Raw genomic sequence first — 144179 nt, 5'->3', positions numbered from 1 at the left:
AAAATATTTGTTAGTTTTCTTTTCAAATAATTTTAAAAATAAAGTAGGGGTATAATAGGAACATTAGTAAACTATTAACTTTTTATTTTTAGAAATAAGACAATATTTTGAGACATCCCAAAATGAAATAAAGTACAAACAAACTGGGACAGAGGGAGTAGAATATTAGCATTAATGAGAGTATTTTTTTAATCATTGGATCTACTTAAATCCAATGGTTTAAAAAATGTGTAACTCTTTAGAAGTTACACCATTTTTAAACCGTAGATCTCTAAGAGATCTAACAGTTTAAAAAATTAGAGATCTATTGTTTAAAAAACATAGTTGACTTTTTTTTTGCTTTCCGACTTATTTACCTAATTAATACTCCATCCGTCCCATTTTGTTTGTTTTGTTTGAAAATTCAAACTTTTTAAGGGAACATTATTTATTATCTTGTTTACCCTATAAAAATGTATAAGTTTACAAAATTACCTTTAAATAAATTTATCAGCTTTAAAAAAAAAAATATTCTTATTGAGGCAACTAAAAATGTGCCCTAATTAGATTGATTTTTTTTTAAATATTAGTTAGTTTTCTTTTCAAATAGTTTTGAAAATAAAGTAGGGGTATAATAGGAACATTAGTAAACTAATAACTTTTATTTTTAGAAACGGGATAATATTTTGGGACATCCCAAAATGGAATAGAAGACAAACAAAGTGGGACGAAGGGACTAGCAATTTTTTTTCTCTCTCCTTAATTATTCCTACCCTTCCAACTTCCATTTCTTCTTCTTTTGGTAGAACTACTACATTAAATTTGAAGCAAGATCTCACCTTTAAATTACACATTTTATATGTTTTTAAAATTCATGTCAATTAAATGTTATTTACTATACGATTCATAAACTTATCTCTCATGCATTATTTTAAATTACAAAAACTTGAATTTAGACAATAAATTGATGACATAACTATATATATATATATATATATATATATATATATATATATATATATATATATATATATATACACACATATATATTAACCCATGCAATGCACGAAAATAGTTACTGAATAAGTTTCAAGGAAAAAAAGTCATTATTTTTGAGTTGGAGTAGGAAGCAAAAATGCATGAAATTAAAAAAAAAAATGATATTGAAAGAAATAGCACAAAGTTTTATTTGTTAGGAAGAAGAAAGTAATGTTTTTTATTTATTAGTTTTTTGTGGGAAGAAAAAGAGGCAGAATGTTACGTCTTTAGTTTAGTTTGTGTTATATATATAGTTATATATAAGATATGTTGTAATATATATATACACCAAAATGTGTTTATTGAAATGTCATAACCTTTCAAATTGGATATACCAAAAGATGCTTATTGAAAGATCATAATCCTTCATATTGGATATACTAAAAGATGTCTATTGAAATGTCATAACTCTTCATATTGAATATATATTAAAAGTCCCTATTGACTGAAAATATATTTATTGAATGAAAATGTGTCTATTAACCAAAAAAGTGCTTATTGAATGAAAATGTGTCTATTGACTAAAAATATGCATATTAAATGAAAATGTGGCAATTGAAGGGCCATAATCATTTGGGTATAAATGGTGGTTTATATTCATTTGGTAACTTTTTTCTCAACTTCTTCTTTTTCATCTTTCCAATTTCTTATTCTCTTCCCGCCTTAGTCCCATTAGCAACCAAATGTTTTTGAAAATAAAGAATTTTTGCAGTGAAATCCTGAAATTCAATGTCCCATACTATGCCAAAAATTCATCCTCATTGAAATATACAAGGTCAATATCATCATTGTAACATCAGGTCTTCTAACCTAAGTGGTATCCGGTTCTCCTAATGACCGTCAACTCAGGGGTTCTATCCCCTACGTAAACAATTACCCAGCAAAATATATATATATATATATATCACCCTTGTAACAAACGATGGTATCATCTGGGTACATTACAAACAGTTTAGTTCCAAGGCGGGCACGTCAGGAATCACAAAGGCCCGCATCAGTGATTTGGACATGCCTTGATCTTTCCTCCAATCCTGCTAACCTCACATCAACGTCTACATCATAGGACATATTTTAGGTACAAATCAAATTAAATACTTTATAATAGGTCTAATTTTGTTTTTTTAGTAAGTTTATACACCTTGAATCCTTTGTAAGATTGGAATACGTGTTAGATCTCTCCTTGGTAAGATCACCAAAATCCTCAATCTTCACTGCCTTCTTTCTTCTTTATTGCTGTTGTCCTAATTCATTTGCTAATGAATAACTCGTGGTTTTTATTTCCATAGTTTCTGAACATTCTTGTTCTCAATGACATTTAATATATATATACATCTTATATGAAACGGTCAGTAGATACTAAAACTTAAAGGGCAAAATGAAAAGGCATAATAATTGGTGATTTTAAGTGTATACGTACCATAAATTTATATAGCCATATGACATAATAAAAAATAGTCAACAAAAAGTTAAACATTTTTTATAAAAATATACAACTTCATATTAATTGTAAATCAATCTCACTACACAAATTTAATTTTCGTTCTAATGTATTTTTGGAGATCATGCACCTAAACATACAATGTGTCAAGAATTTCAATAAACATTATTGCCACATCTATCTTAGTTCTAGATATTTAATTTACACATAAGCCAATAGCAACCGCAATTAGCTATCACAATTACTCAATGGTATGACAATCTTGACCCAAGCATTCATGTCAAAAGTGATTTCAAGTAAATATTACATTTACACAAAATCTAAGCAATCTAACGCACCTTACATCTTATAATTAAGCTAATAAAATCTTATAATTTCATCTTATAGCTTTAGTGTCTTGTTTATTACACATGGTACTCAATGCACAAAACCCTTGCTCATTAAAATGCATGTGTCGGTTTTGCCTTTCGTAGTTATGTGCTTTTATTATGTAGAAAAAAGAAAAGAAAAAAAAGGACTTAAGTTGGATTTTGACATCTTATAACATTGCACATCATCAAACAAAATCAGCATGAGGTAATGTTATTTCTATGAAGTGAACATATTTGAAACAAAATTAATGTGTAAAATTCTAAATAGAATTACAATTCAACCGAACATCAATAATTAAAAGATTCAAAAGCAGAACTATAAGATTTTTGTCATATAAGCAAAATCACAAATTCTCTTTTTAGATAGCCTGCATTTCCTACATTTTTTACAATAATTGAAACAATAAAAAGAAAAAAATAACTCTCATTTATTTAGATTCATCTGCATGTTAGGAGGATATTATTCTTAGTAGTATCATGCTTTACAATTTTGTTAGCATGATCCACACACACACACAACTTACCAATCAACAAGAAAAGGAAGTGGTATATTGGGAGATTTGGGTTGGTTTGAAATAGAGAAAAATGTTCCCAAAGTCAAAGCTAATCTACAAAAATCTGTAAAACCCAATGAAAAAAATTTGATTACTAAAAACTTTTGGAAGACATTTCGCATTGAAAACAATTCTAGTATGATTTCGCATTGAAAACAATTTTGGAATGCAGGACTTTAACATGCCTAATCCGGTGTGCTTTAGTTTAAAGTTCTCGTTGGCAAACTTGACACCAATTATTGAAACTCCACCTTTGCTTTCACCAAAAGTACAATCACCTACTTGAATCATAAAGTTGGTAATAATTCTATGGAATATGCTCCCTTTGTAGTGAAGAGGCTTCCCATTCTTCCAAATCTCCACTTTTATGAGAGGGATCATCAAATTTGTAACAAAAAAACACAAAAGGCTATTGGCTATGGAATAAACTCAAATCATAAAATGGGATAGCGAAGAAAGAATTGATCGAGAAATAATCCAAAATATAGAAGTATATTTCATCTAAATAAAGATATAAGGGAGCAAAAGTTACTTGGCTACCCATGCAAAGAGCTTAAGAGTTTCCTTCACACAAAAAAAGATGTAAAAGTTAGTAACTTCCTTTAACAGGGAAAGATATAAATTGAGGTGTATAATACAGTGGCTTCCAGTTAGGTTTATTTGGGAATCATACCTATAATTTTAGAAATTGTAGTACAAAATTTAAGTTTTTTTTTTTTTTTTTTTAAATTCTTTTATAAATAGTATTTAATTTGAGTTCTTAATCCCACTAAATTACAAAGGATCTTTAATTTGCAGGGTGTTCGATACCATACCGGTACTAGCCATACCGGCCGGTACTAGCCATACCGGCCGGTACATACCGTACCGACCAGTACACCGGTACCGGTACACTTCTATTTTGTACCGGAAAAAATACCGGCCGTACCGGCAGTGTATCGGCCGTACCGAACCGAAACACAAAATGCTGTGTGTTTTTTTTTTTTTTTTTTTTTTTTTTTTTTTTTTTTTTTTGGTAATTGTGGCAGTTTTTGTCTCTAAAATAATCAATAATTAAAGTATTTTGTAGATAATTTCATTATTTCACCTAACCTTTGATCTCTCCAATTCTCTCCAATTCTTTTCTAAAATAGAGATTTTATGTGTGTGTGTGTATTAAATATATAAAATAGCGGTAAACCCGAAACGGTACACCGGTATTGACTGGTATCCGAAATATATAGTACCGGTGGCCAAACCGGTACAGCCTCCAGTACGGTATTGACTTCCTTGTTAATTTGAGTTCTTTTTATTTTTATTTTTGTAAATAGTCTTTAATTTGAGTTCTTAATCCCACTAAAGTCTCTCTCTCTCTCTCTCTCTCTCTCTCTCTCTCTCTCTCTCTCTCTCTCTCTCTCTCTCTCTCTCTCTCTCTCTCTGTGTTGTATCTACACCTAGAGTGCTTATGTTAGTGATTTTTTAGGAAGGGCAAATTGTAAACATCTGAGCCATCATCTACTCCTAGTGTCCAAACCATATTTGATCACAAACGCATAAACTTTTTTTCTCACATTCTTTAAAATCCCCAAAGCCACTCTCCCTTTTTCTCACAACTTAAATAATTTTCTAATTTGTTATGCAACTACGAAATACCTTTTTTTTTTAGCGTAAATTTTATTTCTACTGAGATGACCACTATTTGGTCACTTTAGGCACGGAGCAATGAGCACTTAAACTTGTGGAGACTATATTCCACTTCAAAAGTTCTTATGTGATCAATTAATATAAAAAAGTCTACTGACATACCTTTTGAAATTTCTTTACAACCTAAAATTACTTGGATTTGATAAAATGAATTCTAACCCAAACCCCTTAATCAAAACTGTTAGGACATATGTGGAATTTGTTATGACTTGAATGAAACTTACAAAATATGGATTGTATTTGAACAAAGTAAATTAGCCAAACCACAGGTTATTAGCTTCCAAAATTAAAACTTAACTCCTAATCCTTTACAGCTAACATAAATATTGGAGCAATATCATGCACTCCACATTCTCTTAGATGTTAAGCTCCAACAAATTACATCATATGTAATCCTGAAAACAAATTTCTTTATTTATGTATTTATATATTTTTTGGCTTGTGGTAGACCCAAGCTTCCTTTTTAACTGAAATACTCCACGCTAATCTCAAAAAAATCTAAATACAAAAGCTGCTGCTCTTGGCCTAATATGCGGAGCTTCTAAATTTGTTTAGCACTTATCTTAAAATAAGTAAGATTGCTGAATTAATTTATTTCTACTTTACTTACCAGAAAATTTTCAAGATCAAAGAAGGGATATTATTGTTCATCTCTTTGAAGGCTTATAAGATGCAAAGATAAAATGCATAAAGTGAGGCTAAACTGTCTACGATACAAAAATAAATATACACATAGTGAGTCTACACCATCTAAGCTGCTCCACATCAAACACGTGGCGAGGAAAGCCATCTAAACAAAAGCTAATTGGAAAAATTACATTTCAAACAAAACATACATACACATGCATTTATGTTACCAATTTTAGCATGTAATACAAAGTTTGAAGAGTATCAAACCAAACCCATAATAAAAAAAAAAAAAAAAAAAAGTGAATGATTGCTGTGTATTTTTTTTTTTTTTTTGCAACAATTAGGAAAGCAACCATTTTCACTATATTCTATCCTCAAATAATAGGTTGAGTCAAAATAATAAACAAATAGATAACATATCTTTTTTTTTTTTTTCAATGCCTTAAAACAAAGATTTACCAAGCAAGTAACTAAATTCGAATGCTTGAAACAACTAAAACTAAAACTCTTTTCAACTCTCAACGCATCCGTATGGCTTCATTGTACTAAAATAGAATAACAATGACTCAAATTCAATGAATTCATACCTCACATTATAATGCAATAATTGTTCAACATCTATAGTATTACATGTAACAAAAAAATTCTAATATTTTTTTTTATTCTATTTCATTGATTATTTATCCAGATTTCTGTCAACTATGTTTCTTTTGTAAAATAACCCTAAAACTAATCATAAACTAATCTCAAAAACCAAATCTTGCTGGACTTTGAACATATAGCACAAATTATCCTCCTCCTCAACAAATGCCCTCAAATTTCATTAGCCAATCAATTGTAAAATTCAAATTATGTAAATACAAAATCAACCATTTATCAACAAAAGAATAGATTAAGAACCGGAAAAAAGGGAAAAATTTGTAAAAACTTACCTTTCAAAATCTTACAGACTCTCTAGCTCGCTCATTTTTTTTTCTAGATAATTCTCACTGCTATGTTAATTGATTTAGTAGTTTTAGAGAAGAAGTCTCGTTTCTGAGTATTTTTGCAAACATGGCAAAACTTGTGAGGAGAAAATGTTTCAAAGCTGTTGCAGGAAATAGAGTATAGAGAGAGAGAGGGAGAAGAATGTAAAGAAAGAGTGGGAGAAGAAATAATTTATTTATTTATATTTTTCTTTTTTGGGGAAGAGATATGAAACACACAGAATTTTTTTGTAACTACCTAGGCAGAACGTTGCTTCTATAGATTAATTTAGGCATTCCTTTGATAGGGGTATTTTTGGCGAAGAAATTAAAGACTTATAAACGAATGTCTAGAAGCTGATGACATCCATAGGGCTGTCAGCCTCATAGAAACCGACGAGCGTACCCCCCCAATGTGGATGGCACACCTCCCCAATGTAGACGATACACCTCTAGGAAACTGACATGTGCATCTCCCCAAACTGACAGAGGGTCGTTGAGCGACAAGAGACCTTAAACTGATGAAGGGGAAGCTGACGGATCCCACATGGCCTCGCTTGATCCACATGCACACTCATAAATGGGAATATCATGCACATCAAGAACAAAGACCCTACTATGCTCCCATATCTTTCTCATATAGAAAGATACCCTAGAATCTTGGAAACCCTAATACCAAATCTTCCTTATAAGGAAAAATCCCTACTTCTGAGGGATATTGGCTCACTCATCGCCACTATATAAGCACTAGACCTCCTCTTTCCTTAGGTACGTAGGAAATCCTTGCCTCTCTCACTATAGAGTTCTTAGAGATTTCCCATCCATTAACTTGATTTTTGGAGGGTCTTTGGCCGGTACCATGCTGGTGCCTTCTATTTGATCCTTGTGTTCTTGTCATGCAGTTGTCCATTAGCGCAATATGGAGCCAACAACTCACTGAGGATTTTTGTGCATCATCACTTTTGTTTTCTCTAAAGATGTGTGATTGTGTGAGGTTCTTGGGAAAGTTTTCCGAATAACGCACCTTCGCCCAATTTGGAAGTGTCATTGGGAGATCTAAAAAAAGTGACTCCAGTAAAAGAGAATTAAAGTTTCCTAGATTGAAATATAACTCTGACAATAACTTGAATAAAAAAAACTAAAATGGAACATAGTGTTACAACCCCCAATTTTTTTTTTTTTTTTTTTTTTGTAAAAACCGAAGGTTCACCACTATTTAAAAAGAGAGGGTGAAGAATCAGAAGGAACTTGAATTTTTTTTTTTTTTTTTGTCTAAAGAAATATAAAGTGAAATTTATTTGTAACTGTGTAAAATCTATAATTGTAATGGTGTTTCCCTGGGAAAAACAAAAAAAGTACAAAGAGGAAAACATATTAGGAATTGAAATCTATAATTGTAGCAAACCCAAATCCCAAACATTTGAGCCTCAAAGTTATTTTGTCTTTTGTCCTAATTCAAGAATGGAAAGAAAAAAACCACAAATTATTCATTAGCAAATAGATTAGGATAACAACAAAAAAAAGGAAGAATGTAGTGAAGATTGACGATTCAAGGTGATCCTACCAAGGAAATCTAATCTGATGCGTTTGGGGTATCATTTGGAGAAATTGAACCGGGAAATTATGAGGCAACACTCACTTGGATGTGTGGAAATTGGAGAGAGACCTCCCATTGATCCATAATGGTATGACTTTACTTTTGGGTAGCAAATGCCTTTGCACATATTGGGTTTGTTCTTGAAGAGGTTTAGGGTTTTATCGTGAGGCAGCCTAGAGAGAAGAAGGCTTTCACTAATATAAGCCGGGCAGAAACAGAGTATTTTTTTATATTATTATTTTCACATTGCTGGCTGATGTTATAAAAAAGAGAAGCCATTTTTCTGAGTTTTTCAACCAAATAGAGAGAAATTATTTCAAAATTATGTAGAGGAAATACATTTTGGAAGAGAGTGAGAGAGAGAGGAGTGTATGAAGTAAAGTGTTTGATTTTATTATATATATATATATAGGTAGGAATATGAAACGGGTTTGTAACTGCTACCCAAAAGTCAAAACGTTGTATCTTTTTTTCCTTTTTTTTAGAAGAACTTAATTTTTTTTTAGAAACTTTTAAGATGAAGAACGTCGTATCTAATGAATCAGAACATTGTTTTGCATCAACCACCAAATGAAAAGTCACTTCATTTCAGGTTTTTAAATGTAAACGTGGTAGTAATTTATGTAGCCACGTGGCGCAATGAGGAGTGATAAAAAAGAAAGTCAAATGTTTCGACTATTAGTTATTACTAGTGTTTAACCCGCGCAATGCACAGGATCATTTTATGAATTAGAAAACAATCAACTTAAAATAGGGAAGGGGGAGGATGGTTAGTTGTTCAGATAATGATGTTAATGTGTAGGTGTTCTTCTAAAAGACAGACATAACTTAGCATCAACACATGATCTAGAGAAAATGTTAATTGAAATCTCACAAGTTCTAACTAATTGGTTCAAGGTTTTTTTATACCCTCCTTATCAAGGATTAATAAATTAATAAGTCTTAAACTATCAAAATCTTGCAAATGTCCACAAAGCAATTGGTTTTACGGAAGATATGCTCAATCTGTTTGTTGGGAAAGGTCCTTAAAAGATATTCCTTCAATAATTTAAAAATACAAATATAAAAAAAAAAAAAAAAAAAAAGGAAAAGGTTGCAATGTGTGGTTGCTAAGAGAATTAATCATAAATTCCAGAATTTTGTTGCCAAATATGCCAAATTCTTGACACATTAGTGTCTAGATTGGCATAACAATCAAATTGGTTCATTTTGCAAACTTTAAAGATTACTATTACTTATGAAGCACTACTAATTAATACCATGTTTATGTCCCTTCTTCAACCTGGATTTTTGCCCAAAATATGGACTTTCGACCATTCATTCAACACAATTTTCTGCAAGCCATAGACACACACACACACTCACTCACAAAATATCATATTCTCTCTAACAATACCCACATTTACTATTCCACACCATCCAACTGATTGCTTTCACATGTTATAAGCATGGGGAAAATAGCACTAAGTTGAAAATTCCATATGATCATTGACAGACAAATTTTAAAATGGTCTTTAACCATGATTAGATGTCCATATTTTATTGGTGTAGCAGAATTTTTAGCAAATTTTTAAGGATTATTTCATTTTCATAATGACTAATAAAGTATCTATATATAAATCACTTTCTCAATAAAAAGAAGTATCTGCAATCTGCCACATTGGCTGCTATTCACACAATCTGCAATTATCTACCATTAAAATAAAAGTTCAAAGTAGCTAACCCTAGTAATTATGCAGATAGAGTGGAATATTAACTAAAATCTTAGATATAATCAACTATGTATAAAAAACATTACACTTTCAGATTTCAAAGTTCTACAATTTCAATCACTCTTCAAAAACAGCAAAACAGGTAGGATGGAAAACAGAAACTGAAAATTAAATTGAATTCTGTAGTTGATATTTTTCCTTCTTATTCTCTCTAACAGTTGTATTACACATTCTCTTTCTATTTCTTTGCTTCAAATTCAGGTCCCCAAAAAGAAAGTTATTGGAACCCAATCCACCACTCTTATTGATCTGTATAACAAAAAAAGTAAATCGCAAGCACATTATGCTGTTAAATATGACAGCAAATCAACTTCTCAATTTCATAATGTCTTCCTTTATTTTAACTCAATAAGAAACTTTGGAAGTGTACTATCTTACATAGGTCTAAAGCAAATTTGATAGAAGCCAAGATGGATGGATATTCTGTAAATCTCCAAAGCTACTATCTTCCAAGTTGAAAACATGAGTTCCATTTTGATCATTGAAGAAAATGCAATTCCTTTTATACCCAGTAAACTCTTCAGCCGAAATGAGTAAACAAAAATCATTACCCAAAACAAAAGCTCAATCACCCAAGTTTTTTTCAAACTCCCATCGACCCCACTCTTCATCCAGCTTATACACTTTCAAATCAACTACTTTGGGACCAAAGATAACAAAAATGGCAGAGTCATTTCCATTGGTTCAAGGCGAATTGGGAAACATAACTACATTATTAGCAGACCTACATTCAATCTGAGTTTATGGTTTGGAACATTAAAAAATCTTATCAGATTAATATGGAATTAAAAAGAGTAGAAGTCAAATGAATAAGAATGATAGTTAGGCTGTCCTAACCTGTCAGCTTTATTCGGCAATGTTTCTTGAGAACACCTGGTGTATGTTATAAATCTATCTAAATAGAGGTAATTCAAACAATAAATACATAATGGATAGAAAGGAAATGCAGTGGTGAGAAGTTTCAGGAAATTAAACTATTTGAAGTAAAAAAAAGAGTATGCTGACCTTTAATTAATAATGTTGCAAAGAAGAGATGAGGCAGAGTAGCAAATAATATGGCAGTCGCAGTAACTTAACCGTACATTTAGGTTACTCTTCTTAAAAAAAAAATTTAACAATACAAAGAAATACATAAATATTCATAGAGTAAGGTAGTATATCCATTTGTTTGTCTTGCTTGTAAGAGTATGTTATTTATAAAATAGATTGAAATACATTAGACTTCAGATTTTTTTCTTCTTTGATGCAATTTGCTTAGTACCCTTTTGACGTTTTTGAAGCATTTGGAGCGGCATTCTTTTATGATCAGGTCTTCCATCTTCAGTGGTTATAGGAGCAATTAATTCAGGTCTTTCAACAGATGTTTCTCCTATTTCTATATTTTGACTGGCTATGTAATTGTCCTTCCTTGATTTTCTTACAATTTCCTCCATTGTGTCCTGCAATAATTTTCATTCTTATGTATCAGTTAGATATGTATAGTAAGTTATGTGTAGACTAATGCTTAAATCATATGGTAAGCAAAGTGAAGTAAGTATGCTTCAATTACCTGATGTTCTTCAACTTTACGCGAGTCATTTTGCTTATGTGAAATTTCCGTCTCCAAAATCTTCAAAACTGTGTAATTTTCTTTTCCATACTTCAAATTATATTCATCAAAATGCAGTTGGAACAAATATTCATTGCCTATTATTTTCTAAATCTCTGTTGGTAAAATATTCTTATCTAATTTCAAAATTTGTATGAACAAAGTATCATACAATTAGCAAAATATGTATGCATATATGCGTCATGTCTTGTGCAAAATATGTATACTTCAATTTTCAGATAATAAAGATATAGGGCTGATATATATATATATATATATATATATATATATATATATATATATATATATATATATATATATATATATATATATATGAAATTACCTCTTCTTGCATCTCTGCAAGTTCTTTTGCAATTTTAGATATAATTTTCTCAGCTCCTTTGTCAAACAATATGAATGTGGTTGAACAGGTCTCATCTTGTACCTGGACTTGTATTCTATAGCTATTTTAGATACAAATTTGTTAGTAGAATATTATATATATATATATATATATGGCTCATTTTTACAACGTTCACACCATAGAACTCTGACTTGTTTCACTTTCGTCTTGCATATAAGACATGCAACATAATACCATCCATATTTGTTGTTGATATTAATTATTTTGGCATTGCATGTTACCAGTAAGTCCTATAATACAAAGTTTAGTTATTTTATAAAATTATACCTTATTATAAAACACATAAACAATTACCAATTATGATAAATTCATAATATAAGAGTATAGTTGATACCTTTGTCTCTAAGTTCCATTCCAAGTCCTTTATTTCAGCAACTATTTTTTTATTATGTAAGGCAAGTTCTCCATCTTGTACTTTTGGTAGTCCCTTTGGCAGTATTTCTTTTACATTTATGTCCATTGTGGTGTTCAATCTATGCATCAACATTAACATTATTATTTTTTTTCTTCTGAATATTCAATTTTTAGCATAGTCGTACAAATCGTAAAAAGGAATAGATATAAGCAATGTTATATATCTAAACAAACCGAAATAAACATGTCTTCTTAAAAATACTTGCTAGTCTCTTTTTTTTTTTTTATAAAAAAAACTTCTATAGCATCTGTTTTATACAATTTTATGCTATCTATCATTTAAGAAGTATCACAAAGTAGGTACACACTCGAAAAGAAAAAGTGTAATAGTAGTTACTTGTTTCTAATTTCTGCAACTTCTGGAATGTCTAAATTGACATACAGCTTTGTTGCAACAGTGGATGATAGTTGATAGTCACCTACAAAAAAGTTGTTAAAATTTATAAGCATTATTGATACATAAATGTTATGTATTTGATAAATGATTCAATCAATTGTTACCTCTTAAAGTTTTCACAATAGTTGAAGTGACTATTACAATGAATGACCCTTTATTTGTTTTGTAGAAACTAGTAGCGAACCCGCGCGTTGCGCGTGATAATTATTTTTATAATGGTTTTATTAAAAAAAATTTACAATTTAAACTAATCTAATAATGATTAACGTATTTCGTAATTTCATTTTTATTTATTATAGGAACAATCATAAATGTAATATATGAACAATCCAAAACACCAAAAAAACGTAAACTAAAAAGAATTAATAAAACTTAACAATGATCAATTGAACCAATATTAGGATAAAATTTTGTTTTTGATAATCTATTAAGGTTATTTTCTTTGTAGAAATTATAATTTTGGCCACCCAAAACATATTACAAATAAACAATTATCAGCAAAATCTAAGAATTAAATTTCTATACATGCATTGTTATAAAATAATAATAATAAAAATAAAATTGCAAAAGTTAAAATTTGTCACCTATCCGATTATTTTCATTTGGCTAACCTTTGCTTTTCTTTAAATGAATGACATTATAGAGTACTTCTAATACAACTATTAAGAGTACTTTATCCACCACAAAGGATTAGAAAATAAACAAAAATTAGTAAAGTCTAATAGTTTAACATCTAAATTGAGCACTATAAAAAATAATGATAGGTAACAAAATAAATACCAAATTATCCAAATCATGCTATGTAATAGAATAATATTATATTTTTATATGCTATATTTAATTCTATAGAACAAAATAGGATAACATTTAACAATCAAAGAGAATAAAAAATAAAATAAAAACAACAACAACAACAACAATTTAAAAAACAAAACTAAATTGCATTAACCCAAAATAGAGTTTTAAAGAATATAAAAAATTATCAACCTAAAGTAGAGATGCAAGAAAAATAAAAAAATCCACCAAAAAATTTAGAGAGAGAGAGAGAGAGGGAAAGAGAGAGAACCATTTTTTTGTGTGGGAAAACTATGCATAGAATAGAAGAGATAGTGAGAAATTTTTAATAAGAGGGTGTGAATAAGAAGAGACAAAAATAAAGGAAGATGAAGGGAAAGAGGAAAAATGATATTAATGTAGAGGGTAGTGGGGAGATGAAAAGGTAAGGGAGAGAGAAAGATTGAAGAAGTAGTGGAGAGATGAAATGGTAAGGGAGAGAGAAAGGTTTGGCAAAGTGTAAATATTAAAAAAATAAATGTTAAAAACAATTATAGAAAAATTGGAAAGAAAAAAAAAACCCTAAAGCTTGAAAGGCATCAACGTTGTTGTTGTTGTTGTTTTTTTTTTCCTTTAAGCTAAAAAGGCTCACACCAAACCCTAAAGGTGAATTGAAAAGGCTTTGGGTTGGGCTTGATAGTGGAACTAAGTAAATAAGAGGTCAGCTGGATTAATTATACAGATTTATTATAGGTAATAGTGGAAGTAAATAAATAAATAGTGGGCTGGATTTATTATAGGGTGATAGTGGGAGTAAATAAAACAGTAGCGGGCTGCATTTATAGGGCTGAAAATTGTAAAAACCATTTTAAAATTGTAGGACAAATTATATTTTTAAAAAAATGACGTGGCAGCTGATGTGGCTCAATGTGAGAGCAACAGCATTAAACGCTACGCTTCAGCTTTGAGTAATACATAGATTATCATCTATTTGTTGTGCAATATTACCCCACAAAGTTGTTTGAATTGATTTGTTCCTAAAGTTTTTTATATGTAAGTTTGAGTTATTTAAAAATTATAACATATAAGTTTTAAAAAATGTATATATATTTTAATCTTCTAACAATAGTTGAATGTTTCTCATCTTTGTTGGACAGCCTCTTGTTTTGATCTCCTCAATGGCTCCAATGTAGTCCAATATGCCAATCACATTTGGTAAGAACATATTTTTTTTATAGATAAGAGTCAATATTAAGTTATGAATTGCATTAGTTTTAAAGTAGATGCTTGACTTGTAAAACAATTAAAATTACTAGTCAAGTAAGTAGTGTCATAGCAACGAGAAGCTATTGTTCCATAATCAGCAAATTCAAATTGGGATTGAGGTTTTGAATGATCAAATCCGCTGAATTTTGAGACTGAAGTTGTTGAATTGAAAAGTATTTTGAGTTTGTTATGTACTGGACGATAGTTCCCTTTATTTTCTTCAACTAAGAAATTTGTAATTGTATATATGCTCCCTTCATTTAGTCGTGGACGATAACTTTGAGCAAGATTCTTTCTGATGCATGTATCAATGTTCCCTATGAACATTTCAATTGAATTATCCCTTAATCAATAGAAGCAATACATAACAACCAATTTACATTGACTGGCTGCAAGTTTTAATAAAATAATATTAGTAAAATTTATTCTAAAAGGAAATCAATTATGAATTTACCTCTTAGTCAACCAATATCATATCGAGGCAAATCAGATCATGGTTGTTTGCTGTATTAATAGCATCCCACATTCGTAAAACTCTAACTTTCACTTTTGAGTTATCTTTGTCCCTCAATATCTGCTTCAAAGTTGTGTACTCCATATTCATTTGAATTTGTATTATCTGCACAATTTAAACATCAGCAAAATTTATATATAATTATGGAGTAAAATCTATCATTTGCAACATAAGTGACAATCTAACTTATATTATTGACAGCTTCAAAATAATGAACAGTATGTATTACGTCTACATAGACCATTCAATATTTCTTTATGTACAATATTAATATGGTAGGTTCAACAATAAAAACAATGTTAACATTCTGTGACCATCTATTTGGCCACTAGAAAAAAGGGGCATAAATTATTTGGGACATAATAATTATACATGTCAATTTAATCCAAAATAAAGTTTTAATTGAATCAAAATAAAGATGGCATAAATAGAAAAAAAAATTAGGCTATTTCAATTAATGTTTCAGTTTGATTTACATAATAGAAATCTATAAAACAAAAAAAATATTTAATCAATACAACAATCGAACAAAAAGATCTCAAGAAATTGAAAAATAAATGGAAAATTAGAGAAAAAGGTAAGACTGTTTACAAAACACTAATTACAAATGCAGGCATCAATTATACATAAAGGTTTTAAGAAATAAAATTTATAACAAATTTTTTTTTTCTCATTCACATGCTCATCTTTGGGTTTTTCTAATAAAAAAAGGTAAATGTAGTATTTTTATTATTATTCTGTTCTTTAAAGAAAGTGCAGTTAAATAGTTCAAAAAATTATGAAAGGTTATTTAAAAGATGATGTTTTCAGTTGTTATTCTGTTTGAAAATTCGTTCGAGGAAATTATTTCTCAAAAATAGAATTACAATGAGAATTTAAACATCTTAGAAAATAATTTCGAATTTACTCCACATATATTCACTCTACAATTTGAAATCATTTTAGAAACAGCATACAAAATGTCATAATTCTAATCTAAAATAGATAAAAATTGAATAGAACAGTGTTAACAATTAGTCATATAAAATAGAAAATTTTAAGAACACAGGTAACACAATTATTTATTCCTATAATTTTAATCCAATTTGAGATCAAAACATATATAAAAGGAAATAAAAATAAGACATAAAGAAACAATAATTGTAGCAGTGACAAATTGACAATCAAAATCAAATTAAGAATATCAAACTTCTTCAATCTCCCTCTCGGTCTCTAATGGAAGGAGAACTCTATTTTTCTTTCCTCTAAATGGTATTTTTAAAAGTAGTTTATGAGAAAAACTGTAAAAAAAGAAGACTGAAATAAAGCATAACACTAATCTACCATATGCTTCTACCAGTTTTATAGTAATATTCCCCCATGTATAATTATTTCTATTATGCTTCAAAGTATTGATGATGTCTCACCTATAATTTCCCATGCAAATGCCCATCCATTACAGTGATGATTCCAATTTTCTTAAAGTTCATACTAATCAAATAACCTGTAGCTAAGCAAACTGCCCATTTGGCTAATCTCACCTCATGTATTGATAGCCACAATTATCCTACACTAATTCAAGCAAGTCTAAAATAAAAACCATACAAATTTTAAAGGGAAGAAATCTAATATTATGTAAATCAATTTCAAGTAATATCAATTAGTCATTAAATTTCTTCGTATGAAATTCAGGAAGCATGAAGTTATTCTACTTAAAAAAAAAAAAAGAAAAAAAGAGTAGCCATTAAGGCATATTGTAGGAGCAGAGTTTAAATTGATAAGCATTATGCAATAATGCAACTCATATCCTAACAGCCCACTTAACCAAACTTAAATCAAATAAAAATTAAATCAAGCCCCAAAGAAAGCAATGGAGAAATAGAGACATAAAAAAAAATTATAGATTCAAAAAAGTAAACAGACACTTGAAGTTGCCTTCTTTTTAGTACAAAAGGTCATTTAGACTCAAAATGGGATAAAAGAAAATATTTGATTATAGAAATTTGGAACAGAAAGTTGGGGAAAATAAATGTAAAGAAGTAGGACATAGGCTACACTGTATATTTAAATTTTTAAAAAGAAAATAAAAATGAGACCAAATAACTTAGGAACCAAAAAATAGGATCAAGTTAATTACACACATACTAAAGTTTATAACAAGAACAGAACTGTCAAAAGTATACTACAATTAGAATCCCTAAATATAATAATAATTTTAAAAAAACAGTTGAAGAAGCAGATTAAAGAACCAAACAGATATGAAGAATGCAATTGCAGGAAAATACTCCCTTCACATAAACCATGCATGTCACTTAGAGAATCTGTCTTATAAATATGGTTATTAACAAACTCTTCATGGAAAACAAAAAATGACCTTGAGCAAATATTCAAAATTCCACAATTTCACTCCCCCTTACAAATAACAGAACAAGTAAGAGAGAAAACAAACAACCCAAAAATTATAATGTAATTATTAAGTTTAAAAGATAACCAACCATTAAAATTTAGGTAGGATTCGAAATTCTAGAAATTATATTACAAAAAATTACTATTGTGAAACCTACAGTTGGTACACTCCACCATGGATCTCAATAAAAAAATATATTTGAGTAGTTCATTGAGTTGCAAAGCTAACTTTTCAACAAAAACTTGAAAACTAACACCAAAGGGTGGGTGCACACACATATGATAAATTTTGTGAATTGTAAAAATCAACAGCTACTGTACATGAAACACTTTATGCTAGGGAGCACAAACTAAATATACAAAACTAGCTTGAAATTGTAATTAACAATTATACAACCCTCACTATTACAAAGTAAAATGTCTCAAAAATCAACCAACACAAACACAAATAAGTGAAATTGATTAGAAAGCATAGTGAAAAAAAAATTGAGGAGATTTCCAACCTTCTATAAGGCTACTAGAAATAGGGTTAAAAAAATTAAAGTAGTTCCTACTTTCTATTATATAAAAAGACGAAAATAAATATCAATAGAGACATATATCAATAGAGAAATAATTAAAAAAATTAAATATCAAAAAGTGTAAGATTGAATTTATTCAATCATTTTGTTGGTTTTATTCCGTGTCAATTTGCTTGTAATTCAGCATTTAGAAACCCTTGTATTTAGGTGGAAATCATGTAAGGGTAGTGTGTGAGAGAGAGTGAAGAAAAGCTCAAGAGTGTGCACTTAAGTAAGGGCTCGCGACTGGCTCGCGACTAGCGAGTCGCCAAAACACCAGCCGTCGCACTACAGGACAAAACCTCTAGCTGGCCAGACAGTTAACTCGTGACTCATTCCAGTCGTGAGCTCGAGTCGCCAGAATGCCTTGTTTGGCTAAAAATGACCTTTCGCATTCCAAACACACACCAGTATAAATACCCCTTATACCCACGTATTGTAGAGAGCTTCCAGAGAGAATTTTGAGAGAGAAACCTTAGAGAAAAACAAGATTGACTCACCCACAATCTTCATCCTTTGATTATCCAAATTCCTTTACTCTCACCCTCTCCATTGTTACATCCTTGAGAGGTACTTTTAGCCAAATCTTTTTCTCACCATACCGACATCTGTAAGAAGGTTATTTGGTGCTTGGGAAGCAGTTAGGAAGGGACCAATTGATATTGGTTGATGCTATGGGCTATAGCGGAATCCGGCGAGCTAGAGAAGACAAAAGTTCGGCGTAACCTCATTGGAGCAAGAAGCTTGGAAGGCTTAGGTACACTGGGTAGATTAGGCTTGGAGGGTCTTCTGCTGTTCATGTATCCCAACTTCATTCTCTAGTGGATTATTGACCGCTTGGAGGGCGGCGGAGAGGTTTTATGTCGAAGACTTCGGTTTCCTCTTCGATAACACATCGCTGTGTTGTCTTTGTGTTTGCATCTCTCTTCCCTTAATCTTTACCTTTTAATTGCTGCTGTGATTGTGATTAATTTTGGTTTAGATTATTTTACCAATTCTGATTTAGCTTATTTTCATATTCCGCACATACATTGTTTGATAATAAGCTTGTGTTGGTAATTTGTAATTTGGGAGTCTAAACGTTCTAAGGTGTTTTACACACTTATTGAGCATTCAAAAAGGAAAACAAAAAAGGCGATTGTATTCTCCAGGCATTCAGGTTTAAACCATCCATGTTAGAAATATCACTATTAAAATCAAGAGTAAACATAGATCTGCACAAAACATAAATTAATTCAAATTTTAGGGGTGAACCAAAAAAAGTACAAACATTACAAAAAATTGCCAAACAAAAACAAATTTAATCAATACAACAATCAAACAAACAGAACTCAAGAAATTGTAAAAATAAATTGGAAAAAGGTAGTCAAACCTTAAACCTAAATTGAGTAGTGCGGCAAGACTGTATTTAACTAAATCCAATAAAGGCGATTGTATTCTCCAAACATTCAGATTTTAAACCATCCACATTAGAAATATCACTATTAAGATCAAAGGTTGTTTCCATTTGAAAGGTAATTAACAGTTCAATGTTTTTTTTTCTCTCTTGAGAACGATTTAACAAAACATAGATTTGCACAAAGCATAAATTAATTCAAATTTTAGGGGTGAACCAAAAAAAGCACAAACATAACAAAAAACTGCCGAACAAAATACAACAACTGAACAAACAGAACTTAGGAATTGTAAAAATAGATTGGAAATTAAGGAAAAAGGTAGCCTTTTCAAAACCCTATAAACGGTAATTGAATAGAAAACAAAAAAAAGAGGGAAAAAATCCCTACCTACTGAATTATTTTCTAAATCACTTCTGAATCGCCTGTTGTTGCAGAGGACGAACAAAGTCTGTCAGTTTTCACTGTTGCAGAAGATGAACAAAGTTCTTTTTTTTTTTTTTTGCTTCCTTTTGGATTTCCTTTTTCGTATGCTTGTTGGTCTAGAACACGGTATTTTGATCTGTGTGTCTATGGAGTTGCAGCGAAGAAGTGGAAGTCAGAGTGAGTCTAAAATTTCGATCGGGAAATATGGCGTTTGCGTTTTAGGGTTTGTGTTTTTTTTTTTTTTTGTGGATAAGCGGCTTGGTGTTTTTTATAGAAATACCTTTGATGAAGGTGAGTCTTCCAAACGCATCATACGGTATTTTAAAGAATTAATTGTAGGTAGGGTCTGTTACGACGTTTTAAAAACATTGGTATATGGCTTATTTCTATATCCTTAAATGCCCTATATCGGTAGTTTTGAAAGCGCAGGCATAGGCAACACTTATTACAGTAGTTTAGAACCACTGGTATAAGATGTATTTCTATTTCCCTAAATACCCTGTAGTGGCGTTTCAGAAATTGCTAGTATAAGAATGGCCTATTACGGCATTTTAAAAACATTGGTTTGGGGCTTATTTCTATATTCTTAAATGACTTATACCGGTGGTTTTAAAAACGCAGGCATAGACAATACATATTACAGTAGTTTAAAACCGCTAGTATAGGATGTATTTCTGTTTTCCTAAATACCTTGTAGGGGCAGTTTTAAAACGGCTGTTATAGGTACACCTATAATAGATGCATCAAATTTGTCCAAAATTATTATTGTTATTATTTTTTTACAAAAAATACAAGAAGGAGGGAGGATTTTTTGAAACCGTCCATGTATAGAAACATGTCATACAATGTGTAACTCAACTTTTATTATATCATTCATTATTATTATTATTAGATTACATATTATATGATATCAACTGAAAGTCTTATAGCTCAAATGGTTGGTACTTCTCATCCTTTTCAACGTAATTATCCAGAGTTCAAATTCCTCATACCTCAACTATCCATTTCACACACATTTACACTTAGATTAAGCTAAAGTAGAATTCTATCTTGTATCCAAAAACTATCCATTTGTGACATGACACAATAAAAAACCAAATATAAAGTAAACCTTCAATTCGTTACCACATTTGGTGATTGGTCCCTTAAAAAAGTTCAAAAACTCAATGAAATGCACATTTCTATAGATCCATCCTTGTCTATATGTTACTCTGATTGTCACCTTCATTATCATATTTGGTGACTGATCCCTAAAACAACAAAAAAGTTGGTGGCAAAAACTCTATGAAGTAATCATCCAAAGTTCAAATCCCTCATATCTCAACTATCCATTTGTGACATGATACAATAAAAAACCAAATATAAAATAAACCTTCAATTCGTTACTACATTTGGTGATTGATCCCTTAAAAAAGTTCAAAAACTCAATGAAATGCACATTTCTATAGATCCATCCTTATCTCTATGTTACTCTGATTGTCACCTTCATTATCATATTTGGTGACTGATCCCTAAAACAACAAAAAAGTCGGTGGCAAAAACTCTATAAAACGCACATTTCTATAGGGTCAAGGTATCCTCCATTCTTGACTCTATCTTATCTGAGTATTTCTCTTCGTCGGAAATTTTTTTTATTAAGATGGCACCCCAGGGAAGAGGTAGCGCAATTTTTGTCTCAGTTCTGCTATTGGGTATGCTCCTTCACTGTGGTAACATTTTGGCAGCAACCTATACTGTTGGAGATGCTGGTGGATGGACCTTCAATGTTGTGGGTTGGCCTAATGGAAAGACCTTTAGAACTGGTGATGTACTCGGTAAATATGAATCATTATTTTCTCTCTCTCTCTCTCTCTATATATATATATATAAGTTCATACTTTTTCAATCACCATTTTTTTTTTGTAAATCTCTGACCAGTTTTTTTTTTTTTATCATTTTCTTTAATATTATAATTATGGGTATAGATTGTTTTCACATCCAACAGTATCTACTCTCTATCATAATGTTTGACGATTTTCTATTAATGTTTATTATTTTTCTTGTTTTCATGTTATAGTGTTCAACTACAACCCAGCATTCCACAATGTGGTTGGTGTAGGTAAAAATGGTTATGATACATGCACGGCATCATCAGGGCAAACATTTCAATCTGGAAGTGATCAGATCAAGCTTGTGCAAGGAGGAAACTATTTCATTTGCAGTTTTCCAGGGCATTGTGCAAAAAACATGAAAATAGCTATCAACGCATTGTAATCTGAAACAAAACGTTTTGAGATGTTGTCAAGAAGCAATGGAATAATTAATAAAATTCATTTCTAATATGCTTGAATATGAGATATTGCTTTATTTTTTCACTTTCTTTTGAAGCTTTGCTTAGCTTTTACTGTGATATATGGTGCGGCAAAAGAAATTATTCAACTGATTTTTGGTTTCCACAGTTACCATGCGTCTTAGGGCATTAAAGGTGCAAATATTTGTTTTGTAACCAGCAATTAATTCTCATCTCCTCAAAAACCTTCAAAGCAGACTTATCCTTCCCATCTTTGTCAAATCCAAACAAAAGGGTGATGTATGTAATTAAATATATCAGGCTTAATCTCTCTCTTTATCACAATTTTAGACATCCATTGCTTCATGGAAAGTTCCATTTTCAAGTTTGTTTATTACAAAATTATGATGGATATACTCATTCTTTATTTTGAGAATAGTTGAGTTTGAAATTTAATACAAGTGTATTTTTTATATAAAAACTAATAATAGAATGACTGAAATATAGAAATTTTATATAAATATATATTAGTTTTTTTTCCATCAAAAAATTAATAATATAGTTTAACAGTTAACACTTTGATGCCTTTCAAACCCCCTTTGGCATTTGTGTAGGTTCTAAAGAAGGAGCCACCCCAAGAAAGGGTCTCAAGTCTCAACCCAATGAGAGGATCACACAAATGTTGACCACTATTACAAAAGCCTGTAGATGAGTTTTGAGGAATGGATTTAACTATTATGAGAACCAGGAGGACTAATGTTTGTGAACTCAAGTGACAATGACTTGAGCAATAGAGTTCTTGATGGCAGTGGAGTTACGGAGTTGGATTTTTTCAAAAAGGATGTCTATGATATTGGCATTCCACTTCTTGAGCTAATTACAAGAAAGGCACCCATTCAAATAAAAATAAGGCGGAAATACTATTTTGGTCTTTACATTTTGGAGTTATAATCAATTTGGTCCCTACATTTTGATAGCAGTCAATTTGGTTCCTGCTATTATTAACTTGTAGTCAATTTGGTCCCTATAGTTAACTCACTAATAGAAAATACTTACATGGCTAACGATATGCACATTTGATACTAACGTGACAAATAAATTAATAAAAATAATGTTTAATACATATTTTAAAATGTATTAAATGTGCCAAATGTGCACACCATTAGTCACGTAAGTATTTTCCCAATTTTAATAAAGTAAAAATAATTTCAAATTTAAAAATCTCATATCTCAGATTTTCTTTACATCTTTGTGCACTTTCTTGGCAACCAAACACAAAAATACAAATATCAGATTAGTAAATCAACCCAAAGACTTAGTTCATTCGAGACACCACAGCAGTCATAAACATTTCAACGTAGTTTATCCCTCACAATTGTAAACAACCAAAACTACAACCAATAGACCCACTTTGTTGTCATCAAACCAATTTTGAAACCCAAAAAACCCCACACTTTGATATCACCGAACAAACTTTGAGACCAAAAAGGCCCACATGCCAGCTAGAGCCATTTTCTGTAATGACTATGATAGGAATAGTTTTCTAGGTTACTAGATAATCAATGAGAAAGCATGGACAGTGATATTTTTCATTGTAAGCGGTTTTCCTAAAGAAAATGTATCTTTCGGTTAGAAAAACCAAGTGTGCAATGGTACCTTTTGTGGAATTATCGAACTGAAAAAACATGGTGGCTAAGATAAATCCCTTAATTATCACCATGCTTAATCGATGAGAAAGGCTCCACCATTGGATACGAATTCGTTATCTGGGTTTGCATGGCACCGCCGCCAACCACGTCGTGACACCAACCGAAGCTCCACGCATGCTCTTACCCAGGTTGATTCGATCGTTCCTGCCTTGCGCTGCTGTCACCGCTCCTGCCTTGAGTCGTCAACAAGCATCAAATTCCAGCATCGAACGGAGATCTCATTGCTTTCCTTTGTAATGGTTTTCTTCTATGTGTTAATGTTTGGAAAATGGGTTTTGAGGTTGATTTTAGATTCGTGAGTTTGGTGTTTTGATTTGGTTTTTTGAGGTTTCAAAGGAGAAATTTGGCCACCAGATTATCTAGGTTTTTTGTAAACAAATCTAGCTGGATTTGTCCCTATCAAAGCCACTGGATCTAACTCAACACAAATATTCCAACCCAAAATGAAAGGGTCTCCATCTAGGTTTGTTCTTTTTCTTTTTTGGTTTTTGTTTGGTTACCAAGAAAGTTTGCTGGGGAAAATTTGTTGAGTTTTTTTGTATTCTGAAATTTCAATTTCTTATTGGTTATTTCTGATGAGGATGTTTCTCAATTGTATAGATGTGAGATGCTGTGAAATATATTTATGAATTCAAGGATTTAAGATAGAAAAATCAAGAAGGTGATTTTGTGTTTGGTAGCCATGAAAATGGAAGAAAATCAAAGAAAATTTGGGATTCCTGATTTTGTTTTCCATTTTTTAAATTGCAAAGTTAAAATTAAAATTATTTGTATTTGTATTAAAATTGGAGAAATGCCAACGTGGCATTTTAAAATATTTATTAAATGACCGAGCGCCCTCGGACGTAGCTGAAAGGTGAACCGGGTAAACGTCACGATCAGAATGAAAGGTAGTTCACTGGGTGCGGAATTCACTCTCTCCTTTAAGAGATCCTGCGGGCTCACGTGGTTTTTATAGTAGAGCGACTTGTGTTGCCAAAGCTCCGAGTGAACCCGAAATAGGCCATGGACTTGGATCTACCAAATGATAAGAATGCCTCTGAGATTCAATCATAAACCACTTTGCCTCGGTTTATTATTTTATTTGCCACGTCAATATCAAATTTGTCAACTGTTCACATCATTAGCCACTTAAGCATTTTTTGGTAGTGAGTTAACAATATGAACTAAATTGACTGCAAGTTAAAAATAACAGGGACCAAATTGATTGCTACTAAAATGTAGGGACTAAATTGACTGCGACTCCAAAATGTAAGAACTAAAATGGTGTTTTCGCCCAAAAATAATTATTCAAACCATTTGGATGGGAGTTACACTGATTGGATTACTTGTCTTTTGACTTGCTCTTCTTTAATGTGCAATTTCATTGATAAATCTCTTATTGGGTTAGGTTTTGATAATGAAGTCTATCAGTTACTCAAAATAGATGGTGCTTACATGAAGCCCTTGCCTTGTCAAAGGCCCACAACCCTTGAATTGTACCATGCGATAAGCATCCTTAGAAAGAATTATGGCCTCATAAATAATGACCTGGAGATATTGAGGCAATCTGAAATTGCAACTGCCAGTGCTTCGAATGAAATTGTTGAGGCTGAAAGTATATAGAACACATATAGCACATTAAAACACACACATACACGAAGGAGAAAAATCTCATAGATCATTTAATCTAAAATTAAGATGTCAAAAGCTCAAACACGTAAAAGCAGCAAAAGAAACATCACAAATTTATGCATAAAGCCATGCCTATATGACTTTTAAATAATCCAAATGCAGCAATATTAGAAGCAATTTTAAGGATTATTTCCTACTCTCAGTGGCTTCTGCAACATAAAAATCACAATCAACACATATACATCTCATAAAGAACAAATAACATATTTGTTAATGTTCTACTTGCCAATTGAAAACAGTCCCAAGTTAATAGTCAAAATAGGAGTCATAACCATAACTGAAGATTGTACTAACTTCAATAAATATATGTATCTTTGTCTAAAGGAGTCTGTAATTTCTATCAAATTATAAAATTTTAAAAAAAAAATCTGATTTCATCCAAACCAAGGAAAGAAGACATACAAGACTTCAGCCAAAAACATTCTCCATTCAGCATTGCAGTCAGCAGGGCTTTGATGAGGGGTGGATTCTGTGAGTCAAAGAGACCTGATGTAGTTGCCACTTGGGATGCGCTGCCGCTAAGGGGTGTGGAGCGTATCTTGTTTCTTTTGCTAGTCACAACACCGACTTCAATTCCATTCCTATGTGTTTTAACCAATATACCACCATCATAATGCAAATACCTTATCAAAGCCACATATAACCCAAAGATCTATCCAACTATTATAGGGGAAAAAAGCTCATATTTAATGCAGAAATTTAAAAATAAAGAGGAAAACTTACTGTTAGCAGTCCTGGCGAGTCAGTGGTGGGAGGGTAGATGTTGGCAGGAAGCTGGCTTGACAGAAGGGCTGACCTTCAGATTTCTATCTCCCTCTCTCTTCAATTATCTCATTGTGTTCTATGTTTGAACAACATGGCTAAAAGTTAGATGGGCATTTTTTCCTATGTGGGAACACCTCCTTAAAGAAAACTATTTTGAAGAAGCTATTTTGACAATATTTTTTATTTAATTCATGCAAGAAATTAGGGAGACCTTATTAATTCTATTGAAATCATAGGTTCGAATGAAGAATTGGGACAGTTGAAGGACACGTTAAGGAAGATGATGAAAATCAGAAAAGTTATGTGGTTTGATAGAGTTCCCATTGAAGCTCGGAAGTGCATGGGTGGTATGGGTATTGGATTGTTTAATAATCTGTTAAAAGAGATTGTAAGTGCTGAAATCGGAATTATAAGATGGTCAACTAATTCAAAAGCTACCATTGCACATACAATACTGATAAAAAAAATGGCTATATTGAGAAAAATATTCCAACATCCATTAGTACTCTGCATACACCTACCCAATGTGACTCCCTGGCTGCATCTATTGCCCCCTCTGAATGATTTCCATATTTTACTTAATGAGATGCCTCAATCCCTCTATATTCAAAACCTACAATCATTTCCCTAGAAGAGGTTGATTAAATGTACTAAACTTATGCAGCACAATCCTCCCAAGTTTAATGAGGAACACACCAATCCATAGTCCACTAAACGAAAGTTGTTAGGTTCATCCAAGCCCCCTTAAGTTCTCTTATTAATTTTTGATCTATTAGCAACGTGAATGGGGATCATCAAAATTGAAATAAAATATACTTATAATAAAAAAAATTTGAAAGAAATACATTTTTTTTTTAAAGAAATACATTGGTAGTCTAAATAATGTATTTTTTATAAGAGTAATCCTTCCTCCTTCAACTTGCTTTTGTTAACCTTGATAGAGTACCATATTTTCCTAATAGAAATCCAAACCCACTTCCTCCATTTTCACCAAAATCATGTCTTTCTAATAGATATATGAAATATCCATGGTTAAAATGATGATATAACATTTCTGTGCGTAACTTACCAATTAGGCAATTACTCCAAAAACACTGCTATCAAGTTTGCTATCAAGACATTCATTGGCAATAAATGCCAAATAAGGGATTTGCCAATCTTCAACATTTAAGTGATCCATGAACACTTTTTTTTTTTTGGTGAAGTAAAGAGATTAGCCAACATCTTTGCCATAAGCACATAGACATTCCAAGGTAATATGGTAAAAATCATTAATACTGACACCACCACTTTTTTAGTTTTTTTTTTTTTTGGAATCAAAGTGACATAAATAGCATTAGAGGGTTCTCAAACTTGTGATTATAAAATTACATTTCCCCATAACTTAGGGTCCGTTTGAATACAGTTGAAAACTGAAAACTGAAAATACTGTAGCAAAATAATTTTTAAACGTGTGAATAGTACTGCGGGACCTCTTTTTAATAAAAAGTTGCTGAAAAGTGCGTGCACAATATATGAACAGTGCACGCACAGTAACATTGTCGCAGCAAAAAAAAAAGAAAAAAGAAAAAGAAAAAGGAAAGCGCTAAACGCGGATGCGTTCAATCAATCCAAACCCACCCTTAATATCTGGCCAACATCCACTTCAGTATTGCAACATTCAATTTCACTATCTCTAACACTTATTAATCTCTAGCCACCATCTCTGGTAGAAAACAATATATCTCTTACCCTTTTCTCTCCAACAGTTGCATTGCACATTTTCTTTCTATTTCTTTGCTTCAAATTCAGGTCCCCAAAAAGAAAGTTATTGGAACCCAATCCACCACTCTTATTGATCTGCATTTTTCTTTGTTTACATTTTGATTTTCACATGGATTTCTTCTAAATTTTGTTCATTGATTTAGGCATTATTTTATTTTTCATTTTTTATGATTAGGTTGATTCTTACTTGGCAATTAGAGCTTTATTTTTACCGATTTGAGATCTAATTAGTGCTTTCAGGTACTCTTTTCTTTTTTCTTTTTCTTTTTTCCCTGGCTTTATTTCTTTTATCAATTACATTGGCTCAGTTTCATAATTTCATTGGGTTTTTGAGATTTGTTTAGTTGAAGATAGAAATATGTGTGTTTATTTTTGGGTTTGGGGTTCTAGTTATTTTTGTAGTTGGGTTTTGTATCTCATTTTTTTCATTAGTAATGCTCCTATTTGATGCTTCTTCATGCTTAAAAGATTCAGAGGTTCCTCTGTCTGAATTCACTTCAACTAAGTTGAGGTCTTTTATACTTATATTTGGTCTTCATTCCCAAAAGATTTAGAGTATTCTTTCTTTGGTTGAACTTAATCTGCAAGAAATTCACTTCATGACTTCCTTTTTCTTTGGTTTAAATGGTTGATTGTGTGGATTTTCTATAATGGGTTGCGATCTAATATGATATTTGTTGGTATTACCTAGTTGTTCAATTTTTTTTTTTTTGTTTGTATCCCAACCATCTAAAGCCTTTCAGTGTATCTATTCCTTCCAAATTTCCAGGTTGACTTCCGACTAAGAGAGAGTATGCATGGTAAGTACAAAACTAAAATCAAACCGAAATAGGATAAAAAAAATTTTTGAGAAAAATTGAGAAACAAACATTTTCATGGAGAACCCAAAAACCCGAAGCAAAAAAGAATCAAAACGAAGATCAAATCTAAACGTATCCAACAAAAAAACTCAATAAAAAGTAATATACCATACCCAAATCTTAAAAAATGGAGAAAAACGTACCGGAACCGGTTCCGTCGATCTAATGGTGGTAGATATAAAGCCTAATGGCAAACTAGAATGAGAACTAACAACAAGGTGGAAAGTGATCTTACCATCAAACATATTCTCAAGTTACTGCCAAAAACATGAAACTAATTCTTCACACAATATTCATCAACACATCTCCAAAGTGTTGATTTGAAAATTCTTTTTATGTGCATGCCATGTCTCTGCGGTTATTTTTCAACTGAAAGTGAAGAAAAAAAAATTATGGTAGAAGATTAAAACAACTTCAGGGATGTTTTCTTTTACTACTCCGCTTGATTCGATTGTTCGCTGTACTTTTAGCATTTAATTTTGGTATTCTGTTTGAGCTAGTATTGTGATTATGGGTGGTTTTCATAGTTTTTTTCTTGAATCCAAATTCTTTCAACTGGTGGTAGAGGAAGGGGGTTGGTACTTTTCATTAAGGATTTTTGAGAGGAGTAGGTACTTCTGTTAGGATTAGTGCCCTTAAATCCTATTGTATGATGCTATGTATGATATTATGTATGACATTATATATGACATGATGTATGACTTTCTATTGTGATTGATAAAGTTATTTTATTATTATCTAAAATAATGGTAACGTGAATATGAGACATTATCATATAGTCCATGAGATGCATTGTACGTGATTTATGTGAAAAGTCACAGAAGATGTAAATCACAAGTTCTTTGTAAACTCAGAATTTATAGTTCGTAGTCGGTGGTGAAATTGGGCATTTCATCTGCGAAGACTATAACATGTCAATTAAGATGATTTGTCTTGATCATGGAAGTGGAAACTTCTAGTTGATACGTTGATATGTTTTAAGAGTTGAAACATATTGAACTGGACCGCTGTGATATTTATTATTCTTCTAACGACTGTCAAATAAATAATAAATCTCACGACTTCTATTTGCATGAACTCTTAATCCTGAGAGAATAATGGACCTGATCATGAAGTGTAGATTGCTTTGATATATCAGGAGTGAGATCTGAAGTGACGGTCAAAACCTCAGTATGTTGAGCAGCCACATTTAGTGTTGATGGAACATATATTCTCAAGATGGAATTCATAGTCTCTTGATGAAGATATAAAATATTCCCTTGAGATAAGTTTAATGGTTTCAGTTATTCAGAGAGTTAGGCCTAACCACTTTAGTAAGAAATTACTAAAGTATATATTTATGAAATTGGATTTCATAAATATATAATGAATAACTTTAAAGAATTAAACCGGGTACTCAAGGATAAGATGTAGTAATTTACAAAGTGGCAGTCTACATTTATGACTTTGTGTTACTACGAATATTTTATGAAGGGGTTACGTGTATAATAAAGTCTTGGGATATAATTTATTAATAAGGCCTAGAGTGCAATTATATTTATATAGTGGTATTAAATATAATTAATGGTAACTTTGGACTTGTCAAGAGTTGACGGAAAAGCCCAAGGCCCATTGGAGCTAGTGTCTTATTAGTCCCTTTTGGTCTCACTCTAAGCCACACACTAAAGCCCAATTAGAAAGGCCCAATAGGCCAGTCCAATTAGATAATCAGTTAGTTATAAAGGGAGAAACATACAGAATTTTTATTAGAAGAGATTAGAAAAGAAAAAGACACGGTGTGTGAGAGAGTGTGAGATACACTTTCATTCTCCCTTTGAAAAACTGATTGAGAGACCACACATCTTGGGCGTAAAGTGGAATTGGAGTGAAGATTAAAAGTGTTCACAAGTGCTTCTAATCTTTGTTTTGAATTTCTCTACACCAAGGTACGCTATCTTGTTCTTAAATTCTGAAATTTATGTAGTGCACGTTATCAATCATGAATGAAATAGATCCTTGTTTGTTGCTTCCGCTGTGTGTTTTGTATGAGATACAAAACCAGAATTTTTCCTTCAACTTCATGAAGTAGGTCTTCATGGGTAAGAATGTGGCACAATGGCTGATGAAGAGTATAGAATAGATTGTTGTGGGGATCAGTCCGAAGAATTTTTTTACTTTCAGGGAAGGTGATTTAGCTTACACCCTCCAACAAAGCTCCAACTCTTTTGGCATGTTCCTACTCTTGACTAAGTTTAAAGTTGGTGGGTCTAGGAAGTCCATTTTTATTCCAAAAGGCAGAGCTAAGAATGGATGGAGGATTTTTGGGTTAGAACTGAGGAAGTTGTTAGAACCTGAAAACTATGTGAATGGTGGGTCTGGTTTTTCGAAATTTGTAGCTCAGCATCATAAGTATAACTCAGGGGTTCAACCATTTAAAAAATTTGCCGATACGGTGCGTGGGCTTCGGGTGCAGGTTAGGGGCAGGCATCAGCCAAACCTAGTCAGCGCATATGATAAAGGGAAATTGCTATTAGAGGATAATAAAAGAGAGAAGTAGAACCCAGTTTTTGAACAGAGGCCGATGAGCGTATCAGGTCCGACGATTCTTGGAGGAAGAGAAGTGGGTTCCCGGTGCATTAATGAGGAGTTTTAATTTGGAGAGGCAAATACGGTTAAAAAAAAAGAAAAAAAGAAGGAGATCTCCGTTGAAAATCCATTCAAACTGGAATAAGCATGCTTATGGAAAAGAGCGTGAACAGAGGCATCTTGACTGGGCAGGAGGAGGCTTGTCCGTAGAGGTGAATGGGGAAGGTATTAGGCGTGTAGCATGGTACTCTAAAAAAGGTGGACTGAGGAATTCTATTTGGGTCAATAGTAGTCAGAGGGACCATGTGGTGGGTCTTTCAAGTGGGTCACGGGTTTATCAAAAGAGGCATGTTACATGGGATAGCAATAAAGGTGGATTAAAAAGCTTTAAGTGGGTCACACGGGGTGAGAAGCCCATAATGGGATTAGGCTCTAATAGTGACACAAGGGGTCCAGAGAAGCCAGTGTTGGATTTAGGCCCAAATGGTGACACATGCATGGGCTTTCCTAATATCCCAGAGTTAACAAACCCAATTAGTTTTCAAGTGGGTGAAAGCTCTTCTTTGACTGACCTGAGACCACCAACCCACAAAGCTCATGATTCGGTGATGGTGGCGAGCTCCAAAACATAGTACGATGGTTCTGCTGCTCAAAATGAGATGTTGGGTCGACCTGCGGAGCCTATGACAGAGGTCAACAGCAGAGTTTCCAGTGGGTTTCATGCCAAGGAGTCGCCGATGATATTGGGTAAGGTGACGATACACTCTTCGATGGCGGTGATGAGCTCTGCTTGTGCTCATGAGAACTCTGCTCCTTAGATCGATGAGATGGGTCGAGCCGAGAAGGATTTGATGGTGGTCGAATGTCCTTTTTCAGATGGGTATCGTGCCGTTGAGCCTCCGAAGGCGCTGGTTAATGTAGAAATTGAGAGGGACAGGGCATCAATTGGCCTTTTTTTGTCCAATTTTTTTTTTTTTTTGAGCTTATCAAGAGTTGGGATTGTGGATTTGGGTGCCTAAGATGGAGATGAAGATGGTCGGGTTGGTTGTGCTGCTCAGGGGATAGACACTTCCCAACAAGCTAACACATTAGCGGTGTCGGTAGACCGAAGTTATCCTGAAGCAAGAGTATCGACGGTGGGGGAAGCCGTTACTACAAAACTGGGTTTAGGTGACGTGGAGAGTTTCTCCCCTTTGATGACCATCACTCCTCAGGGGCTGGTTGTGCCGGCTGAGCTAAACAGGGATATCGAGGTTTTGGGGCTTGAAAATACGCTGGATATCTCTAATTGGGTGAAACATAGAATTCCTAGTTTTAGTAAATTGGTGGGGCTTCCTGTGTTGTTCGACATGAGAAGATGTGTATCGTGCTTTTACAAAGGCTTGAGAGGGAGATTGAGGCGGCCAATCTGTTGCACAAGAAAGATGCAACTCATCAAAAAGCTGTCTCCAAGGATAAAGGAAAGAGGAAGCTGAGGAATTTGATTTCTTCGGTTAATTATGATGGTAGGTAGTTTTATTGGACTGTTATACAGAGGTTGCAGTAGGGAGTTAACAGTTTTTATGAAGATAAAGCTGGTTTCATGGAATGTTTGCGTATTGAATGATTTGCGAAAACGTTTGGTAGTTAAAAATTTACTACGAGAGTAGAATTGTGATGTAGTCTGCCTTCAAGAGACTAAGCTTGCGGGCATGGATAGACGGATGGTTTGCAGCCTGTGGAGTTGTCCTTATATGGACTGGGTGGCCTTGGATGCGGATCAAACGGCTGGTGGGGTTTTGATGATGTGGGATAGGAGGGTTTTAGAAAAGTTAGAGGTTATGGTGGGTTACTTTTTCGTGTCGGTTCGGTGGCAGGATGTGAGGGATGGTTTTGTTTGGGCATGTTCTGGGGTTTATGGCCCAAATCATAATAAATTGAGGGGGCAGATGTGGGATGAGCTGATAGGAATTCAGCAATATTGGGATGTTCCATGGTGTTACATAGGGGATTTTAATATCGTTCGCTTCCCAAGTGAACGATTAGGTGGATCGCGTCTTACTTCGGCTATGGAGACTTTTTCTGAGTTTATTGAGGAGCTTAATTTGAAAGACTTACCGTTGGAGGGAGGGAGTTATACTTGGTATAGTGGGTCAGATCAGCCTTCAATGTCTAGGATAGACAGAGCTCTAGTATCTCATGATTGGGAAGACCACTACCCGGATGTAATCCAACGGGTTTTACCTCGCCTAGTTTCAGATCAATTTCCTATTCTAGTGGAGGCAAGGGTGATAACGAAGGGGAAGAGTCCTTTTAGGTTTGAGAATATGTGGTTAAAGATGGCTGGATTTACAGATAGGGTTCATTCTTGGTGGAGTCAACATTCTTTCTCAGGTACTCCTAGTTATGTGCTTGCCAAGAAGTTGAAGGCTCTGAGAGGAGACATTATTCAATGGAACCGTAGTGAGTTTGGAAATGTAGGCCGTCAAAAGAAAGAATTATTAGAGGCCTTGAAATTATTATATGCTAAGGATGGAGAGTTTGGCGATTCTGAAGTGGAGATGAGTGAGAGGGTTGGGGTGAGATCTCAAATAGAGAACCTTCTTTCTTTGGAAGAAATCTCAGGGAGACAGAATTTCGAGGATGCTTTGCATCAAGGAAGGAGACAACAATACTAAGTTCTTCTACAAGGTAACTAATTATCGAAGAAGGTATAATCATCTTAGTATGTTGGAGGTGGATGGAATTATTTATGAGGAAGACTCAGAGGTGGCAGACCAAGTAGTATAGTTTTATAAAAAATTGTATACGGAGACAGAGGAGTGGAGGCCTTTTGTGGAAGGCCTGGAGTTTGATCAGATTGAGGGGTTGGAAAGGGAATGGCTTGAACGGAGGTTTGAAAAGAAGGAGATTCTTCGAGTTGTCAAAGAGCTAGAAGGAGATAAAGCCCCAAGTCCTGATGGTTTCTCTATGGCCTTCTACCACCATTGTTGGAGAGTTGTGGAAAATGATGTTTTAGCTGTGTTTGAAGAGTTTTATCAACATAGTAAGTTTGAAAAATCTCTTAATGCAACTTTCATAGCTTTAATCCCTAAGAAGAATGGTGCCTCCAATATCCGTGACTTCAGACCTATTAGCTTGATGGGTAGTGTATATAAGATCTTGGCCAAGGTTTATGCAAATCGCTTGAAAGAGGTTTTGGATCGACTGATATCTGAGTCTCAGAATAGTTTTGTGGGCGGTAGACAGATACTTGACTCAGTTCTTATCGCTAATGAGTGTGTTGATAGCCGGGTGAAGAGTAAGATTTTGGGGGTTATTTGTAAGCTGGATCTTGAGAAAGCCTATGATCATGTGAATTGGGAGGCTCTCTAGATTTATTAAAGAGAATGGGATTTGGGGTGAAGTGGTGTAGATGGATCCGTACTTGTATATCTATAGTTCAATTCTCTATCTTGGTTAATGGGTCTTCAGCTGACTTTTTTGGAAGCTCAAGGGGATTGAGACAAGGGGACCCGTTATCTCCTATGTTGTTTTTGGTTATGATGGAGGTTTTCAGTAGGATGATGAAAAGAGTTGAAGGTGCTGGTTTACTTCATGGTTTTAGGGCTGATGGTAGACAGGGTGGAGGGGAATGTGTATCACATCTTTTGTTTGCAAACGATATGATTTTGTTTTGTGATGCAAATGTGGAGCATACTTTACATGTTCAGATGCTACTACTTTGTTTCCAAGCTGTGACAGGATTAAGGGTAAATGGTTTGAAGAGTGAGATGGTTCCTATTGGGGAGGTTCATAATGTCCATGTCTTGGCAGAGATTTTGGGTTGTAGGATTGGGTCTTTGCCTATGACCTATCTTGGTATGCCTTTGGGGGCTTCCTACAAGTCTCCTACTATTTGGAATCATATCTTGGAGAAAATAGAGCGTAAGTTGGCTGGGTGGAAGAGGCTTTATTTGTCAAAAGGAGAACGACTGATGTTGCTCAAGAGTACGTTATCTAGCCTTCCAACTTACTTTTTATCTCTTTTTACTATGCCTACACATGTGGCCAATAAAATTGAGAAGTTGCAAAGGGATTTTTTGTAGGGGGGAATCCAAGACACATTTGGTGGAGTGGGATAAGGTGTGTGCACCTGTGGAAAAGGGTGAGTTAGGAGTAAGGAAATTAACTACTTTTAATAAAGCCTTACTAAGGAAATGGTTATGGCAATTTGGGGTTGAGGAGACAAGGCTTTGGAGAAGGGTTATGGCTTTGGAGAAGGGTTATAGCTTTGGAGAAGGCTTTGGGGAAGAGTGGGGGGGATGGACATCTAAGCTAGGTAGAGGTGTACATGGGTGTGGTTTGTGGAGAAGTATCCGGACGGGTTGGGAGGTTTTTAACAAAAATATTCAGTTTGAGGTCGGAGTGGGCGATAGAGTGAAGTTTTGGACAGATAGGTGGTGTGGGGATTCACCATTCCAACTAACCTTTCCGGCTGTATTTGGGATTGCTTCCAATAAAGCAGCCTCTGTGGCCTCTTGTCTGGAGCAGTTGGGGATAGAGGAATGGAGAAGCTAGGATGTCTGCTTCATACAGAGACCAAATGATTGGGAGATGGGTGTTGTGGATGATTTTCTTAGTACGTTGGGTTCTAATTTACCTCCAACTGAGAATGGAGACCGTATGAGATGGAAGTTAACGAATAATGGGGATTTTGATATCCGCTCATTTTATAATAAACTTCGAGGTCCCATGCCTATTATCTTTCCTTGGAAAGGTATTTGGAAGGTTAAGGCTCCTCGGCATGTTTCTTTCTTTGTTTGGACCGCCATATGGGACAAGATTCTTATAGGTGACAATCTGCGAGGTAGAGGGTTTGATTTTGTTGACTAGTGCATTATGTGTCTTGTAATGGGGAGACGGTGGATCATTTGTTACTTCATTATGGAAAGGCTTATCGGCTGTGGAGCTTAGTTTTTATATCTTTTGGGATTTCATGGGTTTTGCCAAGATATGTTGCAGATACTCTTTTTGGTTGGTGGAATTGGTTGGGAAAGCATTCGTCTAGCATTTAGAATTTAGCTCTGTTGTGCTTAATATGGTGTATTTAGAGGGAGGGAAATTGGCTGACGTTTAAGGACATGGAAAGCACTGATGACTAGCTGCTCGCCTCTTTCAATGGCTCCCTTTTCGACTAGTCTAAGGCTTAGGAACTCACCTCTAGTGATTCTCTCCCCATATTTCTAAGTACTCTCTTTTGTAATTAGTGTTCTCTTTGTTTTTTCTTCTCTCTTTTTGTAATCTTTGATATGCCTTATGCCGTTATGCATGAGGTAGTTTTTTGAACATACATCTTTATTACTTATCAAAAAAAAAAAAAGATATATAGCCTAACAATGTTGATGCGTATAGATTTTTCTTTCTCTGTGGTTGCAGTTCTGGTGCTCTAAGTCTGGCGATGGAACGGTTGATGGCTTACAAACTCTCACCTTCTCTCTCTGTATCTGCGTTTTTGTTTTGGGAGTATTGCAAGCCTTTTAATTGTATTTTGACTGGTTATTTTTCTTTTTTATACTAAGAGAGTGAGAGGCTATCACGGAAAAAAAAAAAAAAAAAAAAAAAAGATATTACCTTCAGCCCCCTGTAAATAGCATTCAACAGATATTACACTCATAGCATTCTCAATTTTCATCAATCTTGTATTCCCAAAATAATGCTGCACTAAATAGAGCGGCAATCTAATAGAGGCAAATGAATTGCAATCTACACTTACAATCGAGTTCAAAATTAGAATCACATATATTAAAACACTTGCAATTCATGTTGATATAAGAGTTTTACGATGCTCAGAGATTATAAAACCATAACATATATACAGAAAAATTAAATCTCTCATAATCTGAAATAAAACAGAAAATTAAGTAAATAAGAAAAGGGTATGAAGAAAAGAAATTGGTGCATAATTCTTAACCGCTTTTTATGCTACAATTAAATGAATTCAAATTTCAGGTGCAAACAAGAACTAAATCTAATGAAAATCTACCTAAGACAGGGAAAAAAAGTTCTAACCAAAAAACAATAATCAACAAAACAAAACCCAAGAAATTAAAATTAAGAACAGAAATTCCAATGATTTGCCTTTCCACCTACAAACCCAAAAAAAGAAAAGCTAAAGAAAAACCCATTAATTTTTTATTACAGGTCGGAATTGAAATCAATCAATGACAAATGAAATCTACAACTGAATCCAAGAGAGGGTTAAAAACAAAAACCTAAATTTGTACTTGATAAATGCGGAGGAGTGAAACGATTGGAAGCCGGATCCACATCAATAACATCCCCTGCTACAGGCAGCGGCTATAGTGCTCTTCGAATCCTCACCATACTTCGCATCAGAATTGATGGTATAAAAATCAAAGAAAGCGAAAAAAGAGAACTCACCCTGTAACAGAGTACCACCGGTTAAGGGCCCGACGGTGGTGCTGGCTCTCTATCTTGCTAAACTCTGACTCCTCTATTCTTTATTTCATCTCCGTATCCCAGGCCTCATCGCCTCTTTCTCTATTTCTCTCCGTGTCTTAGGCTTCTCTATATCGCTAGGTTTTTTCTTAGTTGGAAGCTTTTTTTTTTTAATTTAACTGGTTTTTTTAATATATACCCAACGACTGTCAAACAGTGTTAACTTGGTAAAACAGCGCGTGCTCAAAGGCTCTTTTATTTTTTTTGTAAAGATTAATAGTGTTCATTCATCGTAATTCAAAAACATTTTCAAATCATAAAATTTCAAGGAGGTGTGATAATATTTATACCAAAAAATTATTTCACTCGCAGCAAAACTTCTTAATGCTTAAACCCAAATCTATTATTCAATAGATTATAGTTAGAGTAAACAAAAGTCATGAAAAAAATAGGAATAATGAAAATGAATAACAAAATATTAAGCAAACTACAATATGTCTTCAATCAGTGCTAGCAAAAACAAAAAAAAAATCACCCTACTAAAAACCATGTTGACAAAACAGTTTGTTCCACAAATTCCCACCCATTCAAACAAAAAATGTAAAATACCAAATCCAATGAATATAATGGATATAAAAATCTAAACGACATATTAAGGGAAAAAAAAGTACTCATCCAATGGGATACTTTGTCGAATAACTTCCAGGCCTCCTTAATTACAAATAGCAAGTAGTAATCTAAGGAGCCAATAACAACATGAAATTAAAAACAAATAAGAAATGTACATATCTATTCACAAAATGTGCCTATGAAAACCCATTACTATAACCAAAAAAAAAAAATCATACTCAGAGTGAGAGAGATACACTTATTGCAAACCACTTTTTTAATCTCCATTGATGGTGACTCGATGCCTCAAAATAGAATCTCCATTGTTGGAGACTAAGGATGACTATGAAGAATTCAAATTTTAAGGAAAAGAGAAGTAAAAGAAAAAGGAAGGCGTAAGATTGTTCTTGTGCTGTCAATTAATATCACAAAATTACAAAAAGAATTTTGAAAACAAACCCCGATTGAATTTTATTAAAAAAACTAAGAAAGGCTCGGATTTTTACAACCCCATATGATATTAAAACACGAACACATTTTTTGATGTATAACACACAATTTATTACAACAAAATAAAAAAGACTATGTCTTTAAGCTTGGCATAGAACTCATTAAACGACTCATCCTCCTCCATCTTGATTTCTTCAAAGCTTGTAGTGAGCCTCTGAATCTTTGAATCCTTAACAGCCTTGGTTCCTTCATAGGTTGTCTGGAGGATGGTCCACACTTCCTTCGTAGTTTCAGTGGAGGATATCTTCTTAAACTCCTAATTTGTGACCGCACTGAATAAAGCATTCAATGCCCTGCTGTTGAAGTTTGCTGTCTTGATCTTAGCATCATCCCAATTGGCCGGCGCTTCCTTTGGCTTGGTCCAATCTATCTTCACAGCTTGCCACACTTTCTCATCTAAAGATTGCAAGAAAGCTCTCATGCGCACTTTCCAGTATGCATAGTTAGTACCATCAAATAAAGGAGGTATGATGAGTGACTATCCTCTATTCATGACAAACAGGGGTCAATGGATCACACAGCAAAGATTAAACCCTAATCAAAGTGTGTCTGCTCTGATACCACTTGATAGGCCAAGAATGTATTGACCCCTTGCGATGTATTAATTGATTAATTAGCCAAGTTTATTAATTATACAAATTAACATGCAATGAACATGGCAGCACAAACAAATCACCAACTAAAATAAAATGCAACGAAAAATAAAGTTGACAAAGTGATTTGTTTTCGAATGAGGAAAACCTCCAAGGCAAAAACCCCACAATTTATAGTTTAAAGTATCTCATAAGTCGGACATGGGATTGTGATGTTGTAGCTTTGGAGTGTCCTCTATGCTCACGATTTTCAGTACTGTGATGGGAGTGATGGGCTTGGAACTGGAGCTACTGGTTTGAGTGTCGGCCCTAGGTCCTCTTTGCAACCTTCGTTCAGATCTTGACCAAATTCTCCCCTCTTGCTTTTTCTCTCTCTTTCTCTTTCTAGAACATGCTCTCTTGGGTCAATTAAAGCTAGGTCACCATCTGCATCAAACAACCAAGCAAAACAAACACCACAACATGTAATGCAATGTTAACCAGGACCAACCTAAGGGTAGGTTCTAAGTCATTATGTTGTAGGGTGGGTTTGTTGTTTTATTGTTTTCCATAGCTAGGACGTTACACTTCTCAACTTGGAATGTAATGAACATTACGTTGGTCCGAATGGCATGGTTTGTTCATTACAGTCAACAGGAAATGATCTAGTGACTCGGGCTATGAGTTGGTGAGTTCGCCACTAGGTACCCAAATCTAATGAAGACCGGTGATCTATGGTTACTACCACCACAAGTTGTTGAAAATGGGTGTTTACATATTGTTTGGATGGCACACACAATGACAGTTAAGGAAAGATTTTAACAAACAATACATTCATATAACATCCTATCAGACATAAATAAACAAACAACAACTATATCATGCAAGACCATGCAAAATAATGGTACGTATTTGGTCATTTAAGCCTAATACGAAGCTTAGCCCTCGACATCCCCAGCGGAGTCATCACTGTGAGAGACGTGTCCCTCAAAAAAGATAATCGGGTAACTTTTAGGGCACCTGTCTTTTTGGATAAATTGTGTGGAGTCACCACTTTTTTTTTTTTATACAAAAAATAAGAAAAACTAAATATATGACTGAATTATTCTCTTCATTGATTGAATAAAAAATTACACAAGTGAAAAATTAAAGAATTACATGGTTTTGGGTCCTAGTTACAAACTACCAAGTAATTACAAGGCTTTTTGTCCTAGTTACATTCTGCCCAAAATAAAACAAAGACAAGGCTAGATCTACATAACGAAAGACCTAAATCTGGATGCTAAGTTATGGAATGGGAAGGTGTTAGGCACCCATTCTGCCCAGACAGAGTCTGGTCTTTTAGACTTTTGTGACCAATGTATCATTTTATGCATGACATGAATGATATGTTGAGCATATGAAAGATTAAACATAAAATCACAAATTGTTTATGAATGAAGTCTCTTCTTTCGAAAAGCCTCAAATCTGTTTTAGTTGGTAAAAAAATGGATTTTTATTTGAAAAATATCAAATCGTTTTGTAGTATATAAAAAAAATGGTTTTTTGGAGATGAAAATTGAGATTAGTTTTGTGATGATAAAAATGGATTTTTATTTGAAAAACATCCCTGTTTTTGAGAACTTAAAAAAAAAATTGTTTTTAATGACAAAAAAAAATCAGATCTATTTTTGATATGTTGTTTTTTTTTAAGAAGAGAGTTTCACTCATAATATAAATTTATGCAATCATGAATTAAAACAAATACAAACATAGTAGTACATGATCTCTTTCTTTATTTCAACAATTTGTATGTATTAAAAAATCGGATTTGTATCTTAAGAAAGATACAAATCAATTTTGATTTGAGAAAAACTTATATCTGCATCTCATAAAGATGCAAATCTCTTTTTGTTTGAGAAAAATTCAGATCTACATCTAGAAAAGATGCAGATCTTTTTTTATATTGAGAAAAACACAGATCTACATCTAGAAAAGATGCAGATCTATTTTTATATTGAGAAAAATTTAGATCTACATCTAAAAAAGATGCAGTTTTATTTTAATAACAAGAATTATTTACATGCAAATTATTGATATTCAAGAAAGAGATTATAACAATCACATAAAAAAAACAACAACAATCAACAATTCACATTATGACTATTTAAGAAAGAAAGAGATGGAACATGCATCATCACATCATAAGAAAAAGGGTTAAAAAACAACCTCTTGCGTGAGCACTCTTTGTTCTTGAGAGGATGTTTTAGGGTTCAAAAAAATTTATGCAATTCTCTTTGAAACCTAAAAACCCTAATTGAAGCAACAACACTTAGAGAAGGGATCAGAAAATATGGGCAATTTGAGAGCCTAAAACGTATGCCTCCTAGAGCGTAGAAAAAATGGGTTGAATTATGAGGTTCAGCCTCTATTTATAGAGGCCAGAGGACTCTAAAAAATAGGTAATAGACAATTAGGGTTTGAATTCAGACGCATCCTTTTGCGAAAAGGTCAAAAAGGCTGTGTCTTATCGTCACCCGAAAGCCGTTGGGCCAAAACCCACATTATGGAAATTTGGCACTTTTAGAGTGCCAATTGGCACTCCAAATGTGCCATTCGGCACTCCAAAAGTGCCGAATTGGTTCTTAGAGGCCGAATGCGCTTTCGTGTTTGGGTGCCATTTGGACTCCTTTTTTAGGGTTTTTTGGCCGATCCTTGTATCTAGACGTGTTTTCATCCTCCGTCTATGATTTTTTACCTCTTTTCTGGATAATTAAGGCTTTTCAAGAACAATTATCTTGAACAATTATGTTGTGGATAAATCCTTTAAAATAAATCTTGAAAAATTTCAAATTATTCACAATTTTATTATTATCCAATCATCCCTTTTATTCCTATGCATGCATCCCTATCTTAAACACTAATTATCAATCAATCACAAAATTATTTAATTAACTTTAATTGTTCAACCAATCAAAATTAATTTAAATTAATCGTGTGTGGTCGACTGTACCTAGACACAATGCATATGGACCATGTAAACTTGATCATGCGATATCTTTTGATCCCATGGTTTGATTTAGAAACTGGAAACACCGTTGCAACTGTTAGAATCTCAAGATCATTTTCACGATATGTAATGAATGACATGATGCATGTAATGCATAGACAAATTGATGCATGTAATGCAAGAACAAATTGATGCATGTGATGCAATTATGATTTTTGGGGTACATGGATGGTCATTTGAGTCATTCTCCTTGATTAAATCATGGGTGCAAAATCGAGTGTCTACAATGGGCCGAAAATCAGATATGGAAATTTTGATTTCGTAAGTCTTGACAGAAACAGCTTGTGTCGAGCTTCAACATTAAATCTCGATAGAAATGATTCTGTCGAGACTTCTGTCAAGCTTTAATGAATAGCTATTCTTCACTTGTTTCTTGGTCAGATCTTCATGGCTTTAACACTTAACTTGAACATGTTTCTTGAAGTCTTAAACTCATCCTAGATCTATCCAATTACAAGTAAAGTGCATTTTGTCAAAGGATTAACCAATTACATAAAATATGTCCCTAACAATCTCCCCCTTTGGCAATCCGTGACAAAACCACAACAAAACAAATAATCATGAGAGAAGTCTTAAATCACTAAACTCATAACCACTTGTTGTATTACAAAATAAATCTAACCCTAACATAAACTCTTGAAAAACTTTGCAAGAAGAGAGTTCATGGCAAGATAAACTTTCATAACCTGTCTTTCTAAAACACTTAAACAAAACTCATCAATGCATCATGTGTGAAACAGAAATAAAGATTGTGTACATAAAGAAACATGTGTATAAAGAGAGAAAAGAAATAACACATGTAGAAGTAGGTGAAGAAAATGAATATACATCATCATCATATATAAGAAAAAAAAAGTACAATGTATGTCATAATAAAAATGGTCACAAGATCAGTGTACAAGAGGCTAATGTAACTAAAAATAAAGAAAAGTACGTATAAACCTCACTATATCCCTCAAACATATTCACATTCCCCCTAACAAAAAAAAGTCCTATACTAACCCTCCCCCTAAGTACAAGATTACTCTCAAACCCAAAACTACTCTCCCTTTTTGTCACAAAAGACAAAGGGCAAGTCACTGAGAGGTTGCCATCTCGTCATCACCGGAAGATCTAGCATTATCCCCATCATCCTCATCATCATCATCAGGTGAGGCCTCTGGAGAATGAGAAGAAGAAGGAGCAAAGCCAGCCATGCGAGTCTGTCTACGGGCAATACAACCAATTCGGGTGTTCATCTGACACATCTCATCGGTGAGATAGTCAAGATGACCACCAAAGTCAGTCTCCATTTGCTGAAGCTGCACCATGATGGCCTCGAGGGTCACACCATCAGCTGCGGAGGTAGAAGGAGCCAAGGAAGATGGTGGAACAACAAAAGCTGCTAGATCGGTCATCTCTACTCGGGGCCACTTCGGTCGAAGCTGGGCCTCGCTCCGCCAAACAGAACCTGCACTGATGGCACCCATGGTGATGAAAAGAGGAGAGAGAGGAATGGGAAAGTGAAAGTGTGTGAGGATACACGTGATAGTCGAAGGGAAGATGAGCTTATCACAGGTAGCATTATCCAAATACACATCTAGAATAGATGTGATAAAGTGAGAAGGAAAGTCTATAGAAAGATCCTTCATCAAAGAAAGAAGAAAACGAGCACAAGGCTTAGTGATAGAGTGTTTAGCTTACCACCCCATATGGAAGGAGTCTCACAAAAGTGAGAGAGAAGCTCATCTCTAGACACAATTCGTAGACGATCACAGCCAAGGAAGTCCGGATGCGCTACCCTAGGAACATGTAGTACCTCGAATATAAAATCTAGAGTAACTACGATACGTGTACCTCGAAATGTAGTAACAAACTAAGGCACAAAGGTATCGATGCAGTGTATGTTGGAGTAAAATTCCTGAATAAACATGACAGCACGAGGTTTTCTCACAGAGAGATTCCCATCCCCGAGTCCGAATGCCTTCGGGTAGTGGAGTGTCGGCAAAATTCGACAAGATAACCTGGCGTTCTAGATGAACACCACGTTCCTAGAAGTTCTTAAAGAAGTACGTGTGGGCCTTCTTATCACGAAACCGAATATGAAAAGGGACGGGAGGATCAGAAGAAAAAGATGACTCGGAAACTTGACGAGGGTTCCAAGCTGGAGTAGATTTGCGTTGTTTGGTTGTCATAACGCAGTCTATCCGAGAGAGAGAGAGAGAGAGAGAGAGAGAGAGAGAGAGAGAGAAGAAGGAAACAAAACACATACTTAAAATAGGAGAGAAAAGAAAGAACATATGCATGAAAAATGCATGAACATGTTATGTGCAAAAATTAAAAGCATCAAGGGTAAAACTCAATCCAAACCTATCAGCACTCACAAAAACAATTAATCACATACATCTAAATGCATGAAACATTGGTATAATGCAATGAGGTTGCAATACATGAGCATATAACAACAAATCAACACAACCCAACCCAAAATTTTCACAAAAATCTCAAAAACCCCAAAACCTAGGTCTAATGTGTGAAATGCATGAAGGAGGGAGGATATAAAGGTCTTACCACAAGAATAAGGCTTGAACTAGGCAGAAATCTTGATTGGAGTGAAGATTTGAGTGAGGGAGAGAGTTTGGGTCAAAGGAGAGAGAGATTTCTATCGAGAGAGAAATGAGAAAATGAGATTTGAAATTGTGCTTCAGCTATTTATAGAAAACACAGCTCAATGGATCGAGATATCTATCTAGGATCTGTCGAGCACTAAATCTTGACAGAAATGAATCTGTTGAGGTGCTGTCGATGGCAAAAATCACCTCAATGGATCGAGAATCTATCGATCAGACAGAATGCACAAAAATTTGGCTCGATGGATCGAGAAGCTGTCGAGAAGAAACCCAAAAATCTCGATGGATCAAAGATCTATCGTGATTCTATTGAGGCTAAAGAAAGAAAGCTCGATAGAAAAGGAATCTGTTGAGGATCTGTCAAGGAGTTGTCATGCTTGAAGAAAATGAGTTTTTCAATGGAGGAAAAACACATAAAGATAAATGCAATAAGCAAGCTACTCAAACAAAGATCCAAGCAACATGTTAAGCTCTCAAAACATCTCTCAACATATAAGCATAGCATCCATAGATCCAAAAACACACACACACACATACTAAACAAGTCTAACCAATTTTATATTTCAAAAACAAGTTAAGATAGTTTAGTGAGCTATATCAACACATGTATCTCCTATAATGGCCAAATCACATTGTATCTGCACATGTATCAAAAGTAGTAAAGAGTTTGCGTGTTGTGTGTGAAAACATATCAAGTGTGTACAAGTTTCTCATATTATGATGATTTGAGATATGAGAAACTTGTGCACACTTGTTATGTTTTCACACACAACACGCAAACTCTTTGCTAGGCTTCATCAACCTTGGTAAAGAGCTCATCTCGTTCCATCTCCACTTCACTAAGCTTCTTAGTAGACAGCCTATACTACTTCTCATGTTTTTCAGATACCTTGTATAACTTTGCATAGGTTGTATGGATGTCATCATATTCATCCATCTTCTCGAACTTGGATTCCACCAAGTCCTCTTCTTCATCCACTGCTTCTACAATCCCCTCAGTAGGATCCATTGTGGCAGTGAAAGCACTCAAGATTCCCTCGTCATCACTGTCATCTGACTCAATCTCAGGCTTGGTATCACTCAAGGTAGAAGCAAGAGCCTTGCTTTTCCCAATCGACTTAAGATATGTTGGACATTCTTGTTTCATGTGTCCAAGACCTTGACATTCGAAGCACTTTGGTCTAGAAGGAATAGTATATTGACCGCCATCCCTAACATCCTTCTTCCCTTTGTCTTGACTTTTGAATTGAGAAGAACTGGATTGCTTACGGTCCTTGTCAAAACCTTTCACATTGGCATTCTTCATGACCTTCTTGAACCGCCTAATGATGTAGGACTTCATCTTGAAATCTTCATCATCTGAAAACTCATCAGTCTCATTACTTTTGGCCTTCAGTGCCATACTCTTACTTTTGGTTCCTTTCCCAAGTCTAGTCAAACTCAATTCATAGGTTTACAAGTTGCCAATCAACTCCGTCAAAGGAATGATGTCAATGTCCTTTGATTCCTCAATTACTGTTATCTTGGCATGAAATCTCTCAGGGAGAGATTTAAGCACCTTTCTCGCAATCTTGGACTCGGGAATATAATCACCAAGATTGAATGCTGAGTTCACTATGTCCTTCAGCTTGGCATAGAACTCATCGAACGTCTCATCCTCCTCCATCTTTATCTCCTCAAAGCTAGTCGTGAGCCTTTGAAGCTTTGAATCCTTGACAGCCTTAGTCCCTTCATAAGTTGTTTGGAAGATGGTCCATGCTTCCTTTGTAGTTTCAGTTGAGGATATTTTCTTAAACTTCTCGTTGGTCACCGCACTGAATAGGGCATTCAATGCTTTGTTGTTGAAGTTTGCCGTTTTGATCTTGGCCTCATCCCAATTAGCCGGCGCTTCCTTTGGCTTCTCGTAGCCAATTTCCATAGATTGCCAGACCTTCTCATCTAAAGACTGCAAGAAAGCTCTCATGTGTACTTTCCAGTATGCATAGTTAGTGCTATCAAATAAAGGATGTATAATAAGAGACTGTCATCTATCCATGACAAACAAAGTTCAATGGATTAGTAAAGATTAAAACATAATTAGAGTGTGCCCGCTCTAATATCACTTGCTAGGTTAAAATGAATTGACCCCTTGCAAATTAATTAATTACCCAAGTAAATTGACTAGGACACTATCTGCTTTTATGCTCTTCGCATCATCTTGTGACGGCCTTTAAAATAAGCCTTATATATGTATAAGGTTGTGAGAAAATAAACCCTATACAAATATTTCAGCATGGGCCGAAAATCAAATATGTAAATTTTGATTTCGTAAGTCTCAACAGAAACAGCTTCTGTCGAGCTTCAACACTAAATCTCGATAGAAAGGATTCTGTAGAGACTTCTGTCGAGTTTTAATGAACAGCTCTTCTTCACTTGTTTCTTGGTCAGATCTTCATGGTTTTAACACTTGACTTGGACAACATGTTTCTTGAAGTCTTAAACTCATCCTAGATCTACCAAATTACAAGTAAAGTGCATTTTGTCAAAGGATTAACCAATTATATAAAATGTCCCTAACAATTGTTACTGGGTTATACGTGTGAGTGAAGTTCCACATTGAATAGTGATGAGAAAAATGAGTAGTTAATATAACATAATTGAGCACATACCCATTGAGCTTAGGCCTTTTGGGTTAAAGTGTGTCTTGATATGTTATATTCACATTCAAGGAAGCTCCCCAATGTATTTATCTCCCCAAAAATTGGTATTAGAGCCTAGGTGGTGTGGGGCAAAGGTGACAAGGTTATTGAAGTTCCTTTCGCAGTTGGAACGAGGAGAGTATATTGCACTAAGAAAACCCATAAATCCCACACAAACAATATTGGAAAAGGCCCAACAAAGAATATTTATCAACAGTGCTAGACAACGGTGAAATGTGAGATTCCCATGAAGGATAAAAGATGTGTTGGATTGACACGTGAAGGTCCATGAATGATGCACTAGTGAAGGAAAAAGTTTACTAGGCAAGAGGAGGTGAGTAGAGCTTGTTCATGACCCATGGAGAAGTCTTCAAACCCACAGAGAGGCAAAAACTCATACGTGAGGGGGAGATTATTGGGTTACACATATGAGTGAAGTTCCACGTTGAATAGTGATGAGAAAAATGAGTAGTTCTTGTTTTTTTTTAGATAAAAAAGTTGTTAATATAACATAATTGAGCATATAGCCATTGAACTTAAGACTTTTGGATTAAAATATGTCTCTATATGTTATATTAATTACTCAAAAAATCTCCCAAGGTATTTATCTCCCAACATTTATAACCAATCAAATCAATTCCTAACAAAGGCCATTAATAAACTTGCCATTACACCGATTAGGCAAAATTAAAATCATCTCAAGCACTTATATATTGCAAAATTCGAGATCTCTCAAGACTTTTTGATTCTTACCATTTTAGTCGTTTAATCACCCAAATTTTAGTAGGAATTCTTGCAAGTTTTGAAATCTTGTCTCCAATTCTTGCCAACCGAATAGACTAAACCATAGTAAATATAAGAAATACCTTGACAACAATTGTAAACTTTCCTTAAGAAATTGGACCCAAAAAAAAATCAAATTTAAGGATGAAAATTGCAATTGATATAAATTTAAAGGGCCTAATCTGAACTTTAGCCTTTTTTTTTTTATATAGAAATAATTTATTTATTTATTTAGAGAAAAAGGTTAGAAGGAAATAAAAAATCTTTCCAAACAAATCTAAAACCTGCCAAACAGATTAACATGCCACACACGTGTTTTTGGGATGTGCTTTATTGCTTTTACTCTATTCGCCCACCTGTGCACCGCCCCCTAAAATCAGCTTTCTTTTTGTCTTGCGCAAATGACTAAAATAACCCTAGTAGTCCATACTCTGGACTATAGTCTCGTGCCTAGATATGGTAATGTGAGTTTTCCTTGGTCCTAATCCATTTAGGATAGGAATAGAATAATGATAATCTATATCTCAATATCGGATAAATTAACAGGTCAGACTGACTAACTAATTCCTAACTATATCATAAAGCTGGCTAGGATAACAGCAATTCATGGCAGCTGTGACCTTTCTATAATATAAAAAGATCTGACTAGTTCTGAGACATTTATAGAAAATAAAAAGCCATTTACACTTTATTTTGTGTTATTATGTCAAATTTTATTTGTTAGTCTCTCCAAAATTTTTGACCAAATGACAGTTAAAATTTACTAATTTTATACTCTAGAGTATAATTTAGGTACAATAATTACGTATTATTCTTTAGGTTTTTCTTTTAAAATTCAGTTATGTAGTTACTTAACTTAAAATATACTTCCATCCAATAAAAAAAATCATATGACTAAATTTTAATAAAGAAACTTAAGAAACAGTACCTAATAAGGTATTATACCTCAGTTTTGTACTTCTAATTTAGTAGCTCACTTTTCATTAATTTATTTTTTTAATTATAGAGTGGATAGTGGATTCATTGGACATCATATATTTAAATCAATCAGATTGTATTTATCCAAAAAATCATTTTCTCTTTTTTCACAAGGTGCTATATATATAGAGAGAGGATAGTTAAAACTTATATGGTAACTTGGTAGAGCATGTACTTTGGTTAATAAAATTTTATACCTATCCAATGTACATTTTTAAACTTTTAGCTAGTTATGACTAGAGCAACAAATATTAGTGTGTACAGTAGAAAATGTGTCAAATTTACGCATTTAAGCCTCAAAACTACCCACATTAATTATTAAATGTATATATTTACATTTTTATTATAGTAACCATGAATATTTACACAATTATATTCACATGTAAATTTATTTTTTAATATTTCTTTATTCCTATAGAGAGAATAAAAAAATTTGATAAAGAAATAATATTTTAATAAAACATAGTATAAAATAAATAAAATAAGTTATTATGCTAAAATAGATAAGAATTTATGCATCAACATATGCAAATGTGAATGTTCTAATATTATAACAAGTTAAAAGAGATTAGTTTTTTTTAATAATAAAAAATATAAAAATCCTTAAATTGACTATATGTTTAAATTAGAAACCTTCAAAATTAAGTACTGAAATCATATCTACTGCACACATTTGGCGCGATGATCCCTTTACAAGTATAAGTATTTGTGGGGTGTGAGAGACAAGAGTTGGAGTTCAAGTCTCCAAAAAGAAGTTTTGCACACATATACACTTAGATTAGACTAAGTGTGCGTTTGACATACCTTAATTTTGCCAACTTATTTTACTATTCAGCTTATTTTTTCTACCATACATAGATTCTACTGCACTTTTTAATACTATTTATGAGTTTTAATGTACTATTTCAACTATTTTGATCCCAAAACAGATCAAAATAGAATTTTGGATTTTTTTTTTATAGAAAAAGCGTACTCAATTCTCTGTATAATACTTTAAGGTGGCGTAGCGTGCTGTGACGGTAGTAGTGTTCCAAGTTGTTACAAAATTCCACTTGCGAAAAGAAAGAGACCGTTTCGTGTAATCGAAAAAGGGTAAAAGGGAGAGAGAAAAAGCTGATGGGTAATAGGCGTGAAATATGGGATTAGGATCGGGTCAAGAACCTCAGCCATAAGCAGCAAAATTCTAGAAGCTCACAACTTGAACATTGAAATCCAATAAAAAAAAAAAATCCTTAGCTACTCTTCCTCTTTTCCTTTTCGGTATTAGCTCTGTGATTTGATTTCTCAACAACCATTCGTCCCGCTCCTTTTTTTTTTTTTTATGTATTTGTTAAAAAGTTTTCTTTCCAACAACAACAACAACAACAAAATATACAAGGAGAGAGTACCAATTTCACCGTCAATCTGGTTGGTGATTTTCTTGATTACTCAAAAAAAAAAATGATTTGGTTTGTTATGTTGATTCTATTTTTATTTTAATATATAGGCTATCGAGAATTTGGGGTTGAGAAAAAAGGCGGCGATATTATCACCGAATCTGAATCCGACGGATCCTCAGGTGGTGTTGGAAAAAAGGGGCTCCGCCACGGAGTCAGACTGTTCGGTGGGGCTGGATTGCTTGCTGAGTATAGTGAGGGCTCTGGGGATGGGATCGTGTCTCTCCGGGGAGGGCGCTGCTGGCTCCCACGGCGGCGCCCTCCCTTATGCTTTGGCTGCGGCTGCGGCCTCGGCCGAGTCGGATGTGGGGGCTAACAAGCGAAGGAAGCCGGCCGCCGCCAAGAAAATGAAGAGGAACTGCTCGTTTGATGCCAAGATGGAGCTGTGGTTGCATAGAATTCCCAAGAGGTTGTTTGTGAATGGTTCCAGCGAGGTTGCTTGTTTGTTTAGTAAGCAGGGGAAGAAGGGGATCAATCAGGATGCTATGATTGTTTGGGAGGTTTGTTTTTCCTTTTGTGCGCTTTTATATATTTTGATCATTGTATGTATTTGTTCTCTAATTTTAGGACCCAGTTTGAATTTCAGGATTTTCAATGAAAGCATAGGAGAATAATTTGACTACCCAGTTTGAATTTAAGGATTTTCAATGAAAGCATAGTAGAATAATTTGACTAGATTGGTTGTTCTAACTTAGTTTGTGAACTAAGTAACCTTTTTTTTCTTTTTTTTTAATATAATTCAATAATTGGAGAGGGAGATTTGAAGTGGCAGTTGAGCTACAAAGCTCTTGGCTGAGTGGTTGAATAGGATATGTGATCTAGAGTGAACCCAAGGGATGGTGCGGTTGGCTGGGGACTGTGCTCTATGAAGCAGAGATCACTAGTTCAAATCTCATTTGGTGTGTCTTATTTATCAGCACTTTGAAAATGAGGTTGCTTATAAAAGTTACGTGTAGAAAAAAAAAGTCAAGTTTTATAAAAAAGTTGTACTTTGAAAAAGTTCGGTTTGAAACCGAGTTACCAAATGGGCACTTATAGATGATCTGGAGTGTTCTGTCATTGCACTTCTCGTTTTTCATGCTGTCATTGATGATCATAGCTCGACATTAAATGGCTCTTGGGTGTCTTTTAATCATGCCTCGTAAATGTTCTCTTTATTTCTTCATGAAAGTAGGTCTACGTATCTATATTGATTAGTTTTAAGCAAGTACTCTTCAAAAAGTCTGTTTATTTCATTTCATTAAAATGCTAGCGAGTTGTCCAACAGCTGGGATGTATAGTAATATTCATTTCTGCTTCATAATAATTTACTGTTTTTTCCTTTGATCACATGATTTCGTTATTGTTCACATCTATCATTTGAGAGAATTCTTTAATCTGAAATAAGGTTCATTTCATCTCTTTTTTCACCCGCAGAATTTTGGTTCAAAGGAAGACACAATATTGTGCGGTGTTTTTGATGGCCATGGTCCATTTGGCCATATGGTTGCAAAGAAAGTGCGGGATTCTCTTCCTTTAAAGTTGTGTGCTCAGTTGCAACTAAATAGTTTCCACAAGGATGGGCATGATGATATCATCAGTGGTGGCTTGGGAAGTCTGACCTCTGAAGAAAGTGCATTGACATCAACTGATGGGGAAGCTGGGATTCATAATCAAAATCACACTGATATAACAACAATGAGAGAGTCATTTCTGAAAGCATTTAAGGTTATGGATAAGGAACTCAAACTGCATCCTTCAATTGATTGCTATTGCAGTGGGACAACAGCAGTTACCCTGGTCAAGCAGGTAATTGATGAACATTACAACTTGGTCTTCTTGACCAGTGGTAAATAATTTTAGGTTTGTCTAATCATTTTCTTTTAATTATAGGGACGAGATCTTGTTGTCGGAAATGTTGGGGACTCTAGAGCTGTGTTGGGTACTAGAGATGAAGATGATTTTCTCATTGCAGTTCAGTTAACTGTAGACCTCAAACCAAATCTTCCAAGTATATATATATATCTCTCTCTCTCTCTCTCTCTTAAAAATGAAGTAGAGAAACATGATAATTTTAACTTCGGTCTGATGCCTTATTTTTATCAGAATATTGCATGTTACGATACTATGAGACTATGAGATCAAGATGTATGAAATTCAAAACAGTAATTGTTGCTTCTCCTTAAAAAAAATTAAAATTATTAGATATATTATAAATCCAAATAGAATAGTGCTTAGTCTTATTTTCACAATTGAGTTTAGATGAGAGAGTAATCTTTGGGGATTTAATCTGGCAATTGCCAAAATAATCATATAAAGAATCATGGTGATTTTTAGAAACCAGGGACAATGCATACATTGATGTTTTCTGGAACTTGATTTAACAGCTTCTGCAAGGTTTTAATCAACTGTCACGGTTAGCATCTATTGCTCTTGTAAAAAAAAAAAATGGTAATCCTGCATATGGTTTTTATTTTGTAGTTTCAAAAAAAACAGTTAATGGTGGCTCCAGATACTTTTAATGTCTGTTTTCTATGAAATCAATGTTTTTTTATTTTTCTTCTAGCAAAGAATTATATGAGGATGGGTTTTGGAATGTAAAATCTGAAAGACAAGATTCAAGGGATAAACATAACCTAGTAGCCTTCACCAAATTGAGTTAAAAAGCGAGCATGGACAATTTCACATCAATTTTGGGAAACTGGCTCTCCTAGTGTGTGCACTATAAAATTTTCATGTTCCAACACATGGATATATCAATGACTGCAATAGTGGTAAGGATGTAAAACAAAATTCTTTATTGATCCTGTTAGATGGTGTTCAGCAAGGAAAAGAAAGTCTATACAATTGAAGAGATATTTTTAGCAGTAAAGACTAATATATTACTATCTGTAGACCTTGACCATATTTGGGTGAAAGTTTTCTTATTACCCTATTTTATTGAAACTCAGTATTCATAAAAAAATATATATGAATTTTTTCCCAGCATTTTGCATAATAATTGATCATATATATATCCTAGCTAAATATGTTCATTCTTTTGCATATATGGTAATCTAATTGTGAAATATTATTCTTGTGTTTCTGCATGTGCATGTGAAACAAATATACGAACGGTTTTATGTTAAATTGACATGAACACGATCTCATAAATTTGATATGCATTTATATCTAACTAGCCTAACTGTGGTTGCTAGACTCACTCTACAATGTCTTTGTAAGTTCTAGTTATGGCTCCCTGATGTTTTCTTGACAAAAAGGGTTTTTTAATTATCAGTAAATATGAGGAGAAATGGATTAATGATATGGATGTGACTTTGTTTTTCAATATTTAATTATTTTTCTTTTACCATACAGAGGAAGCAGAGAGGATTAAGAAATATAAAGGGCGGGTCTTTGCCCTTCAGAATGAGCCTGAGGTTGCTCGAGTTTGGCTGCCCAACGCTAACTCCCCTGGTCTTGCTATGTCTCGGGCTTTTGGAGATTTTTGCCTCAAAGATTTTGGCTTGATCTCTGTCCCTGAAATATCTTATCATCAACTCACCGAGAAGGATGAATTTGTAGTATTGGCTACAGATGGGGTAGGAGATCAACTTGCTCTCTCTCTCTCTCTCTCTCTCTCTCTCTCTCTCTCTCTGCATACATGTATATGTTGTGGGTATGTGTTTGTGTGTGTGTATAATGTGACCTGCCTTTTATTGTTTAACCGAGGAAAATATATGCATGTATTAGAAATTGTATGATTTTCCTCGTTGACTGGTTATAATTTAATTGGTTGCTTTGTTTACTTGAAAAACTTATGAATTATCAAATCAATGTATCTCCCATGGTTTTCTTTTTCTTCAAAAATCGAACATATAGTGTTATGTTCAGATTGATTACGCATATAACCTTTTTGATGTTATACATATAAGGTTAAGGTTCTCTCCATCTTGCATTATGTTAGACTATTGCCATGCTAATCATAGTCTTTTGTTGTTGTCTTCATCTCATTGTTCAACAATAAATCCTTACAATTACTGTGTTGAATTCTATATTCTGCTCTGGGTTGAGAGCGTAGTTTCTTGTGTCTGGAGAATTTGTAATATCCCTTTTGTTGAATCCCACAATTCTTCTTTTCAACATTTAAAAGGGTGATAATGGGAGTTGGAAACCATTAGCATATATTATTCCTAATTACTGTATATACCATGAGCTGTAAGACAAACCTAAAATGGAGATGATTTCACCATCAAACCTCATAGCCAAGTGGTAGCTCTCCCCCCATTAGCATATATTTATAACAGAACTAATGCCATACCTATGAAGTTTTTGCTGAACTCTATGCATGAAAGATGGATAGTGAGCCTGATTGATTTGCATTGGAAGATCTTTTTATGTGGTGTTTTCTTCCTTTGTGACAGGTCTGGGATGTCCTATCAAACAAAGAAGTTGTTGAAATAGTGGCTTCTGCCCCACCATCTTCTGCGGCTCGAAAACTGGTTGAGTCAGCTAACAGAGCTTGGAAGTTCAAATGTCCATATGCTAAGGTCGATGACTGTGCTGTAGTTTGCCTATTCCTCAACTCAAGTTCAAACCATTACTCTGCTTCTACTCTCATACCCAATGGCACAGAGACATCAGTGAACCAATCTGGCATTGGAAATAAGAAAGATTTTTCCAAATCAGTTGACATGGACCATTCTGGTACCCTCTAGATTGCCGCATGGTTATAAGTTGGAGAGAAGGGAGTTTGTAGGCCTGTGTTGCAACTGCAGCAGCAGCCACCTACCTTTGAGCGGTATCCTTGGTGCACTTCTCTTCTCGGAAGCCATGTTGATTTGATTGAGCAGGTTTGGAAAACAAGGTCTCAAAAATAAAGGGGAAGATAATTTTTTTATGAATCTTTTCTGACATATAAACTATTGTCAATATTGTTTCCATTCTTTTTAGGGGTTTTATTAAGTTTATTTTCAAGAGGGAGGTTGACGCAGCCTTATTTTTGTGGCAGTGGTTATTTCCCCCTATCCCTCTATCAAGCATTGGTGATTTAGGAGTTTCTGTAAATCCAAGTTTTGGGGAGCTTTGTAATTAGTTCTTTGTCATTCAGGCTAGTGTGATTTTGGAAATTTCTTGGTGGCAGTTTCTGCTTTTGTGTTTGGAGGTCGACTTTTTGTTTGTAATTCTAGGGCCTTCTGCTTTGCTGTAATATGTAAAACTATTATGTTTGATTCTCTCTCCCTCTCTCTGTCTCTCTCTCTCTCTCTCTCTCTCTCTCATGTGGATCTATGCGCATGTGCCTTGATATGATTATATGGGGAATTTTTCGAAGGTTTATGTTAACTGATGTTCTTAAGGTAATTGTTTTTTTTAGGAAAATCCCTAAGGTAATTGTTAATAAATTATCTTAGAAAAGTTTTTATACTACTTTCAATGATAAATTTAAAAATTTGTCAAAATATAAATTGTTTTTTTTTTTTTTTTCATTTCTCATAAATAAATTTCTTAAAATGTTTTACTAACAAATGTTTTTAGGCATTCTTCAACTTTTCTCTTTTACAAATTACACAAGTTAGCACTAGTAAACATGATCTCTTGACTAAAATTGTCTTTTTGAAAAAGCTTCAAGCTATCAAAACTATTAACATCAAAATCGTGTTTATATGTATCTTGGAACTCGTGCATGGAGATAGGATCTCATACCAAGACACTTGAGTTGTCATAACAATGAGCAACGCTACCAAAAACGTCCTTTGAAGATGATCTTAACAGTGCTAATAATCGTGACAAACGTGTTCTTTGATGTTGAATAATCTGAGGGTGGGGTTGGATAGAGAGGTTGGCGTTTGCGTTTGGGATTTTCATGTTTCAACCTTTTTCTTTTCTTTTTTTTTTCTTCCTGCGCACAGATTTCAACCAGAGACATGGTGCATTGTTCATTACTGTGCGTGAATAGTAATCGCACAGTAGTGCACTGTTCATGCACTTTTCAGCTTTTTTTTTTTTAATTAAAAATGGGATCCGCGGTAATATACACACATTTAAAAATTATTTTGTTACAGTGTTTTCAGTTTTCAGTTTTCAACTGTATCCAAACGGACCCTGATGAGTCTATCATTGTTGAGTGGGACCACCATGATGAGCTTAGGATGATGGAGTAATATTAAGCATTCTTAGAGCACGAAAAATGATACTTTCTTATCTCACATTCATGCTACGGTCTACTTATTAAATTTATTTTAGGGTCTACAATGAATATGAGAGGAGAGCACATTTGCTTTGTACTCCAAGAATACTGAATATCTAAGAATTTTCCAAGGCATGTAGACCAAGGTTGCCTCAGCAGAAAAGTTAGAAGTTAGAACAATGTAGTGAAAATTTCAACATAATAGGAACAAGTTTTTTGTATGTTTCATTCCTTTGATATGGCCATCTCCGTTTACTTATATGGAATGCCTAAACATGGAATGCCTAAGGCATTTGTGTCTTACTGTTTCTCTTTAGGTTTGTAGACATGCCTAGACACTTACAAGTTATACCCACTATTTTTGGGTATTCTTAAGGAAAATGGGGACTAGATAACCTTTTATTCTTTAAAATTAAGGGGAAGTAAGACTAAAATGATTGTCAGATCAAGTAGCATTTAATGCGATCTTATTGTAGTAAGGATGCATTAAATACAACGTTAAAACAATAGTACATATCCCTTCATTCTCGATTATGTGAGGTTCACGTCATCCTATTTTACAGTCGGTAACTTTTAAGGTTATTCCTACTAGACAATGCCCAAAAAACTCTCAAAATATTTACTTGGCAATACCATCCAGATTGGCAGGGGCCTTATGATTGACGAGTAATTCTTAGGTACTCCCAGAGCACGGATAATGGTGCTCCTTCCTCTCACATTCATGGTGGGGCCTGCTCATTAAATTCATGGTGAGGTCTACCATGAATGTGAGAGGAGGGAGCACCATTTCACTATACTCCGGGAGTACCTAAGAATTTTCCATGATTGACAAGGCTTCCTTTGTCATACCGAGTCACACAGAGTAGTTAGGTTAATAGTTGTAGTAGACTTTTCAATGGTAAATGCATTCAAGTCGGATTGCTAGGTTGGCTAATGGGTTGTTACGTGCATTGGGCTTGAAGGCTCATTTATTGCTATAGTTGGGTCCAGGATCTTGGAACCCCAACACTAATACACTATCCATCAATTTTAAAATGAATGGATTGAACATTATACATCATCTATACTTTTAGGTAAATATTTATTTAGTAACAATAATCAGGTATTGTTCCTAATACTTCCCTATTAAAATTCAATCTTGTGAATTTTTTTTTCTCATTAGATGAAAGTGTATTTTTAGTTAAGTACTACCACATGACTAAATTAAGAGAGAAATCTAAGGAACAACACCTAAGAGCATCCGCATCAGTAGATGCAAAAATTTTGTAAATTTGCACGGAAAAGACCTACTTTTTCTATTTTACACTCTTATTTTTACAAAACACCCACATCAGTTTATCTATTAGACATTTAGTTAAATAAAATATTTATCTTTACCCACCATCAACGATCAATCCACACCCACCATCAACCCACCCAGCCACCATCATCAACCACCATCACCCCAAACCCACTGATCAAACAGAAAATTCAAAACTGATCAAACAAAAAATTAAAAAGGATCAAAGGTGAGTGAGATCGTATCGGTGAGTGAGCTTCGGAGATTGTTTCAGTAAGTGAGCTTCGGCGAGAGTGAGGATGGACTGATCATATCGGTGAGGCTGGACTGATCGGTGAGAATGAGGTTGGACTGATCAGTGGACTGAGGGACCAGAGATAAAAAGAGAGAGAGGTGAAAGTGAGAAGATGAAAATGAAAATGAGAGAGTGAGGTGAAGGAGAGAGAAAAAAAAATGTAAAATATTAAATGCAAGAGCTACAGTAACCATGCATATATGCACGGTTACTGTAGCACTTGTGCATAAATGCATAATTTTACACCCACTGATGTGGGTATTTTTTTGGTCAAAATGTGTAAAATGAAGTGTTTTTTCTATTATACAAGACTTTGCATCCATTGATGTGGATGCTCTAAGTATTGTATTTAAGTTTTGCCCATACTTTTAATAAATATATCAAATTACAACTTACCTACCTGTAGTTTGAAATTTGACAATGTATCCATCCGAAGTTTAACCGAAATTTAAGTTGCCTATTTATAGTTTGAAATCTCATGATGCAAGTATTCCACTTAATTCTTTTTATTTTATTTTATTTTGTATTTTTATGTTTTTTGTGTTTTTGGAAGAGAGAAACATAAAAGTGAAGCAAAATCGCATATTAGCCATGTTTTTAACAGAGGTGGGTTAAAGAAATCTAATGAAACTAACCTTAGATGGGTAAAGCATTAAATTTCAAACCACAAATAGCAAACTTAAATTTCGATCAAACCATATATGAGTTAGTTGTAATTTTCCCTAAATGATAAATATCATAATGGTGGTAGTCAATATTTCTTAAAATTTTATTGACGTGGTTTTATCCATTTCATTCATTTTGAAAAGGATAGATCAGATTTTAGAAATTGGACTTACCTTAAGAACTCTATAAATAATCTAAGTTTGAAGTGATCAGAAGGGAGGACGCTTGTTAGCAAGAACAGAGGGATGTAGCCAATGGAGCCTTGCCATGTGTTCAAATAAGTTAAGTGTCTACGTCGACTTTAGTTCATTCGGGTTAAGTTCTTGAAAGTTGAAACCCGACAACTACTTCAAATTCAGATGATTACAATTTTAAAAAATGCTATTTTTGATCAAATTAGTCCTTGAACTAAATCGGATTTTGTTGTTTTATTGAATGATTTAAAATCGTATAAGCCTATTTCATTGTCTGTTCCTTCACTAAATTTCTTACTTAGGCCAAAAAAAGAAAAAGAAAATGTGACCCAAAGCGACCTCAGGAAGTAAACTCGTGGCTTAATATATGCCATAAACTCAAGATTTGATGATCTATCTCAAACTCTCAATTAAATTTGGCATAATTTGATGTTAAAAAAACAAAAATAAAGAAATAGAATTAATAATAATAAAATTAAATAAATATTGAAGGACTTACTAATATTTTGAACTTTAGAGGAATATTTAAAAGAGTTAATTATTTTAAAATCTTTCATTTTTCATTTAAAATGTTTAATGGTGTTAAGTGGCCATGTCATGCTTCCCTGGCCTCCAGTGGCTCCCTAATTGGGCTCCCGGTGCTCAGCATTGCTTCAACAACGTCCAACGGTCACTTTGGTAAAGCTTAGATTACGTGTTGCCTAATTTGGGAATGAGAATGGGGAGATTACATGTAACAAAACTCATTCAATTATACAATAAAGCTATGCGTCTAATATTTTTACCATAGTAAACCGGAGCCTAGGTGCCAAATTATCCATAGTAAATTTTAAAAAAAAAAAATTGATATCAGTGGTGAGCCAAAATGAAAACTTAGGTTTTTTTTTGCATGAAATTGTTATGCCCTTAACAATACTCACAATCGTGGACATCTTTGTTAATGAATCCTCTAAATTCACATGTTAAGGACTTAAGGTGTATTTAATACTCCATTAAATAAAACTATATATATAAATAAAAATAAAGTCAAATTGTGCACAAATATCCACACAAAAAAAAAAGCACACTGTATAATATAATTGCGCATGTGAACACATGAATTATTTACAAATGTATTTACTTTTGGAAAAAATGTGCGCTATAATTTATAATTGAACATTTACTATTCCTTAAATGCAATAGATAAAATTAATTACAAATATTTGGGTAAATTATTTTTTAAACATTAGAGTATTTGGTATATATTATTTAAACCTTAAGCTTTTAAAATGTTTCTTTTCAACCTCAACGTTGTTTAAAAAAAAATTATATTTTACTACTTAAAACTATACCCTATGTTACACTTTACACTCTAAACTTTTCAAATGCATGTTTAGCACCCTAAACTATAACCCTTGTTACTAGGAGTGTTCACCAAAATGCACAAACTTCAAAAATTGAACTAAAACCACCCGTAAAATGGGCATAACCAACTGCATCTTAAGTAACCGCACCACATGGTGCAGTGTATTTTAAGATTTTATAATAAGAAAACCATATAAACTGCACTGCACTACACTGCACTGCATCGTAAGTAACTGCATTGCATCGTAAGTAACCGCACCACATGGTGCAGTGTAGTTTACTGTTTTATAATAAGAAAACCGCATAAACCACACCGCACCCTCTCTCTGTATATTAATATTTATTTATTTATTTTTAATATGAAATATATTATTAATAGTTTAATATCCCTAGTTTTCACCCAAAAAAAAAAGTATAATAACCCTAGCAAGTGTTACTTAGGGAAAGCTAGCCCAAAATAAAGAAAAACTAACTCAATAGTTTAAAACTTAGCCCAAAACAAAAGGAAAATTTAGTTTTTGGCTAGGCAGGAAAAGCCCAAAATTTGAAAAATATATCGGTTTTAAACTGCATCTTATATACCGCACCACACATGTGACTACAAAAATGAGATGCATTGCAGTCGTGGTTTTAACTAAACTCTAAACCGCACAGCACCACGCCACAATGTGACCACAAAAATGAAATGCGGCGCAGTTATTCAAAGTTTAGGGAGTAAATCGTAATCAGGAATATAGTTTAGAGTGGTAAAGTGTAATTTAATTTTTTTTTTTTAAGCATTGAGAAGAAGGACAATTAGGTTTTTTCACATGGTGTCATATTTTTCCTTCAAAGTTAACAGTAAAATTGATATTGGGTTACAAAGTGTAATAAGAATCATAATTTATGACGCACAACGTGTATTCAAAAAGTTTATGTTGCACAGTGTAATCAGGGGTATAGTTTTGGGGAAATTACACTTTCTGAACTTTTTTTTTTAGTATTTCTTTTAAAACAGTAAGGAGAAAAAACACTCAAAGTTAAAAATTGAATAATACAAAAATCCTTAAATTTATAATCCGGTAATTAATTTTCATAGTCTATTAGTTCATTAATTCTAAAATAGAAAAAAAGAAAATGTGTATATGCATATGTATACACACACATCTATAAAAATAACTAGAATAATATATATATATATATATAAAATAGGAATAAAATAACATACTATGTAAAGAAATAAAGGCAAATAATTAGGGATAAGACTTGTAATAAACTTACGGAAAAACTATTCATCATTAATAGTAGATCCGACACTAAAAAGATTTATATTTGTGAAGAGTAGACGAATGTCCTAAGCATTTTTGATGCGAACCTCAATCGACACGCTTTGAGACCCAACAAAAATATTGGAATATTTAACCCAGGAAAGCTAAAAATCAGATTTATGATAGAAACCCTGACCCAACGTTTATAATTGAAACGCGAACCAAAGGTATACGTTGACCTTGACCCAATGATTATAAAGAATCACGAACCAAAGGTATAAAGTTTGAACGCCACAAGGAAGAATCCTTGATAAGTTCACAGTTCTTGAAGAACCAAAAGAGAGCAAAGCCTCACCTTTTCTGAATTTTATTCAATAATATTCTATGAAAAACGTTTACAGACTTAAGGCCTATTTAAGGGCTCCATAAAACTTGACAGACAAGAAAATATATTCTAAAATAACTCCTAATTGATACCTTACCATATCTGGAATCAAATTTGACCTAAAAAGCATTAAATGCACCTAAAAACAAGGAATTAAATCACCTAAACCTAAAATAACGTTTTTACATAAAAATACCAAAAATAATAAATTACAATAATTAAACAGTAAATTGTGTCCTCATCAATTTTCATCAATAATATAGAACATATAATTAAATTTTGTACACAAACATATATTGAAATAGGTCAATGAAAAAATGAAAATTAATAATTAATAATAGATGCTTGGCCAACAGGTCAGGTTGGTCAAATCTAAGTTTGTGTTAGCCATGGTTTTAAAAACCGAACCGAGAGTCAAACCGTTTTTTTCAAAATTTTCGTTTTTTGACCGGTTTTTCCCAATTTTTGACCAGTTTTTCGGTTTTTGACCGGTTTTGAGACATTTAACCAGACCGGACTGCACCGGTTTTCCCGGTTGGACCTGTCGGTCCGGTCCGGTTTTTAAAACAATGGTGTTAGCCGATCAACCCAAGTCAAACTTAGGTATTGGTATAAATAAATAAGACTAAAACAAGCTACTTTTCTTATGAGTATACCCTTTTTTGGTTCAAGTCCAATTTTACTATGTCTAAAAGTTTATTTGAGGAACTAATTGGTAATAGGGTAGTTCCGCATCATCTTTTAATGCGAATCTATTTTTTCTTGATGCATTTACTTGTTACTTATATATATTAAGTGCACCAAGAAGAGAACCACGTCAACAATGTCTATTGGTCTCCCACCACGTGTTTTAATTTAATGATTAAAATCATAATCACACAATTGGTGGAAGTTAAAAAGACCAAAATACCATCCCTAGATCCAACTATGAACCACTCATGGTAAACCACCTCCAAAAGTGAGTGGTGGCACCGAAGAAATGGGTGGTTCCATTTCCTTCAACAGTTTCCCCTAGAACGTTTAGCTATGCATCCTCTTGTTCTTAGCACCCTCAAGGATCTGCACCTTTAAACAATTTCAAAAAGACGCCAAGTCAACATGTGCCACAATCTGGGTAGGGTATCTTGGTCTTTTTAAACATTTGTTGGTTGTGTGATTATGATCTGAGTCATTAAATTAAAACAGACGACATTTTTTTCATTGGGTGGTAGAAATAATGGACACTATTTAACGTGGTCCTTCAAGTCTATTGAATAATTTCTGGGTGTCATCAGAGGCATTAACACAAAAAAGCCTAAAAGGTAGGGAAAGAAAATTGTCACACCGTAACACATGGCTTGTCTAGGTACGTCTCACTCGCCACCCTCTCCCCAATTTTGGTATGGCTGAGCTATAGGCTATAGCATGTGGCTGGCCTCTGATTCTGACAATGTATGTGTGTGTGTGTGTGTGTGTGTGTTCGTGAGAGAGAGAGAGAGAGATGTATGTGAATATAACACACAAAAGTCTGCTATGGCAGAAATGCAAAAAATTTCTTGGGCTGTTTTGGGTTCTGACTTACCCATGTGCCTGAGTTTGTTTGGTAGGGAAGTGAGTGCGTACGTCTTTCACTTTCTGGTTCCCTCTCACTTCACACTCAGAGTAACAACTTTTTCTCTTCTCCTTGCATGTGACTCTCTTGATGAGACCTTCCCACAACCACAAAAAACTGGTTCTAAATTCTCTCTAATTAGCTCTATATAACAAGCCAATGCAGCCTCCTAAGCTCTTCCCTCCTCCATACTCTCTGCAATACTGATAATGCAAAGCCAATCAGCTGCTTCCAAGCTTCTCTTCGCCTTCCTTACTTTCTCCTGTCTCTTATACCATGGTCTCTCTCTCTCCCTCTCTCTCTCGGACACATACACATTAACAAGCATACACAATTTTTTATTTTTTTATTTTTTATATATTATTATGTTAAAAGCTAATGGGACTATAAACTAATATTGCAGGGTTAGGAGCAAAGTGTACAGCCAATGCTCCCACAGTGCAACAGACTCAGGTGGGGTTCGGTGAGCCTCCAAAATTCATGGTGGATGTGCACAACAACTGCCCTATGTGCCCAATTATCAATATACATTTGAACTGTGGAAACTTTCCTCAAACTCTTGTCAATCCCAGGCTGCTCAAAGTGCTAGGCTATGATGACTGTGTCGTCAACAGTGGGTTGCCCTTGGCACCCTTGCAAAAATTTTCATTCAACTACACTCATCAAAAGCTTCTAATGCACCCTACAACCTGGTATTTCCAGTGCGAGTGACAGGCTGCTCTACCTGCCAGTTACTATGTCTTAACATATTTTCATTTTCTCCACTTTCTCTTCTATTTGCCTTTTTGTCTTTGCCCTCTCTTTTGTTTCTATTATATTTGGAATGAATGACCGAGTTCTACAATTTGTCAACAAGAAAGACAATGGTTGTGTGCTTGTCTTAAGCGGTAAAAGGCAGAGAATTTTCTTGTGACAAATGCATCGTAGGTGTTCATTTGAACCCTCAGTTAAAGATCAAACAAAAAGCATAACAAAGTGACATTATGCAGAATTGAAACGTTAAAAGGAGAATCAATTGATGTATGTGTGAGAGAGAGATTATAGTAGAGTAGTGCAATTATCAGTGCCAAAAGTGGGCTTCAAATTACAAGGAAAAGACACCAGAGGTATGATTTCAAATATACAATTCCACTCAACCTTAATATCCAAGATAATTGGGATCACCTTTAATCCTTGTCTCGTTCCGTCCTATCTAAAACAATCTCCCCAGTTACCTCTCTCACAGTTATGTCTTTTCTTATAGCCTGTACTCATTGTAAAGAAATTCTACATCAATTAGCATAGGACATGATATAAATGTACATTGTTGAGTTTTGCCACCGGTGCCAAGCTTCTGAATTAGATGTTCTAACGTGGTATTAAGGTCCAATTTAATTTTTTCGAACACGTCACATATTAGGCCTGTGGCCCATGACCTCTAGGCCGAATGACATCTCATAGTATTTGCCCCATTTAAAAAAAAAAGTTATGATTTAAATTTTATAATAGATTTAGCTTGATAAACATGTTGGTTCAAGTTCCAGATTTGAACTGAAAAGTTGACTAAAAAGCAGCTAACAGTCCTACTGCCCAACCATTTTCTATTTTTAAAACATATTCTAGCAAATTAACTGGCACGAGTCTAATTTTGCTAGGTCTAATTGAGAACAAATATTAGTGGACTAATTTTGCTAGGTCTAATTGAGGATGGACTATACGCAAACTTGGAGGTATGGTAGATGTGGAAATCTCATATCAATTGTATTTAAGACTTTTGGTTTGAGTTTGTATATAACTTGGATCTTTTCACCAACTAATTTAAAGCTTTTTAGGTTTGAAACTCTCATACTAATCAATTTAGGATTCCCTTTTGCTTTTTCTTTTCTTTTTTTCTGATTCTTTTTTTTTTTTCCCAAAAAACATATATTCCAAATTAGGACTATATTTGGGTCAATTTGATTTTGGTCCTCATGGTTTTTAAAAAAATTAATTTTGTCCCTTGACCTTTGACACTAACATGGGATTTTGTCTATTTTTACCGACTGTGACATAAGCTCAAGACAACAATGTAATGTTAATATATTAAAACTACATTGTTATAATGTTTTTTTTTTCATCTTTCCTGCACCACCATATGACCATGACGGCCAATCTCTTCAGTACCACAGCAACAACAAAAAACTACGAAAAAATCTAGTAACGCAACTTTTACCACTGTGATGTAAATGGTTGTAATTAATAAGAAAAAGTAGTAAATCCATGTGAAAGTCATTGTTTGGCATTCACAGCCAACTATCAACAAGTTGTGACAAATGGTGTGATTCTAGAAGAATTAAGAAAACACCGCCTGTAATCCCCCGTTGTATATCCCCACCAAGACCATCAAGACCCTTAAAATCAAGAAATTATATTGTCCTCATGGTGGAGGTGGACCACGTTACTTGTCCACCATTCCATAAAAACTCAGTTGTTTAAAATTGCTAGGTCAGTAATCAGTTTTTTTTTTTTTTTTTTTAATTATGACTGAGCAATTTTAAAAAGATACGAGTCTTTTAATGAAATGGTAGACCACATCATTTGTCCACCATGAGGATTGAAGACCTTACAATTTCTCCTTAAAACCTACGGGAAAGCCGAAATCCAAGACTACCAAAAGCAAATCTCCGCCATCTGTCTCCGAATCACTGGCACCTTGATCCTTCACCAGATAAGATCTACGAGTTTGAGTTCCATTGCTCAATTTCATTACATTTTGAAGCGTTATGACGCAACAAGTGAAGCCTTTTGAAAGCATATCACTAGGCCCTTCTAAGTATTTTTTTCGTGTATTGTTGAACATTAGATTTGAGTAACAAGTCGCCAAAGCTCTTGAGCTGAATTTCAATCCTTATTAAAATTTATATAACTGCAATCAACTAATTAAACTTCTACCAGAAATTAAAAAGTTTAAACCATATTTACTTACAAAACTCAAAGCCGGTTCTAAGCTTTCGTATATTTCCACATATTCACTATGGGTAGAAAAATGTAACCCACTGTGAAGCATTGGTACAATGAATAATCCCAGTTTGTTTCCACATCAGGCATGAAAATGGATACACAACTGAGAAAAGTATGTGGTGGCATAATCTTATCAATAAATCTAATTATTTTCTATTTATATTCAAATTTTGTTTTTCATATATCAACAACTGATACTTTCTATTAGCTGAAACCTATAGTAGAATTTCAGTGAAGATATAGTGCAACAACATACTTAGAAACAACAAAACTATAGCCCATCGAATATTCAAACTGCAAGCAGAAGCAAGATAGTGGGAACCTACTAAATGTATTGTTCCAGTTTGATCATCCAGCACCTTAATGTTTGAAGAGCCTGAAATAAACCAATCTTAAATCAAACAACAAACCAAAATAGAAAAAATAACATTATAACATTAGCAATTTGTCGGCAACAGTTTTTTTTATAATTCCTTGATAATTACAATGACAAATTTACAGTGAACTTTGTCAAACTTTCTTCCAACTTAGGGTCACAACTCACAAGACAAAACAGAATTACTATTCTTCATATAAGGTTGTGAAGGGTAAAACCAAAAGCTATTCGTCTGGCAAAGTAGAACTCTAGAGCTCCATCTAAGATTAGAGTTTTGAAATTCATGCAATGTAATTGAAAAATTATCACTTGTCTCAAAAACTTAAACTCGCAAGAAATGGTAAATTAAATCACTTTTACCATTATTCTCATTTGACCTTCATGTGTGGATCCAAACTCTTCAATACCCTTCAATACATGAGGCCCAACACATGAAATAATTTTTAAATGGTCGGTACATGGAGACATGGTTCGAATTCAAGATCACCTACTTTCATATCACAATGAATTACCACTCGTCACACTGATAAGATGGGGTGAATTTAATTCCTTAACTATTATTCTAATAATAATTTGTTTTAGTTCAAGGAAATTATTAACCATGATTTGATTGTCATGTAAACAAATAATTATGCAAACCAGATGACTATAGATTCTTAATCCACCAAATTCATGAAACAATTGCTTGCTTCTCTTAATATTGCATCAAGAGAAATCATTGGATGAATATTTGTATCCCATCATTAATCAACAAAAGCCAGAACTTCTTTGGATTCCACAAAGCCAACAACAAAGTAAAGACCACTAACTAATTTTGGTTACACCAAAACCTGTCCTAACATTCAGCAATTTTGCATAAAGTAGCCACTCTTCAGAATCAAACCTGTCCACTGCGATTTAAAATCTTTAAGAATCTTACTGTTGCACTAAGGCAAAGGCAACACTGAGATAAAACAAAATTATACATTTTTGTTCTTTTCACAACTAAGCATTAACATGTCAAGTTGAAATAAATTTAGGTCTAGTAACTAAATCACAAAGCTAACTTGGGAATTAATTTTCTCACAGAGTTCTGTATACAGGTCAATTTCAATGCATGTTCAGAAAAGACTGGTGTATGACAAATTGCTACAAGAATGATTAAATTCATAAGAAAGTTTTACACTAGTCAGGGCTTAAGAGCTTTAATGTCAGTAACATTACCCAGGGCTGAATTAGACATGACAACTAAAACCTGTACATTTTGTAATATACACTAATCAATATTGCAATTTTTTTTAATCAAATTACACTATTGGGTATAAATGACTTTTAAAAACACAAATTTCACCCATCAGAAGAGCAACAAAACCCTTCATAGAATGCCATAGGGATGGAAAAAAAACTTCAAATCTTACACTTTTGAAGAAAATGAGAGATCAAACAATGACTTGAATCTTTCTTTCCTCCTGATATTGCTGAAGTGGGCAAATGCTTCAGGTGTCTTTGCCATTGTTTCTTTGACTGATTTGCTTGATAGTTATACTTTCCATACTCCATAGTTTTGATGTATTGCTGGTTCCATATCACACTATCTGTGTGCTTTGGTTCCTTATTTTCCCTTATTTTCAATGAAGTTTTGTACTTTAAAAAAAAAAAAAAAAAAAAGTAAAAATGAAGCTATGACGGAAAATCTCAGAAGCACGGGTGCGGATTTGAGTTCGGGTGTGGGTGCGGATGCAGATGCGGATGCGATGCAATGAGACAGCAATTTTTGAAAAAGTAGGACACAGGTGCGACAGGATACATTTATAAATTAATTATTAAATATATTTTTATTTTTATTTTCTACATATTCCTAAGCATTTTTTTCATATAATGGTAAACATATATCAATTTAAGAGAAATAGTAGTTAGTAGATAATAAAGTGAATACTGAATACATAGCCATTACATGATATTCAAAAATTAGAATACAAGTTCTAATGTTTGAGATTTTACAAAGGTTTGAGGTTTGAGATTTTATGGAGAGTTGGGCGAGTGAGTTGTGGGTCAGTGAGGCGAAGGAGAGACGGAAGGAGAGCTAGAGGCCGCGGATCCAAAAGAGAGAGAAAGGAGACAGAGAGATCAAGAGAGAATTGAGATGAATGTAGGGTTTTGTTTCCTTTAAAGTCTGCCGACAAAACAGTTTGTTTTAATCACATCTTTTCCTTTTTTTTTTTAATAAGTACTTCAGCCCATATCGGTCTGAATAGGATTCTATTTCGGACTGAATCGAACCAAATTGGGCCGCATAGAAAAAAAAAAATTCAGCAAGGGACGCATGTGTAGCCGCGTCCACACGAATCTGAAGCAGGTGCGCCAGCCAAAACGGTGCACCTGTGCTTCCTTGCGGAAAATCCATGGCCGCTACTTCTTCACGAATAATAACTGTTCTAAGTTACCAACGTCTATGCAAGTTCAAAAGCTAAGACCTTCCCTGACACAATCCCACCCCTACCCTTTGCTTCGGTGAAAGAAGTGGACCACAGGTTATGAAAATTCACATCACAAATTGTCATGCATTACATGCAAATTTCACAAGTGTAAGAACTAAGAAGACTTCAATGGTCTCCACAAAATCAAGCAATAAGGGCCTGACTATATGCTGCTAGGCCTAACATATACTAACCTACAATTTGAATTAAAATAAAATACAACACAAAATTGGAATAGAATGAAGGGAAAATAACATGAAACTTACAGTTATATTCAGTCCATCCAATGACTTGATTCTCAAGATCATACACCACTAGCTTATTTGAAAGGACTAGATCTACAAAAAAACAAAAGAAGAAATTATATTTCCATTGATCATGCCAGTGGAGCTTTATAAAGTCAATACTTGTGTTCCTGCCAGTGTTCAATTGGAATTGAATTTCAGGAAAAAGGGGGAATGTTTTCACTCTTTCAATAATGAAACTTAGATTAAAGTGTCAAACCCCCAGACGTGAGAGATGGCAAATTAATGATTCCAATGCTCTATGGCAATCATGCAGCAAAAGTACTTGGCCAAGAGTTACCACTGAAATAAACAAATATTTGGGCTATACCTCCCAAAAGGGTCAAGTTCATCCTATCTCTGGATTGCCTCCCACTGTTTTGCCAACCAATACACCATAAACTTTCCTGTAAAGATCCACAATAGTAAACTAACTGATTGACATAGATTAAAAGGCAACAGAATTTAAGAAAATGGGAAATCTGAAAATAACAAATGCTACAAGACAAGAAATTCAAGCATATACAAGATTGGCTAGAGTAATGATAAAAAATAAAAAAATAAAAAAAGCAGGAAATCTCCCAAGGTAGGTTGTGTTTCATTTACATAATATTTGTGAAAACCGGAATTTTAAATACTTTGAGAAATCTAGAAATCTTGAGAAATCCACACTTTTCAAAAGGTAAGGGTATGTTTGGTAACTATTTTTTTCTCCAAGTTTTCTATTTTCAAAAGATCTTTTCTATATTATAGACTTGAAAACTTGTTTGGTAACTGAAAACAAATAGAAAACAAAAACGGTTTCCACATCTCAATTTACAAAGGAAACTAAAAACAAGCAAAGAGGTGTTTTTAATTTTCAGTTACCAAGGGAGCTTGAAAGCACAGAGAAAACAAGTGTATTTTATATATACTTTAAAAAAAAAATCCAAAAGTTAAATTTTGAGGCATTAAGAAGTATTACTTCTCACAGATTGAGGCAAGAAGGTTAAAAATGAGCAGAAGGGGCAGGTCACCCAGCAAAAAAGATAAGAATGTACAGAAACATAGAAAGAGAAGACCAAGAAGAAAGCAAGTAAAATGTAGAAACAAACATATCTAAAGAGCAGCTTTATTAACTTGTTTGATATACTTACTAAGGAGAATAGATACTCATGCGGATAAACCTTCAATGAGAGTGAGTTCTCAAAATGAAATACAACAGGTGGGAATCCATCATCAATGCTGCAATTAAAAGCAAAACTCACAAATTAAAGTTAAATAAACTATAGCACAATGTTTACACATTATTCTCAATTGTAAGAACTTTTTCTTTTGTTTTGATAAGTCTCAATTGTCAAAACATTATAGCATCAACAATGATACATGAAGTTATATCAAGCCAAAAGGAATTGGAAGGCTTGAGAGATAAAAGAATAAATCTTTAGGATCAACCATGAATGAAGGTGGCCCAAAAATAACAAGATACAAGACACAGGTTATTTAAATTTCTACAGTCAAGTTTACTTTTGTAATTCAATAATTGGGTTTGGACCCAAGTCAATTAGGATTACGGTTAAGTCCTAGTTGTCAATATAAGCATATTATTGTACAATGTACTCCTAAGGAGACAAGTTTATGACAAATAAAAATTAAAAATTTTCCAATGGATTGGCGCTAATTCCAATCAACCCTAGGTGCTAATTCCTAGGTTTATCTTATTTTTCTATTTGGTTTTTCCTAAAAATTTCTTTTCAGAATTTTGTGCTGCATTAGTTTTGATATCAAATTCATTCTGCATCAATTTTGGTATCAGAACAAACTCCAATCCCTCACTGTTGTTATTCTCTGACACCATTGGCCAAAGTTGTAAATACTAAATACCAGACCAGAGGGCATTTTGATTTGGCCAAGGGAATGAAATATTTTGGTAGTAGTCAATAATGGTTTACCCTTTCAGGTTACCACTTTATGCATTCATTAGACTAACTGGTATTGGTCAAAGCTCATATAATTTGTTAAGAGCCTTTAAAATTAAGGTAATGCCCACCCCAATAAGTTTTCAATAGTTGATACTTGATATACCTAGGAAAAAAAGATAAAACTTAAAACTATTAAAATCTACAAAGAGATAAGTGGGGGAGACTTGGCCATGTAGGTGGTTAAGGTAAGAAACCAAAAATCTGACAAAGCTTGTGTGGGGAGCAGGGGTTGGGCAGACAAATCAATGAAGAAGTGTGAGTAATTGACACTGTTGGAGAAGAATTGAACTTTTTTGGGGATTATTAGCTATAATTAGGTTATTAGTATTTTATTTAATTTCCTAGCATCATTGTTATTTTCAAAACTCAATAATTGGGCTTGGACCCAAGTCAGTCAATTAGGATTACAGTTTAGTCCTAGTAGTCAATAACACAAGCTATTTTAATACTATGGAGACAAGTTTATGGTAAGTAAAAATTTAGTTCGAATTTTCCAATGGCTTGGTGTTGATTCCAACCAATTCCCAGGTTTATCTTATTTTTCTGTTTTTTTTTTCCCAAAAAAAAAAAAATCATTGGAGAATTTTGTGGTGCACCAGTTTTGTTATCAAGCTCATTGTTCTACATCATGTTGCATCCAAGATATGGTATGTAAATTGTTTCCTCATATGTCAAGTCTTGTGATAACTTGGGAGATATATCTACAAGGCCATCCCTAACGGTCATTTTTTAATCTCTAAAACATTCTAGGCACTATATTATAAGAGCTTTATAGGGAAGGGCATTAGAATTCCTACAAAATTTTGAAAAAATATTACATAAATAGGTAGGGAAGCAAAACCACCACTGGGTTGAGATCCCATCTCTTTATGTATTTCCTCTTTCCTTGTAGCCATCAATACCACATCTAGCACTACCATCTCTTAATTCAAAAGTCTCATATGACAACAATATACATGCAACATACCTTTCAGAGTACTGGAAGCATGTATACTCATCGCGAACAGTTTGAACATTTAAACCTGGCTGTTGAGAGATAATCTAACAAAGATACTAAAATGTGTAAGTGGGCAACTTGAAATACGGAAGTCAACCAACCTGAACTCTAATATATCATGTACACTACAAATGATTCATATGGACATACCTTACTTACTAATGGCTCATAAACCAATTCCGGGAGATAGGCCAAGGTTGTACCACTGTCAATTACTGTCCCTTTTCTGTCTCCTGCCTCAAACACCTCTATTGAAATATTTAAAAAAACTTGACCAACTTGAACAGCCGTCATATTGACATTGTAATGAGGCCTACAAATTTTGCAAGAAGAAAAAGTTTAGTCAACGAAATTACACAGGCCAAGATTTAACTTAGAAGAAATTGCTTAAAATAATAATAAAAAAAACTCATAAATGCAGAAGGAGAAATGAGTAACCTATTACATTTTTATATAGTAATGTATTTCTATTGCAGAAGAACTACCTCGTGTAAAAAAACATAAGGTAGCCTAAAATATATATAAAAGATTACATGCAAATGTAAGTGAATCAATAAATTCTATTACAGTAAGTATATAATTCAGTCCCATTCCACTGGACCAATCTCTAAGTTTTCTCATAAAGGAGATCTTCAGCTGAAACTCCAAAAGTTCATGTTTGTCAAAGGTGCAACTATTCTGTTCCCTCCACAATATCCACATCAAGCACAAGGGAGCTAAATTCAAAACCCCAGATGATCATTTACGAAAACAGTTACGCCAACCAACCAGTAAGTCCACTATTTTTGGCACCCATTGAACCATAAAAAGCCCAAACATATAACTCCACATCACATAAGCAAACTACAAAGCAAATGATCCACTGTTTCCCCCATTTTCTGCACAAATAACACCAATCTACCAATATAATTTCTCATTTTCAAAGATTATTATTGGTCAGGATCTTCCCCCAAGCTGCGGTCCACACAAAGAAAGCAACCCTCTTTGGGGCCTTGGCACACCAAATACCTCTCCATGGGAAATCAATCACCCTATGGGCATGCAACACATCATAAAAAGACCTTAAATCAAACGCCACAATCCCATGCAGTCTACATCGCATCCTATCCGAAAATCACTAGTTAGCACATTAGAATGCAACAATCAGCAAAGGCTTAACAGGCTCTGATTACCAATTTTTGAAAGGTTGAACGAACCGAACATTTCAATCCATCTCACCCCCACTGGTACCACCCACCAAATAAGCAAATACCAACACGCCCTCATCCACCATACAAGACAAGGTGTGCTCCTTCAAGAGGTGCTCCCCACACCACCTGTCATGCAAGAAATGCACCTCATCTCCTTCTCCCACCTCAAAATGCACAGTCATGACAAAGACATCCCACTTTGCTCTAATTTCTTTCCATAAACTAGGAAAAAGTTTGGCTCAAAACATGTTTGGAGCCTTGGGCTCGAACCACCAATAGGAAGATAGCTCTTGTCATGTGCAATGCATATGACTCACTTAACCCAACCAATTAAGTAAGTCATGTTCATTACATATGACGGGATACATGCCATCTTCCTATTGGTGGTTGGAGCCCAAGGGTCCAAACATGTTTGGAACCAAACCTTTTCCCATAAACTATACCCATGTGTGCTATGCATCTGCTCCATTGCCTAGCCGCCCCCTTCCATGCGATATTTTAACTCTATTACCCTCCCCATAAATGAGTCCCCTCTACCCTGAAATGCTAGTCACTTCACTAATAGAGCTCTATTAAATATTCCCGTCTTGGAAACCAAATCCCCACACATGACAGGAGAACATACAATATTCTAGTCCACAAAATGAAACTTGCGCTCATCCCTCAACCCGTTCGAGAAAAAGTTCCTCGGCAACTTCTCTAATCTATTCACCACAAGGATGGAAAGGTAAATTAACATATAATAAGATGTAAGAAGTCACGATATCATGCTTTTAATTAGTATTATTCTTCCTCCCTTAGATGAGTATAACTTCTTCCATCTTAACAATCTCCGCTTTGTCTTCTCCAAAAAGGGATTCCACACAATGTACGCCTTAATAAATGAATCCAAAGGCACACCCAAATAATTCATAGGCAAGCTCCCAACCTTATGATAAAAAATCTCTGCCAACTCATCTATAAAACTCACATCTCCCATCCCTACCTCACTCTTGCTCAAATTAACTTTCAAACCAGTTATAACCTCAAAGCAAGTCAACACCATTTTAATATAAAGCATTGCTTAAGAGATCCTTGACATGAGCATGCACAAACAAAGAAACAATCCTTGACATGCACAAGAGATCAAACATCATATTTCAGGAATTCTATTCAATTTTGAATTATTATAAATTTGGTCTTGATGTTTGCACTCAACTTATTTCAATAGATAATGATAAACATAGCATTAACAACCGATCTTTTATCATATATAAAATACCCAACATATCTGAATATTTAATACATAATGATGAACATAGCAATTCTATTTGACTACATGTGACTCTGCTGTCTTCTTATTTTCACGTAGTTACGGCATTGGTTCCCTTTTATCATGAAATCTAATACTGCAAAGTTCTTTTAACCTCCTCTCCTCAGAGACCTACAGAATTCCAACCAATCCACACACTCCAGCTTCTTGAATCTTAGCTCAATTATTATATCAGTGGACTCAGAAAATTTTTTCACCGCCTCCAAGCACTTATTAAAGCACATAAATAATGAAGCAAACTAGTAAAAGCAAGACAACTATATCCTGATAATTAGACTTCAGGCTTGAGAGCTCACTATAGCACTGTTAATAAAGCGATGCAATAGGTTCACTAAGTACTTGAGAATTACACATTGTTTTCAAGCACAATCAAGTATAGCTGCATTTTTTTCAAGCACATTAAGAGGTATGTTAAGCATTTTCCAACTGTTAGGGGTCAGCTTTCACTTTATTATCCATCATTAGATCTTTTCCCACTATATTAATCAACCTTCTTTAAACCTCAACTTGTCTTAGGTTACATGTATCCCTATCAGAAACAAATGACTGCAAGCTAAAATTGAATTACTCAAAGGAAGCTATGACACTATTCTAAAGCCATGTGGCACATTTTATTTTATGACTCTTTTAGTTTATAATTTATTGCTAAAAGAAACCAGTTATATAGTATTACAACCAAAATAAACAGTGTCAGTTTGGCAACATCTTTTTCTTTAACTTTTTAGCTTATTTGCTTATGTATAGATTTTTAAAACCTCACATTTTCTGGGTACAGCAATACTTTTAACCAACTTTTAGTAAATAAGCAAATAAGCTTTCAGCAAAAGACTGCTGAGATTCTATAAATAAGACAAAGGAGAACAAGAGACAACCATAACACCCATAAAAGATCTCACATACTGGTTTGGTACCAAGGGAGTCATGTTGACTTTTGGTTGCACGACATGCCCAATTGCAAAAATTCCACCTCCATTTACTCCATCTAAGCAGTGAGCAAACATCTTTTTCACTTTTCCAGAAGAAGCTAATTGTGAAATTATGGACAAATTTGATTTTCCAAAACCAAGAATCCCATCTAGCGCCTCATCTTCATTAGATGAACCTAGATCCCCAGCTTGTCTAGCACCACACCTACACCAAAAACATTGAAAACACCACTTAATTACCCCTGAGAAGAGGAACAGGTTGCTGTTGATTGACCATACAACTAAATAATGATAATTAGGCCTTTTGACATCATGCAACAGACACGATTTTGAGATAGATTTCAAGAAGTTTATATAATAGATAAATCCTAGAACAAAATAGAAAGCATCAAAGGGAACTTCATGATATTCAAGAAACCTCTGTGAGAAAACAATTTAAGAGAGGGAAGAAAAAGAACTGCAAAGCACAGAATAACATAAAATGACCAGAGGACATTTAATTTTAAACAAAAGTTTAGATATTGTCAACATTCATTGGAATAAGTTCACAAGCAGTTTAGTTTTCAACCTGCTATATTTAAATTGGCAATGAAAACCATGTCAGTTTTTAGTAGCTAAAGCACACAGTAAATGAGACACATTACGGTAATCTGAGTATATAAACTGAGCAAGCTAGTTTATAGAAGAACTGATTGATTAATTTTAAAGAGTTAACACAGTTTATTTCAGTAACCATACTGTAACAGTAGCCTGTAGAAAGAATAACACATAACTGTATTAGCTATCCAATAAAAAGCTAGAATACAAATTCACCCACTTCCCCATTGGGGAGAGAAACACACATGGAAAGAGAACAACATCAGAAAACAGAAAGAGATTTATAATGGTTACTTTTCATAAACACATCCTTGGAAAAAAATAAATACAGCAAATTATTAGAATAAAAAACAATTAGCTACCCTACCCCAAATATACTAGAGCTCCTTGTTATGCTGAAGTGATAGTGTTGGAGTGCATGTATTTTAAAATGTTTCACCTACTTTAGTTTATGAAAGGTTCCAGCTAAATCTTACAACGAAGAGAGAGAGAGAGATGTAAAAGCACATTGATGCCAAATATATGGAGAAGTACATGATCAGATATGTTCTAATAATGTTAATGAAATATTTTAAAGCATTTCGATGTATTTCATCCTAATCTTCAAAAAAATTGGTAAAGTAGTGCTAGGCTAAGATTGGGTTTGACTTGGTTATAAAAATTTCTAGCTTCTATATCTAGTAGATTTTATTTCAACAAAAACCTTTAATAATCATCCTAGCTAATCATACTCGAAGCTCTTGTAGCCTATCTCCTCATACTTCAGGCTAAAGGATGCCAAAACGCCAATTATATACCCAACAAACTATCAGTTTTGATACCATTTGTTCGGCTCAACAGATGTTCAGTCACAACGAGATCAGATAAACCATAACTTCAATTACAAATAGACAGTTCATCTAAACCCACCTACATCCATGGATGAGAGAAACAATCCATTGTAAGTATAGATAATTATAAATGAACAAGATTTCAAGGCATCCAAATTGACACTTTACACCAGAGCATTAGAAAACAGCTACTATACTCATCACACCTAAGCCATAGAACATAGCCTTGATCCCATATTCCATCAATGTTCCCCGTGACCCCGTCTCCCTAGCATCTCTTGTCAAACCCTTTTACTCATAACCCTAGATGTGGATTTCCCTTAAACCTATTTTCTTTCTAAGAAAGAAAACAATTTCCTTTCATACCATAACCAGGCAAAAAACCTCCTGCAAAACTTCTCTAGCAAATCCAAATAGGAATTTGATACAGATTCCCATATATCAACCATGGTCAAATTCAACCATTTAAACCCTTCATCTTCTTGGAAATAAGTGTGTTGCTCCACCTTTACTAATTTTAGTACAAGCAACCCATGTCAAGAGATCACTAGACTCAAAATATCATACTAATCTCCTCTTATACACTCCAGATCCCAAGGATACCAAAATGCTATTAAAAGAAGAAGAAGAAGAAGAAGAAGAAGATACCAAATTGTAATGACTATTTTGCCTTAAGTCATTGATTCTGAGACCAGGGCCAGTGGAACCACACAGAGATCCAATAAATAATAAATTGAAAGACAACAAGGGTTAAGAATTTAACCTGGTTCAATCACACACTTTTCCCTCAAAATTTGCTATTATCTAACATGGTTTGACCACAGTTTTCCCTCTAAAACTTCACTTGCTATTTTTGTTAAACTTCCCAAAAAGGATAACTAGACAAGCATCTTAGACTCCCAAACACTTTGATAGCACTCTAATTAATCAAAATTTGAGACAAAAGTACAATTGCTAAATTTAAATTTTAAAAGATGTGTATTGTGTGGCTGAAGCATTTTCCTTTTTAGAATTCAGCAACTGGACTTGGCCAAATCATATATACGAATTACAATACACCTATCTTGTGCAAGAATTACAAGATAAATTACGAAGTAAAAGAAGACAAAATTACACAGCCACTATATTAGTGATTGCATAATTCACTTGTTGAGCCACTTCCATGGGTAAGCTAACACAGGAAGCTAACTATTGAAATGGAAATACAGTATCTGAAAACAACTTACATCTCCACCACTTTGTGATATTCAATGAGAATCTCAAAACTCCACAAAGCCCTACAAAGATTTTCTTTATGAAGAAAGCAAATTCACACGATCAACACAAACCTGAACCGCCAACAAGGAATCACCATTAAAAACATTCAGATTCTAGGCCTCGGGATGCAGAAAAAGCTACAGAATATTCTGAATTAGAATACACACTCATACCCAGAAAGATCATCTTTAGCGGCTGATACCACTCTACCAAGTTTATCTCTAAACTATATGAAACATGACCCTCAGTCTCACCTGAAGTACGGAAAAAATGATAATAAAAAATAAAAACCTACATCAAGAAGTATTGCCTTTATATCGCTGAACCTATCATGAATAGGTAACACAAACAAATTTCGGTAAGCATACCAAAAATCACATTACATTAAGAGTACACTAAGAAATCATGATCATACTTCCACACAAAATCCATATCTACAGGTTCACTACCAAAAGAAGTATAACCATAAGCTCACCCAAAGATAATACTTCCATTGGCTGAAGTTGTTTGAAGATCTCCAGAAACCCGATCATACAGTACAAGATCCTTTATGAAGACTCCTGCAGTGGAACTGCCATCTTCATATATCTGAAGATACGGACAGGAATCATTAGCTGTGCAACCAGTTAAAGGACCCCCGTTTACCTCTACACAAAATTCTTGATTGCAAGGAACCATTTTCCCAGTGGCCGAGTCCTTTATATTGTATAGAGACAGATCAATCTGTTAGAAAAGAAACACTGAATCAGAGCAAAGCAATCAAATGTGTAATTTCATCGCTCAGGAGATGGTGCAAAACTATCACAGGGACCTTGGACCTGCTAGATGCACACTAAAGTCAGACATAATAAAAAGCCTATGATTTTCTGTAATGGGAATGAATTTCTGTTGAGTTTTATTGTTGTCATTGACATACCAGAGCAACTCATATAATGGGTGAGAGAATGCATCACTTCTCCTAAAGTTCCATACATGTGAATGAAAACTTTGTGGGGTATTTCAAGGGGAGGAATGGTTTCACATAGGAGAACCTTCATATCCTAATTTTTTTGTCACTACCATGAAAGTGTTCTCAAGAATGATGAAGAAAACTGCTATAGAAGCAAAGGGTTTTAAGTGTGCGTTTGGCAATTGTTGAAAAAAAAAAAGTTTCGCTTTTTTTGCTTTTTGTCTCGGTTTTTTTTCCTAGCTTTTTTTGCAAAATTTCTAGCTTTTACCTTTTTTAAAATAATCTAGTTTTTAGCTTTTTGTAACACATTTAACACAAAAGTTATCAAACACTATATCTTTTAATTAACACTACGCACACAAGCTACTGGAAATAAGCAATTCCTAAACAAACACTGAGTTCCATCTAAAATGTGAAAGATTACAACTATCTCATTTGAACTTAGCTGATGATGTAATGATGTTCACTGCTATTAACTTGAAATCTAGCAAAAATAATTTAAGCAACATTATAAGAGTTTCATCAGATGTATGACCACTCTGCAAGTTATAGACATTTTTTGCTGGAAGAAATCAAAGATCAAATTATGTCTATTTTGCATTTCAAGGAGGGAAAATTGCTAGTAAGATACTTGGGACTGCCTCTGATTTCTGGTAATGTCATAGCCAAGATTGAGCCCTTTGTTACAATAATGGTGAAATGCTTAAATTTCACCATTTTCTAACAAATTAAGTTTGGAAAAAGTAGTAATTTATAATGGTATTAGAGCAAATGGTCCTGGATTTGAACCCTTTCTCCACTCTATAAAAAATTTACAACTCCCATGTGTTGGGCCTCCTTTATTAAGGGTGAGTTTGTGCCACACGCAAAGGGCTTTATTCGAATAATGGCTAAAGATTAAATTTATCATTTCCTAACATCGCTAAATTTTTTAGAAATAGTGGTAGCTTATCACCCTTATTAGATAAAATTACTACTGGTACTAGTTAGTGGACAAAAGAAAGCCTTTTATTTGCACGGATCCTTCAATTTTTTGTATTCAACGATTTATGGGATCCAGGTGTATTGAACTAGCATTTTTACCTTGCCTATGAAGGTAATTAAGGAGATTGAACAAACATTCAGTAGCATGCTGTAGAATGATAATGAAGTGTCTAAAAGATGAGTCAAGATAACTCAAGATGGAGGTTTATGCCCAAAACAGAGGGGGGACAAGGGCTAAGAATAATTAAATATTAATGGAATAGAGCTGTATGGAATTTGTTCTCTCAAAGCTAGTTCTATATGGGTTGCTTCGACAAACCATTATCTATTGAAAGGTAAAAGTTCTAATTAGTTAAATTCATCTTTGATAAGTTTTATTGATGAAGAGGAACTACTTCATGTACACAGGGTGTCTACATGAGAAGGTCCTAAAAAATTAAAAAAGAAAGAGAATTACAATCAAAAAGAAAGAGAATCATAAAATCAACAGCAAAATGAATCTCACTAGGACCCAAACCACGACCATTCAAACAATGATCTCATTAGAGAACTTCAACTGAAATCCGAGACCTCCAAATCTTTAAATGTATGATGATTCCTCTCTGTCCACAATGTCCACAAGAGGCACAAAGGGGTAAATTCCAGACAAAGGACAAATATTTACCAGACCAATTTCTCCATCCACATAATACACCAACAACACTCCTAGACATTACCCCCGAAATAGAAAAAAGCATAAATCCAAAATTCATACGCAATGTCACAACGTAACAACAAATGCTCCCAAAATATCACCAGTCACCACTACTCCTGCACATGCAACACCAATCTACTAGAGTAATTTCTCTTTTAATGAGATTATCGCATGTTAGAATATTGCCCCATATTACTTTCCACACACAAAAAAGAAAATCTGTTTGGAGCCTTAGTAAACTTAGATGAATAAGAATATAGTCAAGGAAACATTGAATTTTAGTTGTTAAAATTCATCAAGGTAGTTTTCATAAGGATGGGCAAATATATTACAACTCAAGGGTGTAGCTAGACTTCTCATCAAGTACTCCGTGCAGAGGGGACACTAAATTTTTCTTTGGCATGATAATTGACACCCTTGGATGCTTCATTCCCTAAGTATTGCTAAAGTAATTTATGATGCAACTAGCTTTACTTCTACTAATGTCGCATGTGTCATTCAAGCTGGGCAATGGTATTAGTTGCATTAATCTAGGGGCTACTCAATCTAATATTCATCATTCAAGCTGGGCAATGGTATTAGTTGCTTGTATTGTGATATTAGTAGGGAAAGTTATCTTATCTCTATTCTCTAGTGTAGTTTACCAAGTAGCTGCTAGTGAGTTCTGGTGTTTCAGAACTAATCCTATATCTTTTGTTGTGGCTTGTTAATAAAGCTAACTCAATTATCCACTAAAAATACATAAATAAATAAGCTGGGCAAACAACAACAACAACCAACCCTTAGTATCAAATCTTTTGGGGTCAGCTATGAACCCTCAATAGATTAGTCAACATTGACCACATGTATTCATTCTATTCTATCTGAAGTCATACTCTTCAATTACTTCCTTAATTGACATGTCATTTCTAACTATTCTAATTACAATCCGCTTGTTTCAATGAAAAACTTAATATGAAAATAGTTTTCGCATTTTCCTGTGTTCGGTAGTATCAAAAACAAAAATGGGTCAAAAGGACTTCTCTTATTTAGCCTGACATAAAATAGAGTTGTTTTCCACTAAAACTTTCTGGAAAGACCACCGCACATCCTTGATGTGGTAGTCATATGCTTGTGGGATGTGGGAAACAAGGGTCAGGTTCAAGCCTCCAAGAGTTAGAGTAAAATTTCTCTCTTGTATCAAAAAAATAATAATAATTATTCTGGAAAGTAGCTCTATATATCTCAGGTGAAGCTAAATAAGAGAAATTAAAAGTTAGTTTTCCAACTCATTTTAAGTTGGCTACCAAAAAATAGGAAAATGAGAAAATGATTCATTTTCAAGAAAATGTTAACGTCAAAACAAACAAAGTGAGCAAAAAAAAAAAAAAAAATACAAATGAGTGAAAGGGCAGAGAAGCATACACCAAGGGAGCTTCTTCTGGGGCACTCTGTGCACTGAATACAGTTGACCCACATAATATCACTTCCTGTATCCACTTGCACATAGTAGTCCTGTGTTGGTGTTCCAATCCCTATTTTTGCATAGTAAAGCCTACAACAACAACAACAATAACAATATCAATCAATTTATATAATCTCAATCTCAACAAAACAAAATCAATTGTGCCTGAATTTTGAAAATACACCATTTCCAATCAAAATTCAAAACCAAAAAATAATAATAATAATTTTGATTGGAAACCAAAGAGAATTGAGGAAAAGTTTACCCGACGGCATCGGGACGACCGGAGCCGCCCAAGGGGAGATCGACGCCGGCGAGAATACCAAGCTGGCGGCGGGTATCGTGAGCTTTGAGTTGCGTGATGGAGGGCCCTTGACCGGCGTACTTGTACTTCACGTTGAGAACGCCGGTGTGAGCAGAGACGGCAGTAATCATGAGAGACAATAACAGCACCACCGTTGAAACCACGAAGCTTCTTCTCAATATTGTTATGGCCATGGCGATCGTCGTCGGAGTCGGAGTCGTAGTCATAGTCATAGTCGTCGTAATAGTGATCGTCAATTCGTATTTCTCTTCTTCTTTTTTGGATTTGATTACTCTTTTTCTTTTCTTTTTTCGGTTTTGGCTAAGTCTATAGAAGAAAAATATAAGAGAAGAGACTTTGGTTTTATAGGTGGTATGAAGCGAATGGCGTTGGTATCTGAGTCTTCGCGCTGCAAGGGGGTGTGTTAAGAGTTTGTTAAGAGTCTCCGCAGGGTAGTTGGGCCCACCCTGTGAAAGGTCCCTACCCTATTGAATGAATAATCCACATTTGAGTTCCCATAAAAATTTAAAAAATATAATAATACTATAATAATTAAATCCATATTTTAGCTCGTGTAAAATGGCTATTTATTACAAAGTGAAAAAAGCCCATCGATGCCAAGGCCCAATGTTTTTTTTTGTTTTTTAGGTTGCGTTTGGTTGAATGGAAAATATTTTTCGAGTGTAAAATATTTTCAGGTGAAAATATTTTTGGGAAAGGAAAATATTTCTTTAGTGTTTGATTGCATTTTGAAAATTATATTAGAAAATATTTTCAAGTGTTTAGTAACATCCTGAAAAATACAAATTTTCTATTGGTTTCTTACATTTTCTTGGCTATTTTCTCAGCTTTCAAACACATTTATAATAGAAAATTGCAAGATGTAAACTTTTTAAAGAAACAAAAATCAAAATAAAACTATAAACTCGGTCAAACAGAGCAGGGGAGGAAGAAAGAGTGAGAGATCGAGAGAGCTTGAAATCGGGTCAAGGCTCTGATCTGTGTGTTGGCGTTGCCGACGAGCTTCAGGCGGCGATTATGAGCCGACGGCGGCGAGGATGGTATTTGTTGGTTCAAACGAGGGATGGGTCGATGGAGATGGGTCGGTGAGGACGAGGATGAGGGATGGGTCAGTGAGGACGAGGATGAGGGATGGGTCGGTGAATGGAGGACGGTGGCGCCGATGAGCTTTGGGTGGATCTAGATGGCAGTCGAGAATGAGAAAGAGAACGGCGGCGCTGATGAGCTTTGGGTCGAGAACGAGATCGATTTTGGGTGGTGATGATCTGGATGGCAGCGTCGATGAGCTTCCAGCGGCAACTCCGATCTCTCTCTCTCTGGTTTCACACTCATCTCTTTCTCTCTCTCCACTTTTTCAGTCCGTAAAATGTTATTTGAAGGTAAAATAACTATGGAAATGGTTTTACAGGTGTGGGGGTATTTTTCGGTCAAAGTGTAAATCATTTTTAGTTTGACCGTATTTTCAATTGGTGCCAAACACAAACAATGGTGTAAAATGCTTTCTAGAATTGGTTTTCATGTAAAACAAACACACCCTTAGTATTAATTATCAATTTGGCCCATGGCCTGGCCAGTAGGTCACTTGCCACATTAGTTAAATTATTTTTTAAATATAGGGTAAATTTTATGAACCAAAATAATATTTAAACCTTTAAAAAAAACACACACACACACACTTAAGAAAGAGAAAATGAGATTCTAATACAAAGATACACTAAAAACTCCACACACACACACACAAACTATCGCCACTTTTAAGGGAGAGTGGACAACCTTTTTTTTGTTTAAGCAATTGTTGTTCCTAAGAACAATAATTGATAAATAAATTTAAATTATCATTTAAATAATCACATATCACATAAATTAGAATTTACCATAAAATTAAAGAACAATGGAGAACTATTACCTCGATGATACTTCAAAGTAATTTTATAACATTAGAAGCAAATTGCCGTCAATTCATATATATTTTTAGATGGTGAGGTTGAGGCGTGGATCATGTCACTGTCTTAAGACGATACATGTGTCTACTGGGTTTCCGATGTAGTAGACTAAATATTGTGCGTACTGCCCCCGAAATACAACGATCCAGTTACCTTCGTAGATTATCCTTCAAGCCTACACCACTTGTAGGATAGGAAGCTCTCAATAGTACTTTTCTTTTACCCAGAAATATAGTATGTACAAGAATATATTATTTTCATAAAAGATGAGAAAACTAAAAAAATAAATATATGAATATTTTTCTATTAAATGAAAATATATATGAATAGAAGTTTCTCTTCTATCTCTCTAAAATTATATATATATATATATATATAGAGAGAGAGAGAGAGAGAGAGAGAGAGAGAGAGTATAGGGTACTTGCTAATTAAAAATCAGATGAATCGTTAGCAACAAAGATGAAAACTGATTTCTATTAAATCACTTAAATCAGCATTTAATAAAAATATTCCAACAAGTATGTGTTTAGATTAACCTATTTGTTTAAGTAGGTGTTTAGATTAACTTCTTGCTAAAAGCTCAAGGTTATTACACTCCAAAATCTATTAAACTATATGGAATGGAGCTAATAGGGACTAGGGAGGTGAATACTGACCATGAAAAGTTTCTTGATAGTAAGGCACACCAAGATATTGCTCACACCATGCATCTCACGTGTGTGCCTTGCATTCGTGTCTCCCAAAAACCGTAGCCTCATCGATGTACATATCACTCACTCACACACCAAACGTTGGTGTGTTGTGGTTCCGTTTGCAAACATCATATTGGAAACTAATTGTTAAACTAAAGTGGCAATTTTAATAAATCCAACGCTGGACTATATTTTTTATTATTATATCTTTTATATATACAAATTTCTAAGACGTATCAAAATAGATGCTTACAATTTTTTTTTACAAATTTTGTAGTATCTACATCAACATATTTTTGACGTTTAATATTACAATATGTTAAACATAAATAAATAATCTAACATATTCTCAAAAAAATAAAATAAATAAATAAATAAAAAAGAAGAAGGAAGAAGATAATCTTACAGATCCCACCCATGAAAAGCGTTCAGCTGCGGGCAAGATAACCAATGGTATTCCAGCAAGTCTCAACAGGCGATTAGCACTCATTATAAGATCGATTAAGATACATGTTTCCCATCCAAATTCACTAGCATGCATGATTCCCTTGATACCCAATTAAGAGAAAAGTGACAAAAATCAGAGCAAAGGATGATCATAGAAGAGTGGATGATTGCTAATAATGTTTATGAACTCAGTAAAGTCTGCAAATACAAAGTCCTAATGCACTGAAAATCAATGTTTTTTAGGACCAGAATACAAGAAAACTCATCGAGTACAACGTTTTTTTTTTTTTTTTTTTTTTTTGAGAAACTATCGACTACAACGTAAATATTAATGCAAGCGTTTTTGCTTAAAATAAGCATTTTAAATGATTTCCAATTTCAAGAATGTTACCCATTTAATTTCAACAAGGGGCATCAATCTGGGAGACTGGGTCTATAATGCAAAAACTAGAATTTTATTAAAGGGATGATAATTTGATTTAATGAGACCCTAAAAGTATCCACGTCTAATTTGGAAGATTTTTTAACGGTGTAATAGGGAGAATGCATACATATAATACATAAACTGAGAGAAAATTTCAATTAGATTTTAAATTCAAATTCAAATAGAGTTTAATTTTATATGTGTCCTATCTAATCTAAAATTTTTAATTTTTGTGCCAAATGAGTTAATTCAGTGTGAAAATTGGATTTCAATTAGAATTTAATTTCCTTCTTAAAAAAATTAGAGTTTAATTTTGTGCCAATGTCTCATCTAATTTAAGTTTTTTAAAAAAAAAAAATTGTGCCAAATGAGTTAACTTAGCGAATAAAATGAGGATTCCAATATAAATAAACTATAAAAACCCTAATCATATATTTAACTCTATATATAAAATTAGAAGAAAAGAGAGTTTGAATGATTTTATATTTATGAGCCTTTTTTTTTTTGTATAACTAAAAACAACTCAAATTTATAAGTTATTTATGTAATATACCATTACTATGTAGGTTCATTAGAATCAAAATTGGATTTTGCTTTCATTGGCTTTCCATACAAATTAAATTGTTTATATTTTTATTGTTATTTTTTCTCTGAACTAATGAGCAAATTTTTTATACTATTTCTATTTAGATATATTGTATGAAAAGATATTGAATGTAACAAAATGTCATTGAGCTGAACAATCTCATGCACCTGTAAGCGCACAATTGCACCTGGCCCCAAGAACAGTTACGGGCTCAGGCCCAATGAGCCTTAAACAATATGAATTTGTAGAGTGTGGGCTTGAAACCCAGGTTAGAAGTGTCTAAGGATTAAATGACAAGTCAAAGATTGCTAACACTTGAAAACAACAAGGAATATTGTAAATCAACCTCCTCGGACGTAAGCCAAGAGCTGTTCTTATATTATCTCTTTCTCTTTTTTCTTTTTCTTTTTTAGATTACAAAAAAGGGAGCCTCTCTTCCTGTTCTAGGTTTCTCCTTAAATACTCCTCTTTTTGATCTTTGTACACGTGTTGCCCCAATTCCCCCTTAACCTAGATATTTCTTTTCTCAGTGCCTTTGAATAGTAACCAGAAGTTTCCCTTCCACTGTTCAGGTGTCACTTCCCCATTAATGCGGCCAGGGTGGTAGGTGCAGGGTCTTTAATGTGGAGGTGGCAGCCTTTATCTTTGGTATTTCTCTAACATCTGGCGCTTCTAGGACATTCAAAAGTTCTCCCCTTTTAACCATTGGTCTTGACCGTGTCATTCCCTAACCTTTACCATGAAGTCCCGGGTTCTCCAGTGTCCGTCCGAGGGGAATTTCACCCTCGGCTGGATCCTCGGATCCTCGGCGTATGGGCCGACCCGTAGTACTAACAAATTCTAAACCCAAGAGTAGGTCGGCCTTGCTTAGCATGGCCCAAAGGCCCACATCCCCATCAGGGTCTTTTTACTCCCCACAGCACCTATCCCTATTCAATTTAAGAGATACTATTTGACCAATTTATTATTTTATTTTGTGTTGTATTTAGTAAAATTTCACAGATAATACTTGTGAATTGATATTGTATATGCAGTAACCGATAGTAATTTTCAATATTATATACATAATAATAATGTAATAAGAAACTTGGCGTAGCCAATATTATGAAAATTGCAAGAAAAAACTATTTTAGTACCTACAAATGTCCTAGTTTAACTATGTCCTATATGTTTAATAGCTCAAACTAATATCAATAGCACTACTACAATTCATTATTCTCGTGCATAAATACAGGTTACATACTAGTATATTTAATGAGGTACTCTCATATTATCATATTTATGCATGGTTTACATACTAGTATACTTAATAAAGTACTCTCATATTTTTACATCTACAATTATTTTCATGCTATTTTATGACTAATTATAAATAATCTTTGTTTCATAGGTAATAAAGACTTTCCATGCTAAAGGAAACTACTGGAAGAAGAAGAAGAAGAAGCTATATATTCTCTCTTTCTTCTACTACTTGAGAGCTCGTAAACCATTAGTTATTAGACAATCAGATATATAACCATGTACAAGCTGAGGGGAGCTGTGGCCCCCCCAAATTTTTTTAAAATATTAAATAGTAGGTATATATTTAAAATTTTAGAAAATAAGCACAAGAAAAATTATATTTGTCCCCCTCAAGAAAATTATATTTGCCCCTTGATTTCAAATCCTAGTTCCGTCCCGGTAGACAATGTTGAACTACAGGTGGGACCAAAGCCAAGTTGAAGAGAATTATATTCATATTTGTTAGTGGGCTTCCCCTTTTTAGCAGATCAAGTTAAAGACTTTTGGGCCACTTTGGGAGGCAGACTTGAAGTTGAAGTCAGCGTGTAAGAATAAAATTATAAAAGGGAGAGACGGCAGGCTAGTACTACAGCTGAAATTTAATTTTTCCCATTGTGGTAGTTACATAACTTGTTACACAAATCTTATCTAAATCTAATCGGGTATCTTATCTGTCTATGATGCTTATAGGAAATTCTCGATAAATTATCATGCTTCAATTTTTATACAAATTTTCATTCAAGCATAAAATCGAGATTTTGATAGAACACGACATGCATTGTACCGAATAGAGCTATAATAAAGGGGGCGTATCTATAAGATAGTTATATCTGTGCATGTTTAATAAGTCCAAACCTTCTTTTGTGCTTCACTCATATTCGATTATACAAATTGTACTAAAAAAAATATAGGTAAAAATATCTCTCTTCTCCGCAAATTCTTTTTTGAACAATTGAATCCGCGAAAAGGTTAAGTGCTAAAAAAAAAATTTTAAAATGAATTCTATATTTTTTCTAATTATTATGTTCTTATCTCATTGAACAAATTACGCCTAAAAGCAAATTATTTGATATGCAAGGAGGTATCCTTATCCATAATTCTCTCGTCGAAGATGATAGTCTAGATATAGAAAAAAAAAATCAGATAGAAAATATTTGGATTGGAAAATCCTCCATTTTTGTCTTAGAAAGAAGATCAATATTAAGGCCTGGGTCGAAATTGATAACGTTACCAACAAGAATAAAAATACTAAGACTAGGTTTAATAATTGTCAAATAATTGATAAAATTGACAAAAAATTCCTTTTTTATCTAACGATTCATCAAGATCAAAAAATTAACCTATCCAATCAACAAGGTTTCTTTAATGATTTAAATGTTCTTGCTTCATATCAATTGACTAAAATAGAATTTTCAATATGAGTTCAATCATGTTTTTCTCGTTATTTAGAATTTATCTTAATTGATTGCATGCTTTGTTTATTATTTCTTGATTTGACTTTCTATTTAAGAAGTGAAGAATGGCATGCTTTAGATTTTAAAATAGAGGTTTTAATGATAACATCTTCCATGATAACAAAGCATATTCCAAAATCTTAAATTCTTTTTTATTGATTGCTTAAATATCTTTATTGCCTTTATCATTTATTCGCTTAGATTAATTACTTGTTTAGTTTATTTAATTTTAAAATAAACAGTTTTTATACTAGATTGGGAATAATTTAGTTTAGGCTTGATTAATTTTCAAACGTTCATACAAGTCCTTGTGAGTTCAACCTTGCTCTTGCCAAACTATATTTTGGTATGGTTGTAGAGTATTTTTAAAATTTCAAAACAGGGGGTGGGATTGCAATTGATTAGGAAAAAAAAAAAAAAAAACCCCTTAAAAATAATAAAACTGAGGGACAATTGGCCGTTGTAATCTTCAATCATCAATGACTACTTTATAACATGTAATTGTATATTTACAAAAGTTTACATATATGCACCCAACTGATGGCCAGTGTAAGAATAAGGCAAATGGGTAGAAGTTAAGATAATCTAAAGTAACTTTTTCAAGAATCGAAATTAAAGTTCTGTTAGATTTTTACTTTCAACACCATTCTCAAGTTAGTTTGTTCAGACCAAAAAGAAGGACCAACTTAAGTGAAAAATGCTTTCACTAGATCATGCTACGACAAATAGTTGAGAGCAGAGAAAGCAGAGCTCAATAACCCATCTGCCTCGATAAAAATAACTGACAATGAGCAGAGATTGTTGAGAGGAAGCGGAATGACTTCAGAAGGATCTCAGATGTGCAAACTTTTTTTTTGGCCAAATCAGGCGAGCATACTCTTGCAATAACAAACTTCTGCAAAAGGAAAGTGGAGGAAGCATCAGTATAACGAGAACATGGAGACTTCTCAACAGTCAACAGTCAACACATGCAGTGTGTTGACAAAGAAGACACGGCAGACATGAGATATTGAGCAAGGAAAAACATTTCGTAAGAACCATAACTTAATGCATTGGAAAGAAGTGGTAGCCAATTCTAAATAGACAAAATAAAAAATTACAAACAAATATGTTAAGCTGGATAAAGATGACTGATGTTTCAGGTGGTAGCACACAGGCAGTCACAAAACCTGCTGAGGTTTACCACACAATTGACAACTGGCATACCAAAAATGCAAATATTGCTTCAAAATATTCAAGTTGAAGAAAACAGTTCTCTTCTAATTTAAATACCTCTCACGTTTGCAGAATTTGACCTGTATACATTTTCTAATGTTGAAAAAAACATTATCTAAATTTTTCACAAACTCGGCATTTGGTCCACAAAAAAACAATTTATTTTTTTTCTCAACAACTCATCTGAAGAAGTAAATACTGTTCACATGTACAAACATGTAGACATAAGGCAGTGCTGCACCATCGAAAAGTTTTCACGTTCATTAGACATCCAATTCATGTCATTAGACTAAAAAAAAAAGCACAGTAGAAAAAAATTAATGCTGCTTTACTGCAAATTCAGCAAATATTTCCAGTGTCCTAAAGATTCCTGTGTTTCCAAGATAAACAAAAGACCTAAAATAGAGGAACTCAGCATTTCATTCTCTTACTCTCCAAATACTTACCTTATTTAAAAAATTTAGGTTACACCATGAGTCGAACTCTCGTATTTGATTATCTTGAAGGATCACTTTCTCCATCTTTGTTCCATGCTCTGATTGATGGACACATTGAATATATGAGTTCACATTTTGTGAAGAAACAATTCAAGTTTTTTCCTTTAAAAAAATGAATTAACACCCAAATGTGATAACACATGAAACAACAATGATTTAAATGAAGATCAAATGAGTTCTCAAATTTGATATTATAATATAAAATGTTTAGCAAATTCTATCAAGAAAAGTTGCAGTGAATGTTTGTAGAAGATTAGCAGAAAAAGGAAAAGAAATGATAGGACAATGGAAGGTACGTGATAGTCCTTCGGCCTGTTTGGATGAACGTGGAAGCATACGAGGTGAAAGAAGATGAACTGATGAAGGAATCACATGGCTGGACAAACCATTCCCACATTACAGCCATTGCAAGAAAAAAGAGTGGTTGGAATATTAGGGCAGCCCAGCTATGGATTCCTTGTGGCCACTGGCCAGTCAGAAAAAGGAACAAAATCAGAAGTGCAATCAACTTGAACAAGCTATTTGAGCGCTGCCTCAGGATTTCCATAACTTCACTTCCTGGTTTAAATGGTTTTGATTCTCAAGTTTAGTTATCTTTTAAGTATTTCAATTTAAAGAAACATCAAAAGGCTTCGAAGCAGCCACAACTAACTTACAAAGTAGCAATGTAGCATATACAGCATTGCTTCCCTCAAGCAAGCTCTGTAATACAAAGATGAAAAGAAAACTTCTTTTAGAAGTTGGAAGTTTATATTGATTGAAGTTGAGCTGCTTGCTAGTGCTGCTAGCTGGTATCTCCCATACTTCCCCTGTGTTACTAGTTTATGTAGTAACATGGCTAATGACTTTATAGCCTAAATATACTTCCATGCATGAAGGAATGATAAGGAGTATATATAGAACTTCCATTCCATGTATACTCTAATCTATAAGAAAATTATAACCCAATTGGAAACCTAGATTTGAGAAATTGGATTTGTTGTGTTCATGCCAAATGTCCCCTTTAATTATGTTTAACTATGTGATGCCCCCTGAACATCATAATTAACTAGGTAATGCTTACAGATTCATTCCAAAATAATTATGAGTTTTCTATTTGGCCCGTGTGTGATACTCCTCTAGTATATGTACTCATTAACATTATGAGTATTAGTTCAACTATATTACATGTTATTAAGAAAAGGAGAAATATATAATATGATTATTTAATTGATATATTAGGAATGTGAACCTAACAGGACTATTTCTTCCAAAATATCTAACACATATTTCCTTTTTGACAATAATTTTTCTCTTTAGATCGTGGTACCTCAATACCTAAGAAACAACATGGCTTTTCCAAATCCTTTGTTCGATGAAATTTGGAAGGTTGTCTTTAACTCATCAATTACCTTATTGTCATCACGGACGATAAATTTTTTTTTTTTTTTTTTTTTATAAGTAATGAAAATTTTATTTAGAGTCATAAAATGGAATCACCCAAGTATACAAGAAGTGTACAGTAGGGGACCAAATCAATCAAATACATAACTTACAAGCATCCATCAAATCATAAACCAAAAAAACATAACTTCCTATGATAGAAATCCAATCAAATAGTTTTTTTAAAAAGAAAAGTTTTAAGTCAACTACTGTCCTTTTAGAATCTTCAAAACACCGGTTGTTTCTCTCCCGCCAAATGCACCACGTCAAACAATGAGGGACAACCATCCAAATAAGACCATTACAATGATGACCAAATTTTCCTTGCCAACATGCAAGGAGCTCAACTGGTCTTTGACATTGCCCAATATATACCAAACAAGGTGAACACCATAGACCACATCTCAAAAACAATTGGACAATGTAATAAAATATGATCTACCGATTCTCCATTACTTTTGCACACATAACACTAGTCTAAAATCAACACCTTTGCATTGAACTGCAATTTGTTAGATAATTTAGTCGTATTCGAGGTGACTACCCTCCTAGAAATAAAGGAAGAGAATGATATTTGGGATTAAATTTTGCTTGCCTCATATTATTCATATTAATGCTTAAATACACTGAACTAGAATTCAAATTAAACAAGATAACTCATAATCCTATCAGCTAGAACTCTAGATAGACTCCATCCTAACAACAACTTAATTCAAATTCAAATAACGCATTATCCTAACACAACTGAATTATAAAATTCCAATGATAACTACTACGTGAGGCAATATCTTGATTTCCATACTTATCCTTTAGCCACTTTCTGACTCAGCTACTCCTAACTCCATGTGTCCTTGGGACATAACAACCTTCCTCTTACATAAATTATCAATAGCCAAAATAGTTCCCAAAGCTGCAATCCAAACAAAAAATGCAACTCTGGAAAGAACTTTTTGCTTCCAAATACTTCTCTAACGGAAGGATTGAGTACATACACCCAACAAGGCCTAATAATAATGGCTCACCTCAAAGCCCCTACTCCTAGGGGCGTCCAACACATCTTATCCTCACCAATAACCCTCAACAAGACTCCATATATAACATCCCAAAAAATATACAAAGATTCCAATTCCCAATCTTGAAATGCTCACAAGAATTCCAAGTCCCAATAAAGAACCCCATTAAGGAACTACATGAGATCAGCCACATAAGCCTCCTTAACACTACTAATTTTGAATAATTCTAGAAAACACATTCAAAGGATTATCCACACACCAGACATCATGCCTAAGTTTCACTCTAGTCCCATCTCCAATCTCAAACTGAATGTAGCGAGAAAAAGTAGACCAACCACTACTAATATCATCAATATAAAGAGTCAATAAAATCTTCCCTCTCTCAGACGTGTAAGAGAAACCTGAGCGATCAAATTGACAATAGTGCAACCCAAACTTGGATACGGCATCACTTAATTTACCAAACCAAGCTCTAGGAAATTACATAATGATGCAGAACAGAAATGTGAAAGTGAGCTAGATCTCGTTCTAGCATAATGAAACCCTTAAATCCATATAAAAGGGCCCTTAAATCCATAAGGAAGAACACTAAAATCCACCAAAAGTAATAAAAACCTCAATTTTATTGAATTTAAACTGGTCTAAATTCGTAATACATCTTGCAGCCCAATTTAAAGGCTCCAAAAAACTTATTTTCCAAGTCAAAATAACTCCAAACTGATGCTAATTGATAACCTACCACAATAGGACTCATATTTGACTAACAAACTGTAGAGACCCAAAAGTGGGGTCTTGCAATTCATGGAATCTCACATTGCCTAGAGAAGCACATAGGAATGTGCTTATAAAAAGTGACCTCCTTTTAATGTGTAGAGGCCTTTTCCTCCATTGTTGTGTGCTTTGGGGGAGAGCAAAACTGTGAGGGGTATGTGTAGATTGTAGAAACCCAAAAGTGGGGCCTTGCAATCCATGGAATCCCACATCTCCTAGAGAAGAACATGGGGATGTGTTTATAAGGAATGATCTCCCTTTAACGTGTAGAGGCATTTACCCCCATTGCTATGTGCTTTGGGAGAGTAAAACCGTGAGGGGTATGGGCTATGAAACACGGGTGCGTTTTCAAATTCGGGTGTAGGTGCGGCAATTAAAAAATTATTTAAAATATTTTTATTTATATATTTTATATATTGCTAAGCATGCTTTTTTATATAATAATAATAATAATAGAAAACTCATATAATAATAATAATAAATAAAAAATAGTAATAAGTACACAAAAGTTTTTGACACTAGAATTATTGACAAAGGTATTAAAATAGATGAGGCTTCCCATAAATAAATAAAGATGTGGCTTAGTGGCTCACGTATTTGGTTAGCCCAAAAACAAAATAAGGGATATATATGGCAGGCATTAAATAGGTGTAGCTTCCCATTAAAAAAAATAAAAAAATAAAGGGGAAGATGGGCTCAGTCACGTGTTTGGTCAGAGGCACACAAAACAAATAAAGCCCAGTTGTTAACAAAGGCATTTAACAATCCTTTTCCAAAAAAAACAAAAAAACAAAACTTATCAACAACTAGAATGTACGCTGGCCTATGGCAAAAAAAAAGGAAGAAGACGAAGATGAAGAAGAAGAAGAAAGGGGTTAAGGCCGGTGAATTCTGACGACGATAGCAGCGTGGTATTTTCGGTTTTTTTTTTTTTCCTTACCTCCGATTTTCTTTTTCCGGCCGAAACACACCGATATTCGGCCGATACGATCCAAATCAGCCCAGTTCGGCACGAATTGGCCCGCGTTGGCACGTATCACAAAAGAGAAAGAAAAAAAAAAAGGACGCGGTTCAACGCGCAGGCAGCTGCGGCCCTCACGCGATACCGCATCAGATGCGGGTGCGGCGACCAGTTTGCCACGTCCGTGCATCCCAAGGTATGGGCCCCAAAGCAGACAATATCTACATAGTTGGGGCGAGGTCGTTGCAGATAGTATCAGAGCCATGCCCTAGCCAAAAGTGTAGGCCCCACACGCGAGGATGTGCGTACTCGTAAGGGGAGTGGATTGTAGAGACCCAAAATTAGGGGTCTAGCAATTTATGGAATCTCACATAGCCTAGGGAAGCACATGGGGATGTCCTTATAAGAAGTAACCTCTCTTTAATGTGTAGAGGTCTTTTCCCCCACTGCTGTGTGCATTGGAGGAGAACAAAATATTGAAGGGTATGGGCCCCAGAGCAGACAATGTCGACACAACCAGAGCAGGGTCGTAACACAAACCTTTAAAAACACCCAAAAACATGGAAATAAAATCCTATCACCTAAAATAACAATAATCACATCAAAAATTCAAAAATCAACGAATGATAAAAATTTAACCCTATATCTTGTCCTACATCATACCCCTCACTTGAATCAAACTCGACCTCAAATTTTCGATTGGAAATTGAAATCTTCCACTCCAAATAAACAAATACTTCAAATACTTGGCATCTTCAAAACCGGCTTAGAATTGTTTTCCACAATTCGCACTATCCAAAATTTCTTCTCTTCACCCTTCCATTGATTTGCAATATTAACCAGCGGAGGATTAAAGAAAACATCAAACTTTTCAACTGCAAGAAAAGCAATAGATTGTGTTGTAGTGGTCATAAGAAAATCAACTGGATCCTAGGAATTTCGAGTTATGGGCTCATTGTCATACTTGACTTCAATTGGATCTTCTATAATATTCCCAATAATTTCCTTCACATGATTTATGCCCTTCTCCCTAATTTACTCCATATTTTCCTCTTGAGCCTCTTCAAGAAATTCTAAAATATTTTCTTCAATAGAGGTCTTTCTTCAAATTTTCTATCTTCCAACCCTTCAAATTTTGTCAAAACGTGATTATGTTCAACTTCTTTAATTGAAATTTTCTTTTCATCAATGTCATCCAAATTTTGATCTTCTCTCAATGAACTGATATTAAGATTCTCACTACAATCCCCATCAAATAAATTTTTTTGTCTAAGACTACAACTTGTATTAAGAAAAAATAATAATAATCTCCTCATAATCGCGAGGAAAGAAGAAACTAACCATCTATCTTTTCATTCTAGGCTATAAGGAAATATTCAACTTACATCTTCTCCTTCTAAAATATTGTATATCATTCCACCAATTTGCTACATCACTCTCAAGTATTCTTGATACAAAAAACACCTTGAAATGTTCAAAGACCTTTGCATAAGCAAAATAATCTACAAGATCCAACATCCAATCTATGAATTCTTTTGAGTATGATTCACCATCAAAGTATTGAATATCATTGAAATTACAAACATTTTTGTTGATAGATTGGCCATGAGAACAATCTTGGACACAATTACTTCCATGGTCTTCATGATTTTGTTTGGTTTTCAAACTCAAATCATTGAGCGAGTCACGAATCTCATTGAACCAATATTCTATACTTGCTGATAAGCCTGGAGTGCATCCCCAAGGGCCTGTACCCCATGCATTTCTTCAACACTGTTGTTACACTCACCTTGATTGTTTGCCATACCAAATCATCGAAAAGCTCTAATTCCAGATGATGCGGAACGGAAATGTGAAAGTGGACTAGATCTCATTCAAGCATAGCAAAACCTTTAAATCCATATAAGAAGGCCCTCGAATCCACAAGGAAGAACACTAGAATCCACCAGGAATAATAAAAACCCCAATTTCATTGAATGTATATTGATCTAAATTCATCATACATCTAGCAAACCTATTTAAAGGCCCCAGAAAACTTATTTTCCAAGTCAAAATATCTCTAAACTGATCCTAATTGATAACCAACAATAATTGGACTCTTATTTGAATAACAAACACTTAGAAACAATTAAAAACAAGGAAATAAAATCTTCACCTAAAATAACGAAAATTACACAAAAAATATATAAATCGACAAACAATAAAAATTAAACCCCATTTCTTGTTCTACATCACTTAAGGCCATAGATGGCCTTATGTAATCAACACCCCTTACCAGGCTCCCCATGAGCAACAAACCCAAGTGATTGCTCTATTTAGAACTCTTCCTATAAATCTCCACGTAGAAAGCCATTTTTGACATCTAATTGAAATAGTGCCTGACCAAAATTAGTAGACAATGATATTAAAATCTTAAAATTTTAGCAACAAGAGAAAAGGTCTCAGAGTAACTTAAACCATAAGTCTGAGTATTGCCCCTAGCGATCATGCTAGTTTTGAAACACTCAATAAACCCCCTCTAGCTAGTACTTCACAGCACCAACACATCAACCACCAACAATAAACTTCCTAAATGGAGGAGTAACTAAGTTCAAAGTGTCATTCTCAAGAAGTGCTGACATCAAAGTTTTGAATTCCATTCTGGGGACTACACTGAATTGGCTACTGGAACAAAATATTTCAATATCGATACATGCCGGTGTACAATTTTGGATTTACACACACATAAATAATAATAATAATAATAATAATAATAATAATAATAAATATTATACTTATTACTATAAGCTAAAATTTTCAAATTGATGATCTAATGACAATTATTACACTGTAATGGTAAATTTGAAAAGCAGGCAACTTCCAAGAAGCTTCCTTTTTATATATTTTTTTTATTAAAAAAAACGCAGAAATATGATTCATGGTAACTTCAAATAATTACAAAACAATATAATCCAACTATTAGTCACCAAGCTTGTAGCTTATGAAGCACCTATAGCATTCTAGAAAAACACAGCCAGGAAACAATACATTGACATAGATCTATAGCAACACATGATCTCTCCTTAGAACTTAAAATTTGCAAAAGACTACCCCTCCCACCTGTTCTCTCTTCAGTACTTTTTATTTTGTCCTTTCTCAAGAGTAAGTCTCACCATTCCTTCTCTTCTTATCTTCTTCGTTCTGGTGTCCTCTGTAAGTCTCTTCTCATCCTTTTCATCTTCTTTCTACTTTTATTTTTATTTTTTTACCATTCCCTCTACCTTCTCGGCTCAAATTCTTCTTTTTGCTTTTGTATTTTTTGGCTCACAGTCTTCCTTTACTAACTTAGTCCCTCTCCTTTTTGAATTTTCCCCCACCATCAGATCCAAGAAAACCAACTCTTCATTTTGCTTCAAAACCAACATTCACCCGGAATGATGGAATTCCAACCAGAACTCCATTACAGGCAGAAATTCAGGGTGATATGGAGCAGGGAGTCACTTGCACCAAACTACACACTAGGATGAAAAATTCCGACCATTTCCACTGGAATGGAAAGGTGTTTAAAATATTCGCTAACACTCTTCTTCCATAGCTTACTTCGAGGCTGGAATAGATAACTCTTGGACAGACTTAGAAATAAGAAAATAACCAAGTAAGACAAAGAAAAGGAAAAATCACAAAACAATGGAGATAATTATGCATATGGTATGAGCTGAGAAATAGGTAGGATGAAAAGTACAAGCACTACCTTTGCATAAAACAATGTGAAAAGAACCAGGACCAGGACGCGGAACTCCAAATGGAATAGAAGGTTTAATGAGAGGTGGCCATCAACAACATTACACCTATAAGGGTTTCTCAGGAGGAGTGACTAGAGATGAACTATTAGTGCTAGTGGAAAAAGGAGATGGAGGTAATCAAGGAAGACATAAAGGATAGTTATCACTATCTGGACGAGAGGTGTAATATGAAGTGGAGTCAAGGAAAGTGATATCAAACACTAACAAAGTATCGATGAAGCATAGGATAATAACACTTGTATCCCTTCTAAGCATGAGAATACACACAAAAAATACACTCAAGTGATCGAGTTCATAATGCCTAGACCTAAATGTGAACATAAGAACAAACCCAAAAATCTTTGGAGTTAAATGGAACAACAGTTTATCAAGAGACAACACAATAAAAGAAATTTGACTTCCTAGAACAGTGGAAGGCTTACCATTGATGAGATTACAAAGTCAACATGACATCACTCCTACAATGTTAAACTAATAGAAAATGGTGAATGTAATCACTTAATCATTATTCTAAAGCTTCCTCACACGTGGCATAGAATCCCCTCAATAAGTGGACCCAACCAATAGAATTTTTTTAACTTTTAAATGGAACTTAGATTGGAGCTAAACCACCAACTTGGATACCATATTAAGTTCAAGAAGAGTGCGCACTTGGCAATTATAATGATAACCAATTCAAATTATAGATTCACATATGTATACTGCTCATAACAATTCTCCTTAGTCAATGGCTTTTCCTTATGCACTCCATGTCTGCTTATCCCATTATCTATTGACGCATGTGGAATACCCTTGTTCGTTACCAATTCTTTCCAACCCGTCAATTACTTCTTTGTGTATGAGCCTACTTTAGTTCCAGACCCTAAGTGTGTTTTTTGGTAATGGCTTGAGATCAGAACTTTGTTGTAACTTAGCACACAATACCTCCTTCCTCATGGGGCAATGACCATTGCATAATTCTTGAAGCATCACCACAAACCCCAACCATCCTCATACCCCCCCCCCCCCCCCATAAATGCTTTGTGTCGAATGACTACTGCAAGCAAAAAACCACAAGAAACAAAACACGTCTATCTCAAGAAAATAACCCTTAGATACACAAGGCAAAACTCCAAAATCCAACAGGAAAATAATGGAGAAAACACTCTGAAATTTTAGGGGTTGTTTGGTACATGTGTTTAAACACATGTTTTCAGTTTTTAAACAACGTTACATGCATTTTCACACTTTTTCACCCACATATATTTCCAAAAAATACAAATAACGTTTCTAGAAGATTACCAAACGGCCCTTATTAATTTGAAAAATTAAACGTAATTTTCATTTGGAAACCTAATTAAAGGCTCCATAAAACTTAATTGACAAGTAAAAATATTTTAAAAGAGATCCTAATTGATACCCTACCATAACAAGACCTAATTTGTCTAAAAGAAAAACACTTAAAATCAAGAATTTTTTTTTTATCTGAGAGAGAATTCTATTTTAGCCTAATTTATGTGTATGTATGTGAAGCTCCCTCTTGGAAAGTTGAACCCGCGCCTTGCCCCCACATCCCACAAGCACTTACACTTGTGGAGTAACCGTTACACCAAGCCTAAAATCCAGAAAATACTAACCCTAGACCTAAAATTCCAAAAATTACATAAATTTATCAAAATTAATAAATTACAAAAAATAAATTGCATATTTTATCCTACATCATGACCTACAAAGAACTTTTCAGTGGTCATTATCTATGGCATGTGGAGGTGATTTTGGTGGCGATGATCATATTCCACCATGTGTGGTAGTGATTTCGAGGGAGGAAACAAAATCAAATATTGCAAGGATGGAAAAGCTTTTTTTTTTTTTTTTGAGGGGGGGGGGGGTTGTGTGTGCGTGGAGGAGGTTAAAGACCTCTTCAAGGAAGGGCCTTTTGAACCCACCCCTGACAAGTAAAACCCCAAGTGCACAACATGCACCGGCAGGGTGGTCCTTTGACCACTCTGGCTTGGAAAAACTTATTATTATTATGTATAAATTTTAAAAATTTATGATTTTTTTTATCCTTAAAAAAACTTTGTGACAACCCTAAATTTTTTTTAGGCCCAACATACTAAACTTTGGACAAAATTTGGCAACAAACTTGATTGTAAGTTAAGGCTACAACTCTATTCAATATTTTTTTTATTGGTTGTGAATTTTAACAAATCCACCATTTAATTCCATTTTCTTCTTATATTCTTCATACTTGCAAAATTTCAAAAAAAATCAAAAGATCAATAGCTATGTAATCAATCAAATGTTTAAATTTCTAATTTTTATAGTCTTAAATTATATATAAAAAATAAGTTTATGATCGAATAGTAAATAACATTCGATTGACATGAAACTTAACATGTGTTTTAAAAACATAAAGAACATGCAATTCAACAGTTAGATTTACAAAATATGTAGCAATATTAATTTGTTTAGTGAGAGTTGTAGCCTTGTGCTACAACTTAGTTTGTAGCCAAATTTTGTCCTTAAACTTTAGTCCCCTTAAGAATATATTAGGTCCTTACATAAAAAAAAAAGTCCAAGAAAAATTTTATTTAACTAAAATTTTAAAAGAGATGTAGCTTGTAACATTGATAATGAGACTATCACATAACGATTTCAAAATAAAAAAATTTGTAAAAGGAAATTATAAGACTTTATATGTTGCATGTGAGTGAGTGTGTGTGTGTGTGTGTGTGTGTGTTTTTTTTTTTTTTTTTTGTCGTCAATATATGAAGTTCTCTTTTTATTATATTTTATACCGTTTAAGTTTTTTAATCACCACACTCAAAAATATTTCTGAAACCGCTACTGACAACATCGCCGAAAGAACAAATTAATCAAAAGTTCTAACTAAAAGAAAAAACACACACATATATATTTTACAAATATAAACTATTTAATAATTTTACAAATATAAACTATTTAATAATTAGCGAAGCACTTGAAACATTAATAAATCAACTATTGTAATAATATATTGTGCCACTTGGTGCAAGGACAATATGTAGTGTGTACATTTTACTGTATTAAAATACAAATTTAATACAAAATTATGATATATGATCAAAATAATTAAAATGCATTTTAAATTTTATTTTAAATTTCTAGACAAATTTTGGAAATAGAAATTTAGTGGAATATAACTTTGTATTTCTTGAAACTAGGCAATAATGCTTTACATAAAGTAAACTGTGTTTACAATTAATATACTAAACTATTTTAATAAAAAAAATGAGTATAGCCATTTGTCATTGAGAGAAGATAGTAACTTGATACAACCACAGCTTCAAAAAGCATACTTTTATTATATAATATATTATATATTAAACTAGATTAGACATTAGATATTAGATAATCATAAAATTTACACTAAATAATACTCAAACCACACTGTGTTATCTAGACCTCACGTATTCTTTACATTACAAAACCACCCATTATAACTTTAAGTACCAACGGAAAATTAGTAATAAAAAAATCCATCTAAAATATCTGCCTGCATCTCACTGTCCGGGTCCAAGATAGCATTCACGAATTAACTCACAAAGATGAAGCTTCCAACCTGTTGTTTGTTCAGCCACCGATAGTTGACCCTAAATAAAAATTCCCAAGACCACTCTCCAGAGTAATTAAATCCAAACCAAAACTTGACCCATTATAGGCTTCGGGTCACTGTGTCAACCATCACCTATCAAACAACAGGTTTAATTAAATTTTGAAAAAAAATTAAAAACAATTTACCAAAAATATACAACCACCACCACTAAAAGCCTCAGTCACTAAAACCTTAGTCCCAAAATTCGGAGTTGGCTTTGGATGCTTAACATATTAGATTGTAGATTGGGTCAACCACATAAATTCTTTTTCTCCATTGTATTCTATATTCTATCTAACTCTTCAATACTTCCCTAATTGACATGTCCTTTTTTTTTTACTTCTACTAATGTTATTTTAGGCATTCCTCCACCTTTTATTTGTTCCCTTAACTTGGATCAACTCACTCTTTTTTACCGATTCATTACTCGCTATCCTCTAAACATGAACAAACCATCTCAAGCGATTTTCCCTCATCTTTTCATCAATAGGGGCTACCCCCATCTTTAAGCAGATTTCCTCATTTCAAATCATATCTTTTTGCATACTCCCACTTATCCATCTTAACATTCTCATTTTTGCTACACTCATTTTATGGATATGTTGCTTCTTCATAGATCAATTTTTAAAAAATAAAAATAAAAATACAATAATATATACATATACATAATTCACAATAAAAGATATAATAATCATATAATGATGCTTAACACAATATACTAATTATTGAATACTCATTGTTTAAGGTAAACATAAATAGCTAAAAAAAATTATAATGATAATAAAAATAATAGCTAAAATATTTTTTACAAAGTTTTCTATAATTAAGAAATCCTTAAGTTATAGCAAATAAATATATAGAATTAATACAAGTCATAAAAGAACAGTGTATTTAACTTATTATGGAAAAATATAGTCTAAAAATTTTCAATTATGAAAGAAAAATTAGATATATTTAAAACTTTCAACACAAATATAAGTAGAAATAATTCATTTAGAAAAAAAAACTATAAATAAGTCTAAAATATTGAAATGAAAATAACTCAAGTCATTTTGAAAGTATATAATTTTCTTCCTAATAGCTTTTATATTAAGTGATACATTTTGCAACTAATTGATAATAATCATCAAAGATGTTGCATTTTACCTTCAAAAGATTAAATGTTAGAACTATTTATTAAAATAAAATTGAAAAATTAAATAAATAAGCTATATAAAAATTTAAAAAAAAAAAAAACAGACGATCTTAAGAACCTGTCCAGGTTCAAACAAGCTATAAAAAATGCACCGGGTTTGATTGGGTCATATTCTTAAACAATCTAATTAAAGACTCAGACCAGTCTAAGTGCTGGGTTACCCATTCATCAGTCTGACCGGCCGAGTCAGTCAGAGTTAATACTATGCCACCCTCATGTCCAACTTGATTTAAGCCACATCCAACAACATTATTAGGCAATTGAGTCAGGACTTTGACCTTTTACAAAAGATAAAAAAATTAGTAATAAAAGAACCATCTAAAATATCTAGAAATTCTGGTGGCATCTCAAGGTCCCTAGACCACCCTCATGTCCAACTTGAATAAAGGAACATCCAACAACCTTATTGGCAGTTGTGGCAGCACTTGGACTTTTGTTTGTTGAGAAGTATTTTTATTAAGAAGAATTCAGTGGTAGGACTAAGATTTGACTTAAGACTTGTTTATTAACTGAATATAAAGTCAACTTATCTTAAGACTCACGATATACCTTCTTGAATAAGAACTCACCCTATACCTTCTCAGAATAATAGAGTTTCAATAATCTTGATTGATTTTTTTCTTTTCTTTTCTTTTCTATCCTTTTTATCTTTTTTTGTTTGCTCATAGCCGGTCCCAAGCCCAAGTAAAGGAGGAGGGTTACAATAAGTTGACAGCCAGTGTAAAATTTAGTCACTCTTTTATGAATGGATCCAATAAAAATTATTGCTAAGGTCCCCTACCAGTGATGTGCTACATAGGGCCCAAATACAGTGAAAAGTGGACAAGGGTTAGTGAGTTCCCTACAAGCAACAGGCTACATCAGCCCTCGGTTATAGTTATAATTGGACAAGAATTCCCACACTTTGATGGGCAGGTACAGGTAAAGAAGTTAGTTCAAGAGAATAGGATTTGAATAGGCACTTAAAACAGTCTTTAACTGGGAAATTAGTGGAAATAGTAGATACAATAATTAGGAGAAGCATAAACATAATATATCTTCAGGATAGTAGATACAATGATTAGGAGAAGCATAAACATAATATATCTTCAGGAGACTAAATGGGTAGGTGAGAAGCATATTAATACAGGATAAAACTATGGTATATGGGAAAAAATAAAAATAGAAATGATGTAGGGACAACCATAAATAAGAGTCTTGAAAAAGAAGTCGTTGAGGTTAGGAGGATGGGGGATTAAATTATTTTAATAAAACTTGTCCTGGGAGAGGAAACAATTAATATAATTGGTGCGTACGCTCCTAAAATAAGATAGGAAGAATCCATTACCCAAAAAATTTTGAGGGGACATGGATGAATTGATCCTAGGGTTACTAAATTGGAAAAAGATTTTTGTTGGAGGAGGCCTAAATGGTCGTGTTTGAAAATATGGGGTTTTGAAAGAGTTCATGGACACGGGATATGGATTATGGAGTAAGGATTGAACCAAGATCCAAGAGATGTTATCCTAGACTTTGCAATAGGATATGATTTGATATTAATGAATACTTGGTTCAAAAAGAGAAAATCACACTTAATTACCTTTAAAGCGGGACAAAAGTTAGTGAAATATATTTCAACCTCACTCGAAAAGTAGATAGTATATGTCATAAAGATTGTATGGTGATACCAGAAAAGAGTGTAACCACTCAAAATAGGGTGGTGGTATTAGATATTTGTACTAGAGGTTTAAAATTAAATTAAAAAAAGTGTTAGACAAAAAAAAAACCAAAGATTAGGTGGTGGGGTTTGAAAGGAGAGAAACATGTTTTAAAAATAAAATAATCAAAGAAGGCAAGTAGAATGCAGATGAAGACGTACTTGGAGAATCTAAAGGATGTAGGCAGCTGACTAAGGAGATTTGGTGGTGGAATACGGAGGTTCAAGCAACAAATAGATTAAAGAGAGTTTTTTTTTTTTCCTAACGTCGTGGAACCTCACCAAGGTAGGGCCCTTTGGACCCCACCAGCCAGATAGATTAAAGAGAAAGCAATAAAAACCTACCTGGATGTAGAGACAATGCTGATTATGAAAATTATAAAGTGGCAAAGAGAGGAGAATAAAAAGGTTGTCCAAGAGGCTAAATGTAAGGCTAATGATAAATTATATAGCTGTTGGGAACAAAGGAGGGAAAACATAATATTTTACACTTACTAATAAAACGGAAATGAGAACAAGAGACTTGAATGGCGTCTACTGCATTAAAGATAAAGATCCAAAAGTGTTGGTAAAAGAAAAGCAAATTTAAAGAGAAATGGAAATTATTTTGATAAACTTTTTAATGAAAATGATGTGAAATATTAGAGCAATTTGTACAACACAATGGAGGATAGAAACTGTAAGAAAAAACTACTCCATCAAAGAAATGAAGTAGGCAAAGGAAATATTTACAAGCAGCAAAAAGAAAACAGAAAATTATGTACAAGAAAGAAGGGAATAAAAAAAAAAACGGAATGGATTCCCTAGACGCTAAACCCCACGACCATGACCAATCAAACAAGGTTCCAACAAACAAAGCTAGGAGCATGTCCCTGGAAAAGTTTTAATACCTATTTACAAGAACAAAGTGGATATTCAAAACTATCAAATTACTGTTGGATTAAACTTAATAGTTATTATGTAACTTTGGGAGAGAGAAATTGAACACAGCTTAAGACATGAACAACAATATCGGAGAACCTATTTGGTTTTATGCCAGGACAATTCACCATGGAAGTTATTTTCTTAATTCGACATCTAATGGAAAAATATAGTATTCAGTAAAGATCTTCATGCGGTTTTTATCAATCTCAAGAAAACATACGATAGGGTCCTTAAAGGAGTCCCTATATAGTATATTAAGTTGATTAAGGGTATGTATGATGAAGCTGTAACTAGTGTGAGAGCAAATGGAGGCATCTCAAGTGAGTTTTCCTATCACTATAGGTAGGCATCAAGGATTAGTATTAAGTTCATTCTCTTTGCACTAGTGATGGATGAGCGCACTAAATCCATTCAAGAGAAAGTTTCAAGGGCTATGCTTTTTGTAGATGATATAGTTTTAACGGATGAAACTATAAGTGTAGCTAAGGGCAAATTGGAAATTTGGCAAGACTGCTCTAGAATCTAAAAACTTTCAATTAAGTAAAACTGAAACAAAGTAGATGGAATGTAAATTTAGTAAAAGTAGAAATAGAGATTGGGTTGTAAGACTCTATGGTCGGAAATATTGTGTTATCATAAAATACCTCTTAAGTTAAAAGAGAAATTTTTAAAAGATTACTATAAGACCATCTATGCTTTAAGGTACTAAATGTTAAGCTATTAAAAAAGAAATGTTCATAAAATGAGTGTAGCTAAAATGAGAATGTTAAGATGAATAAGTGGAAATACACAAAAAGATAGGATTTGAAATGAAAAAAAAAAAAAAAAAATCCACTTAAATATAAGGGTGGTCCTATTGATGAAAAGATGAAGGAAGGTGGCTTGAGATTATTTGGTCACATACAAAAGAGAACAATTAATTCTGCGATAAGAAAAAAGTGAGATGACTCAAGTTAAGGGAACAAAAAAAGGCTGAAGAAGACCAAAAATAACATTATTAGTAGTTTGAAAGACATCTCAATTAAGGAAGTAACGATCATGGATAAAATAGAATTAAGGAAAACAATACATGTAACAAACTATAAATCTTGTTGAGAATCCATAGTCACCCCAAAATATTTGGGATTAGGCTTTGTTGTTGTTGTTGTTGGTTGAGATTTAATTAAACAACTAGATTTTGTAAGAAGTTAGCTATGCCACTAGGTGTAACGTAATGCACTCATATATTTCTTAAATTGTACGTTCTCTCAGCATCCACTTTTATATACCATATTATATTAGATAAATGCATTCAAATTGGTTACACTCAAACAATATATTACGACAACAACAAAATCTTAGTCCCAATTCGATCATCACATTCATCACTATGCCCTATCATCTCTCCATGTCCATAATTAGTAGCCTATTCTCCCAAGAAACAAATTAAAAATTTTTTTTTTTTTAATTGTTGGCCTCAATATCCAATATCATAAAACTACAAATACCCAAAATAAACCAACTTGATTCCAATATCATAAAACTACGCATGCCCAAAATAAATCCACCGGTTTATGAATCAGACAACACACTGATACCACAATTCATACAAATAAACATCAGCGACACAAGCATATGAGACTATCTTTCTACTCCTTGATTTGACACGTATCACAAATCACACATCTAATACTAAAAAATACGCACTCAACTCTAACACATTCTCTTCCAGTCAACATGCATTGGACCAACATGATTCTATTTGGTTCTCATCATTTTCTAACCGACAATTGCATCTTGTCACTCATCTTGTCACTAGTTCCTCTTGAAGAATCAATAGTTGTCACTCATCCAGCTTGCACCCTCACTCCATGACACAACTGAACGCGTGATACATCAACTTCTTTCTCCTTTTTCTCACTCTAAATTCATCTCTGAAAATGGCCTCCCCTAGCCTTAACTGTAACATCTTTTCCTTGATCTATATGATCTTTCTTCCACCCATCTTCTAATTATAATCAATGCAATGGATGGTTGTAGGTAGATTTGCCAGTCAATTACGAGAAACATCTTCACCCCCACCACTTATCCTCAGATTCCCACTGTTGATTGACTGAAAAGAAAGCCATGATAAGATTGTGGCAACGCTTCCCCAAAACACATTGTCAATAGACTATAAGCATATGAATGCAATGAAGAGAAACCAAAAGGCGGTTTTGAAAAGGATAATAGCCAACCCAAAATTAATAAGTATGAAAACTTAATTGAGTTCAAACTATATTTAAGTCATCTTAAAGGCTAAAATGGGAGAAAATCCCTTTCCCCAAGACATACTGCCACAGCCAAATAAAACAAAGCAATGATTAAAATAAGTCTAAATCATGAATATCTTTGAAATTCCCTCCTGTAAGTTGTCATCCGCCTATTATGAGCCCCTCTAATTCCAACCAGTCTCTTTCCCTAAGCACACTAACATTCTTCACACCACAGAGACTTCAAAAATCCCAATCACACCCATCTTCACATTTTAAGCTTCACAGACTAAAGTAACCATCAAAAGCATTATCCTCTTTGTTTACCACACTTGTCCTACACCCACAAACAGATCTTACAAATCCGCTACTCCAAAAAAACCCACCCACGATGGATCACTAAAAAAATACTGCCCTACAGTCTCCTTAGCCATTATTCAATCTGCCTTCTGCAAGCAAAACAGTTAAACCTACCCCAAAAAATTCTTCACCATGGCTCTCTCCTCAAATCAAGGCCCTAGGTATCCCACAAAAAGATTTCCCTTTACACAATTGCAGCATATTTGAAATTTAATATTCAAAGTTAAAAGAGCAGCAAACAAGACTGCAAGTTCATCTAAACTTCATCATTCTCTCTCCTCTGCTCAAAGCAATAGAACTTTGATAATTTGTTTCTCTATAGGACTATGTGAGTCATGCCTTAATAGCTGCTGGAGTTGTCAGCTTGTTAGAAAGGTCATTTTGGGGGGTAGAAATGTGATGAATTGGAATGTTATACCCTTGGATCACATGTGGTGTGTTTTGAAGAGAACAAAATACTCATATTTGAAGATCATGATATTTCTTTTTTTTAATCTAAATCTTTCGTTTCATAAAAGTTAAAAACACTCATCGATTAGATTGCAACAATGGTTGATTGCTTTCTCAAATACTCTGGTTTTTCTAGAACTGTTCATATTAACTTCTTTTATTTTATATATATATTTTGGGTTACTCTTCTACACTTCCCGTGTTGGGATAGCACACTTGTTTACATTCTTTTACTTGGTTTATTAGTTCGTACAAAAGTTAAAGGGGGGGAACCAAAAAGAGATGAGAAATCAATTATCAGGTAACACTTCCTAGCGCGGCCACTGAAAACCAAAATAGAAGTCAAAGTTACAATATAGCAGGCCAAAATATTATGTCCAAGCCTCATGGCACGCAAATCGCAATATGCTAAAGACACTATAAAATTACAAAGATCATTTTAAGAACTTCACTAAATACAAACACGTGACAAGTTCTAGTAGAAATACATAGATAAACAACTGAGGTTATAAACAATATGTAATAAAACTCTACTGGATACTCACTTTTTAGATGATTTCACAGTTCTATATTTTTGAATTTAAACTCCATTCAAAATATATGTAAACCATATAGTGATAACCTAATAAACCCACCCATGAAAGCAATCAGCTGCAAGCAAGATAACCAATGGCAATCCTTTACAAGTCAAAACAAGCCAGATGCATTTTTCATTTTTGTTGGCATGTTTGCTAACTCTACTTTATACTTTTACTTGTAAGTAATAATATTTTATTGAAAAAATACTACCTCATGTAGATAATAATGAACACAAAATGCCCTAAAGTCCAAAGAAAATGAATTATGTACAGAAGTGCAGTGACTATAAATTCAGGGATGGAATTAATATTGCTCAAACCCCACACATGAGATCAATTAAACAAAGATCTAATAATCAATATTAGCAATTGAGTCCCCGTACTTTCAATATCCTCAAAAGTGTGACAATATTGTTTCCTGCACAATGTCAACAGCAATATAAAGTGACTAATTTTCAAATATCCAAGGAATGTTTACCAATCCCAATTCCTCCAGCCAAATAAAAGACCAATGGCCTTTTTCAGTGACATCCAGTGAATCCAAAAAGAGCTACGAACAAAACTCCAAAACCCAAGCAACAGTGCAATGGAACAATAAACGATCCACCATCTCCCCACTGCACCAACACATACAACACCATCCAAATAACATGTAGTCTCTCTTAATGAGATTGTCGCATGTAAGGATCTTTCCCCCAAAAGATGGTTTCCATACAAAAAAGGAGACCCTCCAATGAGCCTTAACACACCAATACTCTTCCATGGGAATGAAACTGCAGATGTGCCCCATAAGGCACTATGAAGAACAAACATCAAAGGCACCACTCCCTCTCAAGCTCCAACTCATTCTATCACAACCCTTTCTCCTAGGGATATTTGAGTGAAGAAGATTTAGGAAGGAGTTCACCAACACCAACTCCCATTCATTAAAGTCTGAAATCTGACATTCCAACTTCCACCTCCTCTAACATTTCTCATTGAAGAACCTAACACGCACAACAAGAAAAGGTCTTATCAATGAGATCTTTCCTCTTTTTCTCTATTTCTTTTCTTTTGCTCCTCCCTCTTGATCTAATTTTTCTCTCCCCCTAACAATTCTTTATAGGCACCATCGCTTCAAAGTGGCGATTTTGTGTCGTGGGGGAGGTGGTGGTGCACAAGGGGATTGCTAACTATTGGTTCATGGCAATTGGCAACCCTTGTGGGTTGAGCTACCGTTAATGGTTTGAAGCTGTTGATGTCACAGATTTGGTAGTGGGAGGATAGGTTGATTTCAGATTTTCACAACAGAAAACTGGAGGTGGATGGTGATGTATTGAGAGTTACAATTTGGATGGGATTTTGATGATTTTGGATTGATGTCGTTACAGTGATTGGTTTTGATTAGCTGTGCATGGTAGTGATTAAGCTACTTTGGTGTAGCAGATTGTAATGAATTGAGTAGAGGTTGGAAGGATTGATGACAATGGTTTTTTGGATTTTCATGAACATCAATTGTTTGGGTTTTGAAGCTCAAAAGTGATAATTTCGAATTGAGGTGGCAGTTTTCAACAATGGTGGTTTTGCCTGCAGCTGTGACTATGGGAGATGAAAATAATTAAAAGAAAAAAAAAAAGTACTTCTCATGTGGTCAGAAAAATTCAATTCCAATCTTTTAGCAGGAAGAAAAAATCATTTTCCAATCATAATTACTTTTTTATCAAATTCCAATCATAATTACTTTTTTATGTTTTTTTTTATAAGTGTAATTACCTTTTTATGTCTGTTAAAGCATAAAACAAAACACTACATCTATAAAAGGATGCATTCTACCAAAATTCAAAATCCCAACACTATTAGATGCAGAGGAACACAGAAGAGTAGAAGAAACTGTTGTTAACATCTATAAATGAAGCAGGGTCTAGTGTCCACTCCATGACAACTACTCTTTATCATCAAGCCAAGACACCAATTGATTTTTTATGTAAGTGTTATTCAAACTCAAGTCTCTTATTTGAGGCTAAAGGATTTTACCTATTGAGATTACCCACTATTACAGGCAAAGTTGATAATAGGTCTTTAGGGATTGTTTATTTTTTATAGGTAATCAAAGAACTAATATTAATGGGAAAAAAAAATGAATAGTACAAAATGTTCATGATGATGAACAGTAAGAAAGCAAAAAAAGTGATAAATATGAACGCAATCATTTTTGTTATTAATGTACAAATACGAGACTTGATGTACATCATCTTTTTTTTTTATTAATGTACAAATCATGTATTTACACAAATATGAACGCAATCATTTTTGTTAGAATACGTGCCATAATTGATCTCCAGATTCAAAATGTTACTCTATTTAATTATGACAAGAGAAATTAATTTGGGTTCATAATGCAAATGCTACAATTTAATTAAAGGAATTAATAATTTAATTGCATGAGGCTTTGACTGATCTACATTGGTGCCAAGGAAAGTTGATTTGGGGGAGATAGGAAATCAACTTTCCTAGGCCCCAGTGTGGGGTATCCCATCCCAAGTATGCAATGAATTAAGATTAATAATAAAAACTGAAAAAAAAAAATTTGAAAGAGACAATAGGTCATTGAAAGTTTAAATCATTGATAAATACTATACATCATTTTTAATCGTATTTTTACAAAAGGTTAACGCCATTACATAAACATTTTTGTGTGCCTAACTAATGGCAAGTGAAAAAATCAAGGCAAATAGGTGGACGTTAAGATAGAGACCAAAGTACCTTTTTTCAATGTTCGAAATTAAAGTTTTGTTAAAACTGTTTGACACCATTCTCAAGTTAGTTTGTTCAGACCAAAAAGAGGAATCAGCTTTAGTGAAAAAAGCTTTCATTTGGTTGTGGACAAATAGGTGACAGGAGGAAAACCAGAGCTCTACAACCCTATCTGCCTTGATAAGAATAACAGATGATGAGCAGATTGTTGGAAGGAAGCAATCTGTCTTCAGAAGGATCTTAGATGAGCATATTTTAACAATGAGAATTCTGCAAAAGGAAAATGGAAGAAGAATCAGCACAAAGAGAACAAAGAGAGCTCTCAACACAAGCAGTATATTGACAAAGAAAACAAAGCAGTTGTGAGATATCGGCCAAGAAGGAAAACATCGAGTTAGAAGAACCACAAGTAGACGCATTGGGAAGAAGTGGTAGGCTGGTAGCCAACTCTAAATACACAAAAGAAAAACGATATGAATTAATATGTTAAGCCAGAACAAGATGAGCAATGTTTCTGGTGGTAGCACAGATGAAGAAACATGCGGAGGTTCACCAGGAAAATTTAACCACTGGCAAACCAAAAGAATATACATCTGTTTGAGAAGTTTAACTTCAAGACGAACATTCTTTTACATTTCAATGGCTCTCCAGTTAACATACTTTTGACTTCTTGAAATTTTCTGTAGTTCCCAAAAAATAAAAAATTCTTCAACTCAGCATTTATTCAACTAAGTGCTCTTCATTTTTTTAAGTTCAACTCTATAATAATTCCACATTTTTCAACTGCTTATATGAAGAAATGGAAACACTGTTTGTGCAATCATATGTTAGCACAAGGCAATGTTGCATGATACAAAAGTTTTCACATCCATTAAGCATCCAATTTATGTCACTAGACTATAAAAATTGGGTACAGACAGAATCATGCTTCTCTAAAAAGGTATTAATTTTTTATAGGTAATCAACTTTATCAATAAAATAGGTTATGTCAAGCTCACAATAATCAGCACTCCGTAACCTAAAAAGGCATCAATTAAGATAGCACTCTAATATCAGTTTAAATAATAAATGTTGCTTTAATGCACTTCTGGGAAGTTTTAACACAATCTGAAAAATTCATGTGTTCCAAAACAGAGAAAAACGTCTAAACTAGAGAAACTCAGCATTCATTCTTTAACTCTCCAAACGCTTACTGAGTTTAAAGATTTCGGATTATACCATGACATGAACATTTATATTTGGTTGTTTTGAACAATCACTTTCTCCATTTTTTACCATGCTCCAATTGGCGCATTGAATACCTTTTGTTGAGGATAGCTGACCCCCTAAATTTTGGGACTAAGGCTTGATTGCTATTTTGCGAGGAAACTAAAACTTATAAGATTAAAGAGCAACATAAACCTCTAAAGATGATACCACGTGAAACGAACTGATTCCAATGAAAATTATATGAAATGATTTCAAATGTGATATTATAAAATTTATCTTTTAGATTTTTTTTTTTTTTTTGATAAATAATAAACTTCATCGAAAATCGATACAACAAGGGGGGGGGAAAAAAAAGAGAGAGAGAAAGAAGCAAGGCACACAGGCAGTGTGCTAAATGGAAACAAAGAAAAAGAAACTAAACAAGAATGAAAGTACAAAACTGAAGAATATCAGGAGAAAGGAGAAGAATGTATAGAAAAATGGTGGGAGAAGAATAGAAAGTACGTAATAGTTCTTTGCCATGTTTGGATGATCATAGAGACAAAAGAGATGAAAGGAGATAAACTGACAAAGCAGTCACATGGCTGGATAAACTATTCCCATTTTAGAGCCATTGCAAACATAAAGTTTGGATGTAACTAGGGAAGCCTAGCTATGGATTCCTTAAGGGTGCAAATGGCCAGTCATACAGGGGAACAAATAAGTGCAACCATCTTTAACAAGATATTTGTAACTCCGCTTGCTGGTTTACACGGTTTAGCATATTAAAAATCATCAGCAATGAAGGACTTCAATGTGAAGAAACATCAAGCAGCCTATAAGTGACTAAATTACAAGTAGCATATAGATCATTGCTTCTATCAAGCAAGCTTTGTAATACAAAGATGTAAGGCCTAATTCTTTTCAAAGTTGAAGTTTATACTAATTGAAGATGAGCTGCTTGCTAGTGTCACTGATTGATCATTTCCCACAACTCCCCATGTCAATCTTCTTTCCAATCTTTCTCCAAACTCCTTTTGTAATAATTCTTAACTGTCATCCTTCGCAAAGTTCTCGTCGTCTTCTAATCACTCCTCAAAATCTGGAGTTTAGCAAAACCAGATTGCTATAATTATTTCCACTAGTCATTGCATTTAAAACTCTTGATTAATTCTAAGTATTTACTACCCCTCCCAAATGTTCTGGTAATCAGTTCAATATCTAGATGCTGAATTAATTTATTCTGACAAAGCAGGACAGTATCTACAAGGTCTCAACCTACTTACTACCAGGTGCTGACTAGAAGTTCCGATCAGTCCTTCCCTTGGAAGACTATTTGGAAGTCTAAGGTCCCCTCTAGAGTTGCTTTTTTTGTGTAGGCTGCAGCCTTGGGGAATATCTTGACTACTGATAATCTTAGGAAGCAGCAGATTTTGATTTTGGATTGGTGTTGTATGTGTAAAAGAAATGAGGAATCAGTTGACCACCTCCTCATCCATTGCTCTATTGCTTTTGATTTATGGTCTATGATGTTTTCTATGTTTGGCATTCATTGAGTTATGCCAAAAACAGTGGTGGAGCTGTTGGCTTGTTGGCAAGGAAAGTTGGGGAGGCATCAGAACTCTGCTATTTGGATGGCTGTGCCACATTGTGATGTGGAGCATTTGGAGGGAGAGGAATAACCGGCATTTTGAGGATTTAGAGAGATCTGTTTCAGATCTTAAACTCTTCTTCCTTAAGTCTCTTCTGGATTGGGTTACAGTGTTTGGCTTTCGTTCTTTTCTTCTATCCATGGTTTCATGGACTTTTGTACTTTATGCACTTGATTTGTTTTTGTCCTTGATGTATACTTCCTGTATACTCAGGTGACATCCCCTTCTTTCAATATATTTTTATTACTTATCAAAAAAAAACAAGGTCTCAACCTATTTCATGACATTAATACCCAACTTCAATCAAGCAAAGGGATAGGATGTTCTATAAACAACAAGACATGAGAGGCCAAAAAGATCTTCTAATCAGTTGCTTACCTCTCTCATTCTCCTCTCCAATCTATTAGTTCACTGCGAGGTGCATATAGCTTTGCTGCTCGCTCTTCCGATTCAATGTCATTAACTACACCCCGGCATCTTGGAAAGCCACAATAACATGCTAGTTGTTCATCAATTGAAAAAAATCTGCAATATAAATATAGAAAGTCAGCACCTAAAGGAAATTTGAAAGAGAAATGCATACATTTGGACATGAAAAAAACCTGTAATCATATGTGAGTTCCTCCCATCTTTTAATGTCTCTCTTTGCAAATATGATTATATGCTCATCACCATTAACACTTATAACTCTTGAATAGCAATTTGGCTGCACACAAGAAAAATTAAAATAAGTAAGCAATCAACAACAATATAAAATCCAGACCCTCGAACCAAAAGAAACAAAAAAAAAATCCCAAAGCTGATGTGGCATTACTATAAACTCAGTATACATGCAATGTTAGAGCATATGAAAAATGTGAATGGCTAGACAAAAATACCAAAGCTATTGTTATGTTATTACTGATATTAAAATATACTTGCCAGCATAACTCTCCCACAGAGTTCGTTACAAGAGAGAACAGTAGTGCTGGGAGTAGAGATTTAGATACTGTCCTAACCTTCAGCATTTTAGTATTAGTCACATACAACTAAGCATCTAATTCATTAATATGATTGGTACCATGTGAATCTTTACACAGGATTATCACATATATAAAGGCTACTCTAAATGAAGAATACTTCATATGAGAAACAAATTGCATTTTAAAAAAGAAAAATAAAATAAAATAAAAGGCAGTAGCAGATAGTACGCACTTCACAAGAGTGGTTAATCAGATGAGCAATGCTTCCGGCCCTTGTCGCATCAATGACTCGTTCATCATCTATCCGAAACATGTAAGTCCCAGCACCCTGCATGAGGAAAGGTCCTCAACAAATTTTTGGAGTTGCACTTTGTCATTTCATATGCTAGACATGCAATAGTTACTAAAACTAAATATATAAAAACTATATTATGAACAAAAACGAAAGTCAAGTGGAAACACAATCACACCTATCAGGTACCCCAGGGTCAGAATGCCAAAAGCCCAAAACTAACCAGGAGAGGTAAGCCTAATTGTGGTGTTCAAATATATATATATATATATATATATATATATATATATATATATATATATATATATATCATTAACACTTTTCACTAAAAAGAGCACCAAAAAACCTAATGGAAATTAACGCACAATGTGATGTATGGTGCAACTAAACCAATTATAACTCCGCCACATCCTTGAGTGTAATGATATAATATGTGCCAACGTATTTAATATTTTTTATATAACCAAATAATGAGGAGAATTACAATCTAAAGTTTACAAGATCATAAATTATACAAAAGAAGTGGAATGAACCTTATCTCTAAGGCAGACACCCAAGCATACAAAATTCTTAGGAATAAAGCTTTGATTGACATCAATGCAAGTTCAAGCCATTCAAAAGTCCATATATTCCTTATTGCATAGGAAAGACTAAATCTAGATGAAAGTATATATCAAACAGGACTAAAGGGAAATACAGGAGAGAGAGCGAGCACTAACAAGGTCAACTCTACATAGCAATAGTTAGCAACCAAACATCATGTTGTGGAGTTTACAGGGAGAAGAGAGTAAAGGAGAGAGCTATCCTTTTTTTGTTAGAAAGTTAATCAAACGTAGGAGGAGAGCAGAGAACATGTCACTTCCATGCTTAGTTGAAAAGTCCAAAGGATAAGGTATCTTGTCAATTATCGATAAAAAGGGATTAGTGACATATTTTTGTGGGAAAGTTATTCAAATTCTAATAAATTATTAGCAGTATAAAGGTTGTTAAAGAAAAACACATTAATTTGGTATCCTTTCCCCTCAAGCTCCTTCAATTTGAGGTAATTGACAAATGATTTTTGTTAATTAATTGACAAAAACACATTAAAAATGATTTTTAAGGCAGAACCTCTCCAACTCCCCTCACATCTTCTCCCCCTGCTGAAAATTGAGATCCAAACAAAGCGAACAGGAGCCCCACCTCTTACCCCTCCTTGCCTCTCTTCTCCCTCCATCCAAATGCATAAAAAGTCATCCTCCCTTTATCTAAGCTAACTAACATAAAGAACTTCTGAGATTTTACAATAATATAATATACAAGGACCTTATTGATTCTCTTTCCCTACATAGACAATTACAGAAATTCTTTAACCTAAGAGATATTGTAAGAATAGAATCAAAAGCCAGCAAATCCACTACTCTCCTAGGCAAAACCCACTGTATACCAAACATGGAAAGCACCAAAGACCAAAGATTGTGCACATAAGCACAATGAAGAAGCAAATGGTCTTACACATGCAACACCACTCAGCAATACATATATGATGCCTCCAAGAATTATCCAAAGTAAGAATTTTTCCCCTAGCTGCTGTCTGAGTGAAAAAAAGCTACTTTAGTAAGAACCTTGACATTTCAGAGACTTTTCCATGGGAATCTTGGTGCCCTTAAACATGCAATTTAGAAAATTAACCACCCATGAACTTAGATGGTCCCAACTCTCAAAATTTTCATAAGTGAATTGGTTTCCTTCATAAAAGTAATTGTTTGCTCCATATGCCCTCAGAATTTGTAACTAACAGAACACCTAATGAGCACCCCAACATATGGAGCATCAAGTATAAAGACATGCAAGGGAGTGCGTTGCATTTTCTCATCAACAAGCTTAGTTATGTTAAGCACCACCACTCATTAACTCCAAGTCAAATACTTCATCGCAGTGGAACTTGATGCTTTCTTCATGTATAACAGAAAGGACAACTTATTCAAAGTAAAAAATATATATTATATTAATAAAAGCATATACTACTGGAAAACCAATACTATACCACTAGTAGAAGTAATTAAACTATAGTAGCATAATCAAAATTAAAGAATTATCCAGTTTCCAATTCAGCAAACCTTCATAATACTGGCAAGCTAAGATAACAATATGGTATCTAAAACTAAGGTGTAAAATTGTAAGGGGACTTCTAGGATTAAAATAGTAAGGGCTTAATCCTCTCATACTCAATTAACTCAGTAGGGAAACAATAATGCGCACACATCAATAATCAGACCAATTATTATATCAAAAAAACACTTACCACCAAGGAATTGTATATAAAGCGTTCTCTCCTGTCAGCTATAGGAGGTCTAACAAGTTCACCAGAGTATTCAATCACCTACAGACAGTAAATTGTATCCTTTACTTCAAATGCTTCTTGCTTTTAAAATGGATCATCATTATAATCTAAGCAAATTACTATACCATATCTCCTGCTCTATGTGGATGCTTTGCAAAGATGCCAAATCCATGGATTCCTGATTTCCCTAGATTTAAAAAAAATATAAAAAAAAATAAAAAGAGCAACAAAATCCATAATAAGAAAAATACTCAAAATTATAAAATGCTCTCTTGAGCTGTGTGTATAGTCATTACCTAGTGCTGTTCCCACATATATAACACAATAAAAATGATAGCAAACAATTTATCACAAGATACAAATAAATACACAACACAAACAGTCAAATGCTTGTGTTTAAAAGATCCCAAAAGGTAGAAATCAATAAATCCATGCTAAGAACTCAAGAATGCATTCGGCAGATGAGAATGTACACCAAACTAAAAATATGAAAAACTAAGCTGACATGAAACTCTTGATACCCAGAAAATTGGTAATGGATTGCGTGTACTAGGTCAATCCAAGTTATATAAGCAATTACAAGAAGCCTTATTCATGACTTGACTAATCCTTTTGGGGTACAACATTCAGCATATGTGGTTATTGTTCCTCAGATCATGACACACTAGTACAATTTTCATTTGATTTGTAAAACAATGAGCGCCTAAGAATTAGACTAACAAAAGCAGGAAACTCAATGAAAAAAATAATTGTTGTATAACTATCAAAAAAATTGGATACAACACTGGTCTTCCATTTTTTTTGAAATTGTGTTGGAGCATAATTGGTAATGAGAATTAGGCCATCTCAGGACTATGACAAAGCACAACTTGCTAATTCTGTAGAACCAAACAAATGTGGAGCATCATATTTTTTAAAAGAAAGGAATATTGATTCCATGGAATTATCCTCAATAATAAAAACATTTGCAATATCAATGCCATAGCCAAACACCCAGTGACAAAAGTACCATTTACTGTACTAGTAATTTAGTATTATGGTCGGACAATGCACAAGTTAATTAAATCATATGCATAACAAATACCATCAAAATTGGAGAATAAAATAGCAATAAACATAATAGAAACAGTTGCTTTATATTATCGTGCAAGGCCAAATTTTTTTTCAAAAATAAAAAATTAGGATAGATGATTAAATAATTTAAAATAAATAATTATATTTATTTTATATTTTTCAAACTTTTAGAAATATCGAAATAGTAATTTAAACATTTTGGAATGCTAGTAATAAAGAATTAACTTAATAATTTAATGTGCTCATAGCACAATGAGTTATCTTTTATTATTTGGAATAAAAATTCTTATTTGTGTAAAGGCGCAAAAGGACTACCCATGCGGAAGAAGGAAACAAAAAAAAACACCATCGCCAAAAGCCCCAAAAGTTGAATTAATTTTAACATGTTATCAATACCTACATAACATCTACCACTTGCCTCAATGTGTCACTGGATGGAAGATAACTTAAAAGTGAATATAAAGAAGTAGGAAAATAGAAATGACATAATAAATTTATGAAATATATTAACACAATCAGCTAGATACATGCAAAACTAAAATGGCAAGAAAACAGGATAGATAACATTGATTCTTATGGAAGTTCAGTAAAATAAAATCAATTCTTACCAAAAGCTAGTCTCTTTCGGAAAGTCTCCTTCATGTATGTATATTTCTCAGCCATAGAACGTATGTCTTTGGGAGTATCAAGCTCAGAGGTTTTCAGTCTCTGAAGGGTAGAAGAGAACTTAGAGCCAATGACACCACTGGAAGGCAGTGAATTGCCTGAAAATGCATGTTGGCTGTAACCACCAACTAAGTAAGGCTGGTTCTGTACAAACAAGCGCTTCAGGGAGGCAGCAGCAAGGGCTTCGGGTTCTTTTCGTCCCCTTCTACCAAAGTAATTGTAAGGCTCTGCCCATGGATGTGAAAGAATATTAAGACACAACAACAACAACAACAAAACAGAATTTAAATAACAAATCCAACAGTCATAATAACTAATCACAATCCGTCAGCTAAATGTATAAGGAACCATTTAACAGAACTTTATGGGAAAATGCAAAAGTGAATTGGCTGTAAGTCGGTAAGGAATAAAGACATGAACAGTGGGAGCCAGAGTTGGAGGGAGAATGGAAAAATGACCCAATTCCATCTATTTTCAACTGCTGACTATTAGAGAGTATTAATTTAACATCCGTTTAATCACTTGGCAGGTGTCAGTAAAACAATCAGGCTAATAGTTTAAGGATTCAAAGTGAAAACTTCCCTTGTAGAAAGTATAGCAATTACAATGTAAAAGCCAAAGCTATTACTATTTCAGGCAAAGCTACCTGGAAGCTGGCACCAAAATAAAAATTGAGAGAGATGATAGACAGACGCTATTAACAATTAGGAGAAGAAACTGATTACAACAGCATTATAATCACAATTGTATTTTGAGAGAGAGAGAGAGAGAGAGAACCTCACAAGAGAAAAGAGATGAACAATTTGTGTGGTGTATGTAGCAACAGTACTATAAATACGTATAAAGGTTGTATCCAGTGCACAAAACTTCACTCTTTGAGGAGTCAGGGAAAGGTGATTAGTAGGTAACCTTAACTCCTTTTTTGGGAGAAGCTAACTCCTGGACTCGAACATGCAAAATGTTGCTTTTGGTGTAAGGCACTTGCCATAACACCTAGCCCAACCTCTAGTTCTATAAATTCCTATACACAAATATCGAATGTCTACTAACATACCACTGCGAGCACAACCAGACGGATTAGAGGGTGGTGTGTAATCTGAACACTGACGAGAAACTCGCCCAAGACGTTCATCAGCAGCAGAACGCTCATTGGAGGGCTGCCTATGCTTCTTGCAGAAGGAAAGCAGACGAATGCACTGATCTTCTTCATCATCATCTACAGCTAGCAGATATAATCTATCCTCATCTTCAAGCTACAACGAAAATAAATTGATAAATATATAAGCAACATGCAAATAAGCCATATGAGAAACATCACTGAAACCATGTAATAAGGAGAGGAAAATATACCTCAACGCACAAACCAGCAGCACGTGCACAAAGTGGATGATATGCTGCATAACAAGTATTGTTTGAACACTGTAACCAATTTCCATTGAGAAAGAATTCATAATCAGAAATAAGTAAGAAACACCAGAGATGTAAAATGAATTTTTAAAAAGATACAGAATTTTTTCTCTTAGAAGTAGGTCAGTGCAGATCAGTGTTATATTTTACTATCTAATCATGTTCCAAGCTTTATGTACAAAAGAAAATAACCATTGGTTCAGCCTACTTTATTTGCTTTCCTGTATTTTTCATTCTGAGGGCTGCAATCAGTCAAGGGTGAAATAAACAGAATTCCACTTTTTAGGAGATATATTCTGCTTTTCACGTAATTAAATAATTGCAAAAGGATACTTTTTTTATACATAAAGATCACTAGTTGTTATAAGCTACAAAAGGATACTTTCTTTCATTTTTGATAGGTAAAAATAATATATTGAAAGGAGACTACGTCATGAAACTAAACACGAAGTAGCCTAAAGAACTACAATTGATAGGATACTTTCGAAAGTGAATTACATTTTTCTTGTCTGTGCAAACTTGTTATTCTAATAAGGACAGATTGGCAATTAAAAAAATAAAGATGTTTTGAACACACACAATTTTTTTTTTGATAAATAACGTAAGAGTATTATTAATAATAATAAAGGAATTGCCAAACCGAGTACATAGGGGATGTACTAATGATGCAGAAATCATGAAACAAGAGAACAACGGTCAAGAAAAATAGAGAAGGAAGAAAAGGAAAAATGAGAAAAAACCACACTCCATTCGAAGAGGGTGTGTAAGAAATAAGACTTAATCTCCAACAAAGAGCGTTCGCAACCCTCAAAACTTCTAGCATTCCTCTCTCGCCAAATGCACCAAATCAAGCAGTGAGGTACCAACTTCCAAATATCAATGTGACGATGTCTCGCAAACTTTCCTTGCCAGGCCTCAAACACCTCAAGAACAGTACGAGGCATAACCCACTGAATACCAAACAAGCAGAAAACCAGAGACCACAGCTCCCAAGCTATGGAGCAATGAAGTAGAAGATGATCCACAGACTCCCCACACCTCTTACACATAAAGCACCAGTCAAGCACAATCACTCGTCTTTTACGAAGATTGTCTGTTGTTAAGATCTTACCTAAGGAAGCAGACCAAGAAAAGAAGGCTACCCTTGGAGGAGCCTTCGATTGCCATATCATTTTCCATGGAAAGGAGACAAGAATATGAGGATAGAAGGAACTGTAATAATCTCTAACCTCAAATCCTGTATTCCTTGCAGACTTCCAACAAACCTTATCTGGTCCAAACCCTCTCACTGACGAGGAGTAGAGTAGCCCCATAAACCGATCAAAGGCTTCTTCTTCCCAATCTTGTGGAGGACGACGAAATAGCACATTCCAGTGAAACCTCCCAGCAGACCACCCCATAACTTCAGCCACTGAGGAGTCCTTGGACCTACTAATACAATAAAGCTCCGGAAAGGCCTCTTGGAGAGTACAATCCCCACACCACACATGCTTCCAAAATTTCACTCTAGTACCTTCCCCCACATCATAAACCAGGAGTTTAGAGAAATTCAACCAGCCACTTCTAATATATCTCCACAAGCTTACCCCATAGGGACTTGTCACTTTCTTCGAACACCAACCACCCCAAATATTCCCATATTTTGCCTCTATAACCCTCCTCCATAACGCATCAGTCTCGGTTCCATACCTCTACAACCATTTACCTAGTAAGGCAGAATTAAAATTACCCAACTGTCTTATACCCAACCCCCCATCCTGCAAAGGCCTACACTAAGTTGCTTTCTAAATAGAGAACAAAACAGTACATTTAGCTGTTCTCCCCCAGCATGCTGCTAAGAAATCTCCCACCATGGAGTTGAAATCCAGATTTTGTTACCAAAAAAATCTTCAATAATCTAAAGAGCAACACCTCTCCCAAATAATATGAATGGGTTCAGATTTTGTCTCAAGAGTTGTTGAAACAAAAGATCTAGAATGAGAAAGATGTGAAGAGTTGGATCCTAGAAGATACTGTTCAGGCATGGTTTTGTAATTACCTTCATCCCACAAGTTGGCACTTGGTCTCACTCTCTCCTATATTAAACTCTAGCAATCTCCCATGCGCAGAGTAAAATCTTGCACACAATAACTTTCTTTTACAACTTCAGTTAAATGTTTACATAATCGGTGCATTCTTCAAACTAAATAGACAAATTTTGTAGGGAATGCTAAAAGTTTAAAGTTGGCACTAATAGAAAAATGACGAGGATAAGCAAAGAACAATTTGACGAAAAGTGGGAAGTTAAAAAGAACAATTTGACGGACTCCGTACAGAGATAAGAGGATAAGCAAAGAAGTAGACATACTTAAGTGGAGCTACCATAACGCAAACCATTAAATGTGAAATAGATAGAATTGAAATTAAGCCCCACAATGAACTTACTTGAATGCAAGCTCCATAAGACACACCACAGATGCTACATAAAAGCTTCCAGCGGTCCTGTTTAAACAAGCAATAAATAAATGAACAAATAAAGGACTAGTGGAAAAGGAAACATACTTTGCTGAATGTTGAAGATTCGATTGTTAAAATTTTTAAGTTCCTTAGTGAAAAATTTAAATGTCACAACAGAAATTTACTTAATCTTCACAAAGATAAGATCATAAAAGTCAGTTTATTAATTTAAAAATAATAGTGAATAAATAAGCAAAGGAAGGTCATAGGAATATGACTATAATATATACCTTATTGATTCTACTTAGCCCATCAATGGGCTCCATTCTTTTGACATCAGATAAGCAAGTTTCTGCAGCATATTTGGTGAGTTAAAACTAAAAAATAAAAATAAAACATCTAGATAACCAAAAATGTGAACTATACACAGACGAACCAGGTATCCATATTGCACACGCCAGATGAGCCCAGCGCCCATCAGTTGTAGGCTTCATTGCACCCCCTAAAGGAAAAAAATTTCACTGATTCAATGTTGCTTCATCCATGGCTTTAAGTAAAAGAAGTTCTAATGATATCTAAGTACCTATTACTGGACAAAGGCAGCAAGGTGGCGGAGGGTTGGGAGCCCCTGGTCGACATAAGTTGCACAACCATAGCACTCCATCAACAGGTTCTAATTCTCCATAACATCTAGCATGGACCTAAGCAAACAGAAAATGAAAATATAAGTAACATGTACGGTAGTGCTTTTGCTAAATATCAAAACAACCAGAAAAAGGTATTCTCAAGAAATGAATTAAATAATCAAGCAGAGGAAGAATCATCAAAGACTACAGCACAGAATGAGCAATTTGTTTTTACCAACCATAGATATGATCTTTAGATAGGTAAAAAGAGCTCACACTCTTGTATGGGATTGAAACTGCAATCTCATCCTCCACCCCTAATTTATGGAGGGCAGATATACCATTTGGTCTGAAGACCATAGACACTATCAGTAGATATGATGTAAACAACAAAACCTTAGTCCCAAAATTGTGGGGGCAGCAAAAGATCCTCAACACACTAATCGCAATTGGCCACATGTATTCTTCTCCACCATTCTATCCTATCCTATCCAAAATCATATTTTTGTTATCTCTTTAATTAACATGTCCTTTTTTACTATTTCTACTGGTGTTATTTTGGGTCTTCCTCTACCTTTTTTTCATTCACTCAACTTGAACCAAATCATCCTTCCTTATTGGGCATTAATTGTTCTCTTTTGCACATGAACAAACCATCTCAATCAACTCTACCCCATCTTTTCATCAATAGAAGTCACCCCTTCTTTTAAACTAATTTCTTCATTTCGTATCCTATCTTTTCTTGTATTTCTACTTACCCATCTTAGCATAGTAGATATGATGCAAACATTTAGTACTTAGACCAAACACTGTACTTATATGATCCTAATATGCAATGAAAATGGCATCAGATAAACAAATAAAGAAGCCCTTACCATCATTCTGCATTTATCACATTGCAGGAAGAGATTGTTTTCGTACTCCTGTAAACAAAAAAGCCTAAATTAGCCAAACTGAACCACATGCACATCAAAATCATTTAAAAAAATCCAAGTAGACTGGGAAAAAATGAAGCTTGGGGGGAACAAAGGAATTCCAGATCCCCACCCAGAAAAAGGCAAATATATCAGCTCCCAAGATAAGAACATGCTTCCTAAGAGATGAAAAGAATTCTAAATTTTATAGTTAACAAAATGGAGATTAACAAGGACAGCAAGCAAAAAAGTCAACAGGTGAATTTTATAAAAAAAAAGTGTCAATGATGAATAATGCAAAAGAAAATTGGCTTTTACCTCATCCATGTGGCAAACACTGCACTTGTCAAGGTCTTTCCACTCAACACGAACAGGTCTGTAACCAACAGGCAGGTCTTGATGTCGTCTAGAGGCTAACTTGGACATAGATAACTTAGAAGAGAATCTAGATTTAGACAAACCCTGTCAACACCATAGGCACTGATTTTAGGCTATATATTAGAACATAAAAAAACAAGGAAGATCATATGTTTAAGTGATAACAATGACATATTCTCAATGGATCTCAAACAGTATCAAGATAGTATAAAAATGAACAGAGTCATATTTGCCAGCTAATTATTAACAGGGAACTACTGACTAAGCATCAGGAAAGGTTTTTTCATATTGAAAATGACTTAAATATAATTACTCCTTGCCATGATAATTCTTTTTCTTTTCTTTTTTTATAACTTCCTTGCCATGATAATTCATGCAAAACATAGGTAGAACTATAAGAAATAATAGAACTGTTCCATCGAAATCAATTGGTGCACACCTTCTAATAAACCACACATGCAAAACACTAAATTACTCTAGGAGCTAAAGGTAGAAATCATGGAGGTGTTCAAACTATAGGTCATGTCTAATCAACAGTAGTGAGTCAAATGATTCTCAAAATGCGAAGGCAGGCACCTTTTAACATGACTCAATACAATTGGACAACTTGACTTAGGATACATGCAAGGGTTTGGAGGAGATTTGCAATCTTCAAGTGGAGCTCCCTAAGCAATTTGAAATTAAATTAAAAAACGTGATTAGGGTGAGTGATGAATTTATGTTCATAACTTATGTGGAAAAATATTAGGAGTGGTTGGCAATGCTTTTTAGGATGGGAAACTTGTTGTAGGCATAGAAGATTTCATTTCTAGCATGACATGAGGTATGAAGATTTGGATGAAAAACATCTTTCCTGATTAATATATGCTAGCATGTGATAAGGATGCTTCAGTCGCCTCCTATTTGGATAGAAGCATTGAAGAGTGGGCTTGCTTTTAGAATCCTACTCATACTAAAGCATTTCAAGAATGATAACTGCTACTTCCTTCTTTTATTTATCATACTCATACTTATCAACAGATAGACGGGAAGATAGAATATGTTGGAAGCTGTAATAGAGTAGCAAGTTTGAGATCCGATCTTTCTATGATGTTTTGAGGGTTCTTTTTTTGATAAGTGATGTTTTGAGGGTTCTGATAACAATTATTCTCCATGAAGAAACATTTGGAGAGCTACGGCTCCTAAAAAAGTTGCATTCTTTGGGTGGACCAATGCTTGGGGCAAACTATTTATAGCAGATTATCTTATCAGGGGCCATATAGTTTTTGTAGACTGGTGTTGTATGCGTAAGAGCTCTGAGGATACATTTAGTCATCTACTTCAACATTGTCAATGCTGTCTTTATTCAGAGTGCAGTAAATAATGCCTAAGACAGTTTGAGTTGTTAGAATGTTGTAAAGGGAAGTTTAGACAACATAATAATGTTAATATTTGCATAGTTGTTCCATTGTGCCTTAGGTGAACAATATGTAATGGACGCAATGGTCAGGCTTATAAGGAGGTGGAGAATATGGTCTTGCCCATAAAATATCATTTTTTGAGAGGGTTAATTTTTTTTTTTTTTTTTTTTTTGATAGGTAAGAAAATTTTGTATTAAAAAGAAGCTACTCCATCAAAGAGATGAAGTAAAAGAAGGAAATATGTACAAGCAACAAAGGGAAACAAAACAACTTGTGTACAAAAAAAATAGAGAATCTAAAAACAACGGAATGGATTTCAAAAAAGTAAAACCCCATGCATGAGACCAATCAAACAATGTGCTTCTAATAGTGCTTTCTCTCGTAATTCCTTTTTGATTTTCTTGATTATATGAATCACAGTGTAATTATTTGCGTGCCTCTTGCACACTTCTTGTGTACTAGATTCTCGCATTTTGGCAACAAATTTCTGTTACTTATAAAGGATGTCAATGATAGAGAAAATGTCAAATAGCTTCTTGATACTTGGTATCAGGTTATCTGGATCTCAGGATGTCACCCACCAAGTAGAAATCCATATACTGATGAGTAACAATAATCAATTAATCCTTACAATCATGAAACAACAATCCTAAGACCACCTTTTGATATTGGTTGCAGATCCTTATTATTTACTATACCTAAACTGCTTACAAGATGAACTATTAATCATAATACTGGAAGTAGCTACCAGTTGCATAACTCCTTAACGCAGCATAGGCATTTAAAAACTAGTGCACAATCAATCATAGTACTGAATGCTTCACTAAACTAATATATAAAACTCATTCATGTGTACTGATTTCCATTCATTACGTGCTTCTTTTCCAAAACGATTTGCCTCATGATCTCCATAATGAATGGGAAAAATTACTGAGCTACCTAAACATACAAAAATAGTCTGCTCAAAGTGTGAAAGCCATAGAGCTAATACAACTATAGGACATAAGTTGGGGAGCAGGGAAAAAGAAAAAGAATGTGTGTTGGAGGGGAGGTGGGGATGGAGCCAAGGAAATGAACTCAATATGCATGACATTATTTTCACATAACCATCTTGGAAATGTTCATGTTACTCTATGTCAATGAATCCAACCAATGAACTCTAATGAATATGGCTTGCTTATGTAATAACTACAATTATATTAGTGGTCATCAACAAAGTAACCACTTGTAGTTACCAACAAAAATTAGCATCACAATATGTACAAGCCCAAGCAGGAAACCCAGCCTACCATATCATACCACACAACAAGCTCAATACAATACCATGTTCACATACCCATACTACAAACCCAAACATACCAAATTACAGCTATTTATGTGATTTCAGATGTTGTACCCATTCTGACAAAAAATACAACAAAATATTCCCCATTTTCAGAACTCATTTATATTAAAAATATAAGTAAGAAACTATAATGCCAAACATCAAATGAATTTAAAAATTTATTCATTTCCATATAATTGCAAAGCAAAGGTAACAAAATAATTAGCTATATGTGAACTAAGATACAGTGCCACTTCTGGAGTTGACTAATTTACTAGACATGGACATAGCAAACATCCAATTGAGAAGAACAGATGGAGTTAAATGCAAACTATGAAAATTCAACAGCAATATCATTTTTGACAAAAAAAAATGACCTGTATAAGCTTCACAACTTCAGGATTGGAGAAACCAAACATATCAGAACCAGTTTTATCAATCTTTTCTCCTCCACCGTCAGCACCAGAACCATCAGAGCTACTTATTTGTACTTTCTTTATCCTCTTGTATATTTTATTCCAGCAATCAGATGGAGTGGATCCCTCAAACTGAAAGGGACAATAGAAAGAGAGAAACTTACATACATACACTTATGAAAAAAACACAAGCAAATCTATCTATACAAATCAAACTACACAGTAATGCAAGGGCAAATATATTTATGAAACGATATTGGAAAAACAAAAAAGAAACAAAGCTTATGCTTTGGCCTTATACAAGGAAAGAAAGGGGATGGTGGAAAATTTCCATTGAAATATATGAGAAAACAAAATCTGAAATGAAAACAAAACTAATATGGATTCATTAAACATTTCATAGAACTTCCCAGTCATTTTCACCCATTTTAATAACTTACTTTCCCCTACAACATCACCCAAATCAAGAACACATGGCAAATTTATTTTCTTATTAAACATGTGAGAATGTGTTCAAAGATGCACATAGTGAAATGTTTAGTTCTAGGTTATAAAAAATAAATAAAAAACCAAAAAAAAATTACGATACCTGATTCAGTGATGCAATAGCATACCTACTGTCATCACTGATCTACAAGATAGATAAACTCGTGAAAAAGTGCAAAGAAATAAGCATAAACAATGTCTAATGCAACAAAAGAATCAGAGTGACCATTAATTCATACGTACAGTTCATTTCATTGAATTAAACACTCACCTGCTCTCCAGTATCCAATGTCACTCTAAATAGAGGTCGAATCTTTGATTCAGCATCTCTTAACACTTCCATCTTATATAAGGCGCATGTACTGGGATCTGAAACACCCAAAACAAAAGAAAAATGTTATGAAACTGAAATCATGATGATGATCAAATGAACTTAAAATATAAATCACATCAATATGACTGTGATAGGGAAAAAATATGTAAACGCTTTCAAATATGCTCCACCAGTTATTGAAGTAAACTTCCTCATGGCAGTATATCCTTCAGGCCAAACAAATCTCTCATCCTGGAAATGTTCAGAGTCCTTGACAATCTTTCCTGCAAGAACATTTCATATGCCAATGAGCAGGATGGTGGTCTCCAAAACCCATCAATAGAATAATTCAAATACTCTTCTCTAAATGCAGTTTGACAATTAATAGCAAAACTGTTGGATCCCAAAAGGATAATATACAAAAAGGATCCAAACAAATATTTTTCTTCTTGACTGAAGATGTCAAAGTTAAAAGTTAAAAAAAATGATAGAGCCATGTCTTACTAATAATGCTTTGGTCACAAACATGATGTGAAAATTTAAGAACGCATGAGACAAACATGCAATACAATGTTTAGCTCACAGTAAGAAGCAGTTTAAAAATATAGAGAATTACCGAGGCTTAAAATTTGCACATCCCCAATTACATAGGGAGGAGTTCCAAGGCCCTGCGTTGCTCCCTGAATCCCTGCATCTTCAATGCAATCTTCACCTGTATCTGTACTTGCTCCATCATCTTCACTTGCGCTAACATTATCAGCAGTAATACCATTTTGCAGCTGTAGCATTCTTCTTGGAAGCTTTTGTTCGCTCAAATACCTATGAAAGCCACAGGATTGCGATAACTGATGTGAATGAATTGATTGGAATGAAATACAGAATAGAAACTAAAAATACCCAACAAAGTACTTGTGGTTAAGCCCATACTTTTAAAATGATAGGGCAAAGATCAAATGTTCTGGATGAAGGAACATTCAGAGAAATACAATGCAACCAGAATACTTTAAGAGCCATATGAAGTTACTAAACAACTAAATATATCCAATATATGTAGTTTTTTTTTTTTTTGATAAGTAATATATGTAGTTTATTAAGATCTTAAAGCTGAAAAGCCTTTTTCTTTATAATTTTCCACAAGATACAAGGCAAGTCAGTAATTTTAGCCATTACTGGGAGGGAAAAATAGCTCCTGGAAACATGCTTCCCATTTCAATGAACAATATTTTACACTTTATTCAAACTGCAATTACATAGAACATATTTTACAAGGACACAAGCACTGACCAATACAATAATCTCAAAAGGAATTTTTGAGATAAAGAAAATCTGCGATGAAATAAGCATGATTTATACCAACAAAAATCATATATAAAACCAAGTCTAGCCCCATGAAAATCCAAGAGTAGGCATGTTAAGCTTATGTAAGACAAGAAAGATGGGGCTTGCACGAAATTCAGTGAAAAAAAAATTTCTCCCATCACTTAAGCCAAAAAAGAACTCATGTAAGTAAACTTACGTTTTTGCTTCTTCCAAGCCTCGAATGAAACGAGGTTTCTTGCACTTCAGGTGGAAAGAAGAAAGGAGTCCCTTAAGAAATGAGATAACCTGCTTCACTTTTATTCTGGATAATGACAAGAAAATAACCATGATGTCAGCTTAAAAGATATAGGTCTGACATATGCCTTTAATAAATTTGTTAGTGCACAATGCACATGATAAACAAAAAAATTCCTTCAAACTTGAAAAGGATCACATACCTTGCAAAATCATGTGTGCCAAAAAACTGCACTGGAACTGACCCTCCTCCTGAAAGTTTGCTTAAACCCTTACGATCACGGATGAGGGATTCCTTCACAACAATTGCTGGCCACATAGCATGACCTGCACTAAAACGATTGAAATAAGTTGGTGTGAAATTAATCAATTAGAAAAGGCATGCATAACAATAGTAGTGAAATTTACATAGCATATCATGACCTGAAAAATAATCTCTAGAAAAATTAAAACACCAAGAATCAAGCAACACTTGAAGAAATGACAAAGATACAATAAGAACCACATCATAAGGATTATTAGAAGCATAGTGATGTGAAATGACTAGTGTCCCAGAGATTTATATGACTAATTATTTCATTTTAAAAAAAAAAGCAGCACATTTTAAAAAGCCATGTCATTTGTGTGTGATATAGCACATTGTAAAAGCTTTTGTTCTATCTCATCAGTGACTTTATGTAACAGCTCAGCACTGCACTTTTATATAAATATAGCAATAACATGACCAAATCCACAAGAACATTGCAATTGACTACTACAAGCAAGTAGCATTGATGTGCAAGAATCAATCTTAAGTCCAATATCCTATATGAGGTATCTTCCAAAGTCTATCTCAAAACAAATTCTCTAGGCTTCTCTTTTCTCTTTCTCGTTTTGGTCTACATATTTTCGCTAAGCTTGCCAAATACACACACACACACACACAACAAACAAACAAACAAACAAACAAACAAAAATTAAGCACAGACCAGTAAGTTTGGCCCATATGATATCCCCAGGGTCGAGCTCTTGGCAGTCATACAAACTCGCAGCCAACACAAGCATCTCATTGTAATCATACACATCACCATCTGTACTCGTAACACTGCAAGTCAAGTTCAAACGCTGCATCTCTTCGTGGGAAATGAAGAATTTAACTTTCTCATTCGAAAGAATTAATTCTTCTTTATCACTATCTTCATATTCTATCTGCATTTTTATTTCATTCCCAAGATAATCAGAAACTCTCAACAACTCAAATATTCAAAACAATTAAAACTATACGCAAGAGAACCCATACATGATGTCGATTAGACTCTGGGGTGTAACCCACAACTCGACCAGAATACCAATCAGCATCCAATGGCCAATAAACCTGTACTCAACAAAAACCTAACTTTATTCCACAACATTTCCAACATTATCAAATTCAACAACACCAATTCTTGGATTAGGAAAACAAAAAACTTTTAAAAAGCTTACAAAGAGCTTGCCTTGCATTGTAATCCAATAAACGCTTTCGGCTCAACATTGTCCAAACTCAACCTGATCCAATTACTCCAAATCTTCAAATTCAAATTCAAATTCAAAAATTGCTTCGAGAATTGGAAAAAACAGTATGAAGTAAAACCAAAAACACGCACTGACCTGATCCATCGCTTAGTGGTAGGCGAATCCGACAGAACCTTCTCGCAATTCTCCAAATTCCGCTTCCTTTTCTTCAAATTACTACTATTAGCATCAACGTTAGCATTACTACTATTATGAATTCTACAATCCCTCAATCGCGGCCGATCGAGGCTACGCAAGACGGTGGAATCCACGCCCAATTTGACAAGCTCACTACTCCCTAACCTATGCTTTTTCTTCTTCTTCTGATTCACATTTAACAACAGCGTATCCACCTTCGATTCCTGCGCTTCGAACTCCTCCTCCTCGTCGCCGTCGCCGCCGCCGCGAGAGACTAAGGAGCGGAAAAAGGAAGGGTTCGGAAGGGAATGGCGGAGGCGCTTCCGGCGGCGAGTGTAGACGTAGAGGAGAGGAGGCTTGTTAAGAAGAGAAGACGAGGAGAGGTTAGTATTGTCGTCTAAATTGGTGGAGAGAAGCTTCCGAGCTTTGATTTTCTTGGACATTAAGGCGGAGGAGCCGCTGGCGGTGACGCGGCAGGGCGAGGTGGCGGAGTAGACGTGGTCGAGCGGAAGGTACCGGACGGGAGTGCCGTCTACGGTGGTGTCGTCGTCGTGGAGATGCTGAGGCTTCTTCAGAGCAAGTGCCATTGTTAGAGGGAGAGAGAGCAAAAGTGACGAAAATGGAAATAAGGGTTTGGGTGTGTGAATTTGCTCTCTCTCTCTCTCTCTATGTTTTCTCTCACACGAATAGTGTGGGAAAGAGAGAGAGAATGTGACTGTGAATGTGAATAAAAGTTTTTCGAAATTTTGGGGAAGGTGTGTGTGTTAGGGTTTTAAAGTGGGGATTTGGGAAGGATCGGGTGTTTTTTGGAGGGAGGAATTTCGCCAAATTTATCGGTTTCCCGCCGTGTGCAAAGGTACAATTAAAAAATGGGGAGATAGATCATAGACGAACGGAATCTATATATGGGTAGTACTTGTTTCTTTTATATGCATAAACATAATAGTGATAGTTCAGTGGGTTGCAGGTTTTGGTCATAAATTCTCTTCTTCTTTTTTCTTTTTCTTTTTTGCAACGATAATTAAATGATTTTTTTTATGAATAAATGATATAAAAACAAGAATGTGAGGTTTTGGACTCTGGTTATAGAATATTTTTTAATACTGAAAAAAAAAAATCAATTGTATTTGTACATTTAAAAAAATATATATTTTGTAAGTATATTTAAATCGTCTCTTGTAGTGTTCATTTTATTCAAATCCTTATATCATCAACTTTTTTTTTTTAAGAGATAATTACAACATGCTGTTAATCCTGCAATTCGAACATTTTTCCCTTAGACCTCCAAGCACTTTGTACATAGAGAGGTGTCAATTCAACTATAAGGCCTTTGGCACTTATATCACCAACTTAGTTTGCCACAAAACTGACATATGTAGTGTCAATATTAGCTTTTTTTTGTGGTAAAAGTAGTATCAATAATATTCTAACTTTCTAATTAAAAGTGGGTGTGTATATATAAATATATAACACCCTGATTTATACAACTTGAATAATGTCTCTAATCATATTATGCTTTAAGCCTCAAGCAATCACTGCATGATCCACGTCTATAAACTATCCAAATTTATAAGTATTAAAAAATAATTAAAACTAAAAGCAAAAATCACAACACATATATTAATATATATACACATGAAAAAATAATTAATTTAATATTATAAAACATTTTTAAAACAAAATTAACCAAAAATCTCAATTCATTAATTAAGAACAATCCAAAATTATGAACATTTAAAACGTATGAAAATGGATTTAAGCAACGAGAGACTTACATAGGAATTTGGAGCAATAAATCTAATTTATCTCAATATTATAAGCTAGTCCCCATGTAAGAACTTTTTAGATGCTTCTTTTTCTCTTGTATCCAATTTCATGTTGACAGCAAAATTTTGCCTTTAAAGAAGCTAGACTACACATAACAAAGTGCCAAACGAAAACCACGATTGCCAACAACTTTATAAGCCATCAATCAAAGGTCTACAATAGCAAAATAAAAAATCAAAATGTGATGACTGAGATTCATAGAGACAAAAGTTAAGAGAGAGATCATATCATATACTATGTAATAAAAAGGCAAAAACAATAAGTTTAGGCGAAAATAAAATGTTGTAAAAATCAAAAAAATGGTGTAGGATGCATGTTTATCTGAGGGGGGGGGGGGGGGGGGAAAAAAAACCATAGCCTTAGGTAAATAGTTATTGGGCACCAAGACTTAAGGTGCTTAGATTTAAACTCATTAGGTTTCTTGTTGGTAGTAGTTGTGTGGCACCAACTAACTAATTTTTTTTTCAAATAAATTTAATAAAATTTTATTCAATTTGGTGGAGGCACTTAGCGTAACTACGACTTTTAAGTCCAACTTTTATTATATAGTATAGTACATATGATATTACATATGTTGTATAGCTTGAAGTCAATTACATCTTAGATGAACACCTAGCCTAGTACCACCAACATGACAACACCTAAATATGCTACCATTTTCACACATGCATTCTGTTTGTATATTTAGAGGAGTTTTTCCACACACACATATATATAGATGTTTGGAAATTGTTGAAAGGGGTTTAGCTTTTTGTTTGCTGTCTCATTTAAAAAAAAAATATTAGCTTTTAAATTTTTTAACACATTTAACATAAAAGTTATAAAAAACTATATTTTGTAATACTTTGTTAATAAATTACAAAAAATAAACAATTCCAAATCGGCCACTTAGAGTAAGCCTAAGGAGTTGTACATTTTTTTTTTTTTTTTTTAGTATTTTGAAATAAAGTTTTTTAGAATCTAAACTTACACCCCAAAAATTGTTTGTTTGAATTTCAAAGTATGGTTTAAAAATGTAATGATATGGATATTATAAATCTCGTTTTTTATTACTCTTTTATTATTTTGGTTTTTTTTTTTCCTTACCTACCAACTTCCTGTTGTTGTAGATCACTACTTTGATGACTGCAGATATAAGTTTACGTATGGGGCTAAAGTTAGTTCTTAAAACCAAGTGAAAAATTCTAGGGATCTGGATCCTCTCCATTTCACTATGAAATGGAGAGTGTCCTGTTAATGGCTGAGATTGATTTAAAATCAATCCAAGGCTTAACAGAAGCTTCATTGAAAATCAATATGGGCAATAATGAACAAAACTTTACTAAAATGTACATTTTGATCACAATTTTATATTATTAAGAGTTCTATTCAACCCATAATAACATGATAGATTTTTTTTTTTTTGTTGGGAGAATCAAGACTGAAATTTCATTGAAAGTCAACAAATGAGATTACATCATATTACGAATCACTGAAGGCCATTCTCAAGCATTTATTTGAACCAAAGCCCAAAACTCCTCAAAATCTCTAGCCTCACGAGCTAATGCGTGGGCAACACTATACAAGTAACTGTAGTCTCTATCTATCTGGTAAACTAATGCCTCTAATCCCTATGGTAAACCAGTTGAGAAACCCTGTAAAAGGAGAAATGACAAATTATGGGGAAAATGTGAAAAGGACGCTTATACAATTATACATATGGTAAAGAAGCCACATGAAATCCACTCATAGGATGGTTAAGAATTGATAACTCAAAACCATTAAACCCGTAGTCAAGTATCCGTTTGGATACAGCGTTTCTCCCCCAAGTTTATGTTTGTGTTTTTTAGTGGCCCCTACAGCACTATTCACGGAGCCACAACTTGTGAAAAATGCACAATTAAAATTTGTTACAGTGTCCTAAGTCATACAGCTGGCCTACACCTTTTGTACTTTTGTTCATTAAATGTACCTATTCTACCTTTTTCCTGTCAAAAAAAAAAGTTTGCTACAGTGTTCTTGTTTTAAAAATTATTTTGCTGCAGTGTTTTCAGTAATAAGTTTTAGTTTTCAGCAAAATAAACAGTATACAAACAAACCTTAAATATCTCTATCCATATTGTCCATATAAGCAAAGGGGAGTGGATATCCTTGTAAGAAGCATGAAAGCTCATTTCAAGTTGCAACTATGATCTTGATGACTACCAAACTTGCATTAGGCATTCAAATCAGTCATGGCTTCCCCAAGCTAGTTCACATAGATTTCATATTTTAAAACTTCAAAAGTTTGACAAACTTTTATATAAAATTTGATTAGCATATAATTTCAACTAATTTTTTTGTCAAAGTTTTAAAATTTGAAACTTACTCTTGATCATTACCAAAGCCGAGAGACCTATACACACACCAACTACAAACAGGCCACTTTCCGTTTAATCACAAACCATACCCAATAACCCCAAATTTCAAACCCAAGCAAAATCATCAAGCTTTATACTTAACAATAAAACCCAGTCATCACACTAACCAAAACTAAAACAAAATGAGACCTAAGGGGTTTCAGTAAACAAAAAGAAAAATTAAAGAAAAAAGACAACAGAGATGAGAGATAAAAACCCATACACTAACAACAGTCACCACAAGTCTATAGCAAGGAAGGAAAAAAATTCAAGTAAAGAAAAGCAAAATCTTTAGTGCTATAAATGAAATAAAATAATGATCTTCTCAAAGAAAACAAGAATAGAGAAAAAAAAAAATACCATAAATATGATATCAAAATTTCCTCACCAAATCTAATACTTTTTTTTTTTTTTCAGGTTAGCCTTTAGAATCAGAGGTGGGCGGCTGAAATACCGTTGGTGCATGGCCAGGGTGGAGATGTTTTCGGAACATCATTGTCAGGGTGATGCAAGTGCAGCACAGCAGCAGTGGTGTGGGTACAGGGAGAAGCTCGACCGTGGCTAGGCTTTGATGGGAGGGTGACAGAAACCAAGTTGAGATAAAACCTTAGACTTTGAAAGTTGAAATTAACATTAGTTAAAGTCATTGCTCGGTTAAGAAATGGAGAAAATCCAAATTCTAGGCCCACGTTTTGGATGAGCTAAAGATAACTGACTTGGACCTAGGCATTGGTTGCACATAGATTTATTAGAGATATGTTAGCCAATGTAATAATCTCAAGTCCAATCATTTTATTCTAGAGTTTAGCCATTATCTATACTACTATTTAAGGAGCTGCCCCTGTTTGGACCAGATTTTTTTTTTTGTTCCAAAATACCCCTATGTCCCTAAGTTTAAGTAGAGACCGAACTAAAAAACAACAAAGTAAAAATACATCTTTAACTCCCACTAAAACATTGCCTATAAAATAAGATTACTCTCTCACTAACCCACTTATTCAAAAACAAATTTCACGATTAAACTTTTCTATTTATTTATTTTTTAATTGGCTAAAAATATTAAAATTATAATTGATGCAAATTGTTAAATTTTACCCAATGGGCTATCCTTGTTTGGACCGGATTTTTTTTTTTTGTTCCAAAATACCCCTATGTCTCTAAGTTTAAGTAGAGACAAAACTAAAGGACAACAAAATAAAAAATACATCTTTAACTCCCACTAAAACATTGTCTAGAAAATATGATTACTCTCCTACTAACCCACTTATTCAGAAACAAATTTCACGTTTAAACTTTTCTCTTTATTTATTTTTTTAATTGGCCGAAAATATTAAAATTATAATTGATGCAAATTATTAATTAGAAAGTTAGTTATTGCTTTTTTTCCTGTCAAAAATACTTTTAAATTAATTAACCAACAAATTAAAAAAATGTGGTTAAAATAGTAAATTGGCAAAAGAAAGTTAGTTATTGCTTTTATTACTATAAAAAATACTCCTACCTAAAACTTAAAAATTGGGTTAAAATAGTAAATTGAAAAAAATAATAAATTTATACTTCTACGTTAAAATGTCTTCTTGCTTCTAATAAACTCCTGTTTCTCAACAAAAAATAAAAAATAAACTTCTACTTTTACGTTGATTTAAATTTCTACATTTACTCACTAATTCTCAATAATATAGGATCACTCTATTGTTAGTTTTAAAACTCCTCTAATCTACAAAACTCACCCCATGTATTCATCACACCCTTAGATTTTTTTATTTTTTTTTGTGATTGGAAAAAATAAAAATCTCAAATTATAATAAATGCAAAATTATTAATCTTTACCTAAAAATAGAAGGCCTTCTGAGCACGCGCGTGCTCAGAGGCTAGTATATACTTATGTTAGAGCATTCACGTCCCGTATGTAAAAAATGTCTCATTATATCATCTCAAAATCTACTTTATCAATTATACCATACAATTTTACAATACAATCAACATTCCATATTTTATTTTTATATACAACATATTAAAATAATATAAATTACATAATAAAAAAATATAAAAAATACCTCTCTCTTCTCTGTTCTCCATCTCTCCATTTTTCTCTCTTTCTCATTCACCCACCACCAACCCAAACCTAGAACAACCACCCACCAATACACGCCTTACTGCAACTTGAAAAAAGCCCTTGATTTTTTTTTTTTTTCTCTCCAATGCTAGTTCAGCCATACTCACAAAGAAAGAAAGAGTAGAGAAAAATTTAGCCACCATCCATATCAAACCCATACCCAATTCAGTCATACCCACCCCTTCCTTTAAGCACCGGTCACAAGAATAAAAAAAAAAAAGGAACCCAGAACTCTAAACCCACCGATCCACTAACCCACGATCCACACAACCGATCTATCGATCCAAACCCATCACTTGACCCACTAGATTCAACTCACGGCCCCAGCTACAATCGCCGCCAAATCCAACTTATAGCCCGGATCACAACCCATGGCCTCTGCTTCTTACCAGCGTGGAAGCCTAACCACCAGCACAAAGAGATAGAGTGAGAGTTGAGAGCAAGTGAGAGAGAGAGAGAGAGAGAGAGGGAGGGAGACGAAATACTAAGATGAGAAAAGAGAGAGAGTTGAGAAAGAAAATGAGTCTGACATAGAGGAGAGAGAAAGTAGCAAAAGAAATTAAAAAACAAATACAATAGTCTGTAGTAACTTCTAAATGTAAGAGAGCACTGTAGTGAACTTGTAAAAAATTTTAGGTTTACAAGTCTGGGTAATGCATCATTTTAACGATTAGATGCTAAATATTAGCAACATATGACATTTACAAGACCCAATGTGAATGCTCTTATAGTTCATTATAACACAAGATTTGTACCACACTTTCACATATTACAAAGGAAATCCTTAAGGGCTACATCTGCAATATATGAGAGTATAGTACAAATTATGTGTTATAATGCTGTGTTATTAAACCTAGCCTGACTCAACCGATCGAACCAGTGACCCGAATAGATGTACTTGGCCAACAGCTAGCATGTAAGTATGACCATATAACTCTATGCCACCAACTATCTTCTTTTGTTTAGGTTTTTTTTTATACTTTATTTATTGATTGCTTTTTAGTTTAAGCATCTTTTGTTTAATTATTTTTTTTGTCGTGTACAGTGTGAGTATATGCGAGATTGAGAGAAATAACAATTACAGTTTGAGATTTTCCTTTTTATTTATTTGATGTACATAATGTTTAGACATGTAACAAGATTTTCTTTAACAAAGACTTTGTTGCAATCTTATGACATTTGTTTATTTTCCTTGTGAATTTTATAGAATTTCTAACACCATGCTTATGAAATATTGATTTTGAATTATAATGGCAAGTTTAATTTAGGCATATGACTATTTTTTTTCTTTTTAAATTTACATATTTAGGTTATGATTTTTCAAACTTAATTTTATATATTTTTAATTTTTAAATTTTTTTTATTTGACCCTGTAGTTTGACTGATGACCCACTAGTTGAACTAATGACCCACTAGTTGAACTAGTGACCCAGTTGTTAGGATTAGTGCCCTTATCCTATTTTATGATACTATGTATGTTATTATGTATGACATTATGTATGACTTAATGTTGTGTTTAATAAAATTATTTTATTATTATCTAAAATAATGGTAACATGAATATTCGAATATTATCATATAGTCCATGAGATGCATAGTATGTGATTTATGTGAAAAGTCACAGAAGATATAAATCACAAGTTCTTTGTAAACTCAGAATTGTAGTTCGTAGTCAGTGATGAAATTGGTCATTTCATCTGCGAAGACTATAACATATCAACTAAGATGATTTGTCTTGATCATGGAAATTGAGATTTTTAGTTGGTATGTTGATATGTTTTAAGAGTTAAAACATATTGAACTGGACCGCTGTGAGATTTGTTATTTTTCTAATGACTGTCAAATGAATAATAAATTCACGACTTATATTTACATGAACTCTTAATCCTGAGAGGATAATGGACATGATCATGAAGTGTAGGTTACTTTGATATATCAGGAGTGAGATCTAAAGTTACGGTCAAAATCTCAGTATGTTGGGCAACCATATTTAGTGTTGATGGAACATACATTCTCAAGATGAAATTCATAATCTCTTAACGGAGATACAAAATATTTCCTTGAGATAAGTTTAACGGGTTTGTTATTCAGAGAGTTAGGCCTAACCACTTTGGTAAGAAGTTACTAAAGTATATATTTATGGAATTGGATTTCATAAATATACGATGAATACTTTAAAGGATTAAACTGGGTACTCAAGGAATTAAGATATAGTAATCTACAAAGTGGCAGTCTACATTCAAGACTTTGTATTACTACAAATATTTTATGAAGGGGTTGCATGTACAATAAAGTCTTGGGATATAATTTATAAATAAGGTCTAGAGTACAACTATATTTATATAGTGGTATTAAATATAATTTATGGTAACTTTGGACTTG

At 33.9% G+C, this 144179-nt stretch overlaps 6 protein-coding genes and 1 long non-coding RNA gene across 17 annotated transcripts; 4 read left to right on the top strand and 3 right to left on the bottom strand.

The window, feature by feature from the left end:
* Positions 1–21808: 21808 nt before the first annotated feature.
* On the top strand, positions 21809–22422 carry LOC142632472 (basic blue protein-like). Its single transcript, XM_075806866.1, has 2 exons — positions 21809–21983; positions 22226–22422. Exons 1-2 carry the CDS (start codon positions 21809–21811, stop codon positions 22420–22422), a joined length of 372 nt encoding a protein of 123 aa, XP_075662981.1.
* A 2993-nt stretch (positions 22423–25415) lies between these two features.
* LOC142630665 (uncharacterized) lies at positions 25416–26919 on the bottom strand. Its single transcript, XR_012843395.1, has 3 exons — positions 26545–26919; positions 26224–26402; positions 25416–25738 (listed from the first exon to the last, which is right to left on the bottom strand). It is a non-coding gene; the product is annotated as an uncharacterized LOC142630665 (long non-coding RNA).
* Positions 26920–33466: 6547 nt separating this feature from the next.
* LOC142632471 (uncharacterized) lies at positions 33467–35129 on the top strand. The gene is made up of 3 exons (XM_075806865.1): positions 33467–34319; positions 34573–34716; positions 34837–35129. The coding sequence occupies exons 1-3, from the start codon at positions 33467–33469 to the stop codon at positions 35127–35129; spliced, it is 1290 nt and encodes a 429-aa protein (XP_075662980.1).
* Positions 35130–51113: 15984 nt separating this feature from the next.
* On the top strand, positions 51114–56611 carry LOC142631202 (putative protein phosphatase 2C 33). 2 transcript variants are annotated; one of them, XM_075805307.1, is made up of 6 exons: positions 51114–51390; positions 51470–51919; positions 52836–53207; positions 53292–53409; positions 54756–54979; positions 55802–56611. In XM_075805307.1, the coding sequence occupies exons 2-6, from the start codon at positions 51629–51631 to the stop codon at positions 56093–56095; spliced, it is 1299 nt and encodes a 432-aa protein (XP_075661422.1). In that variant the 5' UTR covers positions 51114–51390; positions 51470–51628; the 3' UTR covers positions 56096–56611. The 2 variants fall into 2 exon arrangements, with proteins under 2 accessions (XP_075661422.1, XP_075661423.1); XM_075805308.1 differs by lacking the exon at positions 51114–51390 and having other exon boundaries at positions 51526–51641; positions 51679–51919.
* An 8045-nt stretch (positions 56612–64656) lies between these two features.
* On the top strand, positions 64657–65429 carry LOC142631064 (uncharacterized protein At1g05835). Its single transcript, XM_075805137.1, has 2 exons — positions 64657–64844; positions 64969–65429. Exons 1-2 carry the CDS (start codon positions 64775–64777, stop codon positions 65274–65276), a joined length of 378 nt encoding a protein of 125 aa, XP_075661252.1. The 5' UTR covers positions 64657–64774; the 3' UTR covers positions 65277–65429.
* Positions 65430–67481: 2052 nt separating this feature from the next.
* Positions 67482–84579, bottom strand: LOC142632143 (aspartic proteinase 36-like). Of its 2 annotated transcripts, XR_012843738.1 has the most exons (11): positions 84067–84579; positions 83762–83891; positions 80206–80453; positions 77021–77251; positions 73769–73931; positions 73589–73662; positions 71797–71884; positions 70992–71067; positions 70643–70714; positions 69318–69543; positions 67786–67920 (listed from the first exon to the last, which is right to left on the bottom strand). XR_012843738.1 is itself a non-coding variant. In XM_075806559.1 (10 exons), exons 1-10 carry the CDS (start codon positions 84336–84338, stop codon positions 67760–67762), a joined length of 1515 nt encoding a protein of 504 aa, XP_075662674.1. In that variant the 5' UTR covers positions 84339–84578; the 3' UTR covers positions 67482–67759. The 2 variants fall into 2 exon arrangements, 1 of the variants encoding a protein (XP_075662674.1); XM_075806559.1 differs by lacking the exon at positions 69318–69543 and having other exon boundaries at positions 67482–67920; positions 84067–84578.
* A 6834-nt stretch (positions 84580–91413) lies between these two features.
* Positions 91414–137204, bottom strand: LOC142631285 (histone-lysine N-methyltransferase ATX2). Of its 9 annotated transcripts, none has more exons than XR_012843565.1 (28): positions 135435–137204; positions 135281–135332; positions 135088–135162; positions 134777–134996; positions 134012–134135; positions 133771–133875; positions 132871–133073; positions 132446–132538; positions 132213–132310; positions 132045–132086; positions 131417–131587; positions 128256–128399; positions 127899–127946; positions 126981–127098; positions 126834–126899; positions 126688–126749; positions 126386–126442; positions 123905–123973; positions 123609–123807; positions 122497–122781; positions 120940–121001; positions 120776–120853; positions 118432–118544; positions 117840–117943; positions 117616–117762; positions 114407–114667; positions 92615–92703; positions 91414–91848 (listed from the first exon to the last, which is right to left on the bottom strand). XR_012843565.1 is itself a non-coding variant. In XM_075805420.1 (26 exons), exons 1-25 carry the CDS (start codon positions 136061–136063, stop codon positions 117621–117623), a joined length of 3342 nt encoding a protein of 1113 aa, XP_075661535.1. In that variant the 5' UTR covers positions 136064–136818; the 3' UTR covers positions 91414–91848; positions 117616–117620. The 9 variants fall into 9 exon arrangements, 4 of the variants coding, with proteins under 4 accessions (XP_075661535.1, XP_075661534.1, XP_075661537.1 ...); XR_012843562.1 differs by having other exon boundaries at positions 118432–118527; positions 135435–136818; XR_012843563.1 differs by lacking the exon at positions 114407–114667 and having other exon boundaries at positions 118432–118527; positions 135435–136818.
* Positions 137205–144179: the final 6975 nt, after the last annotated feature.

The sequence above is a fragment of the Castanea sativa genome, chromosome 4 (genome assembly GCF_040712315.1).
Source record: "Castanea sativa cultivar Marrone di Chiusa Pesio chromosome 4, ASM4071231v1".
Taxonomy (NCBI): Eukaryota; Viridiplantae; Streptophyta; class Magnoliopsida; order Fagales; family Fagaceae; genus Castanea; species Castanea sativa.
This window is presented reverse-complemented; position numbering and strand designations above follow the sequence as displayed.

Excerpts from the sequence above, each read along its gene's own strand:
- LOC142632472 (XM_075806866.1), top strand. The coding sequence starts at position 21,809 with ATGGCACCCCAGGGAAGAGGTAGCGCAATTTTTGTCTCAGTTCTGCTA. Across the intron at positions 21,984-22,225 it reads TAGAACTGGTGATGTACTCG|TGTTCAACTACAACCCAGCA; the intron begins GTAAATATGAAT and ends TTCATGTTATAG.
- LOC142632471 (XM_075806865.1), top strand. The coding sequence starts at position 33,467 with ATGGATAGACGGATGGTTTGCAGCCTGTGGAGTTGTCCTTATATGGAC. Across the intron at positions 34,320-34,572 it reads CGATTCTGAAGTGGAGATGA|AGGAGTGGAGGCCTTTTGTG; the intron begins GTGAGAGGGTTG and ends ATACGGAGACAG. Across the intron at positions 34,717-34,836 it reads TAAAGCCCCAAGTCCTGATG|CTTTAATCCCTAAGAAGAAT; the intron begins GTTTCTCTATGG and ends CAACTTTCATAG.
- LOC142631202 (XM_075805307.1), top strand. The coding sequence starts at position 51,629 with ATGGGATCGTGTCTCTCCGGGGAGGGCGCTGCTGGCTCCCACGGCGGC. Across the intron at positions 53,208-53,291 it reads CAGTTACCCTGGTCAAGCAG|GGACGAGATCTTGTTGTCGG; the intron begins GTAATTGATGAA and ends TTTTAATTATAG. Across the intron at positions 53,410-54,755 it reads CCTCAAACCAAATCTTCCAA|AGGAAGCAGAGAGGATTAAG; the intron begins GTATATATATAT and ends TTTACCATACAG.
- LOC142631064 (XM_075805137.1), top strand. The coding sequence starts at position 64,775 with ATGCAAAGCCAATCAGCTGCTTCCAAGCTTCTCTTCGCCTTCCTTACT. Across the intron at positions 64,845-64,968 it reads CTCCTGTCTCTTATACCATG|GGTTAGGAGCAAAGTGTACA; the intron begins GTCTCTCTCTCT and ends CTAATATTGCAG.
- LOC142632143 (XM_075806559.1), bottom strand. The coding sequence starts at position 84,338 with ATGACTATGACTACGACTCCGACTCCGACGACGATCGCCATGGCCATA. Across the intron at positions 71,885-73,588 it reads TGCTTCCAGTACTCTGAAAG|CATTGATGATGGATTCCCAC; the intron begins GTATGTTGCATG and ends TTTTAATTGCAG. Across the intron at positions 67,921-70,642 it reads TGGATGGACTGAATATAACT|GCTCTTCAAACATTAAGGTG; the intron begins GTAAGTTTCATG and ends GGTTTATTTCAG.
- LOC142631285 (XM_075805420.1), bottom strand. The coding sequence starts at position 136,063 with ATGGCACTTGCTCTGAAGAAGCCTCAGCATCTCCACGACGACGACACC. Across the intron at positions 126,750-126,833 it reads GTGTGCAATATGGATACCTG|AAACTTGCTTATCTGATGTC; the intron begins GTTCGTCTGTGT and ends AATATGCTGCAG. Across the intron at positions 118,528-120,775 it reads TTATATACAATTCCTTGGTG|GGTGCTGGGACTTACATGTT; the intron begins GTAAGTGTTTTT and ends TTCCTCATGCAG.